Raw genomic sequence first — 144,179 nt, forward strand, 5'->3', positions numbered from 1 at the left:
ATCAGAAGGAGCAGAAATGTAACTCGATCAGTCTCAGCCAACAGTTGGAGTGAGTTGTGAATTATTATCTAATGCTGCACATCAAATTAACCAACTCAAATCTTAGCAGTTTAAAACACGACTTGTACAGTTTCCTGTGGATCGGGATTTGGTGGAGGTGGCCAGTTAGGGTTAGTAACTGGTGGTTCTGCCTCAGCATCTCTCGTGAGATTGAAATCAAGGTGTCAGCTGGGCTTCAGTCATCTAGAGGCTTGACTGGGGTTGGAGGACCCACTTCCAAGGTGGCTCAGTTACATGGCTGGCAATCTGTCTCTGGCTACTGGTGGGCCAGTAGCCCACCAGTACCTGTTATTTTGCCACACAGGTTTTTTGCACAGGACTACTTGAGTCTTCTCACAATGTGTTTGCTGGTCTTCCCCAGATCAAGCAATCCAAGAGAACAAAGCTGACGCAGTACTATACAATTTTACAGCTGGGATGAAGCTGTCTTTGAGTGGGAGGAGGGGGATCATTATAGGTGGGATATCTGTTGTTCCAAAGGCTGAGCACCATCCTTACACAGGGCTTTGGGTCCTAGAGCAAATATACCATATGTTCCAACATACCTGTTCATTTTGTATAGGGTAAAAATGATTAAAATGAGTATCAAGAGAAGGCTTGAACGTAAAAAACAAGAATTTTAAAAGCCTCAAGGGGTATATGTGACTCACCTCTAACTGTGATAATAGACTTAGATCTGTCTTACCAAGTCTTTAATATCTTTAACATTTGCAGATTCCTTTAGAGTTTCTTGGATGATTTCATAACATCTTATTTGATCTTAAGAACAACCTTAGGTTTGTAGGATGGAATCTGAAAGACAGAGCTAATAATAGTGAACACCCACCAGGTGCCAGGCATTTGACTAAGTACTTTATATTCATAACCTTTTTAACCAAATACCATGAGGTCAGTATTAGTCATTTCAGTTTTGAGGGAGGTTTAGCTTCCTTGGGCTCAGAGATGTTAAATGAAGTGCCCACAGTCAAGCATTAGAGCCAGAAGGAGAACCCAGGTTTTCCTCCGCCAGTCCTGTGTGCTTTCCACTTGGCTCTTTCCTTTTCCAGTATCACCAACCACTGATGCTTTCTCCACAGGCTATGCCCTTGACTTAAGCTTCATCTTATGGTAGACTGGGACTCCCAAAATACAGAGGACCCAATAATTGCAGACCCAGACTTATAGTACCCTAAGTATTGTTTTTTTGTTTTCTTTCTTTTTTTTTTTTTTGCAACCACTTTATTACAAGCATATCGGAAAGAAAAAAAGAAAGCAAAGGAAAATATATTGAAATAGAAAAGATAACTAATTTACAGTTTGTACTGAAATAAATTCCATTTTCTAGGAAGGTGTACCTTTGTTTTATTTTTATTAAAAATCTGTCTCCAAACTAGACAACTTAAGTGGCCACAAATAGCATCTTGGCATCTCATTTTCCCTTGTTGTCTAGTTGGGTAATATTTCTTAAGTTTGGCCTAACTTTCATGGGTGTAGAAGGACAGGCGGCATGAAAGATAAGATGTACTTTGTGTGCCTACATGTGTTTGAGTTAAATAGATAATTTTCAAGAGGTAAACATCATCTCTATTACTAATGGCCTCAAACCTCTAACTCCTCTTATACCATACAAGTATGCAATGACATTTCCATGTTGTTTATGACTTATTAAAAGCAATACATAATAAAAAATACTTGAGATTATTAAAAATAGATATCAAGTCTCTCATCAAATAAATCTGTTATTTTTAGCAGCTGTATAGCTAAGCAAAATGTCCTCCATTCAGTATTGTCAAGGTGATTGTAGCTCCTTTTCTAAGCTCTGTACAACCTTTGCTTCAGTAAGGCCCACATCAAAACTGAAATCTGGAGGTGCTCTCCTCTTACATACCCTACATATCCTGGCTTACAGGACACTCAGCAAGTCATTGTTGTTGTTCAGTCACTAAGTCATGTCCGACTCTTTGTGACCCCATGGACTGCAGCACACCAGGCTCCTCTGTCCTTTACTATCTTCTGGAGTTTGGTTGAATTCATGTCCATTGAGTTGGTGATGCTATCTAACCATCTCATCCTCTGTCATCCCCTTCTCCTCCTGCCTTCAATCTTTCCCAGCATCAGGGTCTTTTCCAAAGAGTCAGTTCTTCGCATCAGATGGCCAAAGTACTGGAGCTTCAGCATCAGACCCTCCAATGAATATTCGGATTGATTTCCTTTAGGATTGACTGGTTTGATCTTGCAGTTCAAGGGACTCTTAAGAGTCTTCTCCAGCACCAAAGTTTGAAAACATCAGTTCGTAGGTGCTCAGTCTTCTTTATGGTCTAACTCTCACGTCCATACATGGCTACTGGAAAAACCACAGCTTTGATTATATGGACCTTCGTCAGCAAAGTGATGTCTCTGCTTTTCTATACGCTGTCTAGGTTTGTCATAGCTCTCTTTCCAAGGAACAAGCATCTTTTAATTTCATGTCTGCAGTCACTATCTGCAGTGACTTTGGAGCCCAAGAAAATAATATGTGACTGTTTCCACTTTCCCCGCTTCTATTTGCCATGAAGTGATGGGACAACATGCCATGATCTTAGTTTTCTGTATGTCGAGTTTTAAGCCAGCTTTTTCACTCTCCTCTCTCACCATCATCAAGAGGCTCTTTAGTTTCTCTTTACTCTTTGCCATTCGAGTGATATCTCCAGTGAAGTCTTATTCTTTAACCCCCTTATTCCAGTCCCACCAATTGCATAGTCAAGCATTCCTGTTATTATGGTAGAGTGTAGTGGTTAAGAGCATGAAATTGGAAATCAAATTTGGATTTAGCTCTGCCACAACTTGTATGGCCTTCAGCAAGTTATTTTACCTCCTTGTGCCTCAGTTTCTTCATCTGGAAAACAACAGAATCTTCCATTGGGTTTAAATGAGATAATACATGCAGGAAGTTTAGAATGATGCCTGGTACATGGTAAGCACTCTACAAGTGATAGCTACTTTTATTACCACATGTGTTTTTCATACACGGTTACTGTCTGTCATCATATGGAGCCCTTTCATAGTGTATAGATTAGGTGGCTAAGAGCTGTGGAGGTCTAGCTGCAAGCTAAGGGCAGTGGTAACAGCAAGCTGGGTCACAGAGTTTCAGGACTAGCCTTGTAATACACAGTAGCACAGTGGTTCACTATTTAGGGTCATGAAGTCTTGGGCTCCAAATCTGGTTCCAAAAAATGTTAGCACGGTGACTGGGTAGTTATGCTATCTTTCAAAGCCTCAGCTTTACATAGTTGCTGTGAGGATTAAATAAAGTAATATATGTAAGGTAAACTGTCAAGATATACTTTCCAAAATTTAAAAACATGACTCTCATACAAATATAAAGTGAGCATGCGTAGAAGAGTCACTTCAATCATATGACTGAGACAGAACAGGCAAAATGGTTTAAAGAACAGTGGAGAGAGTAAAGTATTTATGGTGGCTAAAGGAAAAAGGTTGAATAAGGTGGCTCATTTAGATACCAAACTGGTTAATGTACATAGCAATAAAACTATAAAATGTGGGGCTGTCTTCTTTATCAGATAAATAATTCACATCACTAGTGAACAAATTTGATTTTCATCACAATCAGCAGTTGTTCTCAATTGGGAGTAATTTCTCCTTCTAGGGGATGTTTGGCAATGTCTGAAAGAAGCCTGGTGGGCTATAGTCCATGGGGTCGCAAAGAGTTGGACAAGACCAAGCAATTGAGCATGCATGCATGTGAAGACATTTTTGGTTGTTATAGCTGGGTGTGTGTGTGTGTGTGAGTGTGTGTGTGTGTGTGTGTGTGTGTGTGTGTGTGTGTGTGTGTGTGTGTGTGTGCGCGTTACTGGCATCCAGTGGGGAGCGAGCAGGGATAGTCTTAAACATCCTTCAATGCACAGGACAGCCCCCCACAAAAAAGAAATATCCGGTCTCCAGTGCCAAAGGTGCTGAGGCTGAGAAACATTGGTCTATCAATTTCTACAAGTTAACATCTACTCTTCTCAAGTTTATCAATAAAATACCCTAATCAAGAGAAAATAGCGAGTCAAACAAAGATACACACTCCTGGAAACGAGCTAACCCTTGGTGGCTGGGTGGGTTGGCTAGAAAATGCTGAGATAACTCCAAAAGGATATGCAGGAGCCCTTTGGCCTATTTCTCAGTTTTGGAAAATTTTAACAATAATTGACATCATACCTAAAAACATGGTAGGTACTTAGTGAAGGTTAATTACTTCTATAAATTTATAGGCCACTAGCTAGAAGTCCAAACACCCATACAGTAAAATAAATACCATACTTTTACATAAGCATCGTCACTGTTAAATATTTTTTCCTGTTTAGATTGTTTCATCATGGTCACTTTGAAGAAAGTCCTCCAATGCAACCTTCAGACTTACAGATGATAGATCTGTTAAAAAAGACAAGTTATATTTAAAAATTTTTCCTGAAAGCCTGATTCAAAAAACTGAGCCTCTTCTCCTGCATGAAAAACTTTACTGTCACATTGAGAATATCCAAGATTTCCTTAGGGAATCCACTTAAAGTCTGTTACAGAAAGGATGGTAAGGTACAGATCATAGGATTGCAGGCTGTGGCCCTTTTTACTGGTCAAAATGTGGGGGCTTTTGACATTTAAAAATTGAAGTATAATTGACATATACTTTGGTATTAGATTTAGGTGTACAACATAGTGATTCAATATTTATATACATTGCAAAAATGATAACCATAATAAACCTAGTTACTGTTACCATATGAATTTATTATTATATTACTGACTATATTCCCTATGCTTTACATTACAAAGATAAAAAAAGGAAAAAAAGCAGCCCCAGAGTTGCCCAAATTCATCTTGTATAAATCAGTTCAATAGTATTAATATATCCACTGGTTGTATCTATCCACTGGGTCCAATAAGGAAAGAAAAACCAGACTAATATGAACAAGAAAAGTGTGATATAAAGAATTTTATAAATTCTTTACATAAAGATCAATATAATTATTTTTAAAATAATGATATTTATACAAATTTAATAAAGAATAAATAGAGAATGTGCCAAAGTGGCTGTAAATAAGTATATAACATATATTTAAATATATATTTATATAAAGCATATGTTTAAAGTATGTAAAATAAAAATGTATAAGATAAATATATAACATATAAACAAATAATTAATTACACAATTAATGATAATATTTTATAAATAAAACACCAGCAAGGGATAACATTTTATAAATAAAATACAAGGAAGGCTGCTAAGGAGTAAAGAGAACTTTAAAGAAGATAGAGGTAAGGAATAGCCACAACCTCTAGGGCTGAGAAGAAACACCAAAGGAAGAGACTTTACCATATGCAACCCCACCCCCGCCCTGCCCCCACCCCCACCTCCATTACTAATAAGAGCCAGACCTTGCTGGAGAAGGTATTGCCAAGGCTCAGAGTGTCAGGGAAGTAGCTGTGGTGTAATGTTGGCTATATATGCTGGCAATCCATTCAATGGAATTTGGGGGAAATCTGCCTCTAGGATGCCATGGAAAAACTGTTCCCCAGGAGATGTCTCAGCAGAGGCACTCTGCTACAATTACCAACACACGAGAGTCACTCGTTAATGCCTCACTCGGGTCCGACTCTTCACGAGTCCATGGACTGTAGCCCATCAGGCTCCTCTGTCCATGGGAATTCTCCAGGCAAGAATACTGGAGTGGGTTGCCGTGCCCACCTCCAGGGGAATCTTCCCAACCCAGGGATTGAACCAACGTCGCCCGCATTGCGGGCAGATTCTAAACCGTCTGAGCTACCAGGGAAGCCCAACTGAGTGGCACCTAAAAGCAAAATCTTTCTCCTGCAACGGCTCTCCAGCGCCCCCTATTGACAAAGCTTAACTTTGCTCCATTTGACAAGAGAAACTTAGAGGGCCCAGATTCATTTTCACAGAAGAAGCAAAAAGGGATAATCTGGAGCTAAGAGTGAGTAAAATCAGTAACTGACACAAGAGTTATTCTGTAATACTTTTAGGGGCTGACAGTAGTGATAATTTCAGGTTGATGGTGTCTGAATAACAGCCGGTGTGGGTCCTCCTGGGCCTGCATGCTGCTATTTGTCAGCTATAGAGCAGTAACTCCGCATGATCCCTGGGTGAGCAATATCAACATCACCTGGGAACTTGTTAGAAATGCAGATTCTAGTACCCTACCCCGAACCAATGGAACCAGAAACTCTGGGGTTGGGGATCAGCAATCTGTTTTCATAAGCCCTCCAAAGAATTCTGGTACACACTAAGGTTTAAGAAGCATTGTTACAACAGTAAGTTCTAGAAACTTGCTGTTCAGGCATAAAGAGAAGAGTCAATAAGGATTTATTTGTATGAGTTTAAATCTCAATCTTTATCTATTTATTTACTTATCTGGCTGTACTGCCCCTCATGTGAGATCTTAGTTCCCCCACCAGGGATCAAACTCAGCACCCCTTGCAATAGAAGCATCCAGTCTTAATCACTGGACCACCAAGGAAGCCCTAGTCTCATTTTTTAATTTTGAAGAAGACAAGAAGACAACCTAACTTCTCTAGGATCTGGAAGCTACCAGGGAGCATATGATTTTTACCTCTGCTTTTACATTGATGATGTGTTTCTGGACATGTGGGCATGAATGCATCGACTATGCTCAATTTGGTAAGAAATTCTGTTTTTGATGTGCTCTTATGTACAGGTTTGATGAAGTCCCCGAAGTTTCATCTGCTCCTATGGGTGCACAGATGTGGAGTGTGATGCCTATTCTGCCTTTTCCATATCTGTGCTTTTTCCTAGGTCTCCACCATGGCTTCAGTTGTTGAAGGAACAGCTTGAGCCACAGACCTAAGGTCAGCACAGCAGACAGCACCATGGTGCTCACATAAGCTCTCCACTGCACCTTGCCCCTCAGATAACCTCATGAGTTGGCTTGCCTCCTTGACAAGGCTCCAACTGCCCAGAACAGAAAGTTTCCCTTTCCCCTGACACAGCCTTTGCCTTTCCAAGCTCCTTAATTTGCTCCTTTCAAAGGAAAGGTGGAGAGATGATGTACTCTCACAAGAGATTTTTCTGCCATTTTGCTTTAAAATGGAAAATGTGTGTGTGGGCGTGTGCATGTTTGTATGCTGGAGGACTTATGGCCTGGCTCTGGTCCTGCTAGTAACTAGCTGCATGGGGTTGGGCAGGTCACCAGCTCTGGTTCTAATTTCTACACTAAAATACAGAGCATCAGATCAGCTGACACTACTCCAACATTTTAAGATTCTATGTACTACCACAAGTGTATCCTTAAAAGATAACTTGTTGGGCTTCAATGTCACCCTGTAGTGTAACAGTCTATGCACGAGGCCCTCTTCTAAACACCTTCCTCTGGGCTTAACATTTAGCACAACAAAACCTTCTTACAGCAAATTCAACCTAAAGGGATTGAGGTTATTTATGCACAGAAAAGTGAAGTCTTCAGCAGATTTGCTCCTTTTAGTCTTTCTAAATAGATATTGGCTTGGCCAAAAAGTTTATTCAGATTTTCTTCCCATAAGATCTGATGGAAAAACCTGGGGGAGCTTTTTGGCCAATCCAATACTTCATTAACTGCTTTGATACGAGTAACTAAATGTGAAGGCACATAGTGGAAATGAAATGCTAGTATTCTTCATTTCAAATTCCTGACTTGTTTCTCATTGAGAGACGTAAATAAAAACTTCTTTCTTCCCAAAATGATTTGAATGTTTCCATTTCTAATGTCTGTTAGTGTCACACACCGCCCACCCCACCCCCCCCCCCATACACCAAGATAAACAGCCTCTCTCTGATCTATTTTCACTACTGAAATGGGGAAAGTCAAGTGTGATGCTTCTCAATCCACAGTGACACGTATTCTCTGTGGGGAAGAGTATTTCAGAAATTTGGGGAAATAAAGTTTGAAAAGTCATATCTAGACGTCTATACGAAAAAAAAAAAAAAATCTTGGCACTTCCCTGGTGGTCCAGCGGGTAAGACTCTGCACTCGTAACACAGGGGGCCAGGTTCAAGCCCTGGTTCTGGGAACTAGATCCCACATGCTGCAACTAAAGACCCTGTGTGCTGCAGTGACAACTGAAGACCCCACATGCTGCAACTAAGACCTGGAACAGTCAAATAAATAAACATTAAAAAAAATTTTTTTTAAACTGTTTGGATAAAACAAATTACATCCATCTAAGCTCGAGAAAATTATAGCCAGGGAGAATAAGCAGAACATGTGGTAATACTTGCAGAATACTTGCAGGTGCTTACCTGTTTCCTCCTCCTCCTTTAGTAAAAGTGTTCCCCCTGCCCCCGCCTTTCCTCAGCTTGGCAACATCCCCAGGCAGTGATTCATAACTGGTTCGAATCTATCCTGACAACTTCTTCCCAGCTTCTTTTGCAGTGAGAGTGGCCAGGGGAGCCATGGCCGCTGGGGTCACCGCTGAGTGATTTGGGGAGCCCTATGGCTGTCTGCCTCCTGTACCCAGTTCCTTCCTTGAGAGTTGACACTGCTGGGCGCTTCTGTGGGGCCTTCCTGTGATCTCCTGATGACAGCTCCACAGGCCAAGGATGAAAGACTGTGGCTTTTCTATGACACTTCCAAGTTGTTGAATTTCCGAAAAACAAGTCTTAAGTATGTAATAGTTAGGACTTGAAAGTTGTTTAGAGTTTATCTGAAATTCAAATTTAACCGTGTGCCCTCTAATTGTGTTTTATTTTTCCCCCTTAAATCTGACAACTCTATGTAAAAATCCTAGACTACATGTCTTGAACTTTTGTTATGTAAAAATGATTACCTCAGTAAGTTATATTAGTCAAGTTAACATACTGCTTGCATGTGAACTCATTCCTAATATTGTAATAATGTATAAAAAGTACCCAGCATTTATTATGTTCACTCTGTGCTAGACACTGTGCTAGTTAACAGCGGGTATTTGTAACTGAGTCACAGAGGTGGGTCCTGCCTTCAAGGAGCTTGCAGTCTAGCTGGAGAGACAGCTACGGAATGAGTGATTCTGTAAGTGGCAGAGTAATTACAACTGTTCTCAGCGCTTTGAAGGAAAAGTAGAGGAACCTTGAGAGCACCTATGAGGGCGGGGTATGGAGAAGGGAAATCCTTGAGAAGTGGTGTCGCAAGAGTGAACTGAAGGAGGAGCAGGAGTTAGCAGACTAGTTGGAGGGAGGGTTGCAGAAGTTTGCTCTAAGCCTCAGGAGCAGTACGTGAGGCTGCTGTGACATGGGAAGAATCCTGGTGAGTTTGAGGAGAGGAGGTTCCAGTGGCTGAGCAGCAGAGAGTTGAGTGATGGGAAATGCAGGCAGAGAGGCACTTAGAAGGTGGATCATGGGTGCCTTGGGGGCCATATTAGGGATTTCAAAACTTATCTTTACTCTCTACTATACCTACACTAAGTTACTGTTGGTATCCTCACCTTACAAAGAGGAAATAAAGACTTTAACGTGTTGTTGATCAAAAACATAAAAAGTTATTAAGTGAATGAACTGTAATTTCAGCCCAGATTTCTTTTTTTTTTTAATAGTGTATGTGAGCAAAAAACCCCCCTAATCATTACTGAGTGCAAGCTAGTTACAAACTTCTAAGTAATGAGAGCTGATCAGATGAGTCTGTAGAGATTGTTTAAAGTTAATTTAAGAATATATTTTATATTTATGTAAAAACCGTGAATGTGAGAAATCTATTATTAATAAATAACAAGTTGATCAGTAATTTAAATTCCAGCACTGAATGGGGCATCAAGAAATTATACAATTACACAGATCACCTGTTTGTGCTTTCCAATGCAAGTTCCCCTGTACTGCATACCACTCAAGTCACTGTGGCTTACTTATGGAATTTTAGACCATTGGTTTGGCAAAAACAAAATGAAACATGCACACAAAAATCCTTATTTGTAAGGAAGTCTCAATATAAGTGACACAAATGATTCAGCAGGTTTAGATACATATGAGAAACAATTACAGCAGTAACAAGGACAAAACACATACAAAAAGATACTGTTGCAAAACTGTTGATTTATTCAATATGATTGCTACTCCTGGTAATCCCATTATTTGCAGGAGGTGGGCATCAGGTATGGGATGGTAACAAATATTTTTTAAAAATTAAAAATAGAAAAATATAAAGAGCATACTGTATGTGAGGTAAATGTTATATGATACTTGATATGATACATGCAACAAATATAGACACATTTGCATACATATATAGACTCATCCACACAAACACACACATCAATAGATTACATATATACTGGATTGTGATCCACATCTTATGTTTTACTTTGGGTCCCATTCATAAAAGTTTGAAAATCACTGGTCTAGTGAAAATGACTCAGTCTTTGTGAGCTATGCTGTATCTGTGCACTTCTTGGTGTGAGAAAAGCATTAGGGTAAATTTAGGTCCATTATCATGGATAGCCACTTACTATTCCATGTGTTAAGGAAATCATGTGTGACAGAACAAACTAACAAAACAACAGACTGTCACTGTACCAAAGTGCACAACGTGTCTTGGTTATGGCACTTGAACAGATTCCTTTGAATTTTCCAATTCACTCCAGGAAAGTTTCAGTCCATTCCAACTTTATGCTGTCACTCGCATACCTTGGGAATAATTACAAAAAGAAAAGAAATTAATGAAGAATTCCAACTGTCATTTTATTAAATCTTCACACTAACATCAAGGTGTGTTAAGATTACAGATTCTGGGACCAGAAATGCTGGTTTTCTGTAAAGAACTAAATTGAGTCCAAATCTCATTCTTTTAATCCTTGTGCTAAATTTAAGCCTATTTTCAGATATCCAGTATTATTTGCAAATTGGTATAATGATCCTTGACTTCAAAGAATGAAATAATTTGAGAACTAGAAGAATATCACAAAAGGTGGCTGATACAGTAATATTCTTGTTTTGGAATGGTATCCTTGGTTTGAGGAAAGAAGTATTCTTATCTTTTTTAAAAAGTAAGGATGCCGCGCTGAATATTTAGTGACTTTGGCTTAGAAAGTCAATGATCAGCCTGCCGCATTCTTATCACACATCTCATGCTAGAAAAGCACACATTTTTTTTGTAATCTTTGAAGCATGCAAAATATAAAAATGATTATACTCTTTGACCCAGCAAGTGCTACTTCCAAAAATTTTAAATATCATTCAATAAGAAGAAAACCAGCAACACACACACATATTTTACAGTATGTTATTTGCCAATGTAAAAATCTTTTTAACAACACTAAATATCTAACAGTAGGAAATGGTTCAATAATTTTATGGCAATTATACTACTGTTACTTTATAATTGGAAATTATATTTTAAATTCAACATAGAAAAATATCCCCCCAAATTCATTTTATTAAATTTTTATTTTGCAGTTTTTATCCCTCTGATTTGACGTCTTTCTTCTGCAGGAAGATGTCAGTGTCAGGTCTTATAATTTACTTTTAATGAGCAAAACAGAACTCAACCTCGAATCCTTTAACTGGGAGAGCTATTTAGTTTTATTTTTTCATTATATAATGGACTCTACAAAGCTTATTCAACATTAAATACTAATTTAAAAACAAAAGTAAACATGGCAATTGACCATGTAAGCCATGTAACCATGTAAGGGAGAGATTTAAATTCAATCTTTGTTTCTGTTTCATTATTATTGCTTTATTACAATTATGATTCTATATGTTTAGAATAGAAAATGAGTTTATGAGATACTATAAGAAGCCCGAGGTATATTCAACGGAAACATTTGAAGCCCTCCAGAACAGCCTGGTTTAACCTCACTGAGGGTTAAACCAGGCTATGCTAAGGATCCCTCCAGGCTAGCATTGCCAGGGCACTGTGATTGGAAGAGCTGGGAAAGGTGATGGTTACTATAAATAACACAGTAACTTATTTATACAACTGGAAAAAAAAAGAAAAAACGAATATAAATCTTGGAGGCAGGAAAAGCTGATATTCCTTGGATTTTATGTCTCTTACAACATTTCTATTCTTTTTTTCTTTTTAAACTTTATCCAGTATCTCAAATGCAGGCAAGATAGTCTTACGAAGGAATACTTCCTTACAAACCTCTGGGATGTAGGTAAAGAAAGAGGAGGGTGTCATAGACATAGAAATGTACTTTCCTGTGGGTTTTCAGCCCCTTTCAAAACACGCTAGCTTTTCTTGGGTCTTGGACCAGATGGCAAAAGCTGGCATTCAGTATGCTATCTGCCTGAGCTACATGATCAAGGCTCGTTCATTTTTCTCAGCAGATACAGCATAAGGCCAAACGTCAGCACGTAACTTGGTCATTAAAGGACAACTGGACCCAAGCCTAGCCATTATTGAGAGAATGGAAAGGTATAGGTGTTCAACCCCTGTAAGTATCAACATCCTGTAAGTACCCTATCAAGATCAGCAAGGGAGCCAACAAGCTCTCAAGAAGTGGCTCTGGCTCAGGTGCTATCATTTACAAAGGCTGAGCCGCTCCTTTCACTCTGCATTCTCTGTATCCACTGATGCTGGGGCCTGAGCTTCGTGATGGGGGGCATGCCTTTCATCAGAGTAACAGATGGCAGGGGTGAGCAGGCATACCTGGCAAGGATTTTAAGTTCCACTTACAGGAGGAAATTTTAGTATGGTCCTGACATTTCTTTAAATAGGTTCATGCCTACAGGAAGGGCTGATTCTGAACCTGGGAGTGTGTTAGGATCAATGAGCTGCCTAGCTGGGCTCAAATATCTAGTCAGTTAGGAATTTACTGAGGACACAGAAAACCTAATTCTTTCTGAGAGATGATGACATTTGCACCAGGGGAATTGCTTCTCACCAAAAGAGCATGTAATATTCTTCACTGCCAAAGTGACTCATACTGTCTTCTCCTGAGCCAGCAGATGACTGCATTTTTATGTTAGCCATGAAAAGTGTTAGCTCAAACACTGCCAGTGAAAGATTTAGATCTATAGTTTTGTTTTCCCAGCACACTTTGTCATCCTTCTTCTGGTTTCTGCCTCCTACTCTGCCTTCCCTTTGGGGGATTTCTCCCCTTAAATCAGGACGCCTTTCCTGAGCTACTCAATTACAATATGAGTACATGATCCACTTCTAGCCAACAAAAGTAAGCCATATCCCAGGCATACTGATTGGTTTAGCAAAAGTCATGTGACCCAAGCAGGACCAATCAAAATGTTTCCTGGGACTTTTCAGCTGGGATAATACAGAAAATTGATTTAAAAATGTTTAAAATAAAGAATTTTAAACATATGCAAAACTAGTGAGAATAACATATAGATCCTTCTGTACCCAATACACGGCTTTCTTTATCAACTCATAGACAATACCGAAAAAGCATAAAACTGTCTTTTTACTGGGGCTATTGGATTTAGGAGGATGGTGTTGCCAAAATACTTCATGTCTGTTAGTGGAGAGAGACTGACCTCAAAATACACTCAAACAGGAAATGGGAAATTGAGGCAGAACCATGAGGACCCCATTGGCACTCCTCAGCTCAGTTGAGCCTGAAGCCACTGCCACTCCTGTACTTTCTTTCTGCTTAAGCCAGATTTAGGAGGATTTCTGTCACTTGCAAAATGTATTGTCTTATTGTCTGGTATGAAAACCTTAAAGAAATACTCAAGTTTTTTTAAAAATCTTGTGTTTATTTTGGGAAATAAGTATTTGTGAAAAATCTTTGAGGAATAAAGGAGAAAGAGAACTCTATGCCTATTAAAACAAGATCATCAGCATTTAATTTCACTCAATTCAAAGAGTAATTTCAGTCCTATTGAAATAATAGCCAGCCATTAAAAATTTTGAACTAAATAACAGAAATATCATTAAGAGAGATAACAAAGGGTGAATATTTTCACCCTCAAAAGAACTCAAAAAGTAATCAAGTCCCTAGACCCATTCAGAGCCTCTGATTCTGAACTGTCTTCAAAGCAATGAGTGAATGGATACGATCACTCTTACATTAGCATTCTGCTATACCATTCTTGGGGCTTCCTTGGTGGCTCAGTGGTGAAGAACCCGCCTGCCTATGCAGGAGACCTAGGTTCAATCCCTGGGTCAGGAAGATCCCCAGGAGAAGGAAATGGCAACCTACTCCAATATTCTTGCTTGGGAAATCCCATGGACAAAGGAGTCTGGTGGGCTGCAGTCCATGGGGTCACGAAAGAGTCAGACATGACTTGGTGACTAAAACAACAACAACAACAACACCATTCATGGGTATGTAATGAAATATTTTACCTGGTTGCTCCTTCACAATCCACTTTGATTAGACAATACTAACCCTTTTGCTTTGCTAGTTCTTGTGTTAGATCTTCATATACTTGTGAAAAGAGGTCTTCCTCAGATTTTGTTCCATCTAGATAAACTGAGAAGGGGAAAAAAGAATAGTTCAAATGCTAACAGGCTTATTAATATGGGATGCTTACTCTGGCATTTGGCATCTCTTGAGGGCACCATAAGTTTAAAGAACCCAAGAATGTAATTTTAAAAGAAATTAATAGCCATTAAAAAGAAAAATATAAAGCTGGATACAATAGGCAAGAGATTTGGGTTATTACAGGGAAATTCAAACTAGCTGATGTGAAAATTATAAAGACAAAAAAGACACAGACTTAAGTGGCATTGTGCATATGTCACTTTAGGAGCACCAAATAGGTGCTTTCTCAAAACAATCATTTAAGGGAATAGTTCTCAAACTTCTTTATCAGGATAACCTGTGAAGCTTCTTAAACCATGCCGTTGTGTGTGTGTGTGTGTGTCTGTCTGTCTGTTTTGTGTGTGTGTGATTTCTGTCACGTGTGTGCTGAATCTGCATTCTCCAGGCCATGAGATATATATATATATATATATATTTAAATTGCCATAATCAGTTTAGTATAAGAAATAGGTTATAAGAAAATTCTGTAGGTTAAAGGAAGGAAAGAGTCTTCTAGTCAGAATATTGCAGAGGTAGGGGGAGGTAGGAGAGAACTTTGACTGTTAAGAAAAAGATGCTCTGGAAAGTGTGGAAAGGCTAGAATGTGGGGAGGCACGGAGAGTATAGAAATGAGACTTTAGATAAAGCAAGGCTCTGCCTTAGCCTTTGGAGACCTTGAGATCCTTCCTGGCTGTTTAGATTTTATCCCAAAGGGCTGAAGACTCTTTGGAAGCATTTAAGCAAGGTAGGAGTATGAGATGGCAGAGGCGGGGGGACAGGCAGTAGTGAGAAGACATCCCTGCAACCAATGGTCCAGGTTGGAAATAGTGTGACCAAAAATGTCATGAGAGGCCCTGGGGATGCGGAAGAGGGGTTGGACTGGACTGAAGAAAGGATCATAAGAGCCTCCAGACCACGGGGCGGTCCCATGTGCTGTCTGTATTTACCAAAGAGGCCATGAAGTCTCTCACAGTAGGGGCAACTCCCTTTATTCTGAAAAGATGTGTCTGCTCTGGTTGCTCTGCCCCATCCAAAAGCCTTCTGTCTCCAGCCTCCTGCATCTTCTCCATGTTGTACTCTGTATCCCAAGGATCTGTTCTCAGTCCAGCCCCATAGATCCAGGTATTTATATCTAAATCACTGCTTTAAGTCTCGTAGGGATCTCAACTTCATTACTGGCATGCAGAACAGATATGCATTCCTCCTTGCAAATCCGTGAGTCCTTCATTTTTTCCTGTTTTCCGAAATAGTTAGTTCAGTTGCTCAGTCATGTCCGACTCTTTGCGACCACATGAATCACAGCATGCCAGGCCTCCCTGTCCATCACCAACTCCCGGAGTGTACTCAAACTCATGCCTATCGAGTCGGTGATGCCATCCAGCCATCTCATCTTCTGTCATCCCCTTCTCCTCCTGCCCCCAATCCCTCCCAGCATCAGGGTCTTTTCCAACGAGTCAACTCTTTGCATGAGGTGGCCAAAGTATTGGAGTTTCAGCTTCAGCATCAGTTCTTCCAATGAACACCTAGGGCTGATCTCCTTCAGGATGGACTGGCTGGATCTCCTTGCAGTCCAAGGGACTCTCAAGAGTCTTCTCCAACACCACAGTTCAAAAAAGCATCAATTCTTTGGCGCTCAGCTTTCTTCACAGTCCAACTCTCACATCCATACATGACCACTGGAAAAACCATAGCCTTGACCAGACGGACCTTTGTTGGCAAAGTAATGTCTCTGCTTTTTAATATGCTATCTAGGTTGGTCATAACTTTCCTTCCAAGGAGTAAGCATCTTTTAATTTCATGGCTGCAGTCACCATCTGCAGTGATTTTGAAGCCCCAAAAAAATAAAGTCTGACACTGTTTCCACTGTCTCCCCATCTATTTCCCATGAGGTGATGGGACCAGATGCCATGATCTTAGTTTTCTGAATGTTAAGCTTTAAGCCAACTTTTTCACTCTCCTCTTTCACTTTCTCTGAAATAACACCTGACAATTCCTGAGCTGTTGTCCTGACACCTCAACTACCTGCACCCTCTGTATCTGTTCTATCATTCAGCTCCTCTGAATACATATGTCCCATATCACACCCTACACATCTACCCTTCACAAAGGCTTAAGGATCTGACTAAACAAAAATTTTATATCTATCATATCCTTGTAATAAACCTCTCTGTAGAGGGCTTCCCACTTTCCTTAGGACAATGACCTTTGGCCTTGTAAGGTCTGTACCGTTCCTGTACCACCACCATCACCCATTGCTTTGTCTTTCTCTACCACAACCTTCTTGCCAGTGTCCCCTGGCCTTTCCACGCACCATACCCACTGTCTGGGTGGTATCCCACCCCCACCTTTGTCCAGTTAAATCTATCACAAAGTGGTTCAAATGTGGCTTCCTCAAGGAAGCCTTCCCTGGTTGCTGAGACCGGACAGTGCCCCTGAAGCTCTGTGTCACAGTACTCAGCACAGTTAGAAAGGAGAGCTTGTGTAGCAAGTGTGTTTAATATCTGTTTCCCTGATAGAATGTTGATCCATAAGACTGGAGACCAAGTCTGTCTTATTTCCCTTGATAACATCAGGGCAGTGCCTTGTTCGGGGAAATGCATTCAGTCAGTATTTGTTGAATGAATTGATGATTTAGAAGTTGCTACACTTTGACAAGAGTCATAGAGAGAGAAACAGAAGCCAGGAGATCCAATGTGGAAAATGAGGGTTCTGGCTTACAATGTCCTTTTGCAATCTAATACATGAGAAAAATGCCTTCTGAAATCTTGTGTACTCTTGTGTACTTTGAGGCAATGACAGTTAAAAGTCTTCCTTGAAGGGAAAAAGACACTCACCAATTTCCCATGAGACATTCTCCATTTCCTTTTTGTGCTTTAGGTACATGGGCCACACGTGGCCATCAAAGTACCCTGGGGCGTCTGGAGGCTTGTAGACCCTTGTACTGTCAAAATATGTAGGAAACTTTATGCTGACAGAAACACAAAACTGATAAAGTAAAGTAATCGTCAGGACAATGGGGAAATCACTCAGAGATTGAGAAGGATTAAGACCAGACTTTTTAGGCTCAGTGCCAGTTACAGAGACAACACATGATAGACCTGGTCCTCTGATCTAAAAATGAACTTTGCAACTCACTGACTACCATTCCTAATTATCTTTCCCCCCTCAAGTGATTTATAAAAGAATTGACATTATTAATATAAATAATGATAGCAATACTGTTATGTTGTAGTAAGCTGTAAACTAATCAGTGTCCTCAATGGCTGTAGCAGAATACAGGCCAATTAATTTAAAATCATAATCAAAATGAAATTGCTCCATATGAAGATTTAGGAAAGATGAGCCAAACAGCTTGTATTAATACAAGAGCCTTTTCTTAGAAAAGTAATTTGCATTACTCCATGTGGGTGGCCATTTATGGAAAAAGGTCTTGTTCTTAGTGAAGAGTTGAGGCTTCCCTTGCTTGAAAAATAACATATACACATTGTTCAATAATGCTGTTTCCTTGTTTTTCTTAAAGTTTGTCTTTTGAATGACAATCCACAAGGGCATTTTCAAAACTTACCTCCTCCTCCGCTTACATTCTTCATACGGAATTGTCAGAAAATAGCTTCTATTCCATATAGTGTCAAGGGGCCTAAAATAACAGCATATTTAGTGCCTATTTAGTTTTTTTCCCCATTCATTCAGAGTCATTAACAGAGCGGGGAATGCTTACTTATAATGGAAGAGAAGGAAACCTTCAATAATTAAGATGGGAATTTCCTCAATGCTTTCCTCATGTGTTGATACCAGAGAGCGTGTTGGGTTTTCCATCCAGCAGGAAATGGTGGACATCATTTCCTCCATGTTAAGCGCTTCGAGCACTTCAAACAAGAAGACACAAATATGAAATAAATACAACAAAGGTTTTACGCTGTGGCTTTTTATGATGAGGATATCCAGTGACCTATAAACATATAAAATAACACTATTCTATTTTTCCTTCAAAAACACCTAATTAACAAACATTTTAGACAAAAAATATAAACTCTAACATTGATAAGATGGTATGTTTGATATATTTTCATTCTGGAAAAATTTAAACATACAAAAGTAGAGCATAGAGTGCAATGAACTCCCATGTCCCCACTTACCAACTTTGACAATTATAAACTCATTGCTTTATTTATAACTTCTATTCCCCCTTGACTATATAATGTGTAACATTTTTGGATGACAAAGTATTTATAAAATAGTTAGGAAGACAGTGACACACTGGGGAAATTACCTGCAGTATACTTGGGAAAGAATGGGTATCTTTAATATATAAAGAGCTCTTACAGATAAATAAGAGGTAAATCATTAAAATAATTTACAAAAGATACAAATACATAATACTCAAAACTTTAAAATGCGCATACTTTCAGAGCTTACAGTTGTTAATTCTAGAAAAGCACCCTATAACAGAGATTCTCAAAGTGTGGTACTTCCAGCAGCAGCGCCAGCAGCATCTGAGAACTTATCAGAAATGCAAATTTCACTCCTACTTCAGAACAACTGAATGGAGCCATCTGTGTGTAGAGATATTTTAGTGGAAGGTTTTAAAATTATGAATTAATCCCTTTAATAGATATAGAGCTATTAAGGCTTTCTCTTTGTTCTGGTATTTGTTTTGATTAAGTTGCATTTGGTAAGATGGCTAATTTCATTTAAGTTTTCAATTTGCATAAAATTGTTCATAATATCCTCATCTTTTTGATATTTGTGGAATTTGTAGTGATATTGACTTTTTTTGTTTTTCTCTATTTTTTTCTTGATTAGTTTTGATTAACTTTGAGGATCACTCAGATTCATCAATCTATAAGTTTACATCTTAGGCCAAATTTGAGATGTCTTAGACCATTCCCTTCTCCAGTGGACCACATTCTGTCAGACCTCTCCACCATGACCCGGCCATCTTGGGTGGCCCCACAAGGCATGGTTTAGTTTCACTGAGTTAGACAAGGCTGTGGTCGGTGTGATCAGATTGGCTAGTTGTCTGTGATTGTAGTTTCAGTCTGTCTGCCCTCTGATCCCCTCTCTCAGTGCCTACCATCTTACTACTGGATATCAGTGGAGAAATAACTCCAGAAAGAATGAAGGGATGGAGCCAAAGCAAAAACAACTCCCATTTGTGAATGGGACTGGTGATGGAAGCAGGGTTCGATACTGTAAAGAGCAATATTGCATAGGAACCTGCAATGTTAGGTCCATGAATCAAGGCAAATTGGAAGTGGTCAAACAAAAGATGACAAGACTGAACATCGACATTCTAGGAATCAGTGAACTAAGATGGACTGGAATGGGTGAATTTAACTCAGATGACCATTATATCCACTACTGTGGGTAAGAATCCTGTCAGGGAACATTTAACGGGAGGATTCCTGCATGCTGTTTCTCATAAATCCTCTGTTCCTTATCAGTTCCTGGCAACAGGAATGAGTGGAACGGCACGCTGCTCCCAAGACTGAGGTCATAGGATGAGACACATGCATGAATATCCTTCAGTAAACATTCTCCTTACGACAAAACTGCTTAGGCTTGATCCTCTTTCTTTAGATATGGATTGTCTCCTGACCTTATGACCATTGTTAATCCACTGTTCCCTTGACAACGGTTGCTGTACATTTGGTTTTCTGATCTTTATCATTGTCGAAAGACATTCCTTGTACAATAGCCTATATATACTCACAGAAAGATCATTAAAGCACCCTTGCTCCACCAGAGGCTTGGGTCCCCATGTCTGTCTTTCTTTCTGTCTCTCTCCCTCCCTCCCTCCGGCTGATTCTCTGGAGCGTAGAAACCTGCCGGGCTCAGTCTCCTGCCTGGGCTTTCAAGACCTCCTCGAGAAGGCGCCCGGTGCCTTCGTGAGCTGCACAAGCCCTGTTAAAGGGTTTTATTGGTTCTCTGCATAAATCAGGGAATATTAGCTTCTTTCTCTCACTTTGTTATCGTCGACTCTGGACCACCAGGTCCATTTAAAGGTTCACTGGTCCATCAAAGGACCGCAACAAGTGGCGCCCGAAACAGGGACCTGGTATACATAGCATCTTGGTCGGAGTGACTCGGGACCAATTGAGGTCGGGACCTTTTGAGGTCGCTAAGAACTAAGACATGGGTCAAACGGCTGGAAAGCCCCATCACTTCTCTACTTTATTTCACCATTTGTTTAAAGTTCAGGGACTTCTGGTTTTGCACCAATGAATAGAGGCTTGCCTTCAAACAGTCGTTGAATGTAAACCTTGGTTCCCTGATAAAGGCAGTTTTGATTTAGAAATTTGGCACCAGGTCAAAGAAAATGTTGAATGAGACACCAGATGGAGAAAAAATATTCCAATTGATTTCTGGCCCCTGTGGTCTCTCATTAAAGCTGTAATTCTGCCATTTCAAGGTAATTCCAGCCCTCCCCATATACGACAACAGACAAAACACTTATTACATGAATATAAATTAGATGATGAAACTTTACAAAAGGCCCAATTAAAACAGCATAAAATATTTCAAAATTTTCCTACTAATCCTACCCCGGCTACTTCAAATGCTCCTCCTCTGCCAACAGGCATGACTCTAAAATTCTCCTTTGCTAGAACCTAATGATTCTGACAACGACTCTTCTGAGATACTTTTTGACACCAAAACTGGCAATACTTTTCTGGATAATAATGAGGAGTCCTTAACATAGACTCATACTTGCAAAAAATCAACACTTACTCACTCTCCTCCGCAACAGAGGCTCTCTGGATTACTGGCTTTGCAATCACAAGTCTCTGAAGCTGATGGTTTCCCCACCTTTCCAGTTTTAGGAAATCCTGATGCTCAAGGGCACATAATACCTCAATATGAAGGTATTAGTTTTTTTTACATGCAACAAATGAAAAAGTCTATAACTATGTATGGCCCACATTTGCCTTTTACTAAAGAGCTTCTAAATGCTGTGGCATCTTCTACTGGAAACTTTATTCCCTATGATTGGTGAATTTTAGTAAAAGCTCTCCTTAAACCACGAAAATCTCTTCAATGGACAATGCAGTTTCATGATATAGCCAGAGATCACGCTAACAAAAATGCTCCAGCTGGCGCTCCCCAAAACCAAATTACTTTTAAAATGTTAACTGATACCGGACAATTTGATGCCATAAAAGCTCAAATACAATGCCCTCCCTTGTTGCATAAACAATTAAAAACAGTGGCTCTTGAAGCTTGAGATCAAATTACTCCTCAAAGAGAGCCTACAGGTAGCTAAAATATTAAAATATTACAAAGATCTAATGAAAATTATGCTGATTTTTTAGTTAGATTAAAAACTGCTATTTCCTGTACTGTAATTAGAGAAGAAGCCAAAAAACAGCTTAAAAAATTACTTCCTTATGAAAATACAAATCAAAAATGTCAAAAAGCTATAGTTTCAATTCATGAGACTTAGACTATTATTGATTATTTAAAGGCTTGTTACAATCTAAGATCAAAAACTCAAAAGATACAAATGCTAGCTAAAACAATGGCTGCTTGTTTTAAAAGGAAAAATAAAAGATGCTTTACATGTGGAGATAAAAACCATTTAAAAAGAGAGTGCCCTAAAAAGGCTAATAAAAAACCTCCAAAAATCTGCCCTCACTGCCATAAAAAACAAACACACAAAAAATACACTGGGCCAAAGATTGTAAATCTAAATTTGATATTAAAAACAAAACAAAACAAAACAAAAACTATTCCAGAAAACTCCAAACAGGGGTCCCCTTCAACAAAAACCAGGGACGAATTCCATCTTTTCCCTGAAACCCTCAACATCCGACAGTGCTGCCATCAATATACCAGCCCTAACTGATTTTTTCCTTTACCTTCAAGCAGTCCCTTCTAGAATACCTACCAGACTTTTTGAGCCCCTGCCCCCACAAATTTTTGGTCTTTTACTTGGCCAATCTAGTTTGACTTCTAAAGGAATTACTGTTCACCCTGGAGTAATTGATTCAGATTATAAAGGAGAAATTCAAATTATGATGTCATCTCAGATTCTATGACAATTCAAAAAGGGGGACAAAATTGCTCAATTACTTCTTTTGCCTTACATTTCTATTAACTCCTCTAATGATGTACGGACAGGGAGATTTGGCAATACAGATAAAAAACAATCCTTATGGACATCATTGGTATCTGAATATGCCTGACCAAATATAAATATCAAAATTAATGGTAAAAGATTTTCTGGTCTCCTTGACACTTGATCTGATATTACTATTATTTCCAAACACTTATGGCCCAAATCCTGGCCTATACAAAAAATATCTTGCAAAATTACAGGAATTTCTCAAACCAAAGTACAAGAGGTCTATCAAAGTGTTCAAATCTACCCATGTGAGGGACCAGAAGGCCAACCTGCAACATTAAGACCTTATGTGATAGATGCACCCCTTAATCTAATAGGAAGGGAGTTACTTATGCAATGGCAAACTCAGATATTAATTCTACATTTTTCCTAGGGGCTACTGCTCACTTAACAAATAATGCAATTATTAAAATAACTTGGAAGAATAACGAGCCTATTTGGACAGAGCAGTGGCCCCTTACGAAAGAAAAATTACAGGCTGCTAAAGAACTTATAGACACACAATTAGAATTGAAACATATTAAGGAATCTTGCTCTCCTTGGAACTCTCCTATTTTTGTTATAAAAAAGAAATCTTTATCAAGGGTGAAACAGATCACCAGCCCAGGTTGGATGCATGAGACAAGTGCTCAGGGCTGGTGCACTGGGAAGACCCAGCGGGATCAGGTGGAGAGGGAGGTGGGAGGGGGGATCGGGATGGGGAATACATGTAAATCCATAGCTGATTCATGTCAATGTATGGCAAAAACCACTACAATATTGTAAATTAGCCTCCAACTAATAAAAATAAATGGGAAAAAAAAAAGAAATCTAACAAATGGCATCTCTTAACAGACCTTAGAAAAGTTAATGTATCTATGAAACCTATGGGTGCATTGCAACCAGGGATCCCATCACCTACTACTATTCCTCAAAATTGGCACATTATTATTATTGATTTACAAGATTGCTTTTTAAATATACTTTTACACCCTTTAGACTGAGAGAGATTTGCTTTCTCTCTCTCTTTTCCTAATCACATCGGGCCTCATAAACGATATCAATGGACTGTGCTGCCTCAAGTAATGATGAATTCTCCCACCATGTGTCAATACTACGTAGCTAAAGCCCTTGAGCCTGTGAGAAAACAATTTCCTGACTTTCTTGTTATTCATTATATGGATGATATATTGTTTTTGGCTCCATCTGTTTTAGAAACTCAACACATGTTTGATATAGCTCAACAATGCTTAAAAAACTGGGTTAATCATTGCCCCTGCAAAAATTCAAACCTCTACACCTTACCATTATTTAGGATTTGTTGTTAGTACACAACATATTACTCCCCAACTAACACAGATTCGTATTGACAAATTATCAACTTTAAATGATTTTCAAAAACTCTTAGGTGATGTAAATTGGATTAGACCCTCATTAGTGAAAGTTAAGTCACTCAGTCATGTCCGACTCTTTGCGACCCCATGGACTGTAGCCTACCAGGCTCCTCCATCCATGGGATTCTCCAGGCAAGAATACTGGAGTGGGTTGCCATTTCCTTCTTCAGGGGATCTTCCTGACCCAGGGATTGAACCCAGATCTCCTGCAATAGGGGCAGATGCTTTAACCTCTGAGCCACCAGGGAAGCCCTCTAGACCCTCATTCAGTTCAGTTCAGTTCAGTTGCTCAGTCGTGTCCGACTCTTTGCGACTCCATGAATCACAGCACGCCAGGCCTCCCTGTCCATCATTAACTCCCGGAGTTTACCCAAACTCATGCCCATTGAGTCGATGATGCCATCCAGCCATCTCATCCTCTGTTGTCCCCTTCTCCTCCTGCCCCCAATCCGTCCAAGCATCAGGGTCTTTTCCAATGAGTCAGCTCTTCGCATGAGGTGGCCAAAGTATTGGAGTTTCAACTTCAGCATCAGTCCTTCCAGTGAACACCCAGGACTTATCTCCTTCAGGATGGACTGGTTGGATCTCCTTGCAGTCCAAGGGCATTGCTAATTATCAACTGACTAATCTATTCAATACTTTGAAAGGAGATCCTAATTTAAAAAGCCCTCATTCACTTTCTCAAGAGGCATGAGAGGAACTCTATTTAGTGCAAAATTAATTACAAAAACAGTTTCTTACTCGGATCAGACTAGATTTACCTCTAGAATTATTTATACTCCCTTCTCTTCATTCTCCCACAGGACTTCCTGCCCAACAAGAACACCCAATAGAATGGATCTATACCCATTTTAGAGGAATGAAGTCACTTACACTGTACCTTGATTCAATTGCTCTAATCATTATCAATAGAAGAAATAGAACTAAATCTCTAATTGGCTCTGATCCTCATAAAATTGTAATACCTATCAATAAATCTCAATTCAAAAACATATTACAAACTTCCACCAATTTCCAAATAGCTTTTCTGAAATATTTCAGAAAAGTTTCATTTCATTATCCCTCTAACAAGCTATGAAATTTCTTCAAAAATACTGAATTTATTATTTCTCACATCATCAGCTCACAGCCTATACCTCAAGCTGAAGTTTTCTAAATAGATGAGACTAAAAACACCAAAGCCTCATTCTGGTCTCTCAAAAAATGAAAAGTCTTTTATACTAAATTCCATTCTGCTCGACAAAACAAATTATATGCTCTTATTCAAGTTATTTGCTTACATCCTTACCCCTTTAATATAGTCTCTGATTCCTTATATTCAGTTTTTGTATTAAAAAAGATAAAAACCTCCACCATAAACTCCAATCAACCTATTATTCAACAACTTTTTTTCAAACTGCAATCCATTATTAAAAACCGCACTTCTCCCATTTATATTATACATATTCAAACACATTCCTGTCTTCCCGATCCTATGACTCATGATAATGAACAGACTGATAAACTTGTTTCCTTTGCTACTCCAGAAAAAGAGCATGCTCTGTTACACAACAATGCTGGCTCTCTACACCAGCTATAAAAAATCCCATACCGCCAGGCTAAAAAAAAAAAAAAATATATATATATATATATATATATATATATATATAAATAATTGCTCTACTTGTAGACCCCTACATCTCCGACCCATTATACAAGATACTAATCCTCAGAGATTACCACCTAATAAACTATGACAAATAGATGTAACTCATTGCCCTAAACTTTCTCCTTCTTCTTTCCTATATGTCTGTATTGACATGAATTCTTTTAGTTGGGCCACACCTCTTCATGGTAAAGCTACACAACATGTTGTAACTCACCTATTAGCTTGTTTTGCTACAATAAAAACTCCTAGTTCTATAAAAACAGACAATGGCCCTGCCTATACTTCAAGTTATTTCAAACAATTTTTACGATCATTTTCTATTAAACATATTACAAGTATTCCTTTTAATCCACAAACACAAGATATAATCAAACAAACACATCACACACTGAAACTACAAATAAAAACAATTTTTTTAAAAAATGGGAATACACAGGAACATTACTATCTTCCTTATCGAAAACAGACTTTACTAGATTCCAAAATAAGCTATTCTCTAAACCTATAACTATTGTTAATACAGCTTTATTTGTTGTAAATTTTTTAAACTTATTGCAGGGAGATGTCTTGACAAGAGCAGAAAAACATTTCGAGAAACTGAAGGACACTTCTCTTCCTCTGCCCATTTGGTACCAAGATGGGTTAACTAATCAATGGAAATCTGGGAAACTAATCTTACAGGCAAAGGGGTATGCTTGTATTTCTCCAGATGGATCCAACGAACTCACATGGCTTCCTCTTTGGAAGATTCGACCTAAGGGGCCCCCTGGCATTCAAAATAGAGAAGAAAAAAAAAAAAAAGAAAATAAAAAAAAAGGAAGAAAAAAAAAAAACCACAAAACACAAAATAGAGAAGAAACAACAAAAACCCCAGGAGGAAGAAATTCCAATATGGGCCATGGCGGCTCTAAAGATCTCCAGAAAGCACCGTCCTTGGAGACATCAACCTTATAATCTCCCCTCTTGGGGACAATAAAAACCCTTACTAATCAAGCTGAAAATCTGGTTTCTCAACAGGAAATACTTCAGAATCCTGAAAATATTTTTGTCGCTATGCTTGCTTTGCTTGCTTTTGCTTCCCCCGCTCAGGCTAACTTGATTGATTACACTTATTGGGCTTATATACCTAACCCCCCTTTTATTGTAGGTTGTAGAATGGACAGATATAGGACCAATCGCATCCACTAATGACTCAACACATAGGCCCCCTCCTTGGAGCTTGGAGGGGTCCTCTCATCCTAAGGAAGAAGGAAGACTAATTAACATTTCTCTAGGCTATGAGAGGAGCAACCCCACCTCCAAGGAGCGGCTGCTGCCGGGCGCAGGAGGGCTGAGAGGAGCTACTCCACATTTAAGGTCAGGAGGGGCGGCCGTGAGAAGATATCCCTCCTCCAAGGTAAGGAGCAGCGGCTGCGCTTTGCTGGAGCAGCCGTGAAGAGATACCCCACGTCCGAGGTAAGAGAAACCCAAGTAAGATGGTAGGTGTTGCGAGAGGGCATCAGAGGGCAGACACACTAAAACCATAATCACAGAAAACTAGCCAACCTGATCACAGGACCACAGAAGTATCTTATTCAATGAAACTAAGCCATGCTTGTGTGGGGCCACCCAAGACGGTCGGGTCATGGTGGAGAGGTCTGACAGAATGTGGTCCATTGGAGAAGAGAATGGCAAACCACTTCAGTATTCTTGCCTTGAGAACCCCATGAACAGTATGAGAAGGCAAAATGATAGGATACTGAAAGAGGAACTCCCCAGGTCGGTAGGTGTCCAATATGCTACTGGAGATCAGTGGAAAAATAACTCCAGAAAGAATGAAAGGATGGAGCCAAAGCAAAAACAATACCCAGTTGTGGATGGGACTGGTGATAGAAGCAAGGTCTGATGCTGTAAAGAGCAATATTGCATAGGAACCTGGAATGTTAGGTCCATGAATCAAGGCAAATTGGAAGTGGTCAAATAGGAGATGGCAAGAGTGAATGTCGACATTCTAGGAATCAGTGAACTAAAATGGACTGGAATGGGTGAATTTAACTCAGATCACGATTATATCTACTACTGTGGGCAGGAATCCCTTAGAAGAAATGGAGTAGCCACCATAGTCAACAAAAGAGTCCAAAATGCAGTACCTGGATGCAATCTCAAAAACGACAGAATGATCTCTGTTCGATTCCAAGGCAAACCATTCAATATCACAGTAATCCAAGCCTATGCCCCAACCAGTAACGCTGAAGAAGCTGAAGTTGAAAGGTTCTATGAAGACCTACAAGACCTTTTAGAACTAAAACCCAAAAAAGATGTCCTTTTCATTATAGGGGACTGGAATGCAAAAGTAGGAAGTCAAGAAACACCTGGAGTAACAGGCAAATCTGCCTTGGAGTACGGAATGAAGCAGGGCAAAGGCTAACAGACTTCTGCCAAGAGAACACACTGGTCATAGCAAACACCCTCTTCCAACAACACAGGAGAGGACTCTATACATGGATATCACCAGATGGCCAACACTGAAATCAGACTGATTATATTCTTTGCAGCCAAAGATGGAGAAGCTCTATACAGTCAGCAAAAACAAGACCAGGAGCTGACTGTGGCTCAGATCATGAACTCCTTATTGCCAAATTCAGACTTAAACTGAAGAAAGCAGGGAAAACCACTAGACCATGCAGGTATGACCTAAATCAAATCCCTTATGACTATACAGTGGAAGTGAGAAATGGATTTAAGGGACTAGATCTGATAGACAGAGAGCCTGATGAACTATGGATGGAGGTTCGTGACATTGTACAGGAGACAGGAATCAAGACCATCCCCAAGAAAAAGAAATGCAAAAAGGCAAAATGGTCGTCTGAGGAGGCCTTACAAATAGCTGTGAAAAGAAGAGAAGGAAAGATACTCCCATTTGAATGCAGAGTTTCAAAGAATAGCCAGGAGAGATAAGAAAGCCTTCCTCAGCAATCAACGCAAAGAAATAGAGGAAAACAACAGAATGGGAAAGACTAGAGATCTCTTCAAGAAAATTAGAGATATCAAGGGAACATTTCAGGCAAAGATGGATTCGATAAAGGACAGAAATGGTATGGACCTAATAGAAGCAGAAGATACTAAGAAGAGGTGGCAAGAATACACAGAAGAACTGTACAAAAAAGATCTTCATGAGCCAGATAATCACAATGGTGTGATCACTCACCTAGAGCCAGACATCCTGGAATGTGAAGTCAAGTGGGCCTTAGAAAGCATCACTACGAACAAAGCTAGTGGAGGTGATGGAATTCCAGTTGAGCTATTTCAAATCCTGAAAGATGATGCTATGAAAGTGCTGCACTCAATATGCCAGCAAATTTGGAAAACTCAGCAGTGGCCACAGGACTAGAAAAGGTCAGTTTTCATTCTAATCCCTAAGAAAGGCAATCCCAAAGAATGCTCAAACTACCGCACAATTGCACTCATCTCACACACTAGTGAAGTGATGCTCAAAATTCTCCAAGCCAGGCTTCAGCAATACATGAACTGAGAATTTCCAGATGTTCAAGCTGGTTTTAGAAAAGGCAGAGGAACCAGAGATCAAATTGCCAACATCTGCTGGATCATCGAAAAAGCAAGAGTTCCAGAAAAACATCTATTTCTGCTTTATTGACTACGCCAAAGCCTTCGACTGTGTGGATTACAATAAACTGTGGAAAATTCTGAAAGAGATGGGAATGCCAGACCACCTGACCTGCCTCTTGAGAAACCTGTATGCAGGTCAGGAAGCAACAGTTAGAACTGGACATGGAACAACAGACTGGTTCCAAATAGGAAAAGGAGTATGTCAAGGCTGTATATTGTCATCTTGCTTATTTAACTTATATGCAGAGTACATCATGAGAAACGCTGGGCTGGAAGAAGCACAAGCTGGAATCAAGATTGCTGGGAGAAATATCAATAACCTCAGATATGCAGATGACACCACCCTTATGGCAGAGAGTGAAAGAGGAACTGAAAAGCCTCTTGATGAAAGTGAAAGAGGAGAGTGAAAAAGTTGGCTTAAAGCTCAACATTCAGAGAACTAAGATCATGGCATCTCATCCCATCACCTCATGGGAAGTAGATGGGGAGACAGTGGAAACAGTGTCAGACATTATTTTTTTGGGCTCCAAAATCACTGCAGATGGTGACTGCAGCCATGAAATTAAAAGATGCTTACTCCTTGGAAGGAAAGTTATGACCAACCTAGATAGCATATTAAAAAGCAGAGACATTACTTTGCCAACGAAGGTCCATCTGATCAAGGCTATGGTTTTTCCAGTGGTCATGTATGGATGTGAGAGTTGGACTGTGAAGAAAGCTGAGTGCCGAAAAATTGATGCTTTTGAACTGTGGTGTTGGAGAAGACTCTTGAGAGTCCCTTGGAATGCAAGGAGATCCAACCAGTCCATCCTCTTTAGGGTGTTCATTCCTGGGTGTTCATTGGACGGACTGATGCTGAAGCTGAAACTCCAATACTGTGGTCACCTCATGCGGAGAGTTGACTCACTGGAAAAGACCCTGATGCTGGGAGGGATTGAGGGCAGGAGGAGAAGGGAATGACAGAGGATGAGATGGCTGAATGGCATCACCGACTTGATGGGCATGAGTTTGAGTAAACTCTGGGAGTTGGTGATGGACAGGGAGGCCTGGCGTGCTGGGATTCATGGGGTCGCAAAGAGTCGGACACGACTGAGTGACTGAACTGAACTGAACTGAGGCTATGAAATCCTTCCTTTCTGCAAGGGCCCAACAAAATTATGTAGTAATGTTAGTCGACAAACGTGGGCTTTCTCCTTGCCTCCAAAAGAGGACTTTCGGACCTTGCTTGGATTATTTACTGCCCTTTCTTTGTCCATGAACCACGTTTATACTACTGAAGCTTTAGGGAAAGAGTCAGGGAAAGAACAAAGAGTGCTATGCAAAGGGTTTACTAATAAGAACGTTAAATATACTCTTGTTCATTGGGAGAAATGTCAGGCCAAATCAGGAAAATTAATGTTTGCGGCTAATCATACAACTGTCGATTAGGGACCCCATGGTATGTGGTTATCTAACTGCTCAGAGGATATTAACAGCACTGTGTGTGAGTATGCTACTCAAGTTGCATGGAAGATTACTAACACAACAATGGAGCATTACCATGATAAAGGACTTCTTGGGCGGCTGGACGGTGGAATGGCTCCCTGTCCTCGAATCGTCCTGGATAAACAGATTGGGCCTGAACAACGGGACACCTGGAAACTTGCTGCAAGCACTGAAGAACTTGGGATTTGGACTGGGCATTTCACAGGGACCAGTCATAATCATAGTAACTATTTCTTTCATTACAACCAATCATATTTCATACAATCTTGTGTTCCCCTTCCTTTTGTTATAGCTATAGGGAGTTTACAATTCAATAAGACTTTACATTTGGTAACTTGTATAAATTGCAAATTATCTACTTGTCTTAACTCTTCTGTTGCCTTAAGAAATGAATCCCTTTGGATTCTTTGATCTTGACGTAGTCTGTGGTTACCAATCAATCTCCTGCGACCTTGGGAAGAAGGTCCCATGGCTGGTCTTGCATCCCAGTTACTTACTAAACTGCTCTGGCAATCTAAACGATTCATTGGATGGCTGATTCTTGGCATTTTGGGATTCATAGCTATTTGCACCACTGCTGCAGTCACTGGCACTGCTTTACAAACCTCAATTCAAACACATAATTTTATCCAAAATTGGACTAAAGATGCTTATACTATGTGGGTCACTCAGGCTCAGATAGATGAGGATATTCAAGATGAAATATAGGAACTAAAAACAGCCATCAAATGGGATGGAGATCAATTAATAGATGTACAAAAACAAGTGATACTAAAATGTGACTGGAATTCTACTCAATTTTGCGTTCAGTTCAGTTCAGTTCAGTTCACTCAGTCGTGTCCAACGCTTTGCGACCCCATGAATCTCAGCACACCAGGCCTCCCTGTCCATCACTAACTCCCAGAGTTTACTCAAACTTATGTCCATTGAATCTGTGATGCCATCCAGCCATCTCATCCTCTGTCATCTCCTTCTCCTCTGCCCCCAACTCCAGCAATTCTGTGTTGCTCCTGTTCAATTCAATCATAGTGCCTACAAGTGGGAACAAATCAAATTTCATTTACAAAACATACATGATAATGTCTCTCTGAATGTACAATTATTACAAAAAGAAATCTTTGAAACCTTTTCTAAAAATCTGCCCTCTTCCACTAATTTAGAAACTTTAGCTGAACAACTAGCTGATCCATTATCTGGGCTAGACCCACGTGGATGGTTTCAGAGCATTACTCACAGCATTGGGTCTGGAACTGTAACTTTGGTGATTGGCTTGACAAGTATATTTGTTGTTTACCATTGCTTTTATGAAAAAATTGTTTAAAATTATGCTTTAAACAAATATAATAAAAAAGTAAAGGGGAATTGTCAGGGAATGTTTAACAGGAGGATTCCTGCTTGCTGTTTCTCATAAATCCTCTGTTCCTTATCAGTTCCTGGCAACAGGAATGAGTGGAACGGCACGATGCTCCCAGGACTGAGGTCATAGGATGAGACACATGCATGAATCTCCTTCAGTAAACATTCTCCTTACAACAAAACTTAATCTTGATCCTCTTTCTTTAGATATGGATTGTCTCCTGACCTTATGACCATTGTTAATCCCTTGTTCCCTTGATAATGGTTGCTGTAAGTTTGGTTTTCTGATCTTTATCATTGTCAAAAGAAATTCCTTCTACAACAGCCTATATATACTCACAGAAAGATCATTAAAGCACCCTTGCTCCACCAGAGGCTTGGGTCCCCGTGTCTTTCTTTCTTTCTGTCTCCCTCCCTCCGGCTGATTCTCTGGAGTGTGGAAACCTGCCAAGCTCACTCTCCTGTCCGGGCTTTCAAGACCTCCTTGAGAGGGTGCCCGGTGCCTTCGTGAGCAGTGCAAGCCCTGTTCTAGGGTTTTATTGGTTCTCTGCATACACCAGGGAAGATTAGCTTCTTTCTCTCCTTCACTTTATTATTGTTGACTCCAGACCACCAGGTTCCGGTCCATTAAAGGACCACAACAGAATCCCTCAGAAGAAATGGAGTAGCCATCATAGTCAACAAAAGGGTCCGAAATGCAGTACTTGGATGCAATCTCAAAAATGACAGAATGATCTCTGTTCGATTCCAAGGCAAGCCATTCAATATCACAGTAATCCAAGCCTATGCCCCTACCAGTAACACTGAAGAAGCTGAAGTTGAATGGTTCCATGAAGACCTACAAGACCTTCTAGAACTAACACCCAAAAAAGATATCCTTTTCATTATAGGGGACTGGAATGCAAAAGTAGGAAGAAACACCTGGAGCAACAGGCAAATTTGCCCTTGGAGTACAGAATGAAGCAGGGCAAAGGCTAATAGAGCTTTGAAAAGAGAACGCACTGGTCATAGCAAACACCCTCTTCCAACAACACAAGAGAAGACTCTACACACAGACATCACCAGATGGTCAACACCGAAATCAGACTGATTATATTCTTTGCAGCCAAAGATGGAGAAGCTCTAAATAGTCAGAAAAAACAAGACCGGAAGCTGACTATGGCTTGGATCATGGACTCCTTATTGTCAAATTCAGACTGAAATTGAAGAAAGCGGAGAAAACCACTAGACCATTCAGGTATGATGTAAATCAAATTCCTTATGACTATACAGTGGAAGTGAGAAACAGATTTAAGGGACTAGATCTGATAGAGTGACTGATGAACTATGGATGGAGGTTCGTGACATTGTACAGGAGACAGGAATCAAGACCATCCCCAAGAAAAAGAAATGCAAAAAAGCAAAATGGCTGTCTGAGGAGGCCTTACAAATAGCTGTGAAAAGAAGAGAAGTGAAAAGCAAAGGCGAGAAGGAAAGATATTCCCATTTGAATGCAGAGTTCCAAAGAATAGCCAGGAGAGATAAGAAAGCCTTCCTCAGCGATCAATGCAAAGAAATAGAGGAAAACAACAGAATGGGAAAGACTAGAGATCTCTTCAAGAAAATTAGAGGTTACAAGGGAACATTTCATACAAAGATGGGCACAATAAAGGACAGAAATGGTATGGACCTAACAGAAGCAGAAGATATTAAGAAGAGGTGACAATACACAGAAGAACTGTACAAAGAAGATCTTCACGAGCCAGATAATCATGATGGTGTGATCACTCACCTAGAGCCAGACATCCTGGAATGTGAACTCAAGCGGCCTTAGGAAGCATCACTACAAACAATGTTAGTGGAGGTGATGGAATTCCAGTTGAGCTATTTCAAATCCTGAAAGATGACGCAATAAAAGTGCTGCACTCAATATGCCAGCAAATTTGGAAAACTCAGCCATGGCCACAGGACTAGAAAAGGTCAGTTTTCATTCTAATCCCTAAGAAAGGCAATCCCAAAGAATGCTCAAACTACTGCATAATTGCACTCATCTCACGCTCTAGTGAAGTGATGCTCAAAATTCTCCAAGCCAGGCTTCAGCAATACGTGAACCGAGAACTTCCAGATGTTCAAGCTGGTTTTAGAAAAGGCAGAGAAACCAGAGATCAAATTACCAACATCCGCTGGATCATTGAAAAAGCAAGAGAGTTCCAGAAAAACACCTATTTTTGCCTTATTCACTATGCCAAAGTCTTCGACTGTGTGGATCACAATAAACTGTGGAAAATTCTGAAAGAGATGGGAATACCAGACCACCTGACCTGCCTCTTGAGAAACCTGTATGTAGGTCAGGAAGCAACAGTTAGAACTGGACATGGAACAACAGACTGGTTCCAAATAGGAAAAGGAGTATGTCAAGGCTGTATATTGTCACCCTACATATTTAACTTATATGCAGAGTACATCATGAGAAACGCTGGGCTGGAAGAAGCACAAGCTGGAATCAAGATTGCTGGGAGAAATATCAATAACCTCAGATATGCAGATGACACCACCCTTATGGCAGAAAGTGAAGAGGAACTAAAGAGCCTCTTAATTAAAGTGAAGGAGGAGAGGGAAAAAGTTGGCTCAAAGCTCAACATTCAGAAAACTAAGATCATGGCATCCAGTCCCATCACTTCATGGGAAATAGATGGGGAAACAGTGGCTGACTTTATTTTCTGGGCTCCAAAATCACTGCAGATGGTGATTGCAGCCATGAAATTAAAAGACGCTTACTCCTTGGAAGTTAAGTTATGACCTACCTAGACAGCAAATTAAAAAGCCAACAAAGGTCCATCTAGTCAAGGCTATGGTTTTTCCAGTGGTTATGTATGGATGTGAGAGTTGGACTGTAAAGAAAGCTGAGCACTGAAGAATTGATGCTTTTGAACTGCGGTGTTGGAGAAGACTCTTGAGAGTCCCTTGGACAGCAAGAAGATCCAACCAGTCCATCCTAAAGGAAATCAGTCCTGAATATTTATTGGAAGGACTGATGCTGAAGCTGTAGCTCCAATCCTTTGGCCATCTGATGTGAAGAACTCACTCATTTGAAAAGACCCTGATGCTGGGAAAAATTTAAGGCGGGAGGAGAAGGGGATGACAGAGGATGAGACGGTTGGATGGCATCACCAACTCAATGGACATGTGTCCTAGTAAGCTCTGGGAGTTGGTGACCGACAGTGAAGTCTGGCGTGCTGTAGTCCATGGGGTTGCAAAGAGTCAGACATGACTGAGCGACCAAAGTGAAGTGAACTGAAAGGAACAGAGTTCTTGGGGGTTTTTAGTTGTACCTATTGATGGTTCCATGTAGCACACTTCTCTCCCATCCTTTTCCAGATATATATGACAGGCAAAAAAAAAAAAAAGTGCCCAGGGAACTCACAGCAATGTCATTCCTCAAGATCCAAAGTCCCTAGTCAATATGCTCTCTTCATCTTTCAGAGCCTTTGTTTGTTGTATTCTATCCAGGGTTTTTAGTTATAATAGGGAGGAATAGTAAGTAATGGGGCCAAGCCATCCTGGGTAGAACAAGAAGTACCATTAATTTTAATATATTTTCTTTACATTCAGTTAAAAATATTTTCTAATTTTCATTGTGATTTGTTCTTTGACCCATGGGATATAATGAAGCATCTTGCTTCAGATAAAATATGATGATGTCTTGGATCTGCTTCAAAATAATACAGAAGGAGAAAGTGGGTGAGGGTATAGACAAAATATAATTGGCCAAGAGTTCATCATTTTAAAAGCAGAATGGTGAGTTCATGAGAGTTCATTATACTTTTTTGGCCTCCTTTTGTATCTGCTTAAAATTTTCCATAACAAAAAGTTTTTAAAAATCAGAAAAAAACCACTGATTAATTTTCAAACACTTTGGAGTTTTCTACTTAGTCTTCTGCTATTGAGTTCTAATTCAGTTCTCTGTAATTAGAATATATCTCTGTATTACTTCAATACATTGAAATGTATTAAGACTTAAAAAATCCAAAGTCTGACAACCTGTTAACATGTTTAGTTGATTTAACTTAATATAGCTACTGATATATTTGATTTAAAGCTATCATTTTATGCCATCTTCTATTTTTGCACCATCCTTTGATATTTTAGTTCTCTATTTTTTACTTCTTTTATATTTATCAGCTATATTTTAATGATTCCATCTATTTATAAATGTGATAGCTATATACTTTAAAACTATTCTTTTGGTAGTTATAAAGATTTCAACATTACCTTGACTTACCTTAAACTTGTACATTTACCTAAAGAGCTTAGAATTCTGCTTAAGATAGATTCCTGGAGGTGGGACACTTGAACACACGGCATGAATATTTTAAGGTCTTTGGGACATATGCTCAACCTCCTTTTCAAAAAATATTGTACCAATTAACATCCACCTATAAGTTATTTTAATGGGCCCATGCCATTATTAATTATTATTGCTTCAAAAATCTATTCATTAGGTAAGTGGGAAAAAATAAGTTTAATTCTTTAACTACTTTTGAGGTTGACTTTTTATTGTACATTCATTAATCAAGTAACCTTATGCTTCTGTGAATAACTCATTCACATTATTGGACATTTTTCATTTGAGATATTAGTGTTTTTCTTTTCAGTTTGTAAGAACTGATTTAAATTAGGAATAAATCTTTGTCAACTATTGAAGATATTCTTTCCTTGCTTAACTCTTACTTTGTAATAATCTTGCTCACTAACCAATAGAAGAGGGGAAGAGAAGAAAAAAAATATACTGTCTCAAGACACAAGAGCAGAGAGTCAAGGATTTTGCCTCTCTTAAAGCTATTATGTTTCTCTAAGAACTGACTACACAACATTTTCCCTCCCAGGTTCTCAAAGTTAAAAATAAGGAACATATCTCATGGCTCTTTAAGAGAGCTAGTTTGCATAAGTACTCAATGATCTTATTAAAAGTTGACAAGACCATTAAATATGGTTTACTAGCATGATATTCCTTTAAAGGTATAAGTAGATGCTTTTCTGATGGACTTTACCCTATTGGCTTCAAAGCAGTGTTAGAGTGGTTAAGGGGTTGAAGTGAATCCATCTAAAAAATATTTACTAATCTTTTTTGAGCAGTGACAAGACCCAGTACTTAGGTCACTGGGAAAGTAAGGTCAAGAGACACATAGTCCTGAGTTTGACCTAGGCAAGATGGGATACAGATGATTGTCTAGGTAGCTGTTTGTGTCCTATGGAGGGATCAGAACAACAGAGACCTACCTTGCCCCACCTTCAAAAGAAAAATCTATTATTCCAGTGTTTTCAGTTTTAACCATAAAACAGGGGAAAGGGTTTCATTTATTTAAACAGCTGAACATGTATCAGAAACCCTTACAAAAGCATGCTTAAAGTAAAGCAACATATTTAAACTTATTCTGAGACTCTCTTCAGAGATAGCAAAGTTATTCGGGTTTGAAAAAGGAATGAACATTAGCACAGGATGTTCTGTAAGCTCATCTACTTACCATCATACTGCAGAAATCCATTTTCATCTGTCTCTATCTCAGACTCTGGCTGGAAAAACAATAAAGTACCCATAAAAACTTCAGTGCAGAAATAATACAGTCATAGAAGGAGGAGGTGACAAACCTTTAACAAATGCTTTGGTGATGAGGAGAAATAAAATCAAAGATTAGCTCCCACAAGTGATCTGCTGGATCAGTAACACTACTGCATTGAGCCTGTCTTCACTACAAAAGCTCAATCACTTAGCAAGGGATTTTGGATGTAATTCAAGTAAAACTGCTATTATAACTGCTTCGATTTAAATAAATTATTTGGGAAGTTTCATAGATACCTTAAAAAAATCATCCTGAGATAGGACACTGCAGTTTGGAAGGTGTTTCTGCAAATTCTTAGCCAGTGTTGTCTTCCCACCATTTGTCACACTGAACCGAAAAAAGAAAAAAAAACAGAATACTGAGCAGGAAAGTGCATTAAAAGAACATAAAATATTTTAAATTGACACTACAAAAAGGATATTTCACACAATATGTAATATCTAAGAAGAATTATTTCCTTTATAGATGATACTTCTTTGTTTGGCAAAACCATAGGCCCAAGTAGGTCTCAGGAAACAAACGACAGGATGGAGCAGAAAGGTAACTAACTGCTGGGCAAGTGAACTGGGTGATATTAAATACTAAGACTTAAATAACAGCTATTGTATTGGAAGTAAATTTTTTGTCTATGCTGAAACATTTACAGGGTTCATATGGTACTCAGAGAAGGTGAGCAGCACATCTTAGCGCAAGTGTATGAAACTGTACATGCTATGATTCTGTCTCAATGTACAGTGAAGAAAAGTGGGGAGTGGCTTATTAGAAGCCCACCTATCAAGACTTATCATCTCCTGTGGGGTGCCTCCTTTTCCTCTAATCTGTCTCCACTGGTTGGGCTGGCTGAGAGGTCCATTTAGCTTACTGCATCTGGCAGTTACTTGTCTCTTCTGGCTGGACTGTGACATCAAGGAGAATGGAGACCCTGACCACCTCCTCCGCATATGTATCTAGTTTTCTGGTACTCAGAAACGTGCATAGTGGGTGGAAAGCACTTCTCCACTCAGTAACTCAAACAGATATTTTTTTTTAACCTGGGGCTGATGTAACTCTAAAGAGTCTACGGACAGATTCGAGGTCTTTGTGAACTTTAAAGAAATTTACATCTTTATTTTCACTAAATTCTAACAGATTTTTGGCATTTCCTTTCATTATAAATATAAATCATAAACAACACTATTGTTAATAGTACCTGTGACTTTTTCACCAATAGAAATCACAAATAGATAATTTCATAACATGTTGCACTTGGAGTACACATCTTGTATTAATACCACTGATACTCATTATTACTTCAAATTTACTGTAGTTTTTAGACTTACCATTGGACAGTGCTATTTAGCGAGTTAACAAAGAAGCACGTATATCACAATGCTACAAATTTGCTTTTAAAAATATTTTTATAACGGTATTATCACAGTTGGTTTCCTTTGCATTCTTGTCTTTTATTTTGTGCACTTAAAACCACTACTGTAAGAAATCAAGACTTCACCATACCGTCAAATGTCTGTAGTACAAAAAACTCCTGACTGCACATGTATTTCTAAGAACCTGTGCTTATTCCCCAGTAAGATGAACTGTAATATGTTTATAATCTAGAAAGGGGAAAAGGATCAATATTTTTTCATCAAAATTGTTTACTAGATATAATTCAATTATTACCCAAATACCTTATACCTACAAAGTAAAAGGAACTTGATTCACAAGTTTTTGTTTTTGTTTAACCTTAGTCCACACAATTGGGTTGGAAATAGGCAACCTCTTTAAAAATGGAAAAGTGGGGACTTCCCTGTTAGTCCAGTGCTTAGGGCTTCATGTTTCCAAAGAAGGGGGCCTCAGTTTGATCCCTGATTGGGGAACTAAAGATCCCACATGCCATGTGGCATGGGCAAAAACAAAGTAAAATGTGAAAAAAAGGAAGAGTGGGAGGGTGGGCTTACCCTATGTATTGAGTAAATGCTGTTGTGAGAATTTTTTCCCCCTCTAACAAAAATGTCTGTAATCCATATTGAATGCCCATAGTTCAGTTTCTGAATTTTGGTTTAAAATACATAGTAAACAGGGGTAACTTTATTACAGTATGAGCAATCTGGCTCGAAAAGTATTATTTTCTAGACCTACCTCTTTAGTTAAGATCATGTAACTGAACTAACAGATTCCTTTTCACCGACTTAGCTGGAGCCAATGAAAAATAAGCACCCCATTTTTTTTAGATTCAGAGGAGATGGACCAGCTAGAAGGCAGTCCAGGTCAGAGAGATGGTGGGGGAGAGGGGAGAATTTAACCAGTCTGAGCCTCGAACCTATAATTAGTTTGCAACCATCCTGATGAGCTGATATCTTAAGACTCAACTCTTCTCCTTCAGCATGCTCACAACCACCATGCACCAGCAGGCTCACAGCCTCCTGTATGCGCTCTCCAACCCCAGGACCAGACTGTCCAGATGGAGCAAATTCTGGATATGGGGAAGGAAATGGGCGACTACTTGGGCCCACTTCCTCTGTTCACAAAACCCAAATAATTGCACAATTTCTAGTCTATTTTTCTAGTGTGACAAAAACTTGTAGTCCATTTTTCGTGTGACAGGTAACAAGTGAGGTCACTGGATTTGGAACATGGTATCTGGCTAGGGAAATGGCAACCCTCTCCAGTATTCTTGCCTCAAAAATCCCATGGACAGAGGAGCCTGGTGGGCTAGTCAATGGGGTCACAAGAGTTGGAAATGACTTAGCGACCACCACCACTGCCATCTGGCTAGAGAGGGGTTAAAAAATGCTGTCTGTAATTACTCTAACAAGTGGAGAATCCCTCCTGCAACAGGTAGATATTAAAATTCCCATTGTCCAGTTGAGGAACTAAGGGTTGAAAAGTTGTTCATAAAAACTTGCCCAAGGTAACAACTGGAGATGAGATACAAAGTCCAACTCTAACACCCAGGGGGTTTACATTTTTTAACATCAAGGAACTTCGTGAGAATCTGATGAAGGTTATAAAACCTTTCCTTAGAAAAATGAATATCTTCACACAAGCATTAAGTTTCACAAGGTTCCTAGATGCCCCCTGAATCCTTCAGAAACTATTATTCCTTGCAGTCTCAAGTGAATAATTAGTTCAGTTCAGTTCAGTCACTCAGTCATGTCCGACTCTTTGTGACCCCATGAACCACAGCATGCCAGGCCTCCCTGTCCATCACCAGCTCCCGGAGTTTACCCAAACTCATGTCCATTGAGTTGGTGATGCCATCCAACCATCTCATCCTCTGTTGTCTCCTTCTTCTCCTGCCTTCACTCTTTCCCAACATCAGGGTCTTTTCAAATGAGTCAGTTCTTCGCATCAGGTGGCCAAAATACTGGAGGAAGGAAATCAATCCCTCCAATGAACACCCAGGACTGATTTCCTTTAGGATGGACTGGTTGGATCTCCTTGCTGTCCAAGGGACTCTGAAGAATCTTTTCCAACACCACAGTTCAAAAGCATCAATTCTTCTGCGCTCAGCTTTCTTTATAGTCCAACTCTCACATCCATACACGACTACTGGAAAAACCATAGCCTTGATTAGATGGACCTTTGTTGACAAAGTGATGTCTCTGCTTTTTAATATGCTGTGTAGGTTGGTCATAACTTTCCTTCCAAGGAGTAAGCATCTTTTAATTTCATGGCTGCAATCACCATCTGCAGTGATTTTGGAGCTCCCCCAAAAATAAAAAATCAAGTCAGCCACTGTTTCCACTGTTCCCCCACCTATTTGCCATGACGTGATGGGACTGGATGCCATGATCTTATTTTTCTGAATGTTAAGTTTAAGCCAGGTTTTTCACTCTCCTCTTTCATTTTCATCAAGAGGCTCTTTAGTTCTTCACATTCTGCCATAAGCATGGTGTCATCTGCATATCTGAGGTTACTGATATTTCTCCCGGCAATCTTGACTCCAGCTTGTGCTTCATCCAGCCCAGCATTTCTCATGACACACTCTGCATATAAGTTAAATAAGCAGGGTGACAATATACAATCTTGATGTACTCCTTTTCCTATTTGGAACCAGTCTGTTGTTCCATGCCCAGTTCTAACTGTTGCTTCCTGACCTGCGTACAGGTTTCTCAAGAGGCAGGTCGGTGGTCTGGTAATTAGTTCACAGGGCAGCAAATTTTAAGTACAAGAGAGATACAGCACAGTGTGTTTGGAGGAAGGCAGGCAGGAGCTGCAGCTGAGTCTGGCAAGGGCTTTGCAGAAGCAGCAGCAGCAGTAAAACAAAATCCTGGCCTGTGCTGAGGAAGACACGGTGGAGAGGCTTTCTTAGGGAGTAACGCACATGACAAGAAAGCATGACCCAGAGGTCCATAGGGAGGGCTGCAATCCCGAGACGAGGGGAATTTACTCACACGTATGCGGAATGAGAGTTGGATTGGATCCTGTAGTGGGCCTGGTGGTGGCCTCCCCAGGTTCCCCCTCCTGCCACCCCGTTCCCAAGGTCTGGTTTGGAGTGACCCACTCTCACATTCAGAGCAGGGCCACACTGGCCTAAACCAGTCAAGGCAGCCCCCTTGCTTTTGCCTGTGACTGTGGGTATGTGACACAGCTGGTCGGGTCTAAGAGACCCTTGACCCAGGGGAAGCAAAGTCCCTGCCCTAGTGCTAGGCTCAGAAGCAGCACGTGGTCCCAGGAACTGCTGGTGGTCTCTGGTGACCAAATAATGGAGCCAACTTTAGATGAACTCGAAAGGAGGAAGACACAGTGAAATGGAGTCTTTGGCGACACTCCTAAGCTTCTCCATCAAATCCTTCCTGTATCCTGCCTGCCCCTGACGCTAATACATTTTACTATTTTGGATGGTCCTCGTATATATGGAAATTCAGACAGCATTTTAAATAATTGGGAACCACTGGATATTGTTCATCAGGTGAGGAAAGAATTTAAAAATTTTGTATAAAGATTAAACTGGCAGAGGTATGTAGGAAAGATTAAGAGGAGGAGACTGCAATCAGGGAAGATAAGGGCTTGCATTAGGATGGTGGCAGTGAGCATGGAAACCAAGGGCTGGACAAGAGAAGCCAATGCAGAGAAAACCGAACCTCGTTCTAAGAGACGGGAGCAAGTCAAGGCAAAGCTCCGGCATTTAATTCCCTCAATTTTACTTCTAACTGATGACTCGCTATAGGAATGTAATACAATAATATGACGATCTCGCCCACATTACAAACTTTTAATTTCAATAGTCTTAACTGGTTTATTAACTAGACTACACATAATGTGAAAGTACTCAGAAGAAAGATGAATATAATGCACTAGCAAAACAAATAATGTCCTCTTAAGTTGCCGTAGTCTTATTTGAATGCCCACTTCTAGTTACATGGGTAGGGTGACCATATAATTTAGGACACTTCTAAGAAGGAGAGGGGTAAATGATTAATAATCACGCCACAGCAATAAGGACTACTTCAAGATAAAAAAGTACGGAGAAAAAGGAGTAGAGGTGAGGTGGTTCCTCATTCCCCATGTTCAAAACTGAGCATACCTGGAAAGAAACAATAGATTTTCTAGGTCACACTGGAGGAGCAGCCACGTGGAGAATATTTCACCCCAAATCAAAGTAGCATCTGAAGAGGCCTTGCCGCTGGTGTCAGCTTCAGAAAATAAAGTCAAGCAGGTAAACTTTGTGTACTGACTCTCCTGTTTCTGTTTACAGGAAACTCTCCCATTTCTTGGCATCTACGTAGCCAATACTTAACTGTTTTAAATTCAACAGTGGGTTGCTTTCTTTTCTCTTTCTTTCTCACTGCTTCTCCTTCTCCCACCATATCCACATGGAAACACCTTTTGGACATCCTGAGTATCTTGACCAGCTATTGGTAGCAAAATTACTCACCCACTGATTCCAATGACAAATGTTTTCATAATTAGCTTTGAAAATCACGTCTTCCTAAAATAAAAATAAAAAACAAAAACAAAAAAACGAAGGCATATCATTTAGGTGTCCAAAGAGATAAAAGAGAGAGTCCTAACAGGAGGGTCGGCTGAAGGAGAAGATGCTACTGATCTCTGGGTTACCCACATTCTATGGGAGAGCTTCAAACAGTACTAGCTTCTCTCTGCCATCTGTCGTGCTAAGTGCCAACGGCGGGTAGTACTCAGGGCCCGAGAGCCAAGTCAAGTGAACTAAAAGGGCCCCCATGGCCAAGCACGCATCCCTGAGGGTCTGTTTGCAAGGGCAGGGAAGAGCTGCAGAGCCAGGGGGCATATTACAGAGTTTCATGCTCCCCTCAGGCAGATGACTTGTCACCTGCATGACTCAGTCACCCAAGAATGACCCATTAACCCCAAGGCAAGGAGTTGGCTGAGATGGCCTCTTTTTCCTTCTGAAATGGGGAAAAAGTCACTGCTGGCCAGAGGCTGGAGGGTGCTCCAGACACTTAAAGGGTGCTCCCTTTAAGGGTGCTATTTCCTCATTCTAGGGCCAGGGTAGAAAGACTTTCAGTAATGGGCCAGCAAGTAAATATTTGAGGCTTTGTGGGCCAGGAGGCAAAGTCAGGGTTATTATGTAAGAACTTATAAGAGAGAAACCATTTCCACAAACTTTTTGACAGAAGCCAAAACATAATAATTGAGTACTTTTTTTTTTTTTTTGTAATGCATGTCTACAAATGAGAAGAATGGGATTCCTTTTCTATTGGGATAACATTTCCCTTACTGGATTTCAGAATGAGTGTTTCCTATTACAAAATGTTACAAGTGTTCAGGCAGTGGGCTGGGTTTTAGCTGCAGGCTACTGCTGGCTGACCCCTAGTCTGGGGGGGGGGGGGTGGAGGGTGGTTTCACGCATGGCCCCCTAAGATTTATCAAAGTACTCTTGTGGATATTCCAAGGACCACTGTCATCTCTTTAAGTGAGAAGATGAAACCCAGCAGCAGGGAACCTTAGCACAATGGTTCTAGAAGGTTGTCTCTGCCTGAGGCTGCTCTTTACTCCTGACTGTTCTAGTGGAATGATTAGGAACCTAAGCTGTACCACCCTGGTACATGGTGGCTAGTCTTGGCTGCCCTCCCAGTTCCTACCCCGACCTGTGTCCGGACTCCCTCTGTGGGGATGGTAGGGACAGAAATCTGGTAGAGAGAGGGCTGGTGTTCCTTGGCTTTTCTTCAGCTTTTCCAGAACATAGTTGGCCCTTGGTGTCTGAGGGCTCCACATTTGCAGATTCAACCAACACTGGTTTGAAAGTATTTAGGGGGAAAAAATTAGGAAGTTTCAACGAGCAAAACTTGAATTTGCTGCAGCAGCAACTATTTACATAGCATTTGCATTGAATTTACAATTATTTCCATAGCAAGTCCATTGTATTAGGGATTACGTGTCTAGAAACAATTCAAAGCATGTGAGAGGATGTGCACAAGTTAAATGCAAATACTTTGCCATTTTATATAAGGGACTTGGGCATCTGCAGATTTTGGCATTCCTGGGTTGGTGGGAATTGTTTTGGAACCAATCCCTGCCACCCTTGATACTGAGGAACAACGGTATTCCAAATTGAGTGCAATTGGGTAAGGTGAGGTTCCAATTTCATTTACTAGCCTATGTGAGACAAGAATGTGACTGTGACAGAAATAAAATAATACATCAGGTTGGACATCTGAGTTTTACCGGGAGTTGCATAATATTGAATATATTTATCCCCATCCAAATTGCCAAAGTGTATCAAGGGAACAATTACATATAATGAGTATTGTAAATAAATTTTTACATTGTAATTTTTCTGCTTTTGAATTATATTTTACCCTATTCTTATTTTCAATATGTCAGTGCAAGCCTGCCAACGATCCTTTTTTAGGATGGGAAAGGCTGCCCTTTATCCTGAGATGGTAGCTTTCTTAAATCTTAACATCTTACATTTCTAAAACATGTCCTTTTTTCTATGAAATTATGTTGGCAGTAGGTAATAGTAGATTCATGTCCTTAATTAGCAAAATAAGGACAAAAAAATTCATAGATTTTGTTGTTCCTTGCTTCCAGCTCACCTATTTTTGGATCAAAATATTTATTTATTATTATCAAAATCAAAAATATTTATCAAAGCCTAAATTCTCAAGCCTGGAGAGATACAATCTTAAGAGATCACATGGTTCACACTCCTTCATTCTGCAGAAGTTGAAACTGGCCCAGGCAATGGACTGACTTGCTCAAGGTCACACATACAGTCCATGGAAAACTAGAGGGAATTCCCTGGTGCTCCATGGTTTAGAACTAAGCACTTTCACTGCTGGGGCCAGGGGTTGGATCCTGGTCAGAGAACTAAGATCCTGCAAGCCACAAGGTGCAGTCAAAAAAAAAAAAAAACAAAACTAGAAACAAAACTAAACCAAATGAGTTAACTTATAATCATCTTTCAAAGCTGCTAAAAAGCACTTTACTACCAGGAGCAGAGAAAGGATGTTGTACATGTGCTGCCTTAATTGTGAGGCTCTCCTGTATAACAGATGTTATTTTGATTGATTTATTATTGGTGGCGTATTTTTTGTGCCCCATCTGGAAAAATCATAGCTTTGATTAGACAGAACTTTGTTGGCAAAGTAATGTCTCTGCTTTATAATATGCTGTCTAGGTTTGACATAGCTTTTCTTCCAAGGAGCAAGTGTCTTTTAATTTCATGGCTGCAGTCATTGTCCGTAGTGATTTTAGAGCCCAAGAAAATAAAAAAATAAAGTCTGTCACTGTTTCCATTTTTTCCCATCTATTCGCCATGAAGTGATAGGACCGGATGCCTGGGTCTTAGTTTTTTAAATACTGAGTTTTAACTCAGCTTTTTCAGTCTCCTCTTTCACCTCCATCAAGAGGCTCTTTAGTTCCTCTTCATTTTCTGTCATTAAAGGCTGTAGATATTTCTCCTGGCAATCTTGATTCCAGCTTCTGAGTCATCTAGCCCAGCATTTCTTATGATGTACTCTGCGTATAAGTTACATAAGCAGGCTGGCAATCAATATTCAGCCTTGATGGACTCCTTTCCCAATTTGGAACCAGTCTGTTGTTCCATGTCCGGTTCTAACTGTTGCTTCTTGACCTGCATACAGGTTTCTCAGAAGGCAAGTAATGTGGTCTGGTATTTCCATCTCTATATTTAAATTATTTCACTACTAAGCAGTGTACATTTTGGATACTAAACTGCAAAATGGTCACAGGTGGCATGTGCAGAACCAGCAGATTATAAAAAAGCTAGCAACTCCCTAGTAGGAATGGATGACGACAGAACTAAAAAGGTTTTTCAATCAGTTTCAACAGCAGCCTGGTTTTTCTAGAAGAGTGAAATGTTTCAGGACTTCTCACTCAATTCATTTTCTTCAACATTTTGATTATTTTCTATGTGATAGGGAAGTCTTTTTCTATTTTTTTTTTAAACTTTGCTCCCTTTTGGTAAACACCAAGGCTTGCCTATCCGAATACACAACCCTTGCCCCTTTGTCTTGGAATCACTGTTTTATTTAATTCCTAGTAGACTTCGAAGCTTCATTTTACTCTCGTGTAAAGTTTTTTCTTCTCAATTTTTATTCCCCCCCCAAATAGAAGTGATTTATCATATTGCCTATGCCATTCTAAATTTCCGCCCACTGCGTTTCTTGTCTGTTCCAGCCCCTGCCTCCCAGTGGAGATTCAACCTGCTAGGTCTGGGGTGGGCAAACTTGCTCTACTAAGTTCTAGATCGTAAATGTTTTGGGTTTCGTGGGCAGCTGCTCAACTCCGCTGTCAGGAAGTGTAAGCGGCCGCAGACAATACAGAGGCAAATGAGTGTGGCTGTGTTCTAATTAACTTTATGGACATTGAAATTTGAATTTCATATAATTTCCACGTACCACAAACTCTACTTCTTTTGATTTCTTTTAATCCATCTTAAAAAAAAAAAAAAGTGAAAACCATTCTTAGGCTGTACAGTAACACGCAACGAGGGCCTCCGTCAGTCAGTCTCAACCCTAGATGAGGAAGGCTGCCTCCTCTGGTAGGGATCAAGACCTCACCCATACCCCAGTGACTTCTCCCCAAAACCTGTATGGTCTCCAGAAGACCGACTCCCATTTTAAGGATTATTAGGGGGCAGGAGAAGAGTACTCCATCAGGACAACACTTTCTCCTGGGCAGGCCACTTATCAGTCCATTTAGGGTGGTAGACAAACAGAGCCTGCAAGACACGGCCAGGCTCAGGCTGCAGCGCAGGAACACTCTGGAAACATCTCCAGGCCCCAGCAAGTCTGCGTGGCGGGGAGCGGCGGAGTCAGGCAGGTACTCACCGGGCGCTAGTTCGACTGCTCCCGAGCAAAGCGGCACAGGCGATCGCTAGGCGCGCGCCTGTCACCAACCCGCCGCAACCCCCGAAGCTCGTTAACCAAAAGGCGCACAGCCTCTTTCCCCGCGCCCCTTCCGGGTCAGAGGCTGCCCAGAGTAGAGATGGCCAACCTAGGTTCCGTGCCACCTGGAGCGGACGCGGCCGCAGGCTCTGGCCGGCGTTGGGCGGGGCGGGCCTCCGGCTTGCGTGGCCTCGCGCCTGCGCGCGCGCGCTCGCGCGCGCGCGCCCGGCCCGGCCCTCTCCCGTCCAGGGCGCGCGCGGCCAGGCCGGCTCCGGCGCGAGCCTGCGGCTTCCCCCGTCCGGCTCCGCCTGGTTCTGCCTCCGGGCGCGCCGCCGTGCGCGCCGCCCGCGCTCCTGCCGCGGCGGAGCGGGCAGCCGGGGAGCCAATTAGCGCTCGGCTAGGCGGCGGCCACTTCCTTGTCTGCGGGGCCGCGCGCTCCGGACAGCTGGGTCGGCCGCGGGGCGGGGCGGGGCGGGGCGGGGCACTTCGCTGAGCCGCTTTGCCTGCCTCGGCTTGTCGGGCTGCCGAGAGTAGACACAGGTTCCTGAAGGCGCACCGCTGCAAAGCCGACAAAAAGAAACTGAGGCGCTCAGAGTGTCGGCTGGAGGCGCGTTGGGTTGACTTTTCGTGCGTGGTCTTCGGAATCAGCCGCTCCAGGAAGAGAGATGTCGAAGCCGCCACCCAAACCAGTCAAACCGGGTAAGGGAGGTGCTCGGGGGATCCCGGGCCGGCCGCGGTGCCCCGCGCTCCGTCTGCTCCTTGGCAGGGCAGGTCAGGCACGTACCCGGCCCCGAGCCTCGCTTTCGCGATCCACCCGCCGGGGTGGGAGTTGCTGCGTTCGCTCCAGGAGTCAGATCGCAAGAAGATTTTCGAGGAATTTAACAATTTTCATTTTTAAAGAGGAGTCACCCTCGGTTTTTCAGCGTTGTCATTCACTGCAGCTTTCCCATCGATATGGTGGCTACGTCCCATTGACGCTTTCCTGGAAGACAGGGCCATTGATCTCCCTTAGGGGAGAAAGAAAAAAGTCTTGAAATGGTTTTTCTTCAGCCACTTCCCCCTTTTTTTTTTCCCTTCACTGGGTGTCACTGTCAAGTTTGAGTTCTTGACCGGCCAAAGCGAACGGGAAGTGCGCTGCTTATAGGGTGGGGTGGGTGAGCGAGTCTCTTTTGGGACTTTAGAGGGGAGCAGCAAATTGAACTTAAGATCTTGGGAAAAGCGTTTAGGAAACTTGTAGTTGAGCTCCTGACTAGAAGAGTCTAGGTTGCGGCAGGGTAATCTGTTATTACTATTCGGAAGTGTCACTTTATAGAGCTCTACAAGCCCTTTGCTTTCCTCCCTTCTGTGAGTTTGTCGAGTTAAACTGGAAAGGGTGAGATTTCCTCAAAGCAGCTCTCTTGGCGGATGTTCCTTGTTCATTTCTTCTTCGATCCCTAGAATATTTTCTGGGACATGCAGAAAGAAGAATTTAAAAGGGACTGACGCATTTCAGTTCGATACTGTAACAAACTCATGCCTTCGTTGGATAGGTGATTACAGAAACGTAGGAAATGGATGAGAAACGGCTCTGACATACTCTCAGCTTTTTTCTTCCTAATCTCAGGTAACTTCAGTATATTACAGGCTGAAATGTATCTATTTACATCCTGTTTCAAAGTAACCTTGATTAAGAGAGAGTCCTTTCAGTGATTGATTTTTTTCTTGACTTTTCTAAACTTTAGTCAAGCTATTCAACTTTCATCTCATCCAGTTTTCTTTCTTCACCATCATGCAGTGGTAGTTTCAAGGCATTTTATTTGAAAATTCTGTACACACACATATATGACATAGTCAGTCACCCGGGACTTGAATTTTGGTGAACCAGGTGTGACTTTGCTGGGACGTTGGCTCTGGTGTGAGCAAAGGTGGGGCGTGGCTAGGATTGGGGTCTGTGTTTCTTTAGAAATGGAGTCTGATGAGGAATTTGCCTTCTAAGTGCATTTGTGGAAAATGGGAGCTTTCTAAACTTGTGTATAAATCAGGACCTCAGGTCATCAACACAGCAGAGTTATTCTTTGATAACTGAGCAGAGTACTTTATTTCAAAGAAGGTCCTGAGACGCCATTCATGAGGTTTTTATCTCTGGACATTCAGTGACGTCTGTGCCACAGCTGGAGGGGCATGGACGTGGTGTGTTTTTGTGTATTTGCCTGGGTGTGGTTTAGGGATCACACTGTGACCAGTTGGAAATACACTCAGGAACCGTTTTGTTGTCTGACCCTACTGCTTTCTCCTTCTGTTCAGTAAATCAGAAAGCAAATGGTTAAAAATGACTACTATTCAGACTCCACATTGATTTGTAAATGAGATCCAAACTAAAATATCACCCTAGAAATAATCTGTCAGTGTACTAATTTACAGTGAGAAATATTACTTTTTATCCAACTTGAGACTGTGTGTGGCCTGGCTTAGTTGAAAACAGAAGGGGCCTATTATAGTCCTGGCTCTCATTTACAGGGCGCCAGACCCTGATCTAAGCACTTTCTGTGTGTTATCTCATTTACCTCTCACAATAACCCTATGAGGTCAGTACCTGTATTGTTCCCATTTCACAGATGTGGAAATGAAGCTAAGTCAAGAAAGATCAAGTTAACGTGCCCAAGATTAGCCACTGAGTGGAGAGGAGTGGGCAGAATTAGAACCCAGGTAGTTCGGCCCCAGAGTCTGAGCTCTTAACCATGATGTTACTATGCTTTACATCAAAGCATACCATGAACTCGTGTGTACTGTAACTTTTTTTTAACCTTCCTGATAGGCAGGAAGTGGAAAGGAAAGTGTCTCTGGTCCTCAGTCAGGCTTTCTTGTCACAAACGCACCCCTCGGCTGTAGCAACAAAAAGGATGGTGCTGACATTTACTTTCTTGTCCTGCAGGCAAGATAGATGGGTGAAAATATTGGAAAGCAAACTTGGAATTGGAGGGCAGGGTGTATTTAATTCTTAGCTTCTTGGTTTGTTTACACCCCTGCCTCATCCTGAATTAGGCTTGGGAAAAAAAAAAAAAGATGCAGGAAGTGGGGTCCTATAGAGGGAGGGAAGAATAATAAGAGGAAACTGGAGAGAAAGTTATCTTACACACATGCATGTTGTAAGGTCCTTCGAAGTTTCTAAAGAAGGCCTGTAGATTTGGCTCTCTGCTTCAAGCAGAGAGAGAGAACAGATCAATTACTAAGATTTGCCGTGTTCATAAAATTAAAATGTATTACTTGCTCTGAGAAGAGTTATTACAGTGGTAGTGAGATCTGAAATGAACTTCTCATGGGTGGGTTCTCTTTAAGTATTGCAGTGGTCTGGACATCTCTACAAGAAACACAAGTGGGACATCATTATGCTGGTCTTTAGAGCTTCCTGCAGTGCAAGATCCAGGCGAAGCAGCATGGTTCAATTTCAGAGGCAGTGTGGAAATGAGGGGAGCTAGGTGAAGGAGGACAGAGGACTTACGGGAAGATTTTAGTAGCAGTGGACGTTTAGCTATAATGTGGGCTGATGTATCTGTCAGGGTGATTGGCATATACTCTGTAGGGGTACCATTTTCCAAAGGAATGTTCTTTCAGCGTCCTGGTCAGTGGCTGTCAGGAGAGTCCTGCTACTTCATTTCCTTTTTTACCTTCCTGAGGTTATCCCAGAGTTTGGGTTAGTGGCCATATCCAAAATTCGTTTGCTAAACACTTCTTAATACATGCAGCTTATATTTTAGGCCCTGTGCTAGACCCTGGGGCTCCAAGGAACAATAAAATAAGATCTTGTCCCTGAAGCTCTTGAAACTAACGAGGAAGATTTAGGTATCTCCAGATAATGTCTTAGATTGTTGCCTATCTGCAATTGGATGGCTGACCTTATCCGTTTTGCTTAAAAAAATCTTATAGCTAAAAAAGGAAGTAATATGTTTTTGTTATAGAAAATTTAGAAACTGTAGTACAGAGAACAATAAGTCTATAAATGAAAGTATAAAAGTCATCCATAGCTGTCATCTAGTGATAGCTTTAACTGATTCATTTATTCAGAGAGGAAAAAATTATACAAAACTTCAGATCATTTTAGATGAAAACCTTTTCCCTCTCGAAGGTGTTATATAAGCAGCATATGTGTGACATCTTTGAAGTTTTATGATGTTTTTACTGTAAATATGAAAGAACCCAAAACATTGACATTTGCTTCTTCAAAGCCCCTTGAATTTATTTTCCCAAGACAGTGGAATATTTAGGCTGCTTTACTTCCATCACTGAAATCAATAAGCCATTTAAATGAATTGGTCAAGGTCAGACAGACATCAGGCTTCTGGCGACATGGGAAGGTTATCAGACCTGCTTAGAATGAGAAGATTCTAGTCCAAATCTCATTCAACATCCTTTGGCCCATCTTTACATCTTGGGGTGACATTTTCTGATCCCCTTCATCTCATACCTCAAGTCCAGTGAAAACCGTTGCCAAATATGTCTTCACTTGCGTAGTGGCCATGGGAAACAAAATACATGGGCTTGGGAAGAGGGAGAGCGAGGGGGGACAGACACAGCCTTTTGGTGGGCTGATTTGAACTATTAAGTCAAAATTCTTTATTTGTTTGTCATTTCATTCATACTTCAATAAAGCTGGGGAAAAACATTATCAAACAAATTAAATGAGCTTGGGAAAATAGTTTCAGATACCAGTATAGAGAGAGATTTTTGATTCTTTTGAACAGCTTTCTAGTACTCTACTGTATTTATTTAACCAAACCCATGAACCACGCTTCAGTCATTTCTTCTGTTAGAGCAAATAGCGTTACAACAGCCTTGTTGCTTAATGTGTGAGTATATCCACAGGACCGAGTCCCGGCAGTGGGATTATTGTGCCAGAGGGTATGTATAAATACCTTGCCACACTCACAGACACGTCCAAAATGCTCTCCCAAAGAGATAGTTCTAATTTACTTTCCTCCCCAAAATGTTTGAGCACGCCTTACACAGAAAATTTGCCACACATGTGATAGGAGATATTATCAAAGTGTGGTTAGAGGGCTAGAAGTACAAGGCAAGGAGCTTGAAGACGCTGAGATGGTGTTGCTAAAGAGGGAAGATTTAAGCAGGGTTTCCAATGCTGCTGAGTAAGAATTTAGTAGGCAGAAAAGAGGGAAGTCGTTTGACATGTGGAGAAATGAAATGTCTTGACACGATGGCCTGTCCACGTTTGCTTGACTGCACAGGGCCTGAGCCTCTCTCACAAAAGCCAGGGATATTTGGTGCGGAACTGTGAACCGGAGAAATCTGTCCCAAATTAAAGAGAAAGCCTAGTGTCGCAGTTTGTGAAAAACATTATTGCTCCACACAGAAAGTGAGCATTTGAATGTCCACATGTGAACCATCTACTTCTGTGTGTATCAATTTGTCAGTGTTAACAAGAGCTGTGGGTGGTTAGTTTGCAGATGTGAGTTAAAGAGGGTCACAGCTTCAGCTCACTCACACAAGTCACTGGTGGGGCTGCTGGGGCCACCTCCTTTTTTATTCATTTTTGCCAGTTGTTTCCCACTCAGCATTTGAGTACCTGTAGAATTTGTAGAAAGTTACAAGGCAAATCCCTCAACTTACTCTTAGGGTAAGAGTTAGGGGAGAGTTCCGTATTTGTGCATTTTGATGAGCGTTTTTAAACCTGTTAGCTTCCTTAGAATTTGATAAATTGCTTTGGTTTTATATTCTTGGAACCAAAGAATGTACTCATTCTCACCCCCATCTCTGCCTCCTGCCGCCCCCTTGTGAACTTGAATTTATTAGGGGAGCCAGGTCAGCGGGGGTACGAGTTGCAGATTGGGAGGAAGGGGTAGTGGGCCTGGGCAGCCCTGTCAGCCAGAGGCCAAGAAGACGGGAGGCCCGCGGGGCCTCACCGGTAGAGCACTCCATCGGCAGGCGGCAGGCGAGCAGACAGACTTTTCTTCACCGCGCGGGTGTCGGGGCCAGGGCGTGCCAGTAGCTTCGAGAGGACGTGGAAGAGGTGGGTGCCTGGCTTCGGTTGCTGTGGGGTGGACAGAACAGTGAAAGCCCCCACTCAGGCGCTTGTGTAAGACGCCCCGGGGGTGGAGGTGGTGGCAGCGCTGGCAAGCCACAGAGGGGTCCATGGAGTGGTGAGAGGTTGGGGTCCCCGGCGGGGAGGGATCTGGTGGTTCTTTCCTAGTCTAGTGCTCCTGTTTCCCAGGGAGCCTGAAAGCAGTTTAAATTCAAATTAAGGGAGACCCTGGAAACTGACTCTAGGGTGTCTAGACCAGGTTTTTTCTCTTGCTGGAGGCTCTGCCTCCAGCCTCTTACAGTGATCTGACAACAGCCCTGATAGCCTTTCTGACATCCCCGACTCAGGGATTTTGCTGGGTTCTGGGAAATTCAGGGCTTCTATGTCAGGATCTCTCATCTGAGGACAGACTTGATTCCACCCACTGGTATGATACTTGTGTTGACTTCCACCTGGAGAGTCTTCTGGGGTGGCTGTATCTTCTAGAAATGTCTTGACCCAATCCATGCTTATGGAGAGGATCCCTCCAAATTCCAGTTCTCTGAGCACCAATGAAAAATGCTAGGCTGAGAGAAGACCCTCCAGGTTTTTTGGCATAGTTGGCAGGTATCTCCAGACTCCAGATTTGGAAGATTCCACAGAGTCTCATATTTTCTTTCTTGGAAATCAGACTCTTAGGACTCTCTCTAAATTGTTGTCTCTGCAGGTTTACAGGGTTTGGGGGTTGCTTTTGGCGCCTATAGTTTTGATGAGTTTGTGCAAATTTGTTGACAGTAGTCCTGTTGTTGTTCATTCGTTCAGTTGTGTCCGACTCTTTGTGACCCGATGGACTGCATCACACCAGGCTCTTCTGTCCTCCACTATCTCCCGGAATTTGTTCAGATTCATGTCCATTGAGTCGGTGATGCCATCCAACCATCCCATCTTCAGTGGCACCCTCCTCCTGCTGCCCTCAATCTTTCCCAGCATCAGGGTCTTTTCCAAAGAGTCGGTTCTTCATATCAGGTGTCCAGAGCATTGGAGCTTCAGCTTCAGCATCAGTCCTTCCAGTGAACATTCAGGGTTGATTTCCTTTAGAATTGACTGGTTGTATCTTCTTGCAGTGCAAAGGACTCTCAAGAGTCTTCCCCAGCTCCACAATTCAAAAGCATCAGTTCCTCTGCATTCAGTCTTCTTTATGGTCCAGCTCTCACATCCATACATGACTACTGGAAAAACCATAGCTTTGACTATATGGGCCTTTGTCAGCAAAGCGATGTCTCTGTTTTTTAATACACTGTTTAGGTTTATCATAGCTTTTCTTCCAAGGAGTAAGTCTCTTTTAATTTCATGGCTGCAGTGATTTTAGAGCCCAAGAAAATAAAATCTGTCCCTGTTTCCACTTTTCCCCCATCTATTTGCCATGAAGTGATGGGACTGGATGCCATGATCTTAGTTTTTTGAACGTTGAGTTTTAAGCCAGCTTTTTCACTCCTTTCACCCTCATCAAGAGGCTGTTTTGTTTCTCTTCATTTTCTGCCATTAGAGTGGTATCATCTGCATATCTGAGGTTGTTGATATTTCTTCTGGCAGTCTTGATTCTAGCTTGTGCTTCATCCAGCCCGGCATTTTGCATGATGCACTCTGCATATAAGTTAAATAAGCAGGGTGACCGTATACAGCCTTGACATCCTCCTTTCCCAATTTTTAATCAATCCGTTGTTCCATATCTGGTTCTAATGGTTGCTTCTTGACCTGAATACAGGTCAGGTAGCCCTGAGAGGACCTAAACTGAAGGTATTCTTACTGGTGTTTCAGACAAGGAAACTGTTTGAGAAACATAACAACAAACACCATTCTCTCCAAAGTTAGTTTCTGAATAGTATATCACACTCGAGATTGTTTTCAGCCTAGTTTTTCTGTTGAGGAATAAATCATTCTCTTCTATTCCTCAGAACTCAGGTTCTAAATTGAAGTCACCCAAGGAACTGCTAATCACAACCTGGGTGTGCATTAAGAAGGGCTGTTGGGTGGGAGTCAGTGCTGATGGTGACTGCCCACTTCCTCTTTCAGGGAGCCTGTCCCATCAATAGAGCTGCTTCTAATTCTTGCCTAATGTCTTCCTACTCAGGAGCGTCCAAGTTTATACCTAAATATTGAGTCCCTAAATGGTCCCCAGGACTTGACATTGACTTGGTAGGAGCTCTGTTCTCCACAATGGATTCCTGCTCGTTTCCTGATTCTCAGTTGACACTGGATCTCTCTGATGTTTTGACATCTAACCAGGCACTCTCTTGTTGACTGGCACTGGGATGTATGCTGCCTGGTCTGCCCCGAACCCTTGTCTTTAGCTTGCTTGGACACATGCTCCCTGTTATATGGCCACACACTGAGCCTTCCCAACATGCTGTGACCTTAAGTCACATGTGGCATGGGTCTATGTCTGATTTTAGACCAATTTCCCATCGGGTGTCCATCCTTCTTCAGACCTAACCTTTGGTAGACCTGAGTACCATAGTCAGTTGTTGTTGGAGCTCTGATTTGGGGACCAATGCCACGTGCCTGGAGAGCCTTACAACAGTATCCTGCCCCGGAGCATCCAGGTTTTCATCACTGACATCACCTGGCACTTGGCTTCCTCTTTTCTCACTTCCATGGGCCTCTGAGAATAAACTCACTGCTTCACATCTGATGAGCAGATTTACCTGCGGTGTTAAACAAATCGTTGATTTATCAGAATCGTCTTCCCCAATGTGCTTACATTAAAAAATAAGCTAAAAACAGGATTCCTGAGAGAGAAATTCCTTTTTCAGATGAACTAGTTGTTACTGATAGGAATTTAGGCATAAAGATGGGCTAATTAGGGTATTCTAAGACCAAACTCTGATTTGGAGGGGAGAGAGGCAGAAAATAGTAATGGGAAATGAACATTAGCTTTGGAGTGAAATTCTGATCTCAATTTTTTTTAAAAATTAACTTATTAGGTCACTTTGATAAGTCAGTCCATAGACTACTCTGGACCTCAGTTTTTTCGTTTGATTCTAAATCTGATTCTGGATCAATATTGCCTTAGACTGACTTTTCAAATAATTCCTCAAATTTCTACATAATTTCATCCTGTGCTTTTTATAGAGCCCTGGGACATTTTTGATAGTCCCTTACCTATCTCCCTGCTACGCCCAGTGATCAGTACTATGGTAATGAAAACATGGAGGAATTAAATACTTTTTAAAGTCAGTTCATAAATTCAGATTTCTATGAGAGAGAAAGGATGGCAAGCGGGCTAGGATGGGGACATGATATATTCTTAATTAGGTCTGGTGTGATTTCACTTAGGTCTCTGGCTACACAGGACGGTGGAGGTTTTTTTCCCTTGCACCTGCCTAGAAGGCAACATTGGGGTGGCTCTGCAGAAATGTGTCTGGGGTCTGCATGCATGGGTGCCAATAAGACCCTCGCAAATGTGGCCATTATTGTTGCAGGAAGGGAGACCACTTCCAGGGCCCGAGATTGGGCTCTTGTCTACACTGAGAAATTAATTGTCCAAGGAGATGCATGTGCTGACAAAGCAAGAGACTTTGTGGGGAAGGGGTGCCCAGGCAGAGACCAGCAGGATGAGGGAACCCAGGAGAACTGCTCTGCCACGTGGCTTGCGGTCTCTGGTTTTATGGTAATGAGGTTAGTTTCCTGTTTGTCTCTGGCCAGTCATTCTAACTCAGGGTCCTTCCTAGTGGCACGTGCATCTCTCAGCCAAGATGGCTTCCAGCGAGAAGGATTCTAGGAGTTTGGTAGGACGTATGGACTGGTGTCTTCTCTCTCTTTTAACCTTTCCTAAATTATTCTAGTTGGTGGTATCTTGTTACTTCTGCATTCCTTAACTAGGACCTCCTGTTGTAAGATAACTCATGCAAGTGGTTACTAGGTGCCTGGTTGGAGGGTGGTTTCAGTTAGTGGTTCCCCTAACAATTCCCTCCTGAGAGACTTTATATTCAATATATTTCCTGGGAGTTGAGGTAGAGAGCTCTTCTGTAAATACTTCCTGTTGAGAGTGGGACTAGTTCTGCCTAGTAGGGTAGAAGTCTCTCACCACCTGGCTTAAATCGAGGTAGTCTTCACCCAAAATCAGTGTTCTCCTTCATAGTAACATGAGTTTAGCCTGAAACTGTTGGACCCTGTCAGAGATAAACCTTATAAGCAGTTGACAAAAACAAGAGTCAAACAGGAGGCCTAACAGGATGGTCATCGTTGGGCCCTGAAAAGGAAGGCAAAATTTGGGGTGGGGGCTGCAGGATGTGTGGCTTTTTTAAGATTGGTTGGTAGTGAGGTAACAGGGCAGTGCTCCAGGAATCTAGCACTCAGCCTGAAGTTACCGTTCCCCACCTGCATGGGGGTCTTAGTTCCTGCAGAAGAACTCAAAAAGTATTGTTATGCCTAGTCCTTGAGGAGGAACTAGGCCCTTGCCCCGAGGCTTTACCACTACATAACTGCTCCTCCCCTGTTTCTGTATCCTTTCCCTTCCCTGGTTAACAACTGTTTGAATCTTCCCTTTAAAACTCAGGGAAGGTCATAGAATGAAGCCTGTATCCTGCAAACAAGAATCGGGGGACACAGAAAGGATTTGTACTCTGGAGCCCCACAGAGCCCCGCTCAATTTCAATTCAAGGAGCTGGATGACATTGGCTATGGCCACTCCCTGCTAAAGTTGGGCACAGTCCCTCAATTTGGAGAACAGGCACTGAATTGGACTTATTTCTGAGTTCCAGGTCTTGGATCTGAACCTTGTATGAGTGAAATCTCAATGCCTTGGCACTCCATTTTGATGTAAAAGACCCAGTTAGAAGTAGTTGGAGGAGTGACAACTAGAATTTTAATAGACAAAATAAATCAAATTCCGTGAGGAATTTGGGAGTGTGAGCCTGAAAGCCCATCTGTGTACCTTGGGGAGACTTATATGTAGTCAGGTAGCCAGTTGTTTGCTGTTATCTAAGTAGATTTTAACTTCAGATGTGATATTAACATCTGTATAATAGGAGCTACTGGTCACTACCTGTCTCATTTTTCTGCTAATATCTGATCTAATGCAATTTCATTTTCTAAAAATGTAATAGTTACAAGAGAATACCTTGAAACCATAATGCTGCACGTATCAGCTATTAGCAGACATTGTTTTGAGAATGGCTGGTAGCATCTCAAATTTGACACAGCTCAGAAGACTCAAATTCTTAGCAATACAAGGACTTGTCTGAAGTCATATCCATAATGTCACCTAGTATTACCTTCAATATTTGAACCACTGCTATTCCATTTTGACTTTCAGTTACATTTCTCTCCTTAATGGCCAAAGCAGATGTCACTGTTAATGATTTTAGTGCTTTGCTAGATATGAGAGGATGCAAGAATTGGGGCACATAAAGTCTTCTCCTGAAAGTATCTATCTGCAGGCCTGTTCTGCCGGTTTTTCCCAGTGCATGGTGTGTCTCAATTCTGATCTCCACCCTGAACTCATTTCAGAGTGTGTCAAAGGTCAGTGGCTGCAGTGGCCATTGACCTAGTCCTTGCCAAGGCATATGGCAAGTGCCAATTTGGCCCATTCAAGGTCATAAATTTAACTATGGTTTGGGGGCATTTCTTGACCATTTTGTCCCTTGGTGCTGGGAATGCTCATTCCTGGGTCTGGCAGAGATTTCACTGACAGGCCACTCTATCTGCTGTTACTAGCCTAGACCTTGCTCAACAGTAGCCAAAAGTGTCTGGACCACCTGTCTTTATAGTCTTTTCTGGCCCCGGAAAATATTCCCTGTTGTTGCTTCTTCCCATATCTAGAGTTACACTATTACCATTGTTGATCTTGGTATGGTATGGAACTTCATTTTGTCAGAGCCAGAGTCAGACATTTGGTAATGCAGAGAACAACAATTTAGCTAGCAGTATTAGTAAAGTCCTAAGTAAGAATTTAAGTCAAGAACTTCCATTAGGTGTGACCCATTATCTCCCAGATTGTCTTAATCTGTTCCATACCAATCCTTATCTTTAAGGGAAATTATATACTGGCACTGTCCATGAGGCACCTGGCCCAGTTTCTTAGGGTTACTCTGCTGGTTATCTCTAGTATGGTTTAATTTTCCCCAGCATGAGGGGAGTCTTCATGTTTAAATGACCATACCCTGGTGTTAACCTCCTGGTTGCAGGTCATGGAGCACCTGATCTTCATCCAAAGATAGGTTACTCAGTTAAGCTTCAGAAACAAACTTAAAGTTCCATTCTCATAATTCAGTGAAACTTTGCAACAGTATAACATAAGAGCAAGGAACTAAGAAGTGATTCTCAGGGAATACAGACCTCAGTAAACAGAGTTAGATTTTGATATCCACTGAAACATCTCTTTTTCTCTAAAATTACCCTCATTTTTGCAAATGTAGTCTACTGCTTAGTCGCTCAGTCACGTCTGACTCTGCAATCCCATGGACTGTAGCCCACCCAGCCTCTTCTGTCCATGGGATTTTTCAGGCTAGCATACTGGAGTGGGCTGCCATTTCCTTCTCCAATATAGTCAAATCAAGGTGAATTTTTTCACAAATTAAGTCTTATCAATTGATAAAAGGCATCTCTGAGCCAGGAAAGCCAAGCCAATGACTTGTCACAGATTTCGGCTTAGGTAAATTCTTCCTTTTTGAGGTCTACAAAGTACCTTCAGACTCCTGCACCTGTTAGGAGGTGGCTTTTCTATTTTATCTGATAAAGCTGCTGGCAGCCTAAGAGTTTCCCGTCCTTGGAGGGGTCAGGTAGAGATAAAAGAAAAATATTTCAGTTCTGCTTACAGAGGTGTAATTATCAAGTCGCTGGTAAGTCATAAATTAGTTTGAGGGAAAGGGTTTCTTTATATCTGGAAAACACAGATTAAAAGTTAGTAATGTTTTGGATAGAAAAATAAGCATTATAACTGTATTCACCAGTTCACTCAGTAGCTAATCCTCTTGTTAAACTTTTGATGAAGTCATCAAGTTTCCTTAAGATTCTTTCTTACCCAGTTCATCAGTATAATTTGAGATTTAGCAGAGTACAATTGTCTATAAATGACAGAAAGACTTAAAGAGTCATGATTAAATATCCGATCATAATGTAGTTCATAAGAAATTTGCTGTGACATGCAACACTTTAAAAAACTAGAATAGAGCATACTAAATTTTTAGAAATTCCTTGTAATTTCTAGAATAACCCCAGTTTTAGTCACTCAGTCATGTCCAACTCTTTGTGACCCCTTGGACTGTAGCCTGCCAGGCTCTTCTGTCCATGGGATTTTCCAGTCAAGAATACTGGAGTGGGTTGCCATATCCTTCTCCAGGGGATCTTCCTGACCCAGAGGTTGAACCTGGATTTGATTGCAGGCGTATTCTTTACCATCTGAGCCACCAGGAAAGCCTAGAATAGACTGTACTGTATTAATAATGCACTAATAATGTACATTATTAATGATAATAATGCATTAATCCATCCTGCATTAATAATATCCATCCATTATGGATATATATATTTTAAAAGGTTATCACTCATGTAATAATAATGCTCACCAAATAATTTAATGTACTAATTAAATATTTCTCTCTGAGATGCATTATGGCCTTCTAAAACATCTCAAAGTTAACTGGAGGTCTAAAGAACTACAATTAAAAATTGATATTTGGGAAAGTTTGTCAGAAAAGTATCAAAAGATTTTGAAGTTTGTCAGAAAAATATCCTATCTACTCAGTCAGATAGGATCATGGGTCGCCATGAAACAGTAGTTATTCACTTAGCCAAAGTAACAATACAGTCCATGGGATCGCAAAGAATCAGACATGACTGAGCAACTTCACACACACACACAAAAAACACAAAAAAAGTAATAATAAAATATTTCAAAGACAAATACAGATCACTTAAAAGGTAAAGAAACTTAAAATCTGTTATCAAAGGCAAACCAGTATTTTAAGAAAACTTGTCCTCTTATCAGAGAGAGAAGCCTAAGTTTTAGACCAGCTTAGTTTTAAAATATACTTATTCAATTAAATTTATTCTAAACTTAGCCAGTCCTGACTATGTACAAAACTCTTTTCTCAGGGTCCACTTCCCACAAACCTCCCCTCACTTTCTGTATCCATTACTTTTTCTTTTTCACCCAGAAATCATTAGCCCTCAGGCAGCCTTCTTTTCTTTTTCCTAATAAAATGCAGTTCTATTCCTCATATATCCTCTTTACTGAAAACATATATCCGGCTTCCTACTGTATACTGAAATGCTTCCTTTGTTATTTCTATTAACCCTAATTGCATGTTTGAATTAGAGTCCTCAACTCTTGAAAACCTTAATTTCTAGTGAAAACTAAGAATGAAGCAATTATGAACTGTCTTACTTTAGCATTCTGTAGATTGGTGAACATAAATGCCTGTGGTAATTTTAAAAACATTTGCTTTTTTATAGAGAACATCTCAGGATGGCTCCAAGCATATTCATTAATAGTCCTAAAAATCTTTAGTTTCTCTGTTTAGGAATTGATGTCTCAGTGTCTTATTTTATTTGGGAATGACCAAGCTATTCAGCAGATTTCCATCATTTAAAGCTTAATTTAACATAGCTGTAAAATTTCACATTACCAAATACCTGAAGAGATCATGCTCAAGTAGACATTCCTAAAACATAATTATTCTTTAAAAGTTCATCCAAAAGCATTTAATACACTTATAAAAATTTAATCATACCAAATTATTTTTCTTGCTGACAAATTTGCAACAGATATAATAAGGCCTTATTTGACTTCTATTAAACCGAGGCATAATAAAGATATTATGTTTAATGTTGGTGACTCTAAAGACATGTCTGTGTTAATTAGATCAACAAGCTTAAACATTGATACCAAGTAGTAATGTAATATTGAATATTTCCCAGTTCATGTGAACTGAAATTAATTCTGGCCAGTTACCTTGTGTGTGTGTTTTTTTTTTTTTTTTTGAGAATTTATGTAAGCACTTAATTTCCTTTAATGTAATAAAGTAGTGCTCACTTATAAATTAATTTTGATAATACCATCCAAAGGTAAAACTAAGAACAATGCACGTATAAACGTATAGACAGGCACAACCAGAGATCTCATAGCCTCATTTTCTGAACTTAGTTATGAATCAGGTATTACAATATAAAACTCATTAGCTTATAAATAGCAGTTGGAATAAGTAAAGTTTAAAAGGCTTCTTACCCATTCCCCCCCTCCCTCACCCCAGTCTCAGTAATTAGATATGGTCTAGATAAGTGAGCCTGAGAGCTCTGAGCAGGCACACGGAGAAAATCAAGTTCTCCTGTGCTTAGTCATGTTCAACTCTTTGTGATCCCATGGACTGTAGCCGCCAGGCTCCTCTGTCCATGGCATTTTTCAGGCAGGAAATCCTGGAGTAGGTGGCAGTTTCCTACTCTAGGGGATCTTCTTGTCCCAGGGGTCAAACCCTTGTGTCTTCTGCATTGGCAAGTGGATTCTTTATCAGAAAGGAGGGTTTTCAGTGCTTTTCTCTAAAAGTTGATTGGTAGTCTTCCTCTAAGAGAGTGATTCTCAGCCCACCCTTTATTCTGTCAGTTATGTGGATCTGACACAAGAAACCAATTTTTTCAAGACAATAGCATTTACATACTGTAAACAGGGCTTCTGATACAATGGCACTGTTAAGAACGTAGACTTATACTAATGGGAATAAGTTTTATTGCTGTAACTTTAGACTCAAATACAAAAAATTTGGTTCACAGTTGAAAATTATTATAGTGCTCTTGAGTGTTAATTTTTCACTAAATGTCTTTATAGATAAGGGACTGCAGTTTGTTAGGACAGATGACAAGAAGGCAGGGCACTTCTGCGTCTAGATAGTGGGTACTGAAGGAGGACACATTCCTAGTAATTATTATGGAAGCCTGCAGTTTGGGTGACCACTGAATATTGGTGGAAAGCCAAGCCCTAGAGAGTGCAGAGTTTCCCCTTTTCCGTCCCTGTGGGCAGAGCAGTTATTTTCACTGTCTACCCTTCCACATTATAAACAGCAGATGGTTCTGCAAGCTCAAGGGAGGGGACCAGAGGTTTTCCTAGAAGTTTTAAGAACAAATTCCAAATTCCCTATGATCCCAGGTTTCTGAAAAAGAGAAATGATCTTCTGGACATCCATTAATGAAAAAGAGTTAAGAAAAAACAATCCATAAGCAGCTTGCCTTGGGTCTTAGAGTGCTGAGGTTAGTCCCTGAAAGTAAGTATGTAACCCTCAGGAATTTTATCACAGCTCCACCCAAGGCCTCAAGTAGAAGGAAGAGTTTCCTAAGAACGGTCCTGTAATTATCCTGTTTTAATTATAACTCCAGAAAACCACAGCTCTTTGTGTTTGTCTCTGTCTAGCCTTTGGGGAAATCCTCAGGACTTAATTCTCACTCTCTTGTCCTCCCAACAGCTAATCTGGTTTGGAAAAATACCTGAACATTTGTTTGGGTAAAGATTCTCCCCTGACCTTTTCCAGGAGTCATTTGGACTCTTTGGGTCTTTCCAGACCTTCCAGGTGTAGCCCCTCCTTTCCATAAACAGTGTTGACTTTCAGAACCAGGTTGAGTTGGGTGGAGGAACTCATAACCAAGCACATCCCCTTTCTGGGGCTGAGTCTTCAGCAATGCCAGGTCTGACCCTGGGATGGCCAATGGGTGTGGCTTCCAACGGAGGTGTTACGTCCAACGTTTCTGGGGCCACCAGGCAAGGTTCACCACTTCCACGCCAGGAACGTGACCCTTGGGATCACTTCACAAACCTTTTGAAGGAGCATTGGTGTATGACTTGAGAAGGAGTGCAATTAGGGAAACAGTTTCCAGTTTAAAGGCTGTTGTCTTAGTGAGTCGATGATCTTGGAATAGCTTAGACATCTTACTGGTTTCATATAGGTGACCTCTCTGAACTCACTTTCCTGTTTTTGGTTCTGTTACAATTTTGGATAGAAACTTGTTTAGAGTCTCTCATATGTGCTGTAAAAGAAAATTTGAATTATTTTTTTCTGAACTGAGAGAGACTCAGTTTCAAAGTTTTTGCGTACTCTTTGCGTACTCTTTTGCTTCCACTTATTATGTTTTCCTGTTGTGTTTGATAATGTTTTTCACTCATCCAGAGTGTATTATACAAGAGTTTTAGGATTAACTAGAAATAGTAAAATGCTCTCACTACAGATTTGACCCCTGTGTGTCTATTGGATAGAGTAAGTAGGAAGTGAGTCCTTTAACTCTGTTCTATGTCTCTAGAGATTCTCTAATCATTTTCTTAAATACAGTGTATATCTTTGTCCCTATATCAGGTTTTAAAGGGGTTCTGCTTTAAATAAAGGAGACATTTTTATCATCATGTTATCTTGCTAGCTTTTGTCTTTATAGAGGACTAAGACTGTTTTGTTATTGTTGCAGAGTTTTATTTCCTATGTACAATTGTAATTTCCAAAGGAATTAGTCATTCATGAAGTCTGTAAGCTTGTCCATATATTATTTGCTCAAATTTTTAACAAATTTCTTGAAAAAATAGGATACTTTCCAAGGCCATTTTTCATATATTCTGAGTATTTTATTTTTGCAAGGAGTACCAGATATCTAAATCTGAAAAATTCCCATTTGATGTCTAAACACAGGTTATATACATTCATATATAAATGTAATGATAAGTATTTCTGAAACATTTTTTTTATTTGAGTGTGTGTTTCCTGGGTCCTGATATGCAAAATGTTTCTTGTTATGGGTCTCAGAAACATTTGAGAACGCTCTAGCCCATCTGCACTCCTGTCCCCAGCCTAATCTCTCAGCATTTCTCCTGCAGGCTTCAGGCCTGTTGATCTTCAGGACATTCCTAGGCCACCCTTCACCCTTCCTGGCCTCCAGCCCCTCTCTCTACGTTCTGCTCTGTATTCTACTCTGCCCTACCCTGCCACCTGGCCCTCTTTGCAACGCCTGTTATTTTTCCAAAAACAGAGTAGGTGCCATCTCTCATATGACCAGCACTGACCTAAGAATCTACTCACTGTCTGTATTACTTACATGATCCCTGTATTCTCACTTTTGTGAGCATACTTGGCGTTACAGTTGCTTGTCTTTCCACCCATAATTTTTTTTTTTTTTTGGTAGTGAGATCAGAAAGTCCAAGAAGACAAAAGAGAACTCATATTAATAAATACTCTGCTGATAAATAAAGTGCACATAAATTTTTGGTTGTCCTTCAATAAGACATTAAGCTAGACCACCTTTTCATGGTTATATATGGGATTTGTTTTCTTTTAGACAAGAAAATAGAGAAGAAAATAAACATGACTTAGAATTCCATCACCCAGAAATGAGTGTTGACATTGTAGTGTTGTTTCCTTCCAGTTTTTGTCCTATGCATATCTTTATTTTACATAGCTGATTGTATATGTAATATTACCACCCATGACATTATGTATCTGTAAAGTGTAAGCATATCTTCCAAAAGCTTATTTATAAATGTCATAATAGATCCTTTTTTTATTAATTACTGTGATAACCTGTATTCCAATGTATGTATACCTTTATGTTCATGCATTTCTGTTTTTCTGTAATTCTGTATATATTGCCATTACAGGCTGTGTTTAGGTTCCCCCAAAATTCATGTCCTGAAGCCTTAAACCCAATGTGATAGGGATGGGGCCTAGGGGGAAGTAATTAGGGTTAGATTAGGTCATGAGGTTGGGACCCACTTGGTGGGATTTGTGGTTTTTTAAAAGGAGTGAGAGAGAGATCTATGTGTGTGCATACCAAGGAAGGGCCATGTGAGCAGGCGGTGAGAAAGTAGCTATCTGCAAGTCATGAAGAGCCCTCTCACCAGAAACCAAATTTGCCAGCACTTTGATCCTGGACTTCCCAGCCTCTGTCTGGAACTGTGAGAAGTAAATGTCCATTGTTCAGGTGCCTAGTTCATGGTATTTCGTTGAGGCAGCCTGAGCTAACTAAGGACACTGGCTATGGGTTTCAAAATGACAGTGAGGTTTAAAACTCTCACTGAATTCTTTAATAGCCACTAAAGAAAGTAATATTCTTCCCTGGTGGCTCAGATGGTAAAGAATCCGCCTGCAGTGCAGAGACCTGGGTTCGATCCCTGGGTTGGGAAGATCCTCTGGAGGAGGGCATGGCAACCCAGTCCGTTTTTTGTGCCGGGAGAATCCCATGGACAGAGGAGCCTGGCGGGCTACAGTCCATGGGGTTGCAGAGTCAGACACGACTGAGCAACTAAACATAGCACACACAAGGTATGTAATATTAGCTGTTATGCTTCGTTTGCTTAACAAAAGCATTTCGGCTTCTCAGTGGGGGTATTATAAATGATAAACTAATATATATGTATGTATTAGTATATATATATTATATATATATATAAAGGATATATATATAATATAAAGGATGTATATATAATATATAGGGTTTTGATAAGGCTGTCTTGCCAGTGAAGATAAAAACACAAGGGATAAAGTAAAAATTTATAGTAATTAATAAAAGCTAACATGGGTACATACAATGTCTCAGAAACTGCACTTAGTACTTTACATATATAAGTAAGTAAAGTCGCTCAGTCGTGTCCGACTCTTTGTGACCCCGTGGACGGTAGCCTACCAGGCTCCTCCGTCCATGGGATTTTCCAGGCAAGAGTACTGGAGTGGGTTGCCATTTCCTTCTCCAGGGGATCCTCCCGACCCAGGGATTGGACCCAGGTCTCTGGCATTGCAGGCAGACGCTTTACCATCTGAGCCATCAGGGAAGCCCACTTTACATGTACTTTACATTTATAAATCTGTTTAAATCCATTTAATCCCAGTGTGCCAGCAATAAAAGCTCAGATCTTTCTGAGTCACGTCCATAGTGTTCAGAGCATGAATCCTGAGCCAGACAGCCTGGGTTTAAACCTCATTTCTGGCACTTCCTAGCTGTGTGGACCTGGACTCCTTACCCACTCTAACCTGTTTCCTCAGCTGTAAAATAGTGTGAATAAGGTATTTATGTCTCAGGATTGTTTTGATGATTAAAAGTTACTACAAGTCAGCCCTTTGCATGGTATCTGGTCTGTTAAGTGTCCCATAAATGTGAGCTTTGATGGGTCATCATTCCCTTTTGGATTAGAGAGATCAGTGTTGGGAAATTTTGTGTCAGTCTTGGATATAATTCATTTGCCCAACCAGTCATTACCCACAGGACAAGGCAGAGCCCCAGGCTGCTTGCAGGGCAGTGAGGCAGACCTACTGCCTCCTCAGGCTGTGACCCGTGCTCCTTCGGTCTGACTTGTCCTTCACTGGATAAGTGGGCAGCAGACTTTTTCTGTAAAGGTACAGATTGTAAATATTTTAGGTGTTGTGAGCTGCAGATGGTCTCTGTTATAACCACTTGACCCTGCCATGGTAGTGGGAAAGCAGCCATGGATGACATATATATACTGATTTCGTGCCAAAGGAACTTTATTAATGAACACTATAGTTTGAATTTTAGGTAATGTTCATATGCCATGAAATGACATTCCCTTCCAGCCAATTTAAAACATAAAGCCATTCTTGGAAAAAAAAAAAATAAATAAATAAAATAAAACATAAAGCCATTCTTGGGACTTCCCCAGTGGCTCAAATTGTAAAATGTAAAGCCATTCTTAATTCTTAGCTCACAGGTTGTACAAAAACAGGCACTGTCATCACGAGTTGGTCCCCAGACTCACCTTGTCCCTTCTTAGAAGGTGCTGTGGTCAGTGGAGCCTTTTTACTTTAAATTCCAAGAACTGAAATCAAGAATTTTTCTCCGTTCTTCCCCGAGATCTCCCCATGCTGACTTTGGAAGCAAGGTGTCTTGAGATGAAGAGTTTTACGGACCATTGCTTTTTTTCCTCTTTATTTTTAACCCATCAAAACATATTGGCAGTGAACTTGTCATTTGAAAAGTCCTGCTCTTAGAGACTTTTATGTTATACTGAGGAGAAGAAATAAAAATAACCAGCAGATGTGAAAATAACAAAATTTGCCGAAAGGCATTGAAAAGTATAGGCAAAGGAAAAAATGGGTAAGAAACGCACACTGTTAATAAACAGAACCCTCTTGTCAGAAAACACACTGGCTACTGTTTTTAATGAGTCTGCCATTCCTGCAGCTGAAATCAAGACACATTTCAAATCCTTTAGTTTTTTTTTTTTTTTGGATTACGTAAGAGGGCAGCAGGAAAGAGATGGTGCTGGAGTAAGGAGAGATGAAAGCATTACATTCATAGTCTTTTCTGCTAGTTACAACCTTTAAAGGTGCATGTAAATAGAGTTCGTTGGATTTGATTTAACTCATCCAAGAATATAAGTATGAAAGGAGCAGCATATTGCTGTACTCACATAGTGATTTTCTTTGCAAGAAAAACATTTTATTTTCAAGAGCAGTGGACGTTTGTGGACTGACAAGAATAGAGATCTTCACCCAGAAGCCTGTTCTGAGCTGACCATCCTATTTATGGGCGTTGGAGCCCACAAAGCCCATGGGAGCTGCATGTTGACCTAACAGAACACAGCTGTTTCCTTTCACCCCAGCAATGGAAGTGATGGCCTTGACTCTTGGATACTATCACATAGGCTCCTTCTGTTTTGTTTTCGAACAGAAAACATCCTGTTTCATCATGCTCGTTGAATAGAATAATTTAAACATGCCTCATGGAAATAATAGTAATATTTTTACTTACCCTGAGACATTTTTTTTTTCATACCCACATGAGATAAAGTAAGAAGAGTAATACACCCTGCTTGTGCTTAGCTACTTGGTTGCGCCCGACTCTTTGAAGTCCTTTGGACTATAGCCCACCAGGCTCCTCTGTCCATAGGAGTTTTCAGGGAAGAATACTTGAGTCGGTTGCCATTTCCTTCTCCAGGAGATCTTCCCGATCTAGGGACGAACCCAGATCTCCTGTGTCTCCTCCATTGCAAGCAGATTCTTTACCTGCCCAGCCACTGGGGAAGCCCAGTACTCCCTGTATTCACGTAAATAAATGTGAGGAATATATGTATAAAATAAGTTCTTTTTTTCTGTAATTTTTACTTTTTGAAGTAATTTTCTTCCTATTTCTTTTCAATTGGTTATAATTATTTAAAATGGTTAGAATATCTGGTTTGGGGGTGATGAGATAATATTATATTTTATATGTTAGCTGAATTTTGAGATTCATAAAATAAAAGAATATTACCCATTCCTTAGAGTCCTGTAGCAAATCTTTAACTTGATCAGATAGTCTGGAGTAGTGACTCTCATACTTTTTTGACCTTGATCTCAGTAAAAGATATATCTTTTACTTAGTGACCTAGTACATTAAAAAATGCACATGCATAGACACACACAGATACACATGAGCATAGGGGTACACAGAAATTTACCTTCGCCTCACATTTCTTCCAAAACCTGCCATTCAGCTTTGGGTGACTGACCAAATGGTGAAATGCATACCTCAGTGTCATTTTTGGCACACCTTGTATTTTATCAAGGATTGTAGATTGCTTAGGTATTCCTCATGCCATGCTAGTGATGCAAATAAGGCATGTCATTTGGATTTATTGTTTTCTTAATGTTTACTTTGAAAGACAAGTATATACTCTAACTTTAATTTAGTTCTGATATCCTCTTTGTACTTTATATTTGAAAATTCTCTCAGTCAACTGAAAGTATAAGTGTACGTTTTTATTGGAGAATAAAATATTGTGGTAATTAACGATGATTGTGAGGCTATGGATTTTAAATGTCCAAATGTTATTATATAAATAGTTAAGATCATAGATGTGAATTGACACTGTCGAGAGAATATGATCCCTAATAATTTGGGGGAAACCACTGTCTCTTTATGGAATTTTCAGTGAAATTGCATCACCAGCATTAAGCAAATCTTTAAGCCCAGGAGATGCAGAGGAGGTAAGTCTTGACCCCAGTAAGTTTCTGTTAGGGAGGAAGGACCTTACAAACTTTGTGGCCAAATCATCACAGACAAAAACTATGCTAGCAGAACTAGCACCATAATATCTTGATTTTACACAGACCTTATTTTATAGAGAATGTTTATTTAGTTTTGCAGAAGCTTCATTCAGGCTACAGTTAGCAATGCTGAGGAATTATAGTTCCTGCCCTTTTATATCAAGCTTTAAAAATGGGTCTACTAGAATTTTTGATAATAAAACTGTAAACATAATTAATTTTTGAATAAAATTTCAGATTTATCTTTGTTTCCCAACAGTTCATTCTGTAAAGGCAAGGTTTAGCTTTGGTAAATGTTGATTTTAATACTTGACCATTTGGCATTATGTCAAAATGTGTATTTGGTAAATTTCTAAAATAAACACTCATGTCTCTACTCATCTGTCCCGTCCCAGTGAAACAGAAGTTTCACAAAATCATAATTGGTTCCATTATGTGCAGTGTTCTCTGGTCTTTTCTGTTTTATTTAGTATTTTTAAAAACCACTAAGTTAGTTTTGCCATCTACTAATATGTCATGATCTACAGTTTAAAAATGTTGAGACTCAGTGTACCCTGGGGATAGTAATACCATCTGGGAGGGGTCATTTTTGTATGCAATATTAGGATGGTTTTCTTCCTCAGAATACTTTTAGGATCTCAAAGACATGTTAAGACTTGTTAAAAAAAAAAAAAAAAAAAGAGTTAATGCTACCACCAAGTAATTTTCTGTAGTGGTTGTACCAGTTTACATGCCCACTAGTAGTGTCTGAGAATTCCAGTTGTCCCATATCCTTCTCAACACTTGGCGTTGTCAGTGTTTTTAGATTTAACTATCATAGTCAGTGTGGGGTAGTTATCATAGCCATTTTAAATGAAGTCCATCTAAAATGTCTCATGCCTCCCAACATTTTTCAGCTGAATATAAATGAAATAGTTGATCTGTTAGTTCTGATATTTTGAATAGTCATTCTCTTGCTGTTTATGGTATTTTTATCCATTGTAGTGAGCTGTCACCTTTTATTGCTATCATAGTGGCTCAGACTAGCAGCTTCTCGACTCTTTCATCAACAGAGAATAAAGTAGAGTAGAAATTTTGTGTTTGGGTTTGTAAGCCCCAAGTCCTTCTAGTGTAACAATATGTATTCTTTTTGCAGACCTCAGAAACAGCGCATTCTCTTATCTGTTGCCATTTCAGGTCCCTGCCCCAGATCCCCTTCTACTCCATCAGCCTCAATTACTCTGGACAAGGATTAGTTTAGTGAAGTTGGAGAGTGTGGATGAGGGGAGCAGGGACAGTCAGCCTAACTCTAGAGGAAAACAGTGTTTGGCTTATGACTAGTAGACTCAGCTCTTCACTACAGGTCTGGGTGGGGTTTCAGAGAAAAGAGAAGGGAGTGCCTGGCAAGGTAAGGAGCCGGCCACTGTTGGTGTCATGGGAATTTGCTTATCTTGCTTATGTTACTACTGAAATCCTTAGTACCATTCACATGCTAGTTCATGTTTATGAGAGTCACATAAAGCATCAGGCAAAAGATCGGGCCCGTTTCCAGTCTTGATTCAGGGTGAATTCAATCCATGCCGTCTTCTTGGCTCCACTTTCTCCCTTGTGGTGTGTAACCAGACTAACGTGAGAAAATGATCAAGAGGGAGGGCACCTGAAGAAAGCATCTAATTTAGCCTCTCGGCAATATACAAGAACACAACTATTTTGCATTGTGAATCTGCCTTCGTTAAATACGTTTGGAAGTGATCAGTGCTATGATTTATTAAGGTTTTTTTTCTTCGATGTCTGCAAAGACCATACCGAGCTTCCCAGGTGGCACTGGTAAAGAATCCACCTGCCAATCCAGGAGATGCAGGAGACGCGGTTTTGATCCCTGGGTCAGGAAGATACCATGGAGGAGGAAATGGCAACCCACTCCAGTATTCTTGCCTGGAAAGTTCCATGGACATAGGAGCCTGACAGACTGCAGTCCATGGTACTGCAAAGAATCGGACGTGGCTAAGCAACTGAACACACACACAGAAGGACAATACTATAGAAATACAGAGTACCATGATTTTTTTTCCTTTCACTGCTCTGTGTAAACCTATAGAACATTGCACACAGTTGAGTTAAACATGATGTAAGAATGATCAGTGAGTTAAGTCTTATTAATTGGTATTTTCTTGAAAGGTTCTACCCATGGTTGGCAAATTGTAATCCTGAAAGTCACTTGCTTTTCCTCTTTATGGTATTCTTTCATAACCTCTGCCTGTTCTTTGTATTCTTTTGTTTCAACTTGACTCAGCTCTGAGGATGGAATAAATTAAGGCCTTGGACTTTTATGATATATGGGTTCAAAGGGATCCTCAAGGGGCTAATTCTCAACATTAATTGATTAAAAGATTTGTATGTGAAAATGTTTTCTGCAGCATTACATGAAGAGAACATTCCCTCATGTGATGGCCTGAAGAGTTGCCTGATACTCTCTGCTTAGTATAAATAGAGATGAATAAATCTCCCAACTTTCTTTTTAGTTGTGTACATTTTATAGTAAGATAGTCACAAAAGATACAAAGAATCAGCAGCTTAGTCACACTCCATTTTATTTTTCTCCGGGTTTTAAAATTTAAGCTCGTTAAGTTGACATTGGATATTGTTCCCAAAGTCAGCCATCACTTGTCTCATCACTGCCTTGCCCTCAAAGGAGCAAAAAAGTTCTGTCATTATTGATTTTGGTCACCAGAGTATGCTTCTTTGTGTAACTTCTTTTTGGAAAGTTTGATGTAATCAAGATAGTTAATCTCCCCTTAGACAGTTAGGTCAGCAGAAAATATTTCTCCTTCCTTTTAATGTTTCCTTTCTTAGACCTAAGGATAGGGGGTGAAAAACAAACTCCAAATGAAAAAGAGTTTTCACTTTTGCTTCTGGAAGTGGCACTAGAATTCAGATTGCCAAAATAATGCTTTTTTGCAGCCACAGTAAGTAACAGGGGATTTGAGCAGCTCTTCTATATTAGGGTGTTTAGAAGAAAGAGTGATTTCCGTACCTCTGTGCCTCCAGTGAAAGTATCTTTTTTGTTTTCGTTACTTTTATTAGTAGTAATGAATTTAAACCATGTATGTAAAGTAGAATGTGAAGATTCCCATAATCTGTGTTTCCAATCAAGATGTGTGTGTGTTGTCAACATAAATGGATGGTGCTTGGCATACTGTTCAATAACTTGTTTTTTCCCACTGAATATTTTACAGGCATTTTGCCACATCAGTGTCTGTGAGTCTGTCTGCAACATTCTTTTTAAATGACTCTATCATGTGGATGAATCAGAGTTGATTTATGTCATCCCCTCTTGATGGACATTACATCACTTCTCATTTTCTCATGTTCTAAACTTGTGTTGTTCAAGGTGCTAGCCACCAGCCACTTGTGGCAGTTTAACTTAATTCAAATTAAATGATGTGTAAAAACGAGTTCCTCAGTCACATTAGCTATATTTCATGTGCTCAGTAGCTCGGTGTGAGTAGCACAGATGGAGAGCTTTCCCATCATTATGTAAAGATGTATTAGACAGTGCTATTCTGATCTGCTGGTTTTCAGACTTCTTTTTGAGTGCATGTTCCTTTCTTTTATTCATCCATTCTTCATTCCTTCAATAAATAATTATTAAGTGCCTCCTATATGCTAGGCATTGTGCTAGGTACTTCGATATATCATTCATAAAATACTTGCCCTCATAATGCTTAATATTCTATCAGTGAAAGGTTTTAACTGCTTCTAATAATGTATTTTTGGTTTAGTTGCTAAGTCATGTCCAACTCTTGCGACCCCATGAACTGTAGCCTGCCAGGTTCCTCTGCCCATGGGATTCTCCAGGCAAGAATACTGGAGTGGGTTGCCATTTCTTTCTCCAGGGGATCTTTCTGACCCAGGGGTTGAACCGGGTCTCCTGCATTGCAGGTAGATTCTTTACTGCCTGAGCCACCAGGGAAGCCGTATATGTATTCGATATCATGCTGTTATATCTTAAAACATGTCAAAATAGGAATGAAAACAAATAAGATAAAAATGTACAAAATTCCACTGTAAAAATTTTTTTATTAGGATATAGTTGATTTATGGGCTTCCCAGGTGGCTGAGTAGTAAAGAATCTGCCTATCAAGCAGGAGGCAAAGGTTTGATCCCTGGGTGGAGAAGATCCCCTGGAGAAGGAAACAGTAACCCACTCCAGTGTTCTTGCCGGGGAAATCCCATGGACAGAGGAGCCTGGCAGGTTACAGTCCATGAGGTCGCAAAGAATTGGATATGACTGAATGACTAAACAGCAGCGGCGGTTGATTTAAATGTTGTGTTGCTTTGAACTGTACAGAAAGTGAATCTGTTGTAGATATACGTATATCCACTTCTTTTTAGATTCTTTTCCCACATAGGCCTATACAGAGTACTGAGCAGAGTCCCCTCTGCCCCACCGTGGTCCTTGCCAGTTATCTCTTTTTAAAATGTACATAATTTCTGAAGTAGTCTTTCTGTGTCCCATGATGCCGCTGTCCCTAATGGTGCTCTTGGACCAGGCGGTTATCTCTAAAGCTTCCTCCAGTACTGAAACTGAACTGTTGTCACATTTTAAGTAGGTCTTTGATTTTGATATTCGTAGGCTTTTTCCTATACTATTTGCATTTGTTCTTATATATTTATTTAGCAAGAATTTATTAAGTTCATACTATATGCCAGGTAGGTGCCAGGAGATTGAACAGGTCAGGGTTCCTGCCCTCCCATGAGACAGGCTTGCACATCAGTTATTTCTGATACCAGGTATTGTGGAAATGCAGCGAAGGGACATCTAAAAAGGGAGATGGCTTGGCAGAGCAGAGGATGTGTGCTGTTTTGTCACGTACTCAGTCGCTCCGTTGTGTCCAACTCTTTGCGGCCCCCTGGACTGTGGCCCGCCAGGCTCCTCTGCCCGTGGAATACCGGCGTGGGTTGCCATGCCCTCCTCCAGGGTATCTTTCCCATCCGGGGACCAAACACGTGTCTCTTGCATCTCCTGCATTGGCAGGTGGGTTCATGGTTTGGCAGAACAGAGGATAGTTCTCATGAACGTGACTCATTTGTGGATTGCACTCTGTTGTGGGACTTAATGGAATCATAGATTTGTCCAACAGGTAGTTTTTTTCTTCCTGGTATTTTCCTTTCTCTTGGAAAATATAAAATCATAAGCCATTGATTTAAGAATATGTAATTACTGTTAATTTTCCCATTAAGCATCTTTATGTTTAACTGTTACCTTTCAGTTTTTAAAATTAGATCTTCGGGTTGGAGAGGCTTTACATAGGACAGAAGCTAAGTAGAAATAATTAGGTAGCTCCTGTTGTTTGAGAGAGGGGAGCAAAATCACCCTCCAGAGGTGTGTTTTTATTCATACTTTCATTTAACAAATATTTAAGAAAATGCCTTCTATGTAGAAAAAACATTTAATTCCAAAATAATTTCTCAAGAGGCTTTTAGTTAGGGAATTCTGAAGAATATAGGATAATAAATACTATTCACCGAAAATTTAGAAATGAAAAAACTGATCATGTGTTTTTTGTTTCCTTTCTTTCAGGGCAAGTTAAAGTGTTTAGAGCTCTTTATACGTTTGAACCCAGAACTGTAAGTATATCAGTCCCAATACTGACATAAAGGGATTTCTCTGGCGGTCCAGTGGTTAAGACTCTGTACTTTCACTGCAGGGGACACGAATTTGATCCCTGGTCAGGGAATCCTGACCACAGGGTGGTCCTGCCACAGGGTGTGACCAAAAAAAAAAAAGAAAAAAAAGATACAAAAACTGAAGGTGATTTCATTTAGATACTTCCTTTTGTCCTAAATGGCCATGACCTGCTTCAACCCTTCAGTTGACTATGGACAGAGTCTCATGTGGTTCAGCCCTCTTCCCAGTCCTGTCCTCTGCTCCTTCCTCTTGGTGGATTATTCCAGTCGAAATTTGGTGCACAGTAGAACTCACCTCTGACCTCTTTATAGACCTATGGCTCTGCATCCCTCTAAACTCTGATTACACCCTTCCTCTTCCATAAAGACTTTCTGATCATCCCCCAGTGGAGTGGGATGTCTCTCCCTGCTCTGAATTCTACACTTGGCTTGAAATCCTGCTCACCAGGACAGTGTCTAGGGTGGAGAACACAGGGGTTTCAAGCTGCCAGTAGCTTTAAGACCCAGTCTGCGTCTTTTAACAGCTGTGTGACTTGTTAAATTCAGAAATTACCTAACCTCTGTGCCTCCGTGTACTCTTCTGTAAAGTGAAAGTAATAATAATAATTTCATAGGATTTTAGTGAGAATTAAGTGAGATTATTGTGTAAAGCTGCTATTACTATTAAGCAGTCATTGTTACTATTAGAAGAAGTAGTGATTTCTATATTCATAGACTCTGGTTGTTCAGTCACTAAGTCGTGTCCAACTCTTTGTGACCCCATGGACTGCAGCATGCCAGGCTTCTCTGTCCTTCAGTATTCCTCAAGTTTGCTCAACCTCATATCCATTGAATTGGTGATGCCATCCAGCCATCTCATTCTCTGTCTCCCCCTTCTTCTCTTGCCCTCAATTTTCCCAGCATCAGGGTCTTTTCCAATGAGTCAGCTCTTCACATCAGGTGGCCAAAGTATTGGAGCTTCAGCTTCAGTATCAGTCCTTCTAATGAATACTCAGGGTTGATTTCCTTTAGGATAGACTGGTTTGATTTCCTTTCTGTCCAAGGGACACTCAAGAGTCTTCTTCAGCACCACAGTTTGAAAAAAGCATCAATTCTTTGGCACTAGCCTTCTTTATCGTCCAACTCTCTACCTCTCTTAACACATATTTTTGGTTGGTTGATACATTGATTACTTTAATTCAACTCCAGTTCTACTCCAAGATGGAATCTCTACTGCTTTGTAAAAGTCTTAGTTATTATCAAACTCACAGGAGAAAATAGATATTTAATTCATTGCATGCTAAGTCGTGTCCAACTCTATGCGACCTTATGGACCGTAACCTGCCAGGTTCCTCTGTCCATGGGGATTCTCCAGGCAAGAATACTAGAATGGGTTGCCATGCCCTCCTCCAGGGAATCCTCCCAACCCAGGGATCAAACTTGGATCTCTTACATCTTTTGCATTGGCAAGTGGGTTCTTTACCACTAGTGCCACATGGGAAGCCCATTGTAATTCATTAGGGTCTTTGTTTTTGGCCACACCACACACCCTGCTGAACTTCCCCAACCAGGGATTGAACATGTGCCCCCTACGTTAAAAGTGTGGAGTCTTAGCCACTGGACCACCAAGGAAGACCCTAACTCATTAGATTCTTTGAATATTCCCCATTTAACATGCTATTTTTAATATCCATGGTCCCGAGGATCCTGGACTATAGAGCAGTGCTGCTAATTCATTCTGTATGCACTAGATGGTCATTAATGACTACCCCATGCCCTGCTGGCCCCACACTCTGCTCCTCTCCATCTCCCCTCAATCCAGATGCTAGTGGGGAGGCATCTGGCTGAGCAGGTAGCCCCTCGGTCTTAGGGGGTCTTCCTGACCGGTTAAGTGCCTGTGCTTTATCAGTTGTTCAGTATTTTGAACATCATCCCAGAACTAGGTTAGTCTTACATTCATTTTCTGAATGAGAATTTCTGTTGGACAAACTCAGTTTGGTCTCTCTCCCCTGAGACCAAGTAGCTGTCTTCTCTAGTGGGATCAATATACCCCCAGTACATCCTAAACTCACCAAGCAAGTTGGAAGGGCTGAGCTGCGAGACCATTGCTGACGTGTGCAGCACCCCAGGAAGACCTGGGTCCAGTTTTTTGCTATTGTACTACTCTCAGGAGTAGGCACAGAAATGCCCAACTTTCTTGATGAGCCACTGAACAAGTAGGACAATGGAAGCTTGTCGCTCCTGGTTCTTCTGGCCAAGCTATTTCTTCTCTGTCTTGCTTGAAGGTAAGGTAGTCCTGGCACTACCAGCCTTGTTTGGCTCTCATTTCTTGCCCAACCCTCAGTCTAACAAACCGCCATATAGAGGTCCTGCAAGACTGGATAGACCAGTGTAAAGTTGCACTGATGCAGAGAGAGCAGAATTTCCTGTGTGCTGGATTTATGTTGATTTCTGCAACCCACCTCTATCATATAGTGCTTGCTGGGCTCCTCTAGGTTTAAAGCACTATCTGTAGTGGAAGGAGCCCTAGAATGGGATTCCAAAAGCTAAAGGCGAGGAGTCCAGTCCTACCGCTCACACACTGTGTGATTTGTGGCAAGTTCTTTTTTTTTTTTTTTTTTTGGGTTTTGTCATACATTGATATGAATCAGCCATGGATTTACACGTATTCCCCATCCCGATCCCCCCTCCCACCTCCCTCTCCACCCGATTCCTCTGGGTCTTCCCAGTGCACCAGGCCCGAGCACTTGTCTCATGCATCCCACCTGGGCTGGTGATCTGTTTCACCATAGATAGTATACATGCTGTTCTTTTGAAATATCCCACCCTCACATTCTCCCACAGAGTTCAAAAGTCTGTTCTGTATTTCTGTGTCTCTTTTTCTGTTTTGCATAGAGGGTTATCGTTACCATCTTTCTAAATTCCATATATATGTGTTAGTATGCTGTAATGTTCTTTATCTTTCTGGCTTACTTCACTCTGTATAAGGGGCTCCAGCTTCATCCATCTCATTAGGACTGGTTCAAATGAATTCTTTTTAACGGCTGAGTAATATTCCATGGTGTATATGTACCACAGCTTCCTTATCCATTCATCTGCTGATGGGCATCTAGGTTGCTTCCATGTCCTGGCTATTATAAACAGTGCTGCGATGAACATTGGGGTGCACGTGTCTCTTTCAGATCTGGTTTCCTCAGTGTGTATGCCCAGAAGTGGGATTGCTGGGTCATATGGCAGTTCTATTTCCAGTTTTTTAAGAAATCTCCACACTGTTTTCCATAGCGGCTGTACTAGTTTGCATTCCCACCAACAGTGTAAGAGGGTTCCCTTTTCTCCACACCCTCTCCAGCACTTATTGCTTGTAGACTTTTGGATAGCAGCCATCCTGACTGGCGTGTAATGGTACCTCATTGTGGTTTTGATTTGCATTTCTCTGATAATGAGTGATGTTGAGCATCTTTTCATGTGTTTGTTAGCCATCTGTATGTCTTCTTTGGAGAAATGTCTGTTTAGTTCTTTGGCCCATTTTTTGATTGGGTCATTTATTTTTCTGGAATTGAGCTGCAGGAGTTGCTTGTATATTTTTGAGATTAATCCTTTGTCTGTTTCTTCATTTGCTATTATTTTCTCCCAATCTGAGGGCTGTCTTTTCACCTTACTTATAGTTTCCTTTGTAGTGCAAAAGCTTTTAAGTTTCATTAGGTCCCATTTGTTTATTTTTGCTTTTATTTCCAATATTCTGGGAGGTGGGTCATAGAGGATCTTGCTGTGATTTATGTCGGAGAGTGTTTTGCCTATGTTCTCCTCTAGGAGTTTTATAGTTTCTGGTCTGACATTTAGATCTTTAATCCATTTTGAGTTTATTTTTGTGTATGGTGTTAGAAAGTGTTCTAGTTTCATTCTTTTACAAGTGGTTGACCAGTTTTCCCAGCACCACTTGTTAAAGAGGTTGTCTTTTTTCCATTGTATATCCTTGTGTGGCAAGTTCTTGAACCTCTCCGAGCTTGGTTGTGAGATGGAGATTATGCCCATGACCCAGCCCTGCCTTAATGGGTTGTTGTAAGGATCAGATGAGATTAGGTATGCTTTGCAAGTATATGGTACTGCTGTTGGCTTTGCTGTGTTGCGTTATGTTGGGGTAGGTTAGGGAGAAACGAGATAATTCCCACAGCCATTGCCTTTTATCCTGGTCAGGACACCATGGCAACCAGTAATGGCTATGCAACACGCTCTGGTATGACGGAAAGCAGAGGGACTCCAGGATCTGCCTGTCATGGTTCAAGTTCAGTGTCTGCTATGTGTCTGATGTATGGCCTTGGACAAGCTTCTTAGTTCTGATGTGATGATAAGAATAGCACCCACTTCACAGTGTTACTGGTGAGATTATAAGTGTCCAGATCCGTGCCTGGCACATGGTAGTACTATTAAAGTGCTAAATGAAAGCATCTGTAGTGAATTTGATTTTTTTTCTTTTATTAATTCCCTTGGCTCCAGATTGAGAAAAGTGAAAAATTTCAAAAGGATGTCACAGTCTTTCCAAAAATTTTCTTAAAATATATATTTGCATAAACCAAGAAAATTAATGCCTTGAGAATTATATGTTACCAAGAATATATGGAACAGGAACAAGGATATACATTACCAAGTTTGTACTCATCCCCATAACATCCCAGTGGCCAATGAGTAACTTGTTCTAATACCTTGTGGTTTTTCAAGGAGAGAGGAAAAAAAGAATATGGTTAAAAAGCAAAGAACAAACTAGAAATAGAGAAGTGCCTACTTGATTGTGTCACTCTTTTCCCATCATGTTCCGTGAATATGATGCCAGGAATTTAAAAGTAGATCCTCATCGAACAGTTTACATTAAGTGTCCCACAAGTGGTTTCTTAATGGAAAATATGAATATTGGAGATAAAAATCTAACTTTTAAAACCATGAAATTGCCTTGTTGTCTATACTGCCAGCAGTCTGAAGAATTTGATGGAACACCTCCTCAGCTCAGTTAGGAAAAACCGCTCCTAGTTTCTGTGCAAGAAGATATTTTACTCTTACTAAAGAGTAGCATTTGTGTGTCTGGGAGCTATTGATTAAAAAGAAAATAAACCATCCATTCTCTTTTATCTGGATGAAAAATAGCAAGACTTTTTTTACCTGACTGAAATCGACTGCCTGTTGTTGATGCCTTAGTTGGAAAACAAGTCTGATCTAATACATGGCTGAGGCAGACACCGCTACTGAACAGCATTCACTAATTTACAATCTGAAATGGCGCTGAGAAGTTTTGAAATGAGTGTACTTGGTGACATTTTTCAAATCATGCATTTTACCAAACCATGTGAATGACAATAATTATTTGAGAGCATACAATTTAAAATATTGAGGTAAAATTCACATACAATTAACCACTTTAAAATAAACAGTTCAGTGACATATAGGAACAATGTTGGGGAGCTGTCACCTCTGTCTAGTTCCAAAATATTTTCGTTACCCCCAAGGAAAACCCTGTACCCATTAAATGCTTACCTCCCACTCTTCAGGCTTTATTCCTTTTTATGATGAAGACTGATTACAGGGACGTGTGTGTGTGTGTGTGTGTGTGTGTGTGTGTGTGTCTGTGTGTGTGACTGTGTATTCTTTGTTTCTTTTTAAGTCATTTGGTTCTTTCTTAAAACGTGTCTTTTGTTTCAAGGGTGAATGATCTTATTAAGTTTGGAAATTTAGGCAAACTTGACCTTTGTGATTTTAGAAGGTCAGAACTGTCGGTAGAGATGACTCTGTCACTTAAACATAAGCACTGATTGAGGAGGATTCATTATTAGACATAAGTGGGCAAGGTTAACTTCTATTCAAGACATTGAAGTCTTTCAAAACTTTTAGAAAGTGAGAGTTACTCCAAAAAAAAAATGCAGTTTTCACATATACCGTTTTCTTTACTTCCTTATAATCTGCTTTTTTCTCTCCTCCCAGAAAGATAAAGACCATTACAGCATACTAACACATATATATGGAATTTAGAAAGATGGTAATGATAACCCTATATGCAAAACAGAAAAAGAGACACAGATGTACAGAACAGACTTTTGAACTCTGTGGGAGAATGTGAGGGTGGGATGTTTCGAGAGAACAGAATCGAAACATGTATATTATCTATGGTGAAACAGATCACCAGCCCAGGTGGGATGCATGAGACAAGTGCTCGGGCCTGGTGCACTGGGAAGACCCAGAGGGATTGGGTAGAGAGGGAGGTGGAAGTGGGGATCGGGATGGAGAATACATGTAAATCCATGGCTGATTCATGTCAATGTATGACAAAAACCACTACAATATTGTAAAGTAATTAGCCTCCAACTAATAAAAATAAATGAAAAAAAAAAAAAAAAAAGAATCATCTAAAGGAGAGAGAGTCTATTCAGATTGCCAGTGAAGGCCAACCTTATTGTCGTAGGGGTGGCCGCTGTGTCCTGCATGGGATGCTGTGGTGGAAAGTGAGTTCCCTTTCTGGCCTCTGACAAGTAAGCCAGTTTGCAGCAGGGAACTCCTAAAGTAAATAGTTTGTTTCTCTGATTACTTATTATTTCCATCCCACATTGGTTGTAATATCGATCATAGATCATCAGAGCATTTTAGAGAAAAGATTAGAGAAAGTCTTACTTTACTTAGAAGGCTTTACTCTTTTTCTTCTAAATGCCTATTTGCAGTAATTTTAAAATGTATGTCATTGATCTACATAGATTCAAGTGATTTTGCATATATATACTGTGTATAAGTCTAGTCTCTGCAGATCGAAGTGTAAATTCAACAAATGTTTCAGGAAGTGCTTTCTAGAGGAATTCAGACATTTTTTTGTTACCGTAATTGTTTGCTATGTTTTATATATGAATGCATATTGCATCTAAATATTTATGAATTGTGGTTGCTTAAAGCATGATACACTATTAATTTATATTCAGGGAAAATAATAATAAAGATTATCTCTGAAACTAAATAAACTACTGGTGCAGAGTCACATTTACTGCCCCAGTCTGCAGCTAAGAGAGGAGATAAAAGGAAAATGAAAGAGTGAAATAAAATTCGTTTCACTAGCATAATTGTTATTTGTATGGAATAGTAACCACAATCAAAAATATCAAAGCCTTTTAAAAATATTTTTCACACCAAAATTATGAAAGTAGTGCATGCTCATGATAGAATTTTATGCATAATTTTGATCTTATCCTGTGTGAAATTTTGTGCCCTACATTTTTCACTCAATATGGTAATGTAAACATTTCTCAATATATGAAACTTGCTCTCAATAGGTATTATATTGTGTGTGTGTGTATAATTTTTTGGGGGGGGTTGTGTGGCTTGCAGGATCTTAGTTACCTGACCAGGGATTGAACCTGGGCCATGGCAATGAAAGCTCTGAGTCCTAACCACTGGACAACCAGGGAGCTCCCTCAGTTCAGTTCAGTTCAGTCGCTTAGTCATGTCTTAGTCGCTTAGACTCTTTGCGACCCCATGAATCGCAGCACGCCAGGCCTCCCTGTCCATCACCAGCTCCCGGAGTCTACCCAAACCCATGCTCATCGAGTCGGTGATGCCATCCAGCCATCTCATCATCCTCTGTCATCCTCTTCTCCTCCTTCCCCCAATCCCTCCCAGCATCAGGGTCTTTTCCAGTGAGTCAACTCTTCGCATGAGGTGGCCAAATTACTGGAGTTTCAGCTTCAGCATCAGTCCTTCCAGTGAACACCCAGGGCTGATCTCCTTTAGGATGGACTGGTTGGATCTCCCTGCAGTCCAAGGGACTCTCAAGAGGCTTCTCCAACACCATAGTTCAAAAGCTTTAAGTTTTCGGTGCTCAGCTTTCTTCACAGTCCAACTCTCCCTAGGCATTATTTAATTTAATAAAGTTATGCTGATAAATGGTATCTACTGATGGGAAAAAGAAGATGTTTAATCAAAGTGCCTGGCTTCATTCAAAGAGTTTGGTTGGTCCAAAAGCACATTTTTGTCCATGTAATCAATTAACCCCTTAGAACTGCTTATGGTTCAGACTAGGTTACTGCTTCATATCTTTCAGCTCTTTAGCCTTTAATTGAATTATGTATTAATTGTTCTCATATATGAGATGTTCATTCTTTCTGAGCATGAAGAGATAAGGTAATGGTTTTCTCAAAATAAATAGATAGTGATGTTGATATGAAATGTTTAGATTTAAAGCCTAATCATTTAGGAGAGAGCCAAACTTCTAGCTATTTTTCATGGTTTTGATTCTAGACATTGATCCTTTTATAAAAATATATATATCACCTTTTGAAGTTTTTACAATGAGGAACTTTTATTAATAATCCTGTTTTGGCATAAAAGCAACTTTATTTTATTGTGGAGGAAAATAAGATGGTGTATGTGGAGCTGGGAATTCTTGTTATATTAATTCTTTGAAGCTTCTCATGGGAAGAGTCACCTTCTTATATCTATGTTAGTTTGTCAATAATGTTTTGTTATATGGTTTATGTGCAGATTTAAGTATGTAAAATCTATGCTATCTATAAGGATATTTTAAGATTTGGGATTTGTGTAATTATTTTCATGATTGTGTTCTAATTCATGAAAAAAATCGCATGGAGTAAAACTTAAAATTTTTTTTTCTTTAGCCAGATGAATTGTATTTTGAAGAAGGTGATATTATCTACATTACTGACATGGTAAGCCCAGTTAATATTTTTTCATACTATGCATGAACTAAAGATATATGACTATTTTTCAGTACTTTATTTACATGTAAAGCTATATAGAAATACATACACCCAAGTCAATTCACTTAACATAATTTGTAATAGCATAAGATTGGAAGTAACCTTTATGTCCATCAGTGGGAAAATAGTTGAATGAACTTTGCTGTATATACAAAGAAAGTATTATTCAGCTATAAAAAGGAGTGAGGAATATCTCTATATAATATTATGGGGTAATTTAAGTGAAAAACAGCAAGGTTAAAAAATTGTGGATAGTGTGCCTTTTCTTATCTAAGAAAGGATGAGAGGATATACGTATACTTATTTTCCTCAATTTAAAATAAAAAGTCAAAGGAAGAGTTATACATTTTTAAGAAGTAGTTTCCTCTCTGAAAGGAAAGGGAAATAGAATAGAAGAAATATATAGACGGAACAGAGACTTTTAAAAAAATTATACCTTGTTTTGGAGAGCACACTTTGGAATCATGTAAAACTTTTGTGTAGTTATAAAATTAAATGATAAAAAGCAGTACCTGGAAATGAAAAGCAGAATGAATCAAATGAACTTAGTTGTATCCCAGAGAGGTACAACACACGGAAAGGAACTATTCCAAGTGACTTTAAAACTCGGCATTTTGACTGAATATCTCTAGTCAAATAATATAAGGAACAGAAAGAACTGCCACCCCCACATTATAAACTGTTTTTAATCATGATGTTGTTGGAGAAGGGTTGGTATTGTTATTCTGAGATTGCTGCATGCGTGTTGCAGTTTAGAGCAAATGAGTCAGTAGGTCAATGATGTAGAAAACTGGGAATTTCAGCCTGCAAGAAAGAGTAAACAGATAGATACAAGATCAATGAAAAAAAGATCAATGAAGTTAAGTAGCTCTACATTTGAATTGAAAGTGTGTTGTTTTTTACCTAAAATAAACAAAAATGTTTCTTAATTTGTCCTTTGAATAGGCCAAAAAAAAAAAAAAAAGACCATCCCGATAATAATATATTTCCCATTAAAAGGAAAAAAGTTCTTTTGAAAAATGTCTGGTACTAGGTTGAGAGCAGCAGAGGTACAAGATAAGCCCAGGACATCTTCCTCTTAGAAAGCAAGGAAGCCACCAAAGACTATGAGGGTCACACTGCAAAAACACTGGAGCTAAATAGAAGAGGCTGCCACTAGACAAAGATAGGACAGACAATTTGAGCAATCAATTAGGGCAAGAATCCCAAGGATTGAAATACATCTACTCTGTTTAAATTCATGAGCTCCTGATGGTACTTAAAAACAAAACTAAACATCATTGGTCAACCTGAGAGAATGCTAGGGAACCAACTTTTTATTCTGGCAACTGTTAAGGAAAAGAATCAGTATTTCTTCTGCCTTTTCTTTATGAACTTTATCTCTGGGTCACGTGAGAGTTGATGAGGAAAAGTTTGTCTTTAAAGTAATATTCTAGTTATTTGAGGGCTTCCCTGGTGGCCCAGCAGTAAAGAATCCACCTGCAAGGCAGGAGACACGGGTTCGATCCCTGGGTCGGGAAGGTCCCCTGGAGGAGGAAATAGCAGCCCACTCCAGTGTTCATGCCGTGGTCGCTTCCTTCTCAGGAAAGTGAAGTCGCTCAGTCGCGTCCGACTCTTAGCGACCCCACAGACGGCAGCCCACCAGGCTCCTCTGTCCATGGGATTTTCCAGGCAAGAGTACTGGAGTGGGTTGCCCTTGCCTTCTCCGTGCTGAAGTTGAATCTGAATCTAATTCAGATTCTTTAGAACTAATGAACAATTTATAAACAATACGGGGAACAAAGGAACACATTTTTTTATATAACAAGGGACATAACATGCAAAATCCAGACTATTTGAAACTCTTTAGAACAAACTATTTTCTTCAACAAGTATATTGTGAAGGAGTGAAAAAAAAAAATAAGTGAAGGGGGAAAATATAGACTAAAAGAGACTTAAGAGGCAAATCATCCAGTCATATTGTGTGGCCTTTATTATGAGACATATCAGAAATTTTGAATATTGTACATATATGATGATATTAAGGAATTGTTGGGAAAAAACTCTTAAGCTGTGATAATGGTATTATCGTTATGTCTTTGAGAAAGTCCTTATCTTTCAGAGATTCATATTGAAATATTTACAGATAAAGAGTATGATGTCTAGAATTTATTTCAGAATAATCTGAAGGGGAGGGAAGTTGTAAGTGAGGTAATACATGAAACAGTATTGGCTATGAGTAAATAATTCATGCAGTTAAGAAATGGGTATGTGTAGGTTCCTTATATGATTCCTTCTACTTTGGTATAGATTTGCGTTTTTTTTTTAATGATTAAAAAGTCACCAAAAAAAAAGTGAAATAAAGAGATCTTTAGAAAATCAAATATATGTATATCTTGAGACTAAGAAATTAAACTTTGGGCAAAAAAAAAAATCCCAAGGCTAGTCTAAACTAAGCATAATTGTTTCACTTCTCTTTCATGTTATCTCTGTGTGATTTGTTGGAACATTGGAACTCTTTGATGAAGTGTATTTGATTTGTTGCAGGCAGATGTGTGTATATTAGTAATTTAGTGATAAGGGGAATGGATAACCATAAGTAGGGAAACAGGAAGCTTGATCAATGTGACCAGGGCTGATGGACATTTGGTAAAGCAATAACTCCACATTTGAATTGGAAGCATGCATTTTATCTAAAATAAGACAAAAACATCTCTTGCTCTAGCCTTTGAAAAGGCTAAAATGACGCCAGCACGAACCGCATGGTTTTAATTGAATGTGAACTGGATTTGGTGCCACTTAATTTAACTCTTCTTTCACCAGAGTGACAGCAATTGGTGGAAGGGTACCTGCAAAGGCAGGACTGGACTGATCCCAAGCAACTATGGTAAGACGGCTGCAGTGGCCTTACTTGGGCTGTATTTTGTGCATTCTCAATTATCTGGTTCCTGAGGCCTTTCTTCTTTCTCCTGTGGCTGAGAAATTGATGGAGTCGTTCCTAGTCTGGGACATTTACTACTCTGAGCCTTCCCTTAATAGAGTGATCATGGACCCTGGAGGTACTTGAACTTGACTCTGGCTTAAGAAAATACCCATTGTAACATTCTTGAAAGAACTTAAGGTTTCCAGGGAAATGCTTTTGGCTTTACTTTATTCAAGGTTAGAACATTTTTCTTTTTCTTTGCTTTTTCTTTTGTTTTTTAGACTAGCCCTTTCTTTAGTAAGTAACCTTGCCTTTTTATGTTAATTAATGTCTGGGGCAGTGATGTTCATTAAATGAATAATAGAGCAGTGAAACGTGGGTCCTGCTATGAAGCCACTTCAGTTGGCCACTTCAGACTTCCATAGAAATCTGCCAAGTAGCAAGTGCACACAAATTGATAAACCAAGGGTCCCGGTTTTTAATTCTTCTTCTTCTAACAATGAGGGACCTTACTTAAGGGACTTAACTGGTGCCCCTGGGACCATTTCTCTATCTGTATCATGAGAAGTCTGATTCAAATCACTTCTAAGGTTCCTTTGGACATTGTAATTAGATACATCCTCAGACCAATAGTGCTTGCATCAGGCACTAGTTCCAAACACTGTAAGGTGACTTAGAAAATTTCTAGGAAGCACTTCACAGTTCCTAGGGGAGGGGAGGGGAGAGGAGGAGAGGGGAAGGTTGCAAAGGAGAGGAGGGGAGGGGAGGAGATGGAAGGGGAAAGGGAAATCAGTGAGGCTAAGGCCCTTCACACAGGGGCCTCACTTACCTGGTCTAAGGGCCATACCATTCTGGATTTTAAAAGGCTTTAAACATTTCTACACTCCTCTTTGAAATCCCAAATAAACAACTTCTGTACACTCCCTTCCCAGCTGCTCAGAGACACCGAGGGTGCAATATGTTCCTCAGTTGCTAGACCCTGGTAGCCAAGGGAGTGTCCAGTTACAGCCCTCGGTGGTGGGAGGGGTGCGTCTGAAGTCTCATTTGAGCAGCAGTCCTCGTGTGGTCACTCCTGCTGATTCTGGGACAGCGGTGAACACACCTTTCTTAGAGGCCGGTAGGCGTGCTGATCGCCCTTTATGAATACAGAAAGCAAAATATTTCTCCTTTACCCCACCCCTCTTACGCATGCATACAAGGGAAACAATTATTTTCAGCCATCTTCAAAGCAGGGTGTTTTTAAAGACTGTAAAAATGAACCTTGAATGCTTTCTTTTGCAGTTTCCTGACTGAATTTCTTGTTGAAATATTTGAGCAAGGTAGTATGCAGGCCTTGGATCTATGTGTTTTTATTAATTGTTGTTGTTCAGTTGTCCAGTGGTGTCCAACTCTGTGACCCCATGGACTGCAGCCCACCAGGCCTGCCTGTCCCTCACCATCTCCTGGAGTTTGCCCAAGTTCATGTCCATTGTTTTTATTTATATTTCCAATTAATTGCTGCACTTATTTCTGTTTATACTCCCAGTTGATTGTTGTGTTATTGTCTTAACTTGGTTTCTTTTGAAAGCACAAAACATCACTTTGATTTTCTGCCATTTTTAAAATCCAGAATAAGTCAGGACTGCTGTATGGTGGAAGGTCCTGGCATTTCTGAAGCTTGGGTACTAAGCTGGTTTCATGGAATCCTTTGGGTGGCCTTCTCAGCATCGATTTGCACTTTTTCTTTTCAATCTAGTGGCCGAGCAGGCAGAATCCATTGACAACCCATTGCATGAAGCTGCAAAAAGAGGTAGGTATGATTCTTTTCGATTGAGATAAACAGTACAGTAAAACACAGATAATAATTATATAGTTTGATGACTTTTGACAAATGTATACACCCGTGTAACCAACACCCAGGTCAAGATCCGGAACATTTGCATTATCCCAGAAAGTTCCTTTCCCAGTTAAATCCTTGCCTCCCACAAAGGCAGGCTCCGTTCTGCTTTCTTTCACTCTACAGAAATGTGGGGTTTTAATTTTTAACATGTTAACAAATACTTTGGAGCCCCTTACCTGCTCTGTGCTTAGTGGCAAGTGAAAGGCATGGTCTGTGACTTTCAGAGCTTCAAATCTGGTGGGGAGAGGTGTGTGTAGCACATCTTTACAAGACATTGTGATAAGGACACTGGTTGAAGTGTGGGTCAGTTAAACAGGCTATAGAGGCCAGAGTGAGTAACTGGCCTCACTCTGGGCAGAGGGTTGGGACTTCTCAGGGGTCCAGGCTCTGGGAGAGTGTTGGTGTAGGGCTGGTATGTATGGGAGGATGGACTTGGGGAGGAAGGGAGCACCAGAGATGGGATTTGTATTGGGCTGGCCAAAAACTGTTTGGATTTTTTTCTGTAAGATGTTATAGAGTACATGGGACTTGATCCTGTTGATCAGCGGTTCTCCACTGAAGAGGCATTCCTCTCTCCAGACTTTGGGACATTTGGCAATATCTGGAGGGATGCTGGTACCTTTTGGGTACAGGCTGGGGGTGTCACTCAGCACCCTGCAATGCTCAGTACTGTTCCCATAACAGAGGATCCTCCAGTGCCAGATGTCAGTTGGGTCACTGTTGAGAACCCTGCCCTAGATAATGGGGTGTTTTTGTCAGGCTACAGTAAGCTCCCATTTAATTTAGGTTTTCTTGAAATCTGAATATATAAAAGGAAATTATTGGTTTAGGATTATGCATAAATAGAACCACTAAATTGACATTTAAAATTTTCTAGATATTTAAAAAAAATTTTTTTTAAAGTAGATATTTAGGGCATTTAGCCAGAGGATTTTAAATTAATAGCTATACTTTAGCATAAAGAACAGCACTTTGAGTAGTTATTTAGTTTTTATGTCCTTGTAGGAACTGAAAGTGTGTTTTAAATATGAATATGAGTAGCGTCTGCTTGTTCTTAGGTTTGATTGTTTTTTTTTCCCCCCTCAAAGTTTTAGGATTTCACAAAGGAAAAACAGTTTTTTCCACAGTGTAAAAATACCTTAGGTAGACCCATTTTAGCAACTGTTCCCATTAACCTACCATTAAAAATTGATGTTAATGCTTTCCATTAATAAACTGGAAATCAAGATGTACCATAGAGAATGCATTTCAAGGGCAGGTTTTAATTTCAGACTTGCTGACTAATCCTTTGCAAATACAAATTTATGCAGGATGAAATTGATTTAAAAACAAAACAAAACAAAAAAATGAAAATATTTTTCATGTGTTTTTCTAATTATAAAACATTTTCAGGCAACTTGAGCTGGTTGAGAGAGTGTTTGGACAACCGAGTGGGTGTTAACGGTTTGGACAAAGCTGGAAGCACTGCCCTCTACTGGGCTTGTCACGGGGGTCACAAAGGTATTATTACATTTTGTTTGTTACTGTAAATGTCTTTGCCACTGAAAATGTGCTTCATCTAGGGGAGCCAGAGTTACAGAAATGAAAGAGAAAAATTGGTTATTTTTTTTTAATTCTTCAGAACACCAGCCTTTTAAAAGCCCAGTTCCTGAAATTTCTGTAAAACTGTAGCTGGAATGTGACTGGTCAGCCTCACTGTGGGCACCTTTTTACTTAAAAGAGTAGAAGCTGCTTTTCCTCTCTCAGGCTTGGAAGAGCAACAGGAAAACAACAGTAATATAAAAACAAAACCCACTGTCTAACCTCACAGAAGCAAGGGCCACAATTGACTCCTCTAGCTTAGTTTATCCCCCACAGCTTTTATGATTTACATTCTAAGTTTAAGATTTAAGAGAAAGACAGCATTTGCTTGAGTTGGTGATTCAGTTGATAACTTTCTCTCTTATAATCAATAATAATGACAGATGGAATTTCTAGATGTATCTCAGCCTGGCCGAGAATCTACCACAACCCACTCTCTTGCTCCCTCTCTCTACAACACACAGAAAATAATCCCAATAGTAACGGGAAACAAAGAATCCGAAAAGTTAAATAGCACGGCCAAAGGAAAACATAAGCACAAATTAGTGATGTGAGTGTTAAGTACCCCAGCAAATGTAAAAATATTCCTATCATAGATATCATGTGAAAGTGCAAAAGCCAAGATATTTGAAAAAAAATTTCCCTAAATAATTCTATTTTTTAGAGTCTTAAGTCTTCTATTTACATAAATGTTGAAAAATTTGTTATAAGGAGTTTTTTGAAGATTCTTCTGAAAAGAATCCTTTTAAAATTATTGTGCAGACCCAGAGGAATCGGGTGGAGAGGGAGGTGGGAGGGGGGATCAGGATGGGGAATACGTGTAAATCTATGGCTGATTCATATCAATGTATGACAAAACCCACTGAAAAAATAAAGAAAGAAAGAAAAAAAAATTTTTGTGCAGAGTCTTATCAGGCTTTTATTCCCATTCTTTAAAAAAGATTATTTCTATTTGAATTTCAGATATAGTGGAAATGCTGTTTACTCAACCAAACATTGAACTGAACCAACAGGTGAGTTTGCTTACTCAGAAATCATTTAACTTGCCTGCCTTGCTCTCAAAGTACAGCTTATCAGTGTGTAAAATCCTGTCTTGAGGTCTTGGAACTCAACTTTTCCCATTTCTTATCTTCCATAAAACTTTTAATCTAAATACTTCAAGCACATAGTTAAAAATTATTTTTGCATTGAAGTGCAAACTGTATAAAGCTCAAAACGCCTGCCACGTTCCTCCTCGTATATCACTTTAAGCTTTTAGTGCTTTCCTGTTATCTTCACATTACTGAGAAATATGTTTGTGGAGCTGTCTCATAATTCACCATCTTCATAAGTGTTTTGGCATCCTATCTGGTAGGTAGCGATTCATGCTTGTCAACAGCCTGTCATCTTCCACCACCCAACTTCCAATCTTTCCTCCTTTGGTTCTCCTAATATATCATAATTTTTGGTTATATTGCTATATAATGTTCATGGTATTATGGCTGTTTCAATACTGTTGCTGTTTATATAATTTCTTTTGTTTCGGTATTTATAGCCTTTTATTTAGGACTTTATTTTTTGTATCTGACAAAGACCTCTACACTGTTTTATACTCTCTTGATATACTTTTTTAAAATGTGTTTGATAGTTGCTTTCTTGTTTTCCTTCCTGGAATCATACTGAAGGCCTCCATCTTCATTCTCTGATTGGAGCAGCTTCTCTACTGCTCTTTGATGTCTTCCTGGGAAACCCTTCACCGCCCTCCTGTGTTGTGTCCTCACTTTTCTGAATCCTGGGTCTTCCATTAGTTGAAGAACACGTTCAATAGATTCCTGAGAAAGGGGAGCTTGGGCTTGATTATTTGGCTGATAGAATCTGGGTTGAATTGCTCTGTATTTTTGAGCATGTACAGTAATAATTCAGCAGTCTTTTTCAGCCACCGACTGCCCCACTGTTTGGCCCGAGCACACCTACCAACTCCACCGTGGTGACGACAGAGTGGCCCAGGTTGCTTCTGTAAAGCAACATTCTTCCCCTGCTTGGTGGCTTTTTGGATATGCATGCCCTTCGTGGCCTGGGCAGTTTCACGAGTGTTCTGAAAGTGAACATGAAGATTGGAACCTCTTGATTTGCATGATTTCTGGGTTTTCCCGGTTTTTCCCGGTTTTTCCAGCTCAGGTGAATAGCGAACCATTTTTAGAGGTCACTGCAGGCCGCTTACCAGTAAAGCAATTTTATACATATTTTAAAACATTTCCTGCTATTCACTACACTGTATCTTTTCCCTCTGAGATCTGTTAGTTTTGTTTTGATCTTTCTTCAAATACAGGACACAAATACATAGCGCCTCAGATACACAGGGCCTTTGTCCATTCATGTCTGGGTGTGACTAGAAGCTCTGTGTGCTTGCGGGGCTTACTGACCGGTGGGTTTCTCTGCAGGGTGAAGTGGTGAGGTCCTCACTGTTTTTCTGGCTTATGCCCAGATGCCAGCTAAAATAGTCACTTCCTCCTATCTGTCGGGGATGTTCAGCTCTATCAGAGCAGCATTCTCCAGCCTCCCTCCTGGGGGTAGACGCTAGACTGTACACACTGGGGCTGTGTGTATGTGTGTGTGTGTGTGAACACACGGGGGCAGTGGGGTGTGTGTATGTGTGTATGTACAAACTAGGGCAGTGGGGTGAGGGTCTGTGGGGTAGGCAAAGGCAGCTGGGAGTGGGGTCTTACTGCACAGTGTGTCGGTTCTTCAGCTAGCCCCCTGCTTTTAATTCCTGGCATATTATCACCTTCTCTTATGCCTCCAAGTTCCATAAGCTTGGAAACTGTCTGGTTAATTTCAAAATATGGTAATTCTGCCATCTGTGCTGGGTCATCTGTCAGCAAGGAGAGAGAAAGGTGATCTGGGGCTTGGGGGTTCTAATTACTCCATAGAAACACTTTCACCCAGTACTCTTGGTTTCACTCCCATGCCTCTTTCCTGCTCCCGAGTCTCCAGTTTCTCATTCATGCTGGTTTCTACGGGGACAGATCTGCTTGCTTCCTCCTGGTATCTCCCTCTGTGAGCATCTGCATTTCCACATGTGCTCTGCCAAGTCAGTTGCTCCTCCGCCATCGCATTCCCTCTCCCCATATGACTCATGGCTCTTCTCTTAAGTCTCTTTTCCCTCTTTGGAATTTTATATGGTTTTGTCACTTTGTTCTCATTTTAGATGTACTTAGGCTAGAGTAAACCTCAATTTGTGTATATTTGCAACCCTCACTCTCTTTTTTAAAAATGCTGCTCTCTCTTGTTGTCACCATAGAACAAGCTGGGAGACACAGCTTTGCATGCCGCTGCCTGGAAGGGTTATGCAGATATTGTCCAGTTGCTTCTGGCAAAAGGTAAAGTGCTTAGTTTATCTGATCTTGGATCACTCTGAAAATCAAGCTCCATCAAACTACACCATTTAAAAATAGTGGGGAAAATAATGGGCTTCTTATTTTACAACTGGGATTTTGATCTCTGTCTGCATCATGGAGTTTTTCTGATAAGATAAAATTATTGAGGTGGTTTCTGTTTTTCATTTTAAAGTTTGGTAAGCTTTAACATTATATATGTTACTTTTAGTAAGAATTTATTTTTCTGCAGGATTTAATCCTACATTTCTGCAGGATTAAAGGGACCTAGAAGGAAGGTGTGTGTGTGTGTGTTTGCATACATGTGTGTGCACACATACAGAGGAGATCTCTTGAGAAAGCTGTGTGGGTAAAGTTGCTGAGGCCCCAGGTTCTCACAGGCAAGTCTTGATTAGATAAGAAAGGATGCTGTGGCATAGTGTCCTACTTTGAGCTGAGCAGGTGCTCAATGTACAGCAAATGAGAAGATGCCTTGATTCCATGTTTTAACACAAGTCAGAAGGAACAGTGAAATGATGGACTCAACCATCTATTCATCTGTTTGTCCCACAAGCTTTAGTTAACCCTTATAAGGGGCCAGGAATATCACCACACACTGCACCCTGGTCTAGAAGGCTATAATATAGCATACTTGAGTTCCCAGCCTGCATGTCATGTGGATGTATTATCGTTAGGGATCCTCGGAGCAATGTTGTGAGTTTTTGATTTGAAGTTTGTTGATGATGTAAACTCTAGGAATAAGAGATCAGACACCTTGATGACCTCTGTAGTACCCCTCAAAAGTATGCCAAGAGATGTATTGTCTGCTATGGCAGTCACTAACCACACAGGCCACTGAGCTCTTGAGATGAGGCTAGTCTGAATTGAGATGTGCTAGAAGTGGAAAATGAACATCAGGTTTTGAAAACCTAGTGGGGGAAAAAAAGTGATGTATCAATAATTTTTATATTGGTTACATGATGAAGTGATAACATTTTGGATATACTGGGTTAAGTACAATATGTTATTTAAATGAGTTTTATGTGTTGAGAATGCTGCCACTAGAAAAATTTAAATTACATTTGTGGCTCACATAATTTTCTGCTGGGCAGCACTGGTTGAAATGGTTTTCTTCTCTGGCATCCTGTCTCTGAACATTTCCCATCCTGACAGAAATCACGTATGTGAGTTCTCAAGTGTAAAGTAAGATAGGATTAATCACAGAACTGTGAACCTGCAGGGTGTTTGACCTGTGGCACAGCGAGAGAATGAGGTTTTCCATATAACCCCAGCTGTGGATAGATCTCAGGCTCTTCACGAGAGATTTTTCACACATAATCACCATATTCCTAATTAAATGTACTTTCTCTCTCTTTTTCTTTTGTCTTTTTTTCCTGTTTTTTTTTTTCTTTTCTTTTCTTGGCGATATTTTTGTGCATGTGAGTTTTAGGATATTTATTTTTTGTTTATCAAAGAGGATGTGGTTGTAGAGAAAATGGCACTCTCAAACACTGTGGCAGAAAGTGTGAATTGGTAAGCCTTCTTGGAAGGCAATCTGACAATAGCTAACAGAATGAAAACATACATATCCTTATATTTCAACACTACTTCTAGAAAAACATCCTTCAGAAATACATAAAAGATGTGTTTCAAGGACGTTCATGGCACTATTGTTGTGATAATGAATATTAGACTCTAAGTGCCCCTCAGAGAGGTGTGGTTAAATAAATGTTGGAACATCCACAAAATGGATTAATTATCAGTGTTTAAATAGATTGAGTTATAAGTATGTGTACTACTAAGGAACAAATAGCATGATATATTGTTAGGTTAAAAAAACTAAAACTAGTATGGCAGAGGCCAACACAATATTGTGAAGCAATATTCTCAAATAAAAAAAACATCAAAGATATTGGTTATGAGTGAGGAGAGGGAAAGGGGAAGGATAAAATAGAGCTAGGGGATTAAAAGGTACAAAGTACTGTGTATAATAATAACTATAAATGGAATATAACCTTTAACATTTGTGAATCACTGTTGTACGACTGAAGCATATAGTATTATACATCAACCATACATCAGTTTTTTAAAATGGAAAATACCACTGGCGAAAAAAAAAAACACATCAAATTACAGACCAATACCTGTAGTATGACTTTGTGTATGTGTCCACAAGTGTCTGTGAATGCATTCTTGCATGTAAGGGAGATGGGAACTGATGCCCACTTGTTGGGAATGGTCACCTGTGTGGAAGGTAGAAGATGGGGAAGGAAGGGATTAGTTGAGAGCTGAAATGAGACATAAGCTTTTGTTTAGCATATGTCTGTATTTCCAAATCTTTGACAATGAGAATATATTTATGAATTCTGATGTAATTTATAATAAAGATGGGGAAAAAGTGAGTGGAAGATGGGCTATGCAAACAATGGATTGCTTCCAGATTTCAAGGTTTACTAATTCTGCTAATAATGTTTGAAAGTATACTTAAGATAAATATTAATCTCCTCAAGCTCAACTCACATTATCTTTTCTAAAGACCTTCTTGAACAAAAGAGGCAAAGGGTGTATTGCAAGGCACGTTGAGTCTAACTGATCTAGTGGTGTACATGGAGACTGTAAACTTCTCAGGGAAAATTTCATGTGCAGTTCTACAGGGACTTGAAAGGAAAGGCTGTATTTCAATTGTATATAATTATTACAGGTGCAGCAGTAAGCTCCCTGATTAAAGATGCCAAATATGCTATTGCTGTTTCATGAAAGTTTTACTGAAAGAGCTTACTTCAGGGCCAGATGATTCTGTTGTTTGTTTTGCCAAAAGCGATGTTTTGATGGAAAGAGGATTGGTTGCTCTATAACTAACATCATTACTGTTTGTTATATAAGAAAGTCAAGAGAGTAAATGCTAAGAGTTCTCATCACAGGGAAGACATTTGAAAATATTTTTAAAATTTTGTATCTATATGGGATGACGGGTGTCCACCCAACTTTTGGTAATCGTTTCATGACGTTTGAAAGTCAAATCATTATGCTGGGTGCCATAGGCTTATAGTGTTTTGTGTCGATTATATCTCAGTATACCTGGAAGAAAAGAAAAAGGGGAAAAAGAAACTTAAAAAAGAATAAAAATGATTGGCTGCTACTATAGAGTCTTCGAAACACCTAATTTCCTTTCTTGTGTTGGGGAAGGTGCTAGGACAGACTTAAGAAACAACGAGAAGAAGCTGGCCCTGGACATGGCTACTAACGCTGCCTGTGCGTCTCTCCTGAAAAAGAAACAGGGAACAGGTACTCGGTTTTAATCCTCTGCCCTCATGATGCCGTCACGACTTAAGATTGTATCGATTCAATACTGGGGAAAGTTTTTTCTTGCCGAATTCTACAGGTGATCCTAGAGTTAGACTTTATATCCTTGGTCTGAATCAGAACCTCCAACATGGACAAATATATCTGCACAGACAAATTTGTAGAGACATTGATCTTTTGCTGTGATTAGTATGTTTTCTTTTATTCCTTGCAATCAAGTTCTAATTACCTTGCTTTCTATTATATATATTATTATTATAAAGAAACATTTCTATTTCTTTTTATCAAGGAACCATTGTTTCCATACTCTTGTTTTAGATTATGTATTTTTTTTTAGATTTTTTTTAGATTTAGATTTTAGATTTTTTAATTGAAGGATAATTGCTTTACAGAATTTGTGGTTTTCTGTCATACATCAACAAGAATCAGTCATAGGTATACCCATGTCCCATCCCTCCCAGACCTCCCTCCCATCTTTTTCCCCACCCCACCCTTCAGCCTATTGCAGAGCACATCTCCCCTTCTCCCTCCTCACCTCCCACCTTGTCCATAGGTCTGTTCTCTATGTCTGTTTCTCCGTTGCTGCCCTAAAACTAAATCCATCAGTGCCATCTCTTCAGATTCCATATGTATGTGTCAGTATATGATATTTATATTTCTCTTTCTGACTTATTTCACTCTGTATAATGGGCTCTAGTTTCGTCCACCTCATTAGAACAGATTCAAATGCATTCCTTCTTTACGGCTGAGTAGTACTCCATTGTATATATGTACCACACCTTCTTTATCCATTCCTCTGGTCCATGTTCTAGCTATTGTAAATAGTGCTGCAGTGAACATTGGGGTACTTGTATCTTTTTCAGTTTTGATTTCCTCAGGGTGTATGTCTAGGAGTGGGATTATTGTGTCATATGGTGGTTTTATTCTTCACTTTTTAAGGAGTCTCCATACCGTCTTCCATAGTGGCTATATTAGTTTACATTCCTACCGGAAATGCAAGAGTGTTCCCTTTTCTCCACACCCTCTCCAGCATTTATTGTTTGTAGACTTTTTGATGATGGCCATTCTGACTGGTGTGAGGTGGTATCTCATTGTTGTTTTGATTTGCATTTCTCTAATAATGAGTGATGTTGAGCATCTTTTCATGTGCATAGCCACCTGTATGTCTTCTTGGGAGAAATGTCTCTTCATGTCCCTTTCCCTCTTTTTGATTGGGTTGTTTGCTTTTTTGGTATTGAGTTGTATAAGCTGCTTATATATTTTGGAAATTAATTCTTTATCACTTGTTTCCCTTGCTATTATTTTCTCCCATTCTGAGGGTTGTCTTTTCACCTTGTTTGTAGTTTCCTTTGCTGTGCAAAAGCATTTAAGCTTAATTAGATCCCACTTGTTTATTTTTGTTTTTAATTTCCATTACTCTAGGAGTTGGGTCATAGACGATCTTGCTTTGAATTATGTCACTGAGTGTTCTGCCTATGTTCTCCTCTAAGAGTTTAATAGTTTCTGGTCTTACATTTAGGTCTTTAATCCATTTGGAGTTTATGTTTGTGTATAACATTAGGTAGTGATCTAATTTCACTCTTTTGCACGTAGCTGTCCAGTTTTCCCAGCACCACTTATTGAAGAGGCTGTCTTTGCCCCATTGTATATTCTTGCCTCTTTTGTCAAAAATAAGGTACCCATAGGTGCATGGGTTAATCTCTGGGTTCTCTCTCTCGTTCCATTGGTGGCCAAAGTTTTGGAGTTTCAGCTTCAGCATCAGTCCTTCCAATGAATATTCAGGACTGATCTCCTTTAGGATGGACTGGTTGGATCTCCTTGCAGTCCAAGGGACTCTCAAGAGTCTTCTCCAACACCACAGTTCAAAAGCATTAATTCTTCTGCACTCAGCTTTCTATAAAGAAAGTCCAACTCTCACATCCATACATGACTACTGGAAAAACCTTGACTAGACGGACCTTTGTTGACAAAGTAATGTCTCTCCTTTTTAATATGCTAGGTTGGTCTAGGTTGATCATAACTTTCCTTTCAAGGAGTAAGGTTTTATGAGTGGTTATTGCTGAATATTTTTTATTTATGTATTCAAGAGTTTTATGATTATAATTTGTTTCTGTTGTAAATGATGGTATCAATAGGCTGTGATCAAAATTATTCTAGACTTTGGAAACTTATCTGTTCACAGTTCTGTGGGTGGTTTTTAGAGATAGAGTGTATGATCTCAAAGATAATATCTATTGATGTGGGAGAAGAGGTTTGAAAAGTTTACATGCACTTCTATAAAAGTGAACGGTTCGGTGGTTTTGAAAAGGTGTTAAAAGAAAGAAAAGGTGTTAAACACATTTGTGCTATTCATGATACTAATCAGAAACTGGCTGTTTGTTTGACTTCTCAGTATGTAGCCTATTGAATGTGCTCCTCCAGATTCATTCTGATATGGTGATTTTGCAAAAAGGAGTGTTGGAAGGAGTAGAAGGATGTGCCTTGAACCTATCTTCCCATCCATCTCTCCTTTGTCCCTCTTTCATTCTTCATTAGCCTCCTGGCCCATGAGAAACCCAGAGGGGTATAAAAAAAGATGCTTGGTTGGAGAGAACATTTGAACTCAGTCCCCCTGCATTGGGAGCATTGAGTCTTAGCCACTGGACTGCCAGGGGAGTCCCATGGATACATTTTTACTACTGTTTTCTAGAAAGGAACTGTGCTTAGTCGCTCCATTGTGTCTGACTCTTTGCGACCCCATGGACTGCAGCCCACCAGGCTCCTCTGTCCATGGGATTCTCCAGGCAAGAATACTAGAGTGGGTTGCCATGCCCTTCTCCAGGGAATCTTCCCAACCCAGAAATCAAACTGAGGTCTCTTGCACTGCAGGCAGTTTCTTTACCAGTTGAGCTTCCGGGGTGGGGTGGGGTGGGGGAGGTGGGCAGTGGTGGGCAAAACTGGAAGACTTACGTTTTGCATGTGTTCATGTTGCTACTCATCATTCTGGACTTTTTTTAGTATTGCTTTAGAGTCCAAAGTTTAGTGTGATCCATGTTGGTGGAGAATCACCAAAACAGCTTTTTAAGAAATTTCCATTATAGAGGGCAAGTGCATGTGTTTTCATTTTATCCGTAGGGTATTATCATTTTCAGAGTTCTCAAACTTGGGTCAATGAGATATTCATTTCTGTTTTAATCATTTGAATCAAATTCCCATTCATGTTTGAATTCTTGGGAAACTTATTTCTCCCTCAGGTATCCCTTGATATATGAGAAGAGTCAATATTATGCTGTCCCATAGTCCATTTCTAGCAGAAGCAACAAAGTACAGTCAGTTGCCTGGTCTCCTGGCTTCATCAGTCAAAAAAAGCAAACAGCCTGCCTCTCTTCTTGGCTTACCAAGGGTGTTTCCCAGAATCATCCTTCTTGCGTACACATGTGCTAAGTTGCGTTAGTCATGTCTGAGTCTGTGCAACCCTTTGGACTATAGCCTGCCAGGCTCCTCTGTCCTTGGAATTCTCCAGGCAAGAATACTGGAGTGGGTTGCATGTCCTCCTCCGGGGATCTTCCTGACCCAATGATTGAACCCATATCTCCAGTGTCTCCTGCTTTGGTAGGCAGTTCTTTACCACTAGTGCCACCTGGGAAGCCCCATCATCTTCCTTACCTATCATCAAATTCTCATCATAGTTCTCCTCACAAAGCCATTGCTATTTCAGATAAGTGTTTGTTCCAGATTTTTATTTAACCTCAGTTCAGGTATAGTGTAAACTATTAAGCAGTTAGGGATTTCTTAATTATTTAAGCCATGAATGTTCACTGGCAGAGCAAGTCATTGTTTAAAGAAATTACTCCTGCATAGATATATACAGGTTCCACTAACCAAGTAAGAAAGTTTTTACCAGCTGAGTGGTGCTCCCCAGCAATGTTTTGACCAAGAAGCCATATTTGAAGCCATGTGGGAGAGACCCTTTTATTTGAGGTAGACCTCCCACTCCCTGCTGCCTTGGTTGAGTCAGGAAGAAAGACTGTGACCTAATTTCCTTTCTCTGTCATTGACTTCCTATTGCTATATTCGTACCTCCAAAGCATCCTGACTGAGGAGTACCGATTTCTTATGAGTTAAAGGTTATCAGTCTCATGCACATTGAGTGTGATTGTGATAGACAAGGAGAATATCACCCCTGCTCAGACCCCAGAGAGCTACACCTAGAAGCTCCACATGAGCACCTGGAGCAGGAAGGAGCAGGTGACAAAACTTTTCTCTTTTTTCCCTTCGGTTTTTTTGTAGCCTTTGTAGAAGAGGGCCTGGAGGTGGATGCCCTTTTCCCCTGTTTACTCCAAGTATCTTCAGTCTACCTCCCCAAATCTGTGCAATACTGAATTCAGTATTGAGGTGTAATCTTGGGACCTGGCACACAGAACCAAGAAATGAATTTTCATATTTCAGTTTTCATATTACCTTTTTCTCTGCTTTTTTTTTTCTTGCTTCATTCCCCTAGTCATCCAGTTAAACTTTTTTTAAATTTGTATTTTGATCCTAGTTGGAATAAGAGCTTGAAATCTGGGTCATACAGGTAATTGCCAATATGAACTCTAAACTAGAAAAGGTATATTTTCATATTGTTGGCCACTTTTGAAAGTACCTCTTGAATTTCTTAAAGGGACAAGATAATTTACACGTTCCACTAACATGAAGAGTAACTTTAGGATATAGGGGTAGGGTCAGGCCATGATTGTGGACTGAACTTTGAACCTTTAAGTTGTTCTTCCAGTTTTTAAAAGCTGGGGTATAATTTACACTAACTAAAATACATAAATCCTAACTGAACATCTTGATGATTTTTTTTTTTTACTGTGCTTTGCTTTTTTTTTTTTTTTAATTCATTAACCTGGTTTAATTCACACTGAAATTTTGTTGTTGTTGTTTTTGGCTGCATCACGAGGCTTGTGGGGATCTTAGTTCCCCCATCAGGAATTGAACCTGGGCCCCAGAAGTCGAAGTGCAGAGTCCTAACCACTGGATGGTCAGGGAATTCCCACTGTACTTACACTTATTAACCACAACCCCGATCAAGACGGAGGACACTTCCCACATCCGAGAAGCCTCCCTCAGCATCCCCTGCTTCTCTCACCATAGATCATTTTGCCTGTTTTCGGACTTGATATAAATGGAATCAAACAGTATGTGATTTTTGGTGTCTAACTTCTTTCATTTAACACGTCTATGAGATTTATCCATGTTGTGTTTTTCCCTCCATCATGTATTTATTCATTTGTATGTCTGTCTTAAGTTATGGTGCTTGACTTGGAACGTGTAATACACGGCAGTGAGATTGAGGAAAAAATGGAAGTGAGGTAGGGGAGGCCAAGAAACACTGTTGGGAGGTACATTACCATGATGATGACACCCCAGGATGGGCTGTGTAGATACGGCTCATCATCAGCCCTTGGCCGTGTTGGAAACTTCCAGAGAAACTGTGTCTCAGAGAGTCTGTAGAAGTAAGGAAGGAAGAAGGAGTTTTTTAGCCTGCCTGTCTCACTTTCTGTTCGATCAGCATTTGTACCATGGCAAGTTATCTTTCTCTTGCTTAAAGCAGAGTGCCAAAGTAACGATTGAAGGATGGAGAATATTTCCAATATAGCAAAACACAGGACTGTAGTAGCGAAGTACAAAAGAAAGGGGAAGAGCTTTGCTGTATTTGTCTTTTTGTATTTAACTTAAAAAGCTACCAGTTCACAGCCAGTCGTGAAGTTCATGGGTGTGTGGGGGACAGAAGAAGATACCTTCCTCCCAGGTCTCCAGAACTCCTCTGAAGGAGAATGGAGACTTCTAGTAGTTTGGAAGCTGGTGTGAAATCACTGAAGCACACTTCTGTTCTGCTTCTACCCACTTGTTCTTTTCCCTTTCTTTTTGTTCCTTGTATAAGATATAAGTTGGTTTCTATACCCTCATACTGACTCTCCTCTGCCCCTCCGTTTTTTAAATAATTATTTTCCTAAACATATTCTTTAAAAAACTACAGTATCATCAAATATCTTGTTATAGTCTAGATTTACCATTTTCTTTTATATATTTGTTTATTCTTTGCTTACTTATCTATTTATTTACAGTTTAAGTAGGGTCCAAATTGATAGCTATGTCTCTTATTTCTTTGCTTTTATTTTTCAATTAATGTTCCCTTCCCCTCTCACTTTCCTCATTGTTTGGCCTTGCTTTTTATTTGTTAAAGAAATTGGAACAATTTCCCTGAATTTCCCAGACTAGACATGGCAAGCATGCATTTCCATGGTGTCGATTGTCATGCTCCTCTGTCCTCATCTTTTTGTCAGTTGCTGTTATGTCCAGAAGCTTGGCTAGACTTAGATTTTATCTGTCTTAGGGGTAGAGGGAACAGTACTTAATAAAGAAAATTGTATTCTTCTATCAGAGGCACATAATATTAATATCTGTTTGTCACTTGTCCTGTGATGTGGGCATCCATGGATGATTATTGTCTAGATCCATTGTTTCACTGATGGTTACAAAATGGTGATATTTTAATTTTATTCCCGTCTCGGTTATTAGTTAGAACATCCTATAAAGAAAAATTTCCCCTTATCAACTGTTTGCTAACTTAGAGCAATAGTTTGTATAGCAGGGGCAGAATAAGAGTTCTGCCCCTGAAAGCCCTTTAAGAGTTTTCAAAGTAACCTGCTGGTTCTCTATTATTTTTTGAAGGGAACCAATGAATTCTCTTTGGTGTGTGGGGAAATATTTGCTGTGTTTTGATCCAGTATTGTTAATTACTGGTAGCCTACCTTTGGCTAGAGGAGACCCCTTCTGGTTGGATCCTGAGCCCTTTTAAAATGATGCTGCGTTTGCTAGGATCCTTGTTTTATAGCTTAAGAAGGGGTTTCAGGTCCATCTATTATAGTTTCTGTCCCAGACTTGGAATCAGTCATATCTCCAATGAGCAGGGGCATATATAGTATTCAGAGACAAATGTTCTGGGTACTATAATACACATTTATTGAGCTCTAACAATGTGTCTGAGTAGACTCCGGGAGTTGGTGATGGACAGGGAGGCCTGGCGTGCTGCGATCATGGGGTTGCAAAGAGTTGGACACGACTGAGCGACTGAACTGAACTGAACAATGTGTTTATACTTGCATTTCAGTTTTTCCCTTAAAACTATACCTTGTGTAACCTGTTGCTGTAGAAATTTGACTAGATTATTTGAATTTGAATGGACAGGTGAACAGGTAAAGATCAGATACCTTCCTTTTGAACTCTGTTTAGGGTTGACAACATTTGATGGGGTTCAGCTCTTTCTGTTTTAAAACATTATTTATTTTTCATTTCAGTTTCCTTTGCTTCTGCATATTCTTTATCAATGTTTGCTAAAATGAAACTGAAGCTTCTGTGTTTTCATTCTCTTTCTTTTCCTTTCCCCCCCTCATTAGTTATCTTTCTCCCCCGTGACCTTGCCTTCAGGTAAGGCTGCAGGTTGTGGACTGGCTGAAGCCACCTGTGCTCTTGGCGTTGGGAGAGGAGGTTTGGAAGCACAGTCGTCAGGGTGGACGGGCTTCTGGTGTGTCCCACGCTGGTCATGGTGCATGTGGCTGCTTGTGTTCTGTGGTGGGAGACAGACTAATGCACCTCAGCACCACGTCGGTTGCTTTTCTGCGTGTCTGGGTAACATGCAGACGAATGTAGCTGTCAGCCTCTGCGGCAGCAGAAACTGGTCAGTTAGACCGGCAAGCAAAAGTAGAGAAAGATCCTTGGGGGACGTACAACCCCTGGGAGCTTTGAAAGTGAAAACAAAATCCAAGCCATTTCTAATTTTTCTGTTTTGCTTTCCCCCCATTCCTTTTAGATGCAGTCCGATCATTAAGCAATGCCGAGGACTATCTTGATGATGAAGACTCAGATTAATTCCCTTCCGGAGCTTTGAGATCTGAAACTTCTGTTGCTTTTGCCATTTCAAAACCTTGTCTTTGTCAGAAGAGTGTTGGTAACTGTAAAAAAAAAAAAAAAAGTCTATATGAATGTGGCAGTATTGCACTGTGTTTGAGTAAAACTTGTAAGTGACTAGTTCTCACCTTCAGTCTGCCAATAAGTGACTGGATATTTTGCTGTATAAAGTACATGTTTGCTCACCAGAGTTGAAGAAAAAGAGGTTATTTCTATTTATCAAGCTTAAAGGAATTTTAAGAATTTTTTTCTGTAAAAAAGTCAGGTTTTCTTTTTTTTTAAAGTTCTTTACCTCAAGGATCAAGATATTTTGCATGGATTTTTCAAGGAAGGAATGCTTATTATAATAATAAACCAAAAGATTTAACAAAATTGTCAGCTATTCTGACAAAAATAAACATTTTAAGAGACTTTATTTCTTTTGTCTGTTTTATGGTATTACTCTTTGCTGATAAATAAATAAAGCTTTTTATATTTAGGTGAAGCCTGACTTGATTTTTCAAAATACATTTTGTATTATTAGCATAGAAGAATCATAGCAGCCAAATTTCTTTCTTTTTTCTGGGTACAGTGTACTTTATTGTTGGTACAAGATGAGGTGGAGCTCCCTAAGCCCCTCCTGTTCTTCAGGGGCTGTGGGATGGAAACTGTGTGGACGTGGGAGATTCTCAATGTGTTAGGGGATCAAGTTGGCATAGTAGTGAAATTTCTGTTCAGCCTTCTCTTGATATATTATTGGCTTTGATTAAAGTCAAGGCAGCAATCATTGAGGAGATACATTTCTAATAAAATACATAAACTTAAGAAAAAAAACTTTTTATATTGTATTGGGGTATAGCCAATTAACAGTGTTGTGATAATTTAAGGTGAACAGGGAAGGGACTCAGCCACACATACACATGTATCCATTCTTCCCCGGACTCCCCTCCCATCCAGGCTGCCCCATAACATTTAGTAGAGTTCCACCTTGTTGGTCATCCATTTTAAATACAGCACTGTGTACGTGTCCATCCCAAACTTAAACATTATGAGACTTTCAATTTTCTATCCAACGTTATACTTAATGTGAAAAAATCTAGCAACTTGTTACAGTTTGCTTAAGGTTTGAAAGATGAACAAAAAATTATTTCCTTATTATAAACGATACTATAATTTTCCATAATGGAGGAGCCATGAGCCATGAGATTTTTTTCCCCATTTAGTTTTTCATTTTGGTAAGTTATTTTCTCTAAACATGGCTCTAGTTCATAATGATCTGGCTTCTTTTGATAAAACATCAGTACATTACATGTACTACCGAAGTGACATTAGAATTTGAGATTCTAATTTTGATCACAATAGTGATGATACTAAAGAATGACATGGCCATTGGCATTTGCCTAGATTTTAGGCCCCAGATCCAGAAGTATGTTTTGCAAGAGGACTTTGATGCTAATTTCAGAAAACACATTGGTGAAGAGAAGGAAATGTTTGAAGAAGGAAGTGGGCTAGCTCAGGAAATGAATAACTGCCTGTAGAGGAGTTTCCTCTGTCTGTGACTTTGGTTTTTCTCTCCATGGGTGCTTTGAGAAAGGATACCCTGAGAAGCCTGTTCAAGGTCTGTCAAATATCCCAAATAAATTTTAGTAGAAAGAGATCTGTGCAAGTATTAACAGTGAGAGATGAGCACAGAATCTGAAATTAGTAAAAAAAAAAAAAAAGGTATTTTATTCTTAAACACCTAAATTTAAACATTTTTATTGCTTTATAAGCATAGTATTGAAAATATGAAATCCTCGCTGAAATTCTTTTCCCACAGAACTGTTTAAGTATTTGTTTTTTAAAATGGGAAATCTCTCAACTTTTTATTCTTGTGTACTTTGGGTCTGGGACCAGTCAGGATAGATGCCAACTAAGCACTCAATTATTATTATTATTTTTTTTAACATTGGTAGAGATAATAAAGTTTGTAGAAATATAGATAATTTTAATGAAAATACTATGTACTTGATGTAGATTTATAATGCATTTGAGGTAAAGAGGACTTCCTGTCATTGCTTTAACATTAAGAGAATTCTAGAAAGTTGGCTAACTGTATACAGTTTTGTTGGCAGTGGAGGGCAGGCTTAGGTATATACTCGTTTTTTTCTCTTGAGACAGCCACAATACACAATTTGGTTGTGGTTGAAACTCCATGAGAAAATTTACTTTGCTTCTTGTTTATTCAGTCTAGCTTATCTGAGCTTTCTCAGAGATTGTTTAATGCTGAACTCAGCAACAAAATTCAGTTCCAGGAAATTGCCACCACTCAGACTCCGTGCAGAGGAGAGCTTTGATTATATTCTAGAAATGACATTGGAGGTTTTACTGCATCCCGAGCTTTCTGATAGTCACTGTGGCCTGAACTCCTTCCCAGCCATTGCATCCTTAACAAAGAAGATGCCTTCCAGCCCCTCGGGCAGTGAGAGACTGGTCCAGCTGTTGGCCCAGTGTATGTGCTCAGTCGCTCACTCATATCCGACCCTTTTTGACCCCATGGACTGTAGCCCGCCAGGCTCTTCTGTTCCTGGGGGATTCTCCAGGCAAGAATACTGGAGTGGGTTGCCATGCCCTCCTCCAGGGGATCTTCCTAACCGAGGGATCGAACCCAGATCTCCTGCATTGCAGGCAGATTCTTTACTATCTGAATCACCAGGGAAGCCCATAACCTCATGCAAAAAAGCCCAGTTTTTATCGTAGGTTCCCATTTTAGTTTCTTTCCAGGACCGCTGTGTTGCAAATTATTTGTTGTTGAAGCACCATGCATTACAGTTGTCAGTTTCTGTGTTTCTTGAGTGATCCCCCCTCACCCCTAATGGATACTTTTTAAAATAGGATTGGCTATGTTGTTACCCAAAGGGAAACGTTGAGCAAAACAATGGTGACCTTATTTTTTCTTTTCCATCTTAAAAACCAAACTGGAAATGCTGAAAATGAAATCTAAGATAATTTAAGGCAGAAGAAAGCAATGTTTCCATATAAGCTTTCTTCATAAATGTTTTTTACTGTGTAGAATTTCTGATTCATTGGTATTTCTTCTTTTCTTATAAATAATGCTTTCTGATAGGCTACAAGAGTCTAACATTGACACTGATCGTCCGCATTTCCCTGTTAACTTTGACTTTGTCCTGAATTTTGTGTTGTAAATACGTATGCAGCAGTAATACACGGACAACCCATACATTGTGGAGTCAAACTTCAAAGTGTCTGATTACTAAAAGTTGAGGTTTTGATGGGAGAAGTATTGCAAAAGACCCTGCTCTTGCTATTTTAACTGAAAATATAGCTTTGGTGAACAGTTTCTTTAAGTGAAGGAAAAATTACAGACCACAAATTTATGGTTTCTGTCTCTTTATTTCTTAATAACAAGCCTGTACATCTTCTCCTCCCTTAAAATGACATGAAATTAAATAAAACAGCCATTTGTTAAATGTCTATGCTGCCAGTTCTGTGCTAGGCACTTTCATAGACATGATGTCACTTGATCTTTACAGCAACCCCGGGCAGCAAACATGAATGCTCTTACCTTTTTACAGAGAAGCCAAGGTTTGAAGAAGTTAAGCAACTGTCTCAAGGTTGCACTGCTTGAAGGTGGAAAAGCAGGTCTGGTTTACTCCTGAGCTCACACACCTTCTGCCTACTGCAACTGCCAGGTAATACCATTGGCAGCCCGCCAGAAAAATAGACACAGACCTGCTCCTTTTCTGACTCAGGCTCTGGATGTAGCATCAAATAAAGTGAGCCAATTTAATTAAATGTGTTATTTAACTAACCCTCAAAAAGAATAAAAAAAAAAAAAAGATCTCCTTTTTTTACCCCAGAAAAATTTTGGCAACATTTTTGGGTTCTTCCCTGCTGGCTCAGACAGTAAAGGATCTGCCTGTAATGTGGGAGACCCAAGTTCAATCCCTGGGTTGTGAGATCCTCTGGAGAAGGGAATGGTAACCCACTCCAGTATTCTTGCCTGAAGAATCCCATGAACAGAGGAGCCTGGAAGGCCACAGTCCATGGGGTTGCAAAGAGTCAGACATGACTGAGCGACTAACACACAGACAACCCTGGAGAAATATGATCTAATGAAACAGGTCGTACCCTCAAGTTCCCAGAATTTCCAAGTGAACGCACAGTGGACTGAGTAAGTGTTAAAGAAGGAAAGTCAAGATTAGCAGCTATTCACCTTGCTCTGAGTTTGCACTGTTAACTTCAGCATTTCCCCCAGATAGTCTGAGAGCTCCTCACGTATTTCCACCTCACCATGAAAATAAGTGCATCCCTTCGGAGGGGTCAGGGAATGTCTCTTACACAAGTGTGTGAGCTCATCGTGGACACAGTTGTAACCTCAGCTTCCCAGGCAGTTCTGCTGTTCTTCTGCCGGTGCCCTTCTGCTTATGGTTTCCATCTAAACTTGTGCTGTTGCCAACTAGGAGCTGAGTGAGGCCAGGTTCCTGGCTGTGGCTGGAGAAGAAAATGGAGGAACCTGAAGGTGTGAGTTAGACTGAGAGGAAGCAGGAAGGAAAATGGAAGAAGAGACAAAAAGGAAAAGAGGCTAATCAGCAAAGGAGATAATGGTGACCTTCTCTAAATCACCCACAGTTCTGATATAAAAGAAGAATGCTTCAAGAAGTGACTAAGAATATGGGCTTTGGAGTGGAATTCTCTGATTCAAGTCTGGTTCTGTTGCCTGTTGCTGAGTCACATGGACAGGTTACCTAAACACAGATTCCTTAACTGTAAAATGGGAGAACAGTACCCATTGCCTAATGTTAAAAGGATTAAATAAAATGATCTACGTTGATGACTTTGGATAGTACCTGGCAAAGTAACTGCTAAATAAATGTTTGCAATACTCATAAGCTTGAATGAGGAATTTCTCATTAAAAACAAATTGATGTGTGCAAATGAAGACTGTGCTAACAAACTTGTGTTTCAAAAGCACTGTTATTTGTGAAGAGTGGATTCCCTAAAATGCTTTTAAAATGGGGGGAGGACAATGATATTTCCTTACAGTCATCTAGGTGTGTTTACATGTGGTAGTAGTGGTTTTCAAGATAAATATACTTTCTGTGAAGTATAGGGAAGAGGTGCGTAACTTGACCAGGTTGTTACTATTATTATTAAAATAATTCAAAGATGAAGTGAGGAGATTATCCCTGCCACTGCTTCAGTTTTATATTGTTGCTTTGGAGTGATTTGATGGGCTTGAAAGACAGGTCCTCTATTTGGTATGTGATGATTTCGATTTGAAAGGGTATTTGGTGTTACCATTTTGCTCTTATTTTGTTGTTGTTCAGTTGCTCAGTTGTTTTCAACTCTTTGCGAGACCATGGACTATAGCACATCACTTTCACCATCTCCTGGAGCTTGCTCAAACTCATGTCCATTGAGTCGGTGATGCCATCCAACCATCTCATCCTCTGTCATCCCCTTTGACTCCTGCCTTCAGTCTTCCCCAGAATCAGGGTCTTTTCCAATGAGTGGGCTCTTCCCATCAGGTGGCCAAAATATTGGAGCTTCAGCTTCAGCATCAGGCCTTCCAATGGATATTCAGGATTGATTTCTTTTAGGATGGACTAGTTTGATCTCCTTGCAGTCCAAGGGACTCTCAAGTATCTTCTCCAACACCACAGTTCAAAAGCATCGATTCTTCAGTGCTCAGCCTTCTTTATGGTCCAGCTCTCACATCCATACATGACTACTGGAAAAACCATAGCTGACTATAGACCTTTGTTGGCAAAGTAATGTTTCTGCTTTTTAATATGCTGTCTAGGTTTGTCATACATTTTCTTCCAAGGAGCAAGCATCTTTTAATTTCATAGCTGCAGTCACCATCTGCAGTGATTTTGGAGCCTGAGAAAAGAAAGCCTGTCACTGTTTCCATTGTTTCCCCATCTATTTGCCATGTAGTGATGGGACTGGATGCCATGATCTTAGTTTTCTGAATGTTCAGTTTTGAGCCAGCTTTTTCACTCTCCTCTTTCACCTTCGTCAAGAGGCTCTTCAGTTCCTCTTGGCTTTCAGCCATAAGGGTGGTATCATTTGCATATCTGAGGTTATTGATATTTCTCCCGGCAATCTTGATTCCAGCTTGTGCTTCATCCAGCCCAGCATTTCTCCTGATGTACTCTGCAGTTAAGTAAGCAGGGTGACAGTATATAGGCTTGATGTACTCCTTTCTCAATTTTGAACCAGTCTATTGTTCCATGTCTAGTTCTGTTTTGCTCTTACATATGCCTTCAAAATGGAAACAACCTACTTAAATGGGTAAGTTTTGCAACGTTGTATGTTTCCGCCATAAGGTCAAAGCTTAAAGAATTTGGTCTCCCAGTGTCAACGGTATATGATAAAGCAATGGTCTTCAACTTTTTTTGCACCAGGAACTAATTTTCTGGAAGATAGCTTTTCCACAGATGGACAGGGTAGGGGGCAGATAGGGTTCAAGCAGTAATGCCAGAGATGGGGAGTGATGAGAAGCCACAGGAGAAGCTTTGCTACCTTGCCCACCACCCACCTCCTGTTGCCTCACTGGTTCCTAACCAGCAGAGGACCAGAGGACCAGTACTTAGTACTTGTCAGCATTGTCATTACACCCACCGAGGAATCCTAAGAATGAAACTATGGTATGTTATGTTTCCTTTGAACCAAGAGCCCAGTAAACTTGTAATGACTGCAAGTGAGTGAGAATAAAAGGTCAGTTTCACTTCATTTTTTATTGATGCACCTTGCTTATTTTAATGGCTTGTATATATTTTTATTGCTGTGTTAGTAATGATTTCACATACATTTGCACCATTAGGAAAAATCTCATTGTGTTCAAATTAGTTTGTGGGTCTCTTCTGCTGCATATAATTGTGGTTTAATACTAACAGTACACATCCAGTACTATCAAATTTTCCTTTTTCTGCAAGTTGTGTAACAAGCTTTATTCTCTGTCATTTTTATTTCTCTTTCAACATAATTTTTTTATTGTGAGAAAAGCCACCAGTACTCATTTTTGAAGATTGTTTCAATTTGTACTATTTTCTTGTTCTGTGTTTCATAAAATCCATGAAAATTCTTTCCTCATCTCAATACCAGTAAGGAGTTTTAAACTGTGATCTGTGTGTGCTGAGTTGCGTCTGACTCTTTGTGACCCCATGGACTGTAGCCTGCCAGCCTCCTCTGTCCATGGGATTTTCCTGGAAAGGATACTAGAGCGGGTTGCCCTTTCCTGCTCCAGGAGATCTTCCGAACCCAAGGATCAAACCTTTTGTCTCCTGCATTGGCAGATGGATTCTTAACCACTGTGCCATCCGGGAAGCCCAATTGTGATCTGAGGGATTCTCTATTATTTTGATCTTTTGGGTTACCTCATGCTGTTGCTTAAAATACTTTGAAGTTTTTAATTTGAAGTTGTGATGGCCTGTTCCCAAACATTTTTTATTGCCCTACATGTATTCTATTAAGTAAAGAAAAATTGGTTTCACTTAAAAATATTGATTAAAGCAAACTAATATTTAAATGCAATTGTTGGATAATAGTAAAATCATCACTATGTGTATTTCCACCTTTTAGAACTTTGAAACCTGTATTTCTCCTTTCTTCCCTATTCCTTTATTCCTTACATCTAATTTACAACCCTTGTGAATCCTAACTCTAAAATGATGTCTCTCAAATCTGTGCTTTGCTTTCCATTCCCACTACTACTGCCTGGATTTTCAAGGAGGAGTTTGAGTCTCTGTTTTGGGGGTAGCATCTAAGTAGAGGTTGGTGGTAAAAAGGGATGTCCTTGAGGATTTGAGGACAAACTGCAGGCAAAAGACACCATAATTATAATTAAGAAGAGCCTAAGTTGAGCGCTGAAAAATTGATGCTTTTGAACTGTGGTGGTGAAGACTCTTGAGAGTCCCTTGGACTGCAAGGAGAACCAACCAGTCCATCCTAAAGGAGATCAGTCCTGGGTGTTCATTGGAAGGACTGATGTTGAAGCTGAAACTCCAATACTTTGGCCACCTCATGTGAAGAGTTGACTCATTGGAAAAGACCCTGATGCTGGGAGGGATTGGGGGCAGGAGGAGAAGGGGACGATAGAGGATGAGATGGCTGGATGGCATCACCGACTCGATGGACATGGGTTTGGGTGGACTCCGGGAGTTGGTGATGGATAGGGAGGCCTGGCGTGCTGCGATTCATGGGGTCGCAGAGTCGGACTGAGCGACTGAACTGGACTGAACTGAAGTTGTAGCAGCCCACTCCAGTGTTCTTGCCTGGAGAACCCCCTAGACAGAGGAGCCTGGCAGGTCCATGGGGTCGCAAAGAGTCGGACACAACTGAGCGACTAAGCACACAGGCAAGTTGCAGCAAGTAAGATGAAGATGTGTGCCACATTTGTAAATGAGGGAAAAAACTCATTAGTGGGAATAAAATGAAGATTTGGACCAGGTGAACCTTCTACATGGTCTCCAAGGTATCTTGCAGGGTGGGTCCAGCTCCTTGGAAAGGCTTACTGTGCTAGGTGGTCAGCATGCCAGTTCAGGCTCTTCCCAAACTCCTTACCATCTAACCAGGCACACTTTCTGCCCTCAGGCACTTTCTGTTCTGTTCCTTCCTGCACACCAGTGATAAGATGATCTAACTGACCATTTTCCACAGGGAATGATCATCTGTCTTCTCTTGCTCTTGAAACTGAAATTCAAGGCAATCTCTAGCCCTGAAGCATTTTCTGTTTAGTTAAACTGGAAATGACCTCTTTCTCCTTTTATTTCTTATAACATTTGGTGTTTTTACTTTTCAGTTATCATGTGTCAAATATTTTTGTGCCACAGTTACTTTGTTTATCTTTACTCCTTATCTCATTGAGCACATTGCTTTTGCCTCAGATAACATAGTGCCTGGCATAGAGTAAGTGCTTTAAAAAAGTTATGCAGTCAAGTTGACTCTTCCCCCTTCTCTGTGTAAAGTTCTATGAATTTTAACAATGTGTATGTTTGCATAACCACCACAATCAGGTCATAGAATAGCTCCCTGCCCCAAATAACTTCAGGGGCTACCCTTTTATAGTCATACCCTCTGGCTACTCCACCTGCTGTCAATTACTCCAGCGACTGTCAATTACTGATCTGTTCCCCATCCCTGCTGCCTTTTCCAGAAAGGCATATAGGTGGAATCATTCAGCATATCATCTTTTGAGACAAACTTCTTTCATTCAGCATACTATCTCTGAGGTTATTCAAATTTGTTGCATGTATCCTTTTTTTAAACTTCTATTTTATGAACTGTAACACAGTTTGTTGCTGAACATTTGGGTTGTTTCTAGTTTTGGGCAATTATGAAAAGCCATAAACATTTAGGTACATGTTTAGTACTTTTTGTAAGGATGGAAAGCAAATCGGATTTCCCTCTGTTTCCATCTTTAGCAGCGGGTGAAGCTGCAGGAATGGAACAGGGGCTTGAATTCTAACCTCCCACAGGTGCTTGGACCTTTTTTTGCGCCCATAATTTCTTTCCCCCGTCCTTCAAGTGTTTCTCTGTTTACTTTGAAAATCTACATTTCTTTGGCCTCACACTCAAGGCTAGGTGCTCGGATGTCTGCTACCTTAACCAGGCTATCCTTGTAAATCAGATTTTCCCCATGCATTCAGCAGCCGGTCCAGGGGGGGCTCCACTGGGTTCTCCCCTCCAGACTAGTATGGGGTCCGCGCGGGCCACTACTGACTACCTGTCGTTGACGGGGACCGTGGGCGGAAGCACAGCTAAGGCTGCTGGATGCAGGCAGCGTGGGGCGGGCCTCTGGGGGACCCTCCCCTTGGCCTTCACCTTGCTGGTCCGCCCCCTCCCGCCTGGCCCGGCTCATCTCCCGAGGTCTGCGCGAGGCGGTCTCTCCCCACTACCTGCAGCACCAGGCTGGCGTTTGGGGGAAGCTGTGGCCTTGGCACCTGGAACAGAAGGCCTCTCGCCACTGTGTCTTGTGCTCTGCTGTGCCCTCTGCCTCTGGGGCAGCGAGCATCCCTGCTGTTGCCACATTTCCAAGGGCGAGTTCCACGAAGGCTGGCCGCCGGCTTCGTTGCCTTCATATCCCCTGCCCTGGGGCACCGGAGCCCAGGCCTCCACTTCTGGCTTGGGCAGAGCGCCAGCCACTTCGTGAGCACCTTTTCGGTGAGTAGATGACGCTTGGTCAGCGTGGTTTCAACCGCTGGCTCTTATGGACTGCTTTCTTTATGTTAGCAAAACTGGGGATAGGCCTCAGTGGAGGCCAAAAAAGAGAATCTGTTTGCTGTTCACACTCTGACACCAATGTGTGTATCTCCCCCACACCAGCAATTCTCCGGCTTCCTGGAGGCCAACCAGTGTCCTGTGATTCAGTCAATTCTGACACTCTCTACGTGCGGTTAGCACTAACCTCGCACGGGTTAAGGGCTCAGTCCTACCAGACTGCCGGTGGCCGCTCTTCAGAGGCCAGGCACAGGCCCAGAGTACTTCTGACCTGCCAGTTATGATTCAGGTATGGGGACCTCCTGCCCCATCTTGAGTGTGATAATTTGCTAAAGTGGCTCACAGACCTCGGGAAAATAGTTTACAGCCAAGTGGAAGAGCTGCATAAGGCCAAGTGTGGGGGAAAGAATGAGGTGGGGTGGGGGGGCGGTGTCCCTGCCTCTCTGAGTGTGGTGCTCTCTGCATGTTCACTAACCCAAAAGTTCTCCAAACCCCTTCCCTTAGGGTTTCTTAATGGAGGCTTCATTACACAGCCGTGGTTGATTAAATCATTGGTCACAGGTGATTAACTCTACCTCCAGTCCCTCCTTCCTCCCAGGTGGGACTGAAAGTTCCAACCCTCAAATCACAGGCTTGTTTCCCTGGATAAGCAGCCTTCATCCTGAGGCCTTCCAAGATCCCCCAGCTGTTAGTCATATTGGTAGTATACAAAAAAGACACCACTTCAGAGGTTACAAGGGTTTTAAGGAACTATGTGCCAGGAAAGGGGGAGGGAGATCAAATACACATTTCTTAATACATATTTTCTCTCTCTATATAATTAATGTATATCTTATACATACATAAAAATTATACATACAAGTTACATTGTATGTGCATATATAATGAGTAGTTCTGAAATAGTCATACAATGATCTTTCAGATTTCAGGCAAAGAGAATTACTTCTGGCTAATTGTGGGTGTCACTGAGGTATGATCAATGTTATTTGGATTCTGAAGTCAAATAATTGCTTCCCAAACAGAGGCTTGACCTTGCAAATCAAGGAAATATAAGCACTTATATAAAGATTTATTTTGTAATTTATGTAGAACTGGCCATTTCTGAAATGCTTGTTTATATCATTTATATCGAGCGGTCTGAAATGTCAGTTTATATATCATTGATAGAATCGTTCCCTATGATTCAGAAATACAGACTATTTTAAATCTAGTTATTTTTTTTATAAGAAATTGTCACTGTTACATTTTTAGAAATTTCAAATAGAGCAAGACATTCTTAGGAAAAAGTCAAAAGAGTACAAAACATTCTGACTTCTCCTTTTACTAAAACAGGGCCATATGTTTTACAAAATATGGCATAGAGAAAAAGGCATTCATTTTCAGGGAGAGTTGTTTTTAAGTCTTGGATTAGCTGCCAATTCAGTGAATGACTTCAGGCAAGTCACTTAACCTCTCTGAGCCTGTTTCCTCATCTCTAAAATGAGAGTACTCTTGGCTACCAAGCAAAATGTGTTTGCAGATGTCGAGATAATATACAGAAAATACTAGTTGTATGATTCATTTAATAAGTACTAAGTTCTTGTCTTCTTCTCTGAAATTTAACTTCCTTATCTTTAAAATTTCATTTTAAATTGTCTACCATGAGTCAAACCTAGAGAATAAAAGAGAATGTAAAACATAATGGGCTTCCCTGGTGGCTCAATGGTAAAGAAACCCCCCCCACCCCCCACCAGTGCAGAAGACATGGGCTCCATCCCTGGAAGATCCCCTGGAGAAGGAAAGGGCAGCCCACTCCAGTATTCTTGCCTGGGAGATCCCTTGGACAGAGGATCCTGGCAGGCTGCTGTCCATGAGGTCACAAGAGAGTCAGACACAACTTAACTGATCACCAACAACAAAGGCCATGATAGTTGACTTGCTGATCTTGAAATATTGTGTCTGGAAGATACATCTGTTCACAATTCAGGCAATCACAAAAAGTAAAAGTAAAAATAAATCCAGAGCTGGAAAAATTTTTATAAATCATTTGGTCTTAGTCCTACACTTAAGGAGGGCTTCCCTGGTAGTTCAGCTGTTTAAGAATTCTCCTGCAATGCAGGTTTGATCCCTGGAAAGTTGTTTTCTATTTAAAATTTCTTCAGAGGGTATGATGCAGGAGGTTATGCATTGTGATTCTATCTTTCAAATTAAGGACTGTATAAATGAGGAATAATGACATTAAATGTCTAACCTTGAACTCAAGATTCCCAAATGCTCTGTCAGTTCAGTTCAGTTGCTCAGTCGTGCCCAACTCTTTGCGACCCCATGGACCACAGCATGCCAGGCCTCCCTGTCCATCACCAACTCCTGGACTTTACCCAAACTCATGTCCATTGAGTCAGTGATGCCATCCAACCATCTCATCCTCTGTCGTCCCCTTCTCCTCCTGCCTTCAATCTTTCCCAGCATCAGGGTCTTTTCAAATGAGTCAGCTGTTCACATTAGGTGGCCAAAGTATTGGAGTTTCAGCTTTAACATCAGTCCTTCCAATGAACACCCAGGACTGATCTCCTTTAGGACGGACTGGTTGGATTTCCTTGCAGTCCAAGGGACTCTTAAGAGTTGTCTCCAACACCACAGTTGAAAAGCATCAATTATTCGGTGCTCAGCTTTCTTTATAGTCCAGTTCTCACATCCATACGTGATTACTGGAAAAACCATAGTCTTGACTAGATGGATATTTGTTGGCAAAATAATGTTTCTGCTTTTTAATATACTGTCTATGTTGGTCATAACTTTCCTTCCAAGGACTAAGCATCTTTTAATTTCATGGCTACAGTCACCATCTGCTGTGATTTTGGAGCCCCCAAAAATAAAGTTTGCCACTGTTTGCCCATCTATTTGCCATGAAGTGATGGGACCAGATACCATGTGTTAAGATTCTAATTCTTCTTCTTATAAAGATAAGGCAGTTTTCTTATAAGAATGCTCTTTATGGAGATGGGTACTTCACTCTTATGATAGCCTTACATATAGTCACTTAAAATCCTTTCCCAGCCTAATGGTACAAGGACTCCCATCAATGTGCCAAGATTGGCTCTTACCTAAGACTGTATGCCCAAGGCAGGGTTTTGTAGATATTGCATGAGCTTGCATGCTCAGTTCTGTCTGACATGTTGCGACCCCATGGACTATAACCTGCCAGGCTCCTCTGTCCTTGGCATATTCCAGGAAGAATACTGGAGTGGGTTGCCATTTCCTCCTCTAGGGCATCTTCCTGACCCAAGGATAGAACCTGCGTCTCCTGCATCTCCTGCATCAGTAGGCAGATTCTTTACCACTGAGCCCTCTAGGAAGCCAGATATCGCATAAATGCCCCTAAGTTCAAGTTCCCTTCCAGACTCATCTACTTTTCTTCTGCTTTAAGATACTGTGGCTTGGGACTTACCTGGTTCACTGGTTAAGAATCAACACAGGGGACTTGGGTTCAACCCTGGTAAAGGAACTAAGATCCCACATGCCGCAGGGCAATTAAACCTGCATGCCCAAACTAGAGAAGCCTGAGCTACAATGAAGAACCAGCAAGCCAAAACAAAACTAAAACACTGTAGCTTGTCCATCAACTTTCCTGTGCCCCTTAGTCAATAGATGTCATGTCTACTCACGATCAGTTTCTGTATATCTGTATTTGCGTTTATTTGTGTGGCACCTTTAGACTTTTCACCTTGACACCAACATGGAGTTTCTGTGGGATGGTTCTTCCAGTAACTGCTCAGTGCTGCATCCTGAAGTCGCTGGCAAGAGTTGCTTCTCTTCTAAATTCTGCTGGATGAGTCTGATGATCCTCTAACCTGCTTACCATCTGGGTATTTGCCTAAGATCCTAAAACAAGCCATGGAGATGGGAATTGAATCAAGATCTACCTGACTCCAGAGCCCTGTTTTCAACTTTTAAGCTAAATTGCTATAGCAGTCCCACTATTTGGGTCTCAGTTAACATGAAAAGGGCTTCCCTTGTGGCTCAGCTGGTAAAGAATCTGCCTGCCATGTGGGAGACCTGGGTTTGATCCCTGGGTTGGGAAGGTCCCCTGGAGAAGGGAAAGACTACCCACTCTAGTATCCTGGCCTGGAGAATTCCATGGACTGTATAGTCCATGGGGTCACAAAGAGTCGGACATGACTGAGTGCCTTTCACTTTAGCATGAGAAAGTAAATTTGTGTTAATTGCATTGAACATTTTAGTTTTTCAGATTTTAGTCTCCTCTTTTTAAATCTAAGGATTATGATGGTTCATAAATAGATAAGGAATTTTGGAATCACCCAGAAAGTAGGCATACTCACTCTTCACTGATACTGTGCTCACTTACCCATATCAGCTCTCTGGATTGATCTGAGATCACTGAGGGAAGCACAAAGAGGTTCTGAGTAGTGAGAAATGACCCAGAAACCACAGCTTGCAAAACTGTACCATAACTTGCAAAACAGAGAAACTTGTGCCAAACCATGACTATAAGGCAAACCATCTAAACTCTGATCCCTTTAACATCAGTTCATTCAGACTCCTACATTCAAGAGAAGTCACAAACTTAATGGTAACTGTATAAGGACTTGTATCTTTTAAAGATAAAAGCCACTGATTGTACCAATAACTCACCTAGTTGGCAAATTTTTACTGATCCCCACCAAAGACCTTGCTCGTTATCTTCTGTCCTAAAACCACTGAATGACAAATTCCAGGCTCCCAAACCCTGTAAATACCTGTCTCTAACTATTCTAGTTTGAGATGTGTGTGCTCCCTCTTGCTACAGGAAACTAATAAACTTAACCTTTTTTTAAAGAAACTTTTTATTTTACATTCCATGAACTGAGGAGCCTGGTGGGCTACAGTTCATGGGGTCACAAAGAGTCAGACATGACTGAGCAACTAACACTTTGATTTCATAGCCAGTTAACAATGTGATAGCTTCAGGTGCATAGCAGAGCAACTTAATCATACATATACATGTATCCATTGTCCCCCAAACGCCTTTCCCACCAGGCTGCCACATAACATTGAGTGGAGTTCCCTGCGCTATATACAATGTGTCCTTGTAAATCCAACCTTCTTTTGATCAAGACTGTGTTTTGGTGATTTTTGGTGAATGGGCTTTAATAGCAGAAGAAAGAGACTAGTGAGACAGGAAAGGAAAAATCAGACATTACATCCCAAGAAATATATTACTGTGCAGGGCCGCTCCAACAAAAGATCGCAGGCTGGGTGGCTTAAAGAATAAAAATTTATTTCCTCAGTTCTGGAGGCTGGTTGATTGAGATCAGGATGTTGGCAGGTTTGGTTCCTCCTGAGGCCTCTTTCCTCTCTCCTGAAGATGGCTATCTTCTTGCTATGTCTTTCTTTTGTGTGTGTGTATCCCTGGTGTCTCTGTGTGTGACCAAATTTCCTCTTCTTACAAAGACATCAGTCAGATTGGATAAGGGCTCACCTCAGTGGCTGCATTTTAACTTACTCATCTCTTTAAAGAGATGTAACCACAAGCATAACACAGTGAGTAAAATCTGCGCCCTCCCCCCCACCGAATGGACACTTTTTTTTTAAAATTATTTTTTAGTTGAAGGATAATTGATTTACAGAATTTTGTTGTCTTCTGCCAAATATCAACATGAATCAGCCATAGGTACACTTATGTCTCCTCCCTCTTGAACCACCCTCTCTTTTCCCTCCCCATCCCATCCCTCCAGGCTGATACAGAACCTCTGTTTGAGTTCCCTGAGTGATACAGCAAATTCCCATTGGCTATGTATGTTACATGTAAGTTTCCACGTTATTCTCTCCAAACACTTCACTCTCTCCTTCCTCCGTGTGCACTCCCCCTGCCCGTCTGTGCCCTTAAGTCTGTTCTCTAGGTCTGTTTCTCCATTACTTCCCTGCAAATACATTCACCAGTACCATCTTTCTTGACTCCTTGTATATGCATCAGTATACAATATTTATCTTTCTCTTTCTGACTTACTTCACTAATAGCTGTAGGTTCATCCACCTCATTAGAACTGACTCAAATGTATTCCTTTTTATAGCTGAGTAATACTCCATCATGTATGTACCACAGCTTCTTTATCCGTTCATCTTTTGATGGACATCTAGGTTGCTTCCATGTTCTAGCTATTGTAAGTAGTGCTGCAATGAACAATGGGATACATGTGTCTTTTTCAATTTTTGTTTCCTCTGGGTGTATGCCTAGGAGTGGGATTGCTGGGTCATATGGTGGTTTTATTCCTAGATTTTTAGGAATCTCCACACCACCTTCCATAGTGGCTGTATCGATTTACATTCCCACCAACACTGCAAGAGGATCCCTTTTCTCCACACTCTCTCCAGCATTTATTGTTTGTAGATTTTTTGATGATGGCCATTAAGTCTGGTGTGAGGTGATACCTCATTGTAATTTTGATTTGCATTTCTCTGATAATGAGGGATGTTGAGCATGTTTTCATGTGTTTGTTAGCCATCTGTATGTCTTCTTTGGAGAAATGTCTGTTTAGGTCATTTTCCCACTCTTTGATTGGGTTGTTTTTCTGGTATTGACTTGAGTGGCTGCTTGTATGTTTTGGAAATTAATCCTTTGTCAGTTGCTTCATTTGCTATTATTTTCTCCCATTCTGAAGGCTGTCTTTTCATCTTGTTTATAGTTTCCTTTGCTGTGCAAAAGCTTTTAAGTTTAATTAGGTCCCACTTGTTTATTTTTGTTTTTATTTCCATTACTCTAGAAGGTGGGTCATAGAGCATCTTGCTTTGATTTATGTCATCGAGTATTCTGCCTATGTTTTCCTCTAAGAGTTTTATACTTTCTGGACTTACATTTAGGTCTTTAATCCATTTTGAGTTTATCTTTGCTTATGGTGTTAGGAAGTGTTCTAATTTCCTTCTTTTATATGTAGCCATCCAGTTTTACCAGCACACTTATTGAAGAGGTTATCTTTGCCTCATTGTATATTCTTGCCTCCTTTGTCAAAAATAAGGTGCCCATAGATGTGTGAGTTTATCCCTGGGCTCTCTGTCTTGTCCCATTGGTCTATGTTTCTGTTTTTGTGCCAGTACCACACTCAGAATGGACGCTTTGTATCTTGTGTTTTTCATGTCAGTCACTCAGTCGTGTCCAACTCTTTGCGACCCCATGGACTGCAGCACGCCAGGCCTCCCCGTCCATCACCAACTCCCAGAGCTTGCTCAAACTCACGTCCATCGAGTCGGTGATGCCATCCAACCATCTCATAGTCTGCTTTCCTCTTCTCCTCCTGCCCTCAACCTTTCCCAGCATCAGGGTCTTTTCCAATGAGTCATTTCTTCACATCATCAACTGAGCTTCAGCATCAGTTCTTCCAATGAATGTTGAGATTGATCTCCTTTAGGATTGACTGGTTTGATCTCCTTGCAGTCCAAGGGACCCTCAAGAGTATTTTCCAACACCACAGTTCAAAAGCATAAATTCTTCAGCACTCAGTTTTCTTTATGGTCCAACTCTCAGATCCTTACATGACTACTGGAAAAACTATAGCTTTGAATAAATGGACCTTTGTTGGCAAAATAATGTCTCTGCTTTTTAATATGCTGTCTAGGTACATGTCTTTCATGTACCTAGTAAGAAACCTTTACATTAACATGATACTGGATCAATTCTTTACCTGCAGAGCCATGAAGAGATACCTAGTTACCTGATTAAAGCATGGAGTTTCCCAAGTTCAGTGCAGCTTTAAAAACACTTGTTGCTGATCTTATATTTACTTTTTCAACAAGATCTCTTTGTACAGAATTCTCTCATTCTACACTTCCCACCCTTGCCAATAAGAATGTCACTCTTGTTCTGGCATAAAGGCGTCTCAGATACAGTCACATTCAGAAGTATTGGGTGTTAGGCCTTGAACACCCAGTGTGAATTTGAGGGGTATACAGCACAGCCTATAACAAGGCATGTAGATGTTTGGGGCTGTTTTGGATAAGCATACTGGTTTGGGTGTGAGGATACTGAAGGAGCAATCTTTCTTCCTTGATTCTCTACTCTCATCATTCAGGGAAGTATGGGCCAACCCTTGGCTGAGCCTTCCTCACCTGGGGAGTTACAAACAACATATCAGGTGAATCATCAGGACAGGCTCCCTCAGTGAATTCCATGAAATAAATAATCTCAATTTTTTTTCCTGCATTGAAACGTGATGGATAGTATTCCCTAGTACAACATAACCATGGTCACGTCCTTTCTGCCCTCAAGCGAATGCTTACTTTGCCTTTTTCAATCAGTTAAGTATGTTGAGTGCAAGTAAATAAGGGTGATACTATACAGAGAACAAGACCATTCTACTTTATTTTTCTTTAGAAAAACACATGAATAATTTGCAAACTTTAGCTCTTTGATACTCATCAATTTGTTGTCTGGTTGTCTTCATATCCTTGGAGATTGTTGGGGTCCTCTAATGGACCGGAACCTGGTGGTATGGAGTCAACAATAAGAAAGTAAAAGAGAGAAAGAGGCTGATATTCCCTGGTTTACACAGAGGACCAATAAAGCCCTTGACACAGGACTTGTATCGCTCACAAAGGCACCAGGCACCTTCTCGAGAGGGTGAAGGCACAAAGTGCCTTCTCGAGAGGGTCTTAGAAGCCCAGGCAGGAAAGTGAGCATGACGGGTCTCCACGCTCCAGAGAATCAGCCAGAAAGAGAGAGAGAGAGAGACAAAAAAAGACCCAGGGACCTAAGTTCTGATGGAGCAAAGGTGCTTTAATGATTTTTCTATGAGTATATATAGGCTGTGGTACAAGAAACTTCTTTCGGGAATGATAGGGATCAGAAAACCAAACGTACAGCAACCGTTACCAAGGGAACAAGGAGTGATGTTAGTCACGAGGTCAGGAGACAATCCATATCTCAAGAAAGGGGAGCAAGACTAAGCAGTTTTGTCCTAAAGAGAATGTCTACTAAAGGAGACCCAAGCCTGCCTCACACAGTGACCTCAGTCCCTGGGAGCAGCGTGCTGTTCCGCTTGAAGAGGGACAGAGGACTCATGAGAGACAGCACGTAGGAATCCTCCCGTCAGACACTCCCTGACAGGAGATTATGTGATCCTCATAGAATTATTTCAACATTAGTCCCACATGCTGTTGGAAATCTGTGTTTTCCCCAGTATCTCCGGAGCTCTCCAGAAATTTATGTTTCTTCAGGTCACACCTGCTCTAATCTCTTGTTTCTTCTGAATCCTCCTAGTTTTTTCCCTGCTATGATCTCATCTCCCCTATTAATTTCTTTTTCTTGTGAATACCAGCACAGCCCTTGGAAAGCCCTATAGTAACCACAGGATCACATGCCTTATATTGATCTTCTATACACTTACCATGTATGCATTTTGTCAAAATTGCATTTTCTTTTGGTCTAATGTCACCTTTCTCATCTTTCAATTCTCTACAGAGTTATTCTCATGTTTATATTGTTAAAATTATTTATATTTGAGTGTGATTGGGAAGGAGAGAGAGGGAAATGTGTATGTTTGGCTAGTTATCTTGAAAACTAGCCATCACTGCTAGTTTTTAAAGAGAAAAAAGGTAAGTGATTATATCATAGGTAAAAGAATATCAAAGAGTTAAAAATTTCCATATCAACATTCATGATTCATTAAATCACACCCAGGATTTCTGGTTTGTGTTGCAATTACTTACTGAAATAAATTTCTACACCCAAGATGGAGCTGCAACTGCCTGGGGTGTCAAATCAGCAAACTGAAACAGATTTTTTGTGTCCCTGTCAATGCTTTGCTTGATCAGAAGCGCAGTATGTCCAGACAGCTAACCCCAAATACCAAGACAACTTTGGGGAAAAAAGCTGAACAACTGAAGGTCAGGATATGTAGTTTATTTGTCTAGGTATCTCACATAGATATCTATAGTATCTGATACATTGCTGCTGCTAAGTCACTTCAGTTGTGTCTGACTCCGTGTGACCCCATGGATTGCAGCCCACCAGGCTCCCCCGTCCCTGGGATTCTCCAGGCAAGAATACTGGAGTGGGTTGCCATTTCCTTCTCCAATACATGAAAGTGAAAAGTGAAAGTGAAGTCGCTCAGTTGTGTCCGACTCTTTGCGGGCCCCACGGACTGCAGCCCACCAGGCTCCTCTGTCCATGGGATTTTCCAGGCAAGAGTACTGGAGTGGGGTGCCATTGCCTTCTCCCTGATATACATTAGATGCTCAATATATGTTTAATCAGTGAGCAAGAAAAGGGCTTTAGTTTTTATTATCAGTTCTCATAGTGCTCACTAGAGGGCACTAGTTGCAATGATTAAAAATTAGTATTCCTAAATAGTTATATTCAGAATTTGGTATCTGTAGTGTTAATTCTGAAATAAACTTTTATCACACTTTATGTGCAATGTGATTTCTGATGTTTCATCTGAAAAACGCAGCTTTATCTGAGGGCTGCCCTGCATTTTCTGCTAAATTCTGTGAAGTTTGCAGTATGAATAAGATTGTAATGAAGAATTCAGGAATAATGGAAAGATCTTTTTTCTCAGGGACTGTGAGGAAATAGAAATCAGTTAAATAATGGAAAATAAACAGAAAAACTTAACAAATAGATAAATGAAGAGACGGGATGGAACAAGACTATACAGAGGAGAAAAGGAGAGTGGAGGGTTCATGTGAAATTCAAGGGAGTATCTTTTGATGTATTTCTTCATTCATTTCCCCTTTACCAGTGCTTCTCAAACTTGAGTGTTGAAGTGGGCTGAATGGTGATCCCCTTGAAGGATTTGTCTCCAGAACCGGTGAATGTGATGGGAATGGATGTCTTTGCAGGTGTCATTAAGTTAAAGATCTCCAGGCGAACCCTAAATCCAATGATGGGTGTCCTCATAAGAGATAGAGAAGAGAAGGCCGTGTGGAGATGGCAGCAGGATTGGAGTGAGGCAGCCACAAGGAATGTCAACAGCCATCAGATACTGGAAGAGGCCAGGAAGAGAAGGGCCTTCGGAGGGAGGGCAGCCCTGCTGACACCTCCAGAACTGTGGGAAAATACATTTCTGTGGCTCTAAGCTACCGGTTTCTGGTGACTTGCCATGGCAGCCCTAGGATGAACACAGGTGTGCCCCAGGCTCACCTGGAGGGATTGTTGAAACACAGACTGCTCGGTCCCCAGGCCCATAGCGTCTGGGTCAGTAGGTGTGAGTCAGGGGCGAGAAGTCACGTTTCTGACAAGTTTCCAGGAGACGGTGCTGCGAATCTGGGAACACTTTGAGAATCACAGGTCTAGGCTTACCAGGTTTTCAGTGCTGGCTTTACATTACAAATTTTCTGGGGATGTTCTTAGAACACTCAGAGATTCTGATTTTTAATCAGTCTCTAGTGGGACTTAGGGATCAGTAGTTTAAAAAACTCAGCCTGTGATTCTGATTATAGCTGGCAAAGAACGACTCTAGACTTGCCGTTTACTTTAAAATTCCTCCAAAGTAGCCTGGTGATATGAAAAGTGATGTATTTATGAGACTTTAAAAGCAATTGATTGAATCATTAGTATAAAATTAACAGTGATTATTTTTTTTTCTTGCTTCCACCCCCCACCTTGACAGTGATTATTTTTAAGAAGTCAGGAATGAGAATATATTTTAAAAATGTTTTATTTTATATTGGAGCATAGTTGATTAATAGTGTTGTGTTAGTTTCAGGTGTCCAGTAAAGTGATTCAGTTATATATATAAATATTTCTATTCTTTTTCAAATTCTTTTCCCATTTAGGTTATTACCCTGTTTTTTTTTTTTTTTAATTACCCTGTTTTGAACAGTGTTCCTTGTGCTACGCAATAGGTATTCGCTGGTTATCTGTTTTAAATATAACAGTGTGAAGGTGTCAAACCCAAACTCCCAATCTGTCCTTCCCTTCTATCCTTTTTCCCTTGTAACTGTAAGTTTGCTTTTTAAGTCTTGAGGCTGTTTTTGTTTTGTAAATAAGTTCATTTGCATCATTTTTTTTTAGATTCCTCATATAAGTGATATCATATATTTATCTTTCTCTGTTTTTAAAAAGTGTTTGTATTAATTAAATGATTTATTTTTGGCTGGGCTGGGTCTCTGTTGCTGTATGCAGCCTTTCTCTACTTGGGGTGGGGGGGGCTACACTCCAGTTCCAATGCATGGGCATCTCACTGTCGTGGCTTCTCTTGTGGGGCATGGGCTATAGGGTGCTCTGGCTTCATCCCAGGCTCAGTAGTTGTGGCTCGCAGGCTTAACTGATCTGCGGCATGTGGAACTTTTTAGACCGGGAACTCATGTTCCTTGCATGGGCAGGCAGATTCTCAACCACTGGACCACCAGGGAAGTCCTTTCTCTGTTGACCAAATATGGTAATCTCCAAGTCCACCTATGCTACTGCAAATGGCTTTATTCCATTCTTTTTAACAGCCGAATAATATTCCATTGTATATATGTATCACATCTTTATCATTCATCTGATGATGGACATTTAGGTTGCTTCTATGTCTTGGCTATTGTAAATAGTGCTGCAGTGAACACTGGGGTGCATTATCCTTCTGAATCATGTTTTTCTTCAGATATGTGCCCAGTAATGGGATTGTTGGATCATATGGTAGCTCTTTTTAGTTTCTTAAGGAACCTCCATAATGTCCAATGAGAATCTGTTTTAAAATGATTTCCTAAAATTATAAGGTCTTATAATATTACAGTTAATTCTTAGAGAATGGGGTCCATAGGAAGTGCTACATTTTTGTTAGCATATTACGCTGACAAATGGTTTGGTACAGTTCTTCTCTGCAATTAATTTCTGAGTAATGTCCTTAATATGGTATTTGGGACTTTGTGGTGTTAGAAATGCACATCTTGTAGAGTAAGATTTAGACTCAAACATTAGAGATTTAAAAGATGACATTGCCCAAGAGGCAGAATCTGCACACAGAGGCATTAAAAGCACAGATCTTGCATAACAGACTTAGACTGGAATTCTTCCACTGTTATTACTATGAGTATAACCTGTGACAAGTTACAACTTAAAAAGCTTCACTTTATTATTGTTAAAATGAATCTTCATGCTTAACTGATATTCCGTAGTTTTTCAGTTTTATATATATTCTATTGATTTTCTGCTGCAGAAGTTGAAGTTTTATCTCTCTTGTACACCCTCAACCCATGTTCCCATCAACCCCCTCTAAGCTTTTGCTCCCATCTTCCTAATAGAGTCATATCATTCATTTTTGGTGAAATCATTATTCGCTGTTTACATTATTTTGATCATGTAAATATTCAGTTCAGTTCAGTCGCTCAGTCATGTCCGACTCTTTGCAACCCCATGGACTGCAGCACGCCAGGCCTCTTTGTCCATTACCAACTCCTGGAGTTTACTCAAACTCATGTCTATTGAGTTGGTGATGCCATCCAACCATCTCATCCTCTGTCATCCCCTTCTGCTCCTGCCCTCAAACTTTCCCAGCATCAGGGTTTTTTCAAATGAGTCAGCTCTTTGCATCAGGTGGCCAAAGTATTGGAGTTTCAACTTCAACATCAGTCCTTCCAATGAACACTCAGGACTGATCTCCTTTAGGATGGACTGGTTGGATCTCCTTGCAGTCCAAGGGACTCTCAAGAATCTTCTCCAACACCACAGTCCAAAAACATCAATTCTTCAGTGCTCAGCTTTCTTTATAGTCCAACTCTCACATCCATACATGAATACTGGAAAAACCATAACCTTAACTAGACAGACCACTGGCAAAATAATGTCTCTGCTTTTTGATATGCTGTCTATGTTGGCCATAACTTTCCTTCCAAGGAGTAAGTGTCTTTTAATTTCATGGCTACAGTCACCATCTGTGGTGATTTTGGAGCCCAAAAAAAGTCAGCCACTGTTTCCCCATATATGCCATGAAGTGATGGTACCGGATGCCATGATCTTAGTTTTCTGAATGTTGAGCTTTAAGCCAACTTTTTCACTCTCCTCTTTCACTTTCATCAAGAGGCTCATTAGTTCTTCACTTTCTGCCATAAGGGTGGTATCAGCTGCATATCTGAGGTTATTGGTATTTCTCCCAGCAATCTTGATTCCAGCTTGTGCTTCACCCAGCCCAGCGTTTCTCATGATGTACTATGCATATAAGTTAAATAAGCACAGTGACAATATATATCCTTGTACTCCTTTCCCAGTTTGGAACCAGTCTGTTGTTCCATGTCCAGTTCTAACTGTTGCTTCCTGACCTGCATACAGGTTTCTCAAGAGGCAGGTCAGATGGCCTGGTATTCCCATCTCTTTCAGAATTTTCCACAGTTTATTGTGATCCACACAGTCAAAGGCTTTGTCATAGTCAATAAGGCAGAAATATATGTTTTTCTGGAAGTCTCTTGCTTTTTTGATGATCCAGCGGATGTTGGCAATTTGATCTCTGGTTCCTCTGCCTTTACTAAAACCAGCTTGAACATCTGGAAGTTCACGGTTCACGTATTGCTGAAGCCTGGCTTGGAGAATTTTGAGCATTACTTTACTAGCGTGTGAGTTGATTTTTCATACATAAATTATCATAAAATGTAATATGATTGTAGTTCCTTACAGTTTCTTCCCCTGAAGTTTATGATGGCTATGTTTTTTCATATGTGCTTATTATTACTTCTTCCCCAAACATTTTTTTTCAGAATGTACATGTCTTTCTTGCAGAGCCACACTCATCAGATAGTCTATTAGCTTTACCCCTACCATGAAAGGGCTTCCCTGATTGCTCAGCTGATAAAGAATCCAGCTGCAATGCAGGAGACCTTGGTTTGATTCCTGGGTTGGCAAGATTCCCTGGAGAAGGGATAGACTACCCACTCCAGTATTCATGGGTTCCCCTGGTGACTCAGAGGGTGAAGAATCTGCCTGCAATGCGGGAGACCTGGTTTCAGTCCCTGGGTTGGGAAGATCCCCTGGAGGAGGGCATGGCAACCCACTCCAGTCTTCTTGCCTGGAGAATCCCCATGAGCAGAAGAGCCTGGCAGCCTGCAGTCCATGGGGTCGCAGAGAGTCGGACACCACTGAGCGACTAAGCACAGCGCATCACCACCACGCAAACAGCTCTTTTGGAACCTTTCACCCCACTCCTCCAGTCTGGGCTGGCTGACTCTAGGCTGTTGAAGAATTGTGCACCAAGAAACCACTCCTTCCAAATTCCCTCCCCTCTCTCATTGTTTAGCTGCTTCTTCAATCGTTCTGGTCCCTAAGCTTCGTTGCTCCGCAGCATGTCAGACCTTCCTGGATCAGGGCTTGAACCCGCATCTCCTCAGTGGATTCTTCACTGCTGAGCCCCCAGAGAAGCCCTCTTGTGGCTTTGTGGTTTGCTCCTTTCTTTGGCTGGAATTTACACTCTAATAGCTTTCTGGGAAACAATTCTTGAGAGAGATGTTACCTGAGGAGTAGCTTGTATTCTAAAAAGTCTTTATGCTTTGTTTGATAATGTATATGGGAAAAATTCTAAGTTGGAAAGTATTTCTTCCTCAGAATTTTGATGACATTTTCTATGCCTCTCCTCCTTACTTTTGCTTTTTAGATGTCTGATGGCATTCTTATTCCTGAATCTTTGTTGTGTCCTCTTTTTTTTTTTTTTTTCTATTTAAACTTTTATTATCTTTTTGTTTCTGGTATGCTAAATTTTATGATGAAATGCTTGGTATTTTGGGGTGCTTCATGGGCCTTTTCAAATTATAGGATTATTTTCTTCAATTCTGAGAAAATTTCTTCTACTATATCTTTTATAGCTTACACTATTTTTTGTTGATATTCTCTTTTTTTGAAATTCCTATTTCAGATGACAAACTCCTCAAAAATATACTCTGATTTTCCTGTCTTTCCTCTACTTCCTATCAGTATTTAAAAAGTGGCGGGGTGGGGGTGGGGCTTGACTTAATCTTCCCACCCTTCTTTTGAATTTTTAAAAACATTTTAGTTATCACAATTTTAATTTTTCAAGAACTCTCCCATTTTCTTTTTGAAATTTCCCTTATTTTAAGAGTGTCTTGTTGTATTATATGAAGGTTATGCTTTCTATTATTTATTTAAAGTTGTTAATTATTACATTAATAATTGCTGTTTGGTTCCTGTTCCCGGTATTGTGTTTCCTCTGAACTCCTTAATTCTACTTTGTTTTTCTGCTTTTTTTTTTTTTTTTTAAGAAATATGACACTTATTTATCTAAGCTGAATGCTTCCTCATTCACACTTGGTCCTCTGCTGCTGTATCTGGAAGTCTACAAACTACATTTCCCAGGCTCCTTTGCCAGCTGGTCCCCTCTTAGGTTCTGTCATTAAGAAGCATTTGTGAGAGTTCAGAAGTGAGAGGAAATGACACATTTTCTGCTTTTGGCTTTCATAGTAGCAGACATTATAGTTTCTGAAATTTACTAGTGATGCGTGGGTTGTGGTTTTATGGCAACTATATACTCTAGTGGTTCCTTAATCAGCAGTAGCTCCTCTTGCATGACCACTTCTCCATGGCTGGGGAGCCGGTCCATACTTCAGGCCGCCTGCTCATGAAGAGAATGAAGGAAAGTGAAATGGTCATTGATTTGCTATTCATGAAGGTTAAATCCAAACACATCTCATTTTCAAGGAAATCAACTCCAGACACCGTAAATGGGAAATCAATTCACCTTACCAATTCTGTACTCTCTTGACAGAACTGATGTAAACCTTGCTCTATCCTTCTTGAACAAGATGGATAAATTACATTAATATGCTGTATATTTTATGTGAACTACTAGAGAGAGAATCTAAGGGAATGTGCTGGATTTGAAATAGATTGGTAGCATCTATAGAAAACTTGTTTATGACACAGCATTCTGCTTGGCAGCCTATGCTTCTCAGGAAAATGTTACATTTGAATTGGAAATAGGATTTGAGGCCATTTATTTCTCCGTATATGAAAACACATTCAGTGTTTTCTATTCACAGTAGATTGTAGGGCTTTCAAAGGCCATGAAATCTTGCTTCAGTTACATTTGTCACCAGGTTCATTTGTACTTCTGTGTTCAGTTACCCAGGTAACATATGCGTATGCGTGTGTATGTAGCATCATTAGTGCTGAACACTGTTGGCATATGGTTCACCAGAGTTTTTTCATGTTAATTACCTTTATGAGTCAATAAAGAGCCAAAGATAAAGGCAGAAGAATTAGAGCTATGAATTTTTTTTTGGTGCATGAGCATAACACAGTTCCCCCCACCCATTGATTAAGTTATGAAAGTTGGATAACTTTTTAAAAATGTGATTTACATTTTGATTTTGTTTATTTGAAAAATATTTATTTGGCTGCACCAAGTCTTAGTTGTGACACACAGGATCTTTGATCTTTCTTATGATATACAGGCCGTTTAATTGCAATGTGTGGGATCTAGTTCCCTGATCAGGGATCAAACCTGGGTCCCCTGCATTGGGAGCACAGAGTCTTAGCCACTGGCCCACCAGGGAAGTTACCTGGAAAACTTTTAAAGAGACTCTGGCCCACAGATTTTGAGTCAGAAGAGATTCCTGATCCAAGTCATTAGGACCATGTAAGTTAGACAAGAACTGCATTTTTTCTTGACTCTATGTCTCAAAAAGCATATTGTTTAATAAACTGTCAGTCAGTTACTCTGGAGTGAGAATTGCATTCATTCAAACTGGGCAATCAATGGCAATCAGTATAAACTTCTTTGTATGTGTTCGTAGGAATCTTTGATGTTCTTTTCTGTATTTGTGCAGACCTATGTATGGAAAATTTAATGTGCTCTATAAATCTCCCCACTTTGGCACAGAGAAAAAAAATATTAGCTTGGGATTCAGAAGAACTGGGATCTAGCTCCAGGTCAAAAATAATTCTTGTATATGAAAAACCTCCTAGGAGACTTAACCAGAAGAATGTTTATCTGTTATATTATTTATAACAATGAAATTTTGAAAAAAATACACTGAGTTTCCAATAGTTGGGAATTTTTAAATAGATTATATTAAATTTACCTAATAGAATATTTTCAGCCATTTAAAATACTGCTGTAGACTAATATTTACTGGGATAAAGTGATATTTTCACATATAGATTTACTTTATAAAATATTAATTCTTTTTGCCTATTTAGCAGCTTTTACGTTTTTATTTAACAAATTTAACATATTTAGCATTTTTCAGACAACTCTTTAAAAAAAATATTGTTTTTCACCCAAGCCATACTAAATAAACATGCTATATGTAAGAAGCCTTATGGTTTTAGGCTAATGAACACTTACCAACTTTCTCAACATAATGGTTTTTAATCAAATAATACAGTATGAAACAGTGAATTGGGCACCATATTTGGTGACTCCACTATGATTGCTTTTGTATGTTCACCAGTCACGTGCAATTAAGATAGAGCATTTCTGTGTGCTCTTTCTATATGTTACCAAGGACCGACAGATTTAGCCTTTATTTTGCCTGAAAAGTGATTTTCAGTGTTATATCCAGGCCCAATTTCAGTACAAAATAGTAACCGTGAGTATTCCAAAGTTTGAAAAGCTGGTAAAGAAAATGGTACATGGAGAATCCGTCTTCTGAAAGAGTGACTCCCTCACAGCAGTCCCCAATCAATACCTACTATCAAGACTCTTCTTCATTTTGTGAGAATAGTAAATCTTTATTATAGTTCAGTCAGTGTACAAACCATATGTATATCCTTTTCAAGTATTATTGTCTATTGCTTTTGTAACTTATTTTTCAGTTAGCAGTGTGAAAATTATCTGGGTGTTATAGGTTGGGATGAAATGTATCATAACTTTTCCTATTAAAATTAATGGAAATTTAAAAATTACTGTTTGCCCACTTACCAAGGAATTCCAGAATTAAATAATGTTGTTAGGTAAGAGAGAGAGGAACGATTAAATTAAATAAAGCAGGTTTCAAACTACAGGTAACAAAAGATAGGTAGGATAGAAATATATACATATAAGATAATTAATTGACAAGGCATATACCAAAATTGTCCCCAGTGATTATGGTGTTCGTTGGTGGATGCTTTTATTCTTATTATATCCAACTGCTTCTCCCTGCCCATTCTTTCCTTCTTTCTTCTTTTACTTGCTTAAGTAAAGAGATAATATATGGAAAGATAAACTAATGCTCTTCCCTACTCTGCTGTTCCCCTGCCCCCATAGATTTTGTACCTCTGAGTCAGCTTGATGTGTTATGAAATTCACTTTCATGCCATGGGAATGGGTTGACACAGTGTTGATCTTAACTTTTATTTTTGAAATTAAGCCCCTGAAAATATAGAAGTCTCATGTGTAAAGACTGGGTAGCATCTGCCTAGACTTGGACAAGGCAGAAGAGAATCAGAAGGAAAGCATGAAGGTCTGAGATGGACCATGTTCTACAGTTTGGAGAGAGGAGGAGAGTGGCAGAATCTTCATTTCATCTGGGGATTTGCGAGCAGGAAATGACTTCTTTCAGAGGAATTAAAATGTGCAGGTAGACAGAGTCACCTCAAAAGGACAGTAGCTATGATGTGGCTAGCTGCTGATTTAGGGCTCTTCACATTTGGATGAGGAACAGAAGGAGGGAGAAGATGAAAGAGAGGGACAGGGTTGGTTTCTTCCTAGACTCAGAGATTTCTGTCTTTAACATAGATTGGTCAGGTTCTGGGTCAAGTATGATTCTTTGATTATGTGCAGAATATTAACATCTCCAAATAACAATAACGGTAACCAACATTACAATAACAGAGGTAGATTTTCTGGAATTTGCCTGGCTTCAGAATGCATTTATAGTTGCTCTCAAGCTACTTTACAAATAAATGGAAATCACCGTTTTGAAAGTTCAGAGATTCACAAGGCTTTGTTTCTATTAAAACCTAATCTGAACAAAATATACCAATCTGGTTCCACAGGAGGTTGAAATGTGACTTCATTTTTAATCTGCCAAGTTATGTAATTTAAAAAATAGCATTGCACAAATAAAGTATCTCTTTATGCCTATAGTAATTAACTCTGTCCTACTATTTACATCTATTAATAAAAATTACAACTCAAGGGTAAAAAAAATCTGCAACTATGTATTGATCTCATTTCTCATGTTGTTTTACCTCCATTTTTCTTAGAGTTTTTTCTGCATAAGTGAGTGAGTGAAAGCTGTTCAGTCATGTCAGACTCTTTGCGACCCCATGGACTGCAGCATACCAGGCTTCCCTGTCCATCACCAACTCCCGGAACCTGCTCAAATTTATGTCCGTCGAGTTGGTGATGCCATCCAACCATCTCATCCTCTGTTGTCCCCTTCTCCTCTTGCCTTCAACCTTTCCCAGCATCAGGGTCTTTCCCAAGGAGTCACTTCTTCGCATCAGGTGGCCAAAGTGTTGGAGTTTAAGCTTTAGCATCAGTCCTTCCAATGAATATTCAGGGCTGATTTCCTTTAGGATTGACTGGTTTGATCTCCTTGCAGTCCAAAGGACTCTGAAGAGTCTTCTCCAACACCACAGTTCAAAAGCATCAGTTCTTCGGCACTCAGTTTTCTTTATACACCAACTCTCACATCCACACATGATTACTGGAAAAATCACAGCTTTGACTAGACAGACCTTTGTCAGCAAAGTAATGTCTCTGCTTTTTAATATGCTGTCTAGGTTTGTCAAAGCTTTTCTGCCAAGGAGCAAGCACCTTTTAATTTCATGGCTGCATTTACCATATGCAGTGATTTTGGAGTCCCCCAAAATAAAAGTCTCTCACTGTTTCCATTATTTCCCCATCTATTTGCCATGAAATGATGGGACCAGATGCCATGATCTTAGTTTTCTGAAAGTTGAGTTTTAAGCCAACTTTTTCACTCTCCTCTTTCACTTTCATCAAAAGGCTCATTAGTTCTTCTTCCCTTTCTGCCATAATGGTGTTGTCAGCTGCGTTTCTGAGATTATTGATATGTCTCCCAGAAGTCTTGATTCCAGCTTGTGCTTCATCCAGCCTGGCATTTCTCATGATGTATTCTCCGTATAAGTTAAATAAGCAGGGTGACAATATATAGCCTTGACATACTCCTTTCCCAGTTTGGAACCAGTCTGTTGTTCCATGTCCAGTTCTAACTGTTGCTTCTTGTCCTGTATACAGATTTCTCAGGAGGCAGGTCAGGTGGTCCGGTATTCCCATATCTTTAAGAATTTTCCATAGTTTGTTGTGATCTACACAGTCAAAGGCTTTGGTGTAATCAATAAAGCAGAATTTCTACAGTTCTGTTGCTTTTTTGATGATCCAACGAATGTTGGCAGTTTGATCTCTTGTTCCTCTGCTTTTTCTCAATCCAGCTTGAACATCTGGAGGTTTATGGTTCATGTACTGTTGAAGCCTGGCTTGGAGAATTTTGAGCATTACTTTACTAGCATGTGAGATGAGTGCAATTGTGCGGTAGTTTGAGCATTCTTTGGCATTGCCTTTCTTTGGGATTGGACTGAAAACTGACCTTTCCAGTCCTGTGGCCACTGCTGAGTTTTCCAAAATTGCTGGCACATTGAGTGCAGCACTTTCACAGCATCATCTTTCAGGATTTGAAATAGCTCCACTGGAATTCTATCACCTCTACTAGCTTTGTTCATAGTGATGCTTCCTAAGGCCCACTTGACTTCGCATTCCAGGATGTCTGGCTCTAGGTGAGTGATCACACCATCATGGTTATCTGGGCCATTAAGATCTTTTTTTGTATGGTTCTTCTGTGTATTCCTGCCACCTCTTCTTAATATCTTCTGCTTCTGTTAGGTCCGTGCCATTTCTGTCCTTTATTGTGCCCATCTTTGCATGAAATGTTCCCTTAGTATCTATAATTTTCTTGAAGACATCTCTAGTCTTTCCCATTCTATTCTCCACCATGGTTTCTTGGATTTTTTTCCTTTCTCTTTTAATCTTTCTTAAGAGGTCTTCTTTTTCCTTTTCCCACTCATTAAATCGTGGTGATCTTTTGTCTTATGTCATTAGTTTCTTTTCCTTGTCATTCATTCTCATATTCTTCCTGAGAGATCTCATTTATTTTTAAACCTTTGTTACTTTTGTGCTGATTATTCTTGAATCTGCATCTTTGGTATAACTTTTTCTTTTGAGCGCCACATCTGTGTCTGACTGCTCATTGGACATCTCCACAAGCCCATCCTGTAATCTCTCAAACTTGATCTGGACAGAACTGAACTGCCTTCTCCATAAGCCTGTTTGTTGTCTGCATCTCTGTCAGTGGCTGGTATCCAGACCAAGATAGAGCCCTGGATGTTCCCTTTAACTCCTTCCCTTCCCTTCATCCCCATCTGTATTAGTCTTCTTACGTTGCTGTAACAAAATGCCACAGTAAGGTTCTGGGTGGTGTAAACAACAGAAATTTATTCTCTCAAAATTTTTTAGGCTGGGAAGTCCAAGATCAAGGTGCTGCCAAATTTTGTTTCTGGTGAGAACACCCCTCCTGGCTTGCAGATGGCTGCCTTTTCACTGTGTGCTCATATGGAAGGGAAAGGGAGACAGAGAGAAAGGCAGAGAAAGGTCTCTCTGGTATCTCTTCTTATAAAGACATTAATCTCATATCAGATCAGGTCATCCTTATGACCCCATTTAACCTTAATTAGTTCCTTAGAGGCTCTGTCTCCAAATCTAGGCACCTTGGGAATTGGGGCTTCAACATGTGAATTGTGGGGAAACACAAATATTTGGTCAGTAACACCATCCTTCGGTCACCAGGGTTTGTCGATTCTTCCTAATAAATAGTGTTTAAAACAACTACTTCTTAACTCCTGCAGTAATTAATTTCATTCTGGACACCATTTCCTCTCACCCTCTTCACCTCCTTCTTACTTGCCTCCCTGCTTCTGGTCTCTACCCGTGTCCCATCCAGTGCCTAGGCTGCAGCTTGGGTGCCCTTTCTGAAATGCAAACCTGATCATGTCACTCATCTCTTGAATCTTTTCTGTGTCCCTCCATTACTGTCATGATGAAACTCAGATCTCTTAATTGCTCGCCAGGCTCTTTGTGAACTGGACCTTGCCTGCCACCCTAGTCTTACTACTTCCCACTTAGTGTTCTATATTCCAGACTTAAAAACAGTCCCAGTCCCGCCTAAGGACCATGCTTCCCCACCCCGCCTTGTCTCTCTCCCCCCCAGGCCTTTGCACTGTCATTCTTTCTGCTCTCCTCCTTTCCTTCCTCCTTCCTTCTCTCTTTCCCAGTGGTTCCAGAGCCCAGTTAGTGTTTTTCATCTCTCAGGTTTCAGCATTGACAGCACTTCTCTGGGAGGCTTTTCCTATCCTCTCCAGCTGGGTCGGTGTCCCTCCTCCTTAGATACTTACCTGTCACTCAGTAATATGTCCCTAGAGTCTAGCACAGTGTCTGGCCCATAGCAAACCTTCAATAATTACGTGTTTGAAAATGAACAACTACATCTTACCTAACCTTTTGATAAGTTAATCAGTCAATAGAACTCTTATGTTCTGGTTACAGTCTCTTCCAGCTATGAAGGCAAATGCAAACTAGACACATGTCATATCAACACGTGACTTAGGGGGGTTGGCTGAAGGTATCATAGCATAGAGCTCAGTGGGGTAGGACCTAAAGGTCATGGCCACACCCAGGTTGGGTCAGCCACTGTGTAGGAGGGAGGTTAGTCTTTATATACCTTCATTCATTGTTCAGGCCCTCCTCGACAGCTCCCTGTCTCCATGGAAAAGAATGCCTATACACCTGAGTGATATTTGAAACAGTCAACAACTACTATGCTTATATACATACACAAGTGAATAAGAAAATGAGAAATGTATTTCTTATTCTCTAAAAATTTATGTCATAAAATAAGTGCTGTAAATTCTGGTGTAAATTGTTCATCTGGTTCAAATAATTTCTAAATTGTTTGTTGATTTTAGAGAAATAGTTTTGTAGCTATCACTGACTAAATCATGTTCCACTTGGAGCCATGACTCTCTCTACATGGGGAACCACATCAAGGTCTTTCCAGGGACTTTCTCATTGGCTTTGTTGTGGCCAGAATTGCCTGTGTTGGGTGTATATCCAGATGTTAGCACCTCCCACATGGTGAGACCTGGGGACCCAAAGTCCCAGACCCCCCAGCAATGCCACCACAAGGCGACTGTCCACTGCTTGTTCTGTTTCCCGACTCAGGCCCAGGTGGAGCAGGGGATGGAAAGGGAGGCGGCTGCGGCTTCCACCACTGCCTTAGTCTGCTGAGTGGCCACCAGGGGTCGCCCTCACCTCCTAATGCTTCCAGACCCCTACACGCGCCTTTGTGGTCCCAGCAGATAGCAACGTTTAGAAGTAGCAACGCCTGGGATGGATGAGTATCTTTGTTGGCCTAAGGAACTCCTAGCAACCTGAATCACTGGCTTTCAGTAAAGAGGAGGGTTTGAGCTTTCAGTAGAGAGGAAAGTCCTGCACAAAAATCTTCTTTCTTTCTAGTAGGAAATACTTAAATACAGATCACTCAGCCTGGCATGAACAGCTCTGGGTAATGTGTTTCAGTCTGCCTCCCCGCCCTGTGTCCTTTTGTTTTCTACAGGTACCCTGTGTTGCAGGCAAACTGGAGCTCTCCTCTTAATACACACTACACGTGTGCGCACACACACACTCACACACAGGCTTGTTTCTCTTGTTGCATTTGGACTCTTGCTTCTTTGTAAATTATTCTCCCTCTCTCTCCCCCATAATTCTGCCTTTTAATATTTTAGCCCTTCTTCAAGGCATATTTGACATGCTGCCACCTCCTATGAGGGGATTCTCGATCCCTCCAACCAGATTATAACCATTCTCTCGTTTGAACTTCCACTTATACCTTCTCTTATGACCTTGACCTTACTGAGCCATATATTTTAAATTGTCATTTGCATCCTTGAAAAATCCTCTCCATTTTCCTAGACTGAGGATTCCAGAGAGAAATGTGTTGTACTTTTTCTTTTTATCCCTTGAAGATCCTACTGTAGTGCCTTTCAGCAGATATATAACACTTTTATTTTTGGTGGGAGTTGGAATTATTTTTATGTGATATATAAAAGTGTTATTGAGGAAAAGTTCTAGAACCAATGTGAAAGCTGCAGAAATAAATGCTTCCAGTTTCTATCTTTCTCTAAGTCCTAGATTCTTCCTCTGCTGTAATGTGGATGATAAAGGTACATGTGCCATAAGAGTGTTGTGTGGATTAAGTGACATCATATATTACTTACCACAGTGTCTGCTATGTAATAAGCAATCAGTAAATGGCCGTTGTTGTTCTTATATGATCATTATCTTGCTCTTTGGTATGTTCTTCCAGGGATGGAAAAGTCTATTACACAGTTCTTTCTTCTTTTCCTGGTGGTATTGTTTATCCTTTCATTCAGCTTGTATTTTATGGAGTTTTATGATGTGCCAGGTCTAGGCTTATGGGCTGGAAATCCTGTACTTAGAACAAATACCAGCTATGGTTCCCACCTTCATAGAGATCTGAGTCTGGAGTAGAAGATGGATGTTTATCCAGCAATTATGCTAGGAGAGGCACCTGGCCCCATGGGAGCCTAGCTTAGGGAACTTTGACCTAGTGAGGTGTCTCTGAATTGTTCAGGCACCTCTGGCCAACAACCTGGAGAAGGGGTGTTTTAATCAGAGCTGGGACTGGGTTGAGGCATGTGAGGCCCTCATGTTCTGTGAAAATTTTAAGAGGATCCAAAAAGACTCAATACTCATCATAATGTTTTCATGCAATGTTTAAAAAACTGAACTTAGTGCAGAATAATCCACAGTGAGCAAAGTATCACGATTTTGAATGAAGACAGGATCAGTAACAATTCTGTGCTAAGTGAATCCTTATGCAAAAAGAAAAATCAAATACTTATCTTTAGTCTTATCTTAGCCCTGAGTTTGACTAGTAAAAATAACTTTAAATGTTCCTTCTGAGCCAGAATCTGGAAAATTATGTATATTTATGCGGGAACTTCTAATTCTGTCCAGCAGAGGGAAGCAATACCTAAGAAAAATGGAACCTTTTTCAAAATCTCGTCATCAGAGTTGTCATCATTATAAAATTCTTGGAATTACTTTATAGGTTACAAGTTTTTGCAGTAGAAAAAGGATGTGCTATGGAAACTTTGTATGACTCTAGTGTTGGAGGACCAAGAAACTCTTATAAACTGCCTTAGTACATCATGCTTTCTTTTTTGATAGATATATTTTTGCAGGTTTGATGTGAAATAAAATCCAGGACATACAAGTCACGTGGTAAAGAGCATTCTATAATTTTGAGGGACACATTTTTGGAAGCAATGTTAATATTTGTATGGTTTTTCTTTTTATTTCTGCTTTTTCTTCTTTCAATATTAGCATTAGAGATTTGGAAGAGAAGTTTGATATTGTGCAGAAGATAATTTGCCAGATAAACTAGTGCAAGACAGGCTGGATTTATTTACTTGTCAATTAATTTGTTCTTTCATTTATTGCCTCATTTATTGACAAGCATTTAGCATTTACCATGTGACAAGTACTGTGGACGCAAAGACTACTATAAGTCACAGTTATTGTATTTATGAACAACCACTTAGGAGTAGGAAACACTAGCAGAAATAGACACTTAGGATACCTAGAGTAAGTGTACAAGGTGTGTGCCAAATGCTTGGGGAGCATCTAACAAGTATTCACTTGTCCAGTTTACTCTTAGGAATGCTTTTAGTGTCTAATATTTTAGACCTAAAGTACTTTGTTTTTATTTAACTATGACTTTGGCACAAGGTCTCTCTCTTATTAACCTTGATAATTCCCCCAGTTTCTAGTTCAATGGGGGCATTCATCAACTACGGTTATTGATAACAATCTGAGAGTCAAACCCTAAAGACTGGCTCCTAGAGAAATCATCTAGGCATGCAGTTTGTGAACTGTGCCATAGGAGACTCGAGGGCAAGGTAGTCTGCATCTCCTGCATCAAGTACCCTGGAGTACTTGGTGAATGTTCTGATTTCCTTTCCTGAGACCCAGAGAATCAGATGCTGGAGGAACGGGGAGGCAGGGAAACCTATAGGCACACAAGTGCTGCAGATGATTCTCTTGTGTACTGAAGAGCCGCAGGGACTGTTCCCTTGCCTCTCCCAGCTCCTAATACACTTCAGCAAGAGTGCTGCTTTTAATTGTAAATTCCATAAGGTATAGCTCTCTGTCTGTTGTGTTCACTGCTGTATCTACCATACTTTGAACAATGCCTGGTTCACAAAAGATATGTGTTGATTGAATGATGAATATATATAAATTGAGTATCTACCTAAGAGTTCAATTTGAATAAAACTTTCTACTGGTAAAACTCCCCAAATTCCCAGGCCAAGAGTATGCATTATCCTATTTCTTTCAAGAAATTAAATAGAACCGAAGGCCCTCAGGTAATTACATTGGGTGTAGAACCTACTTAACTACATTTTCAAGGCTATGTTTTCATTTCTTTCTAATAGTCATCTGTAAGGCACAAGGATCACTCCAGCATTTATCCCAGTAGAGACTGATTTGCCGAATGTCAGATCACTGGCGAGCTTGATCTCTGGTTCAGCTGTCCTGACTTGTGGGCCAGAGCTTGTAATGCTGGCTTGTCTGACACTCTTGATTTGAGGTGAAGCCATAATGATGTGATGTGTGTGATAGATTGTCAGTGATGGAGCTGGAGCCA

At 40.3% G+C, this 144,179-nt stretch overlaps 2 protein-coding genes across 3 annotated transcripts; one reads left to right on the forward strand and one right to left on the reverse strand.

Moving 5' to 3' along the window:
* Nucleotides 1–10,076: 10,076 nt before the first annotated feature.
* On the reverse strand, nt 10,077–48,085 carry NMRK1 (nicotinamide riboside kinase 1). Of its 2 annotated transcripts, none has more exons than XM_061132916.1 (9): nt 47,946–48,085; nt 43,544–43,597; nt 37,920–38,010; nt 37,588–37,636; nt 18,209–18,356; nt 18,056–18,127; nt 17,325–17,431; nt 14,356–14,439; nt 10,077–10,687 (listed from the first exon to the last, which is right to left on the reverse strand). In XM_061132916.1, the coding sequence occupies exons 2-9, from the start codon at nt 43,570–43,572 to the stop codon at nt 10,668–10,670; spliced, it is 600 nt and encodes a 199-aa protein (XP_060988899.1). In that variant the 5' UTR covers nt 43,573–43,597; nt 47,946–48,085; the 3' UTR covers nt 10,077–10,667. The 2 variants fall into 2 exon arrangements, with proteins under 2 accessions (XP_060988899.1, XP_060988900.1); XM_061132917.1 differs by having other exon boundaries at nt 14,313–14,439.
* A 385-nt stretch (nt 48,086–48,470) lies between these two features.
* Nucleotides 48,471–106,755, forward strand: OSTF1 (osteoclast stimulating factor 1). The gene is made up of 10 exons (XM_061132790.1): nt 48,471–48,701; nt 76,561–76,607; nt 85,286–85,336; nt 88,190–88,253; nt 90,025–90,078; nt 91,561–91,668; nt 92,713–92,762; nt 95,030–95,108; nt 98,289–98,387; nt 106,243–106,755. Exons 1-10 carry the CDS (start codon nt 48,668–48,670, stop codon nt 106,299–106,301), a joined length of 645 nt encoding a protein of 214 aa, XP_060988773.1. The 5' UTR covers nt 48,471–48,667; the 3' UTR covers nt 106,302–106,755.
* The last annotated feature ends 37,424 nt before the right edge of the window (nt 106,756–144,179 follow it).

The sequence above is a fragment of the Dama dama genome, chromosome 29 (genome assembly GCF_033118175.1).
Source record: "Dama dama isolate Ldn47 chromosome 29, ASM3311817v1, whole genome shotgun sequence".
In the NCBI taxonomy this organism is placed as follows: domain Eukaryota; kingdom Metazoa; phylum Chordata; class Mammalia; order Artiodactyla; family Cervidae; genus Dama; species Dama dama.

Coding starts and splice junctions, on each gene's coding strand:
- NMRK1 (XM_061132916.1), bottom strand. CDS start 43,572: ATGAAAACATTTGTCATTGGAATCAGTGG. Junction 38,011..43,543: donor TTTGTCATTGGAATCAGTGG/GTGAGTAATTTT, acceptor TTTTCGGTTCAG/TGTGACAAATGGTGGGAAGA. Junction 18,128..18,208: donor TTCCTTCTCTTCCATTATAA/GTAAGCATTCCC, acceptor CTGTTATTTTAG/GCCCCTTGACACTATATGGA.
- OSTF1 (XM_061132790.1), top strand. CDS start 48,668: ATGTCGAAGCCGCCACCCAAACCAGTCAAACCGG. Junction 92,763..95,029: donor ACATTGAACTGAACCAACAG/GTGAGTTTGCTT, acceptor TTGTCACCATAG/AACAAGCTGGGAGACACAGC. Junction 98,388..106,242: donor GAAAAAGAAACAGGGAACAG/GTACTCGGTTTT, acceptor CATTCCTTTTAG/ATGCAGTCCGATCATTAAGC.